This window comes from Urocitellus parryii, chromosome 6 (genome assembly GCF_045843805.1).
Source record: "Urocitellus parryii isolate mUroPar1 chromosome 6, mUroPar1.hap1, whole genome shotgun sequence".
Lineage (NCBI taxonomy): Eukaryota > Metazoa > Chordata > Mammalia > Rodentia > Sciuridae > Urocitellus > Urocitellus parryii.
In genome coordinates, this window is record NC_135536.1 from 101766827 (window position 1) to 101899574 (window position 132748).

At 35.0% G+C, this 132748-nt stretch overlaps 2 protein-coding genes and 1 pseudogene across 2 annotated transcripts; 1 reads left to right on the forward strand and 2 right to left on the reverse strand.

Moving 5' to 3' along the window:
• Nucleotides 1-36046: 36046 nt before the first annotated feature.
• On the reverse strand, nucleotides 36047-39419 carry LOC113180041 (mediator of RNA polymerase II transcription subunit 28 pseudogene; annotated as a pseudogene).
• An 806-nt stretch (nucleotides 39420-40225) lies between these two features.
• On the forward strand, nucleotides 40226-82033 carry Tex9 (testis expressed 9). The gene is made up of 12 exons (XM_026384908.1): nucleotides 40226-40252; nucleotides 40355-40446; nucleotides 46023-46086; nucleotides 47616-47695; nucleotides 53306-53354; nucleotides 54164-54249; nucleotides 55610-55782; nucleotides 58335-58417; nucleotides 58833-59006; nucleotides 67044-67178; nucleotides 81326-81460; nucleotides 81956-82033. Exons 1-12 carry the CDS (start codon nucleotides 40226-40228, stop codon nucleotides 82031-82033), a joined length of 1176 nt encoding a protein of 391 aa, XP_026240693.1.
• Nucleotides 82034-89175: 7142 nt separating this feature from the next.
• On the reverse strand, nucleotides 89176-121172 carry Mns1 (meiosis specific nuclear structural 1). Its single transcript, XM_026384770.2, has 10 exons — nucleotides 121044-121172; nucleotides 120099-120320; nucleotides 112779-112906; nucleotides 106964-107066; nucleotides 104618-104847; nucleotides 103857-104073; nucleotides 103652-103759; nucleotides 94172-94429; nucleotides 90857-90982; nucleotides 89176-89268 (listed from the first exon to the last, which is right to left on the reverse strand). The coding sequence occupies exons 1-10, from the start codon at nucleotides 121170-121172 to the stop codon at nucleotides 89176-89178; spliced, it is 1614 nt and encodes a 537-aa protein (XP_026240555.2).
• Nucleotides 121173-132748: the final 11576 nt, after the last annotated feature.

The following is a 132748-nucleotide window of genomic DNA, read 5'->3' on the forward strand; positions in this document are numbered from 1 at the left end:
ATCACTCTATAACACTCCAGCAAGAGAAGACTGTGCTCCCCAAAAGCCCACATAAGAGTGAAAGAGAAAGTCATCCCAACAGATATATAAAACCCAACACCATAATGCAAGACACATGAAAAAAATGAGATGCCATGACATCTCCTAAAGTTCATAATTTACCAGCAACTTACTCCAAAGACATGGATAAAACTCCAAAGAATTAAAATAATAATCTTAAAATGATCAATTAATTCCAAGAGAACACAGAAAAACAACTAAATAAAGAAGTCAGTGCAGAATATGAGTGAGAAGTTCAATAAGGAGATAGAGATATTAAAAATGAACCAACAGATATTTTGGAAATGAAAGACACAATAAATCAAATAAAATGTTCAGTTAAAAGTTTCTTTGATAGAGTAGACCATACTGAAGACAAACTCTTGAGCTGAAAGATAAAGTGGCTGGCCTTGAATATTCAGACAACATTTTTTTTTTACTGTTTTGATTTTTTTAGGTTTATTTTCCCTCTTTTTTGAGTGTTGCATCATATTTGTACATAATGGTGGGGTTTGTATTTACATATTTGTGCATGCACACAATATAACAGAAAATACTTAAAAAGATATTCCACATAGAATTAATAAGAAACAAACCCCAAGTTCATAAGTGGACAAATCTCATTTGAAGATTATCTAAGCAAATGAGAAACAGGATCAAATTAAACAAATCAAATAAATTAAATTAAATAAATCAAAATGGCAAGAATGAATGAATACCTCTTTATAACAAAACTGAATGTAAATGACCTCATCTCTCCAATTAAAAGACAGAGGCTGACTGAATGGATTTTTTTTAAACTCAACTATATATTGTTTGTGAGAGTTTCATCTTACAGGCAAAGAGAGTCACAGACTGAAAGTGAAAAGACTGATGTTGATATGCCATGCAAATGGAGCCTGCAAACAAGCAGGACAAGCTATCTTCATATCTGACAAAGCAGACTTCAAAATTAATCAGAGGAGACAAAGAAAGTCACTTCATGCTGGTAAAGGGAATAATCCAACAAGAAGATATGATGATAGTAAATATTTATGCCCAGACATTGATGCACCTAATTACATAAAATAGACACTACTCAAAGACTAAGAAAAACCCCAGTATAATAATTTTACGTGATTTCAATACATTTCTCTCACCAATAGTAGGTCATTCAGACATAAACTCAGTAAAAACCTTGAGACCTAAAAAATATTCTAAATCAAATGGACTTTGAACAGACAACTATAGAATATTTCATCCCACACCAGCAAAATACATTTTCTTCTCAACTATTCATGGAATCTTTTCCAGATAGCATTTAGGTCACATAGCAAATACACAAAAAAAATCAATAAAATTCCTTGCATTTTATTGGATCATAATGGAATATTAGAAGTAAACCCACTAAAAAAACCCTACAGAAACAATATAAACACATTGAGATTGAGTATTACACTTTTGAATGGTGAATGGATGGTAGAAGAAATAAAGGGAGTAATTTAAAAATTCTTAAAATCAAACTAGAAGAGTGATACAACATATAAGAACCTCTGGGACCCTATGAAAGCAGTTTTAACATGAAGGCTTATACCTGTGAATACCTACATAAGACAATCAGGAAGTTCCAAAACAACCTAATGATGCATCTCAGAGCCTTTGACAAAACAAGTTAAAGGAAGAAAATAATTACGAGCAGGGCTAAAATCAATGAAATTGAGAATAAAAATATATAAAGGATCAATGAAACAAAGAGCTGGTTCTTTGAGAAGATAAACAAGATTGATAAACCCTTAGCCAAAACTAAAAGAAAAAGAAAGAAGACCCAAATTAATAAAATAAGAGATAAAAAAGACATAATAGAAATCCAGAAAATTATTAGGGACTATTTTGAAAACTTATATTCCAAGAAATGGGAAAGCCTAGAAGAAATGGATACATTTCTAGACACATATTACCTGCCAAAATTAAATCCAGAGGACATACAAGCTTGGTGCTGTGGTGCACACCTGTAATCCCATGGCTTGGGAGGCTGAAGCAGAAGCACTTCAAATTTAAAGCCAGCCTCAGCAATTTAGCAAGGTCCTAAGTAACTTAGGGAGACCCTGTCTCAAAATTACAAAAAAAAAATTTTTTTAAAGGGCCTTTGGATGTTGCTCTGTGGTTAAATATCCCTGGGTTCAATCCCCAGTTGTTGTTGTTTTTTTTAAGACTTAGAAAAATCTAAACAGACCAACAATAAGCAATGATGTTATGGTTTAGATGTGAGGTATCCCCCAAAAGTTTAGAGGTGAAATGATTGGGTTATTGTCTTAACCTAATCAGTGCACTAATCTGCCAATAGGGAAGTAACTAGATGGTAACTGTAGGTGGGTAGGGTGTGGCTGGGAGAGATGAGTCATTGGGGGTAGGCCTTGGGGTATATATTTTGTTCTTGTTGAGTAGAGTTCTCTTACTCTGCTTTCTGTTGCAATGTCCTGTCCTGCTTTCTTCTGCCATACCCTTCCCTCATGATGTCTTGCTTTATCTCAGGCCCAGAGGAATGGAGCCAGCTATCTATGGACTGATACTTCTGAAACCATGAGTCCCAAAATAAAAATTTCCTCCTCTGCTTGTTCTTGTCAAGTGTGTTGGTTACAGCAGTGAAAAAACTGACTAAAACAAATGAGATAGAAGCAGTAATAAAAAGCCTTCCAACAAAAAGCAGCCCATAATGAGATAAATTGTTGACTGAATTCTACCAGATATTTAAAAAACCAATGCTAATACTCCTCAAATTATTTCATGAGATGGATAGGGGTGGAACACTTCCATATTCATTCTATGAAACCAGAATCACCCTCATATCAAAATCAGATACAGATACTTCAAGGGAAAAGAACTACAGCCCAATATCCCTGGTGAACTTAGATGCAAAAATTCTTAATAAAATATTAGCAAATCATATTCAACACCATATTGAAAAGACTATACATCATGACAAAATGATCAACAAATATATGAAAAAATGTTCAACATCTTTAGCAATTAGGGAAATGCAAGTTAAAACTACATGGAGATTTCATTTTATTCCAGTTAGAGTGGCAACCATCAAGAATACAAATAATAGTTAATGCTGGAGAGGGTGTGGAGATAAAGGAACAGTTTTACACTTCAGTGGAATTTTAAATTAATACAACCACTATGGAAATCAATATGGAGATTCCTTAAAAGTCTAACAAGTGGAACCACCATATGACCCAGTCATGCCACTTCTCAGTAGTTATCCTAAAGAAATAGAGTCAACATGCTGTACTGATATGTGCATACCCTCATTTAAGCAGTGTAATTCACAATAGCCAAACTATGGAAGCAGCATAGGTATCAGTCAATGGATGAATGGATAGAGACAATGTAGTATATATACAAAATGGAGTTTTATTCAGCCATAAAGAAGAATGAAATTATGTCATTTGCAGGAAAATGGAGGGAACTTGAGAACATTATGTTAAGTGAACTAAGACAAACTCAAAAAGTAAGGGCTGCATTTTTTCTCTCATATGTGGAAGCTACAGAGGAAAAAGGAAAAGAAAGATGAAGAATATCTCAGTGGAGATCAGTGGAGTAGCAGAAAGGGATCAGGGGAGGGAGGAGGGGAGCGAAAAGGGAGGTACTGGGAATGAAATTAACCAAATTCTATTGTTACATTGGGTGTATATATGCTACTATGGTTTAGATATTAGGTGACCCCCAAAAGCTTATGTGGGAGACAATGCAAAATATCTGTAATGATTGAGTTGTGAGAATCTAAATCAGTGCATTAATCACCTGATAGTGAGTGTTAACTACAGGCAAGTGGAGTGTAGCTAGAGGAGGTGGGTCATTGGCATAATGCCTTTGGGTACATATTTTATCCCTGAAGAGTGTGTGATATATATATATATCTCCCACCCCCTCCTATCTCCTGGTGTGATGTGTTGAGCTGCTTTCCTCTGCCACACTCTTCCACCATGATGCTCTGCGTCTCCTCAAGCTCCAAGGAATGGAGTTGTCCATCTATGAACTGAGACCTCTGAAACTGTGTCAAACTTTTCCTCCTTAAAATTGTTCTTATCATGTCTTTTGGTCATAGCATGGAAACAGCTGAATGAAACATGTGCATATGTAACAACCGTTATGAACAATTATAATGAACCAATAAAATATATGGAAAAAACCCCAACTTGGTCCTATGAGAAATTCCTAAGATAGAGAGGAAGAAGCCCAATTGTATGAGCCAATATTATAGCCAAAAATGATCCAGCTCTACTTCCAAGATCCTCTCCTGAATTGCTAGCTTAGCAAGATGGAGAAGTTTTCTTTGGAGAATAACATACCTTTTTATATTTTGCATACTTCCTTTTACTGGTGTTCTTCATCCCAATATCAAAGTGGTATTTCTCCCTCCAAACACCACCTTTTTGATCCAACTCAGGGATCAAGGTTATAGCAATTTTTATACCCCCTATTTGAGGAATACTTTTATTCGGGGCACTACTGCAGCTGAAGAAGACCCTGAGAAGACATTGATATCCTGGAGAGATTAGAATGTCTATGACTGCATGTAGAACCTTGCTTGGGTTTGGGGTGATGTCACCAAGGAATGTATGAATGACATATGGAAGAAAATGCTCAAGAGGTTCATCCATGGCTTCAAAGGATTTGCCAAAGTTGAGGAGGCTGCAAAAAGTCAACAAAGCTGTAGTTGATATGACAAACAACTTTAACCTGGATATGGATGAGAATGACATTGAGGAGCTCCTAGAAGTAAATCTTGAGAAATGTATTAATAAGGAGTCAGGGGAAATGGAACAGGAATGAATAGGTGAGGAAGAGAAAAAGAAAAAAGAAAACTCTGGGGATGGGAGAAGAACCCTCAAGAAAATTCACAGATAGGGACTTTGGCAGAAGCTTTTGAAAACCTCAATAGATTTCTTAAAAAGTTAAAAAAAAAGTGTTCCTCAACATTGGAAGATTTTCATTAATGGAGAGGAACGTTCATGGCATATTATCTAATAATGAGCAAATCTATGTGGAAAAAAAAAAAAGAAACAAACCAAGCAAACCACCATGGAAGTATTTCTAAAGAATGAAACCTTCTCAAAGAAGAGCCATAGGTAGGTCCTTCATGAGTATTCCAGAAGAAAGGATTGTAATCATAGGTCATGACAGCTCCATGTATACTAATATGCCTAATGTCCCTCCAGTGGAACAAAATGTGGAGATGAAAGAGAGTAATATTGATGACCCTGATCCTGTGTAGATCTAAGATAATATATGTGTTTGTGCTTTAGTTTTTAAGAAAGCAGTTTAAAAAGTGAAAGAAAAATTAATGGGAAAAAATCTTATAGAATAAGGATATATTGTACACCTACCTGTACAATTATTTGTATTGTAAGTTAAGTCGTATTAAAAAATAAAAATTTTAAATATTAAAAAGTTTATAAAATAAAAATTTACAGTAACTAAGTCTAATTTTTTCTTAAAGAAAAATATTTGTTTATAAATTCTGTGTCCTCTACATACATAGAGTCTATAAAGCAGTGTTCAGTAATAGCCTAGGCTTTTACAATCACTCACTACTCACTAACTCCCTCCCTCCTAGTCTCTCAAGGTTTACTCATGGTGTATGTCTTACCCTGGTGAGCCATTTTTTTTATCTTCTGGGCCTTAATTTTAGTCTACCTTCCTATGTTTAGTTATGCAAATACCATTGTGTTACAAAGTCTGCAGTATTCTGTACAGTAACACATTGTGTGTAGCCTAGGAGCATATAGAGTACCATATAACCTAGGTGTGTAGTTGGCTTTAGCATCTAGTACAGAACATTCTATCATGTTCTCACAATGATAAAACTCCTTAATGAAGCATTTCACAGAAGGTATTACCATAATTAAGGGATGAATGACTGTATTTAAAGAATTACTGTATTGTGTCAGAACAGAAACTGCTTCAGTCCAACCTAACCCAGTAAAAATAATTTGCCATCTATACTGACTCGTGAAGACAAAGGTCATAGATATAAGGGAACAATGGCTTTATTTGGATCTGGATGTTGCATGACATAACATATACCAAAAATCACTCTTCTCGGATGAAATACAAGAAGTTTTATATAAATTTATAGAATAAAACATTGAATTTTGAATATATAGAGGCTTCACCAAAATCATGACATAAAGGGATAATTATTCATCAGGGTTATTGCAACTGTCATATTGAAAACTGCTCACAAGTAATTAAAAAGAAATGCTCATAAATAGGTATTTCTGGGCTGGGACTGGAGCTTATACTAAAGCATCATGATTTTTTCCCAATAACGGGGCCTATCTTCAGTGTACAACAGAAGCAGGAAGTGATTCTTTCCACTTACAGGGATATGTATAACTAGGGTAAGAGGACTGGGGAAATAGCTCAGTGGTAAAGCATATGCCTAACAAAGGTAAGACCGACAAGTATCATACAGAGATCTTGTTTGGGCTTCCAATCTCATGCTTCCGGCCCCAGCCTCATGCCTTACTCCAATGTGTGAGTCTAGTCATTCTCAACAAATCCATGAGCTTCGTAAAATCCTGAGTTGAATAAACCTTCACCAGGTTAGGTGGGCCTTATACACTTGATAGGAGTATATGGCCTATCTCTGAATCCTAGGAACTTTCCACGTTTCAGAAAACGGGAGGCCAAAAGGACTGGAATCATGCAAGAGCTTCAGTGCCCAGGAGAGGGAAGAGGGCAAGAAAGCCAGTGGATTCTGGCTTAATTTTTCATTTGTTTCTGCATGGGTGGGAGGGATAACACAAAAGAGCCATCCACAATAAGCCTTAGGATACAAAGAGGAAGAGAGAATTCACATTACATTCATATGAAATGACAATCCTATCCACCAAGGCAGGTGGGTTAAACAAACTCCGGTAATCTAACCAATCCATCTTTTTTAGGAGGAAGGAGAAAGTTGAGAGAAACAAGGTTTCCCTGAAAGGTCCTCTCCCAAGCTGTCTAAAGTGCTCAATCAATGTTTATCTTTTATTTACTTTTCCTTTAGGTATTATCCTGAATGAACATGAAGTGCCTCATTTCCTTAGGAGTTCCTGGTGTAAACTTAAAAATGATTAAGTACAATATTTTGCTAGAAATTCAAAGCCATAAAAATTACAGATGGGGGCATTAGATAACATCTAATGAAATCCAATGCTCTCATTCATGTATTAATAAGGAAGCTCAGGCCCAGAGAAGTTAAATGATTCTTACAAGGGCATTCAGATACTTCATGGCAGAAAAAAATTGTGGGGTTTACGATAGCAGAAGCAGAAGTGACTACAACTGAGTATTTTATTATGTGTAAAAACCATATAAACTGATCACACCCTAGCTCACCTGGCAGAGAAACACAGTCCCAGAAAGAATAAACTAAACCAAAGTTAAAAGGAACAAAAATGTTTTTCAGAACAGGCTGTTTTATTATACAGAGCACATCTCTCTCCTCTGTAAATCAAATGTCATTTTACTTATCTGATGGTAAAACTGCAAAGTTGTCTCTGTTATACTAAGAAGTATGGAGTTTCCAAGGGCTTCTGTAATGTGTGACACACCTCAACAGTAATAAGCTGTGTTTAGAGAGCATTTTGTTAACGAGGTTACTTATCTGATCTTTTCTGCCCTGGGTGTTAGTTAGAATTGTTATTGCACCACTCAGGTAAAGCACACCCAGCTTGGTTAAGCTTTATTCAACTCAGGTTTTTATGAAGCTGATGGATTTGTTGAGAATGACCAAACTCACACATTGGAGTAACAGCTTGCTACCTTTGAATCAGTCTTTTAACATTTTTAGAACTAAAAACATCATAAAACAATAGTCTTTAACTGTTGGTCAGGAAAGATTGGTCTCTGTTCTGGTTCAATCTGTGTTACTGTCCTGCATCTCCTTTCTGCTTGACCACATTTCTTTTGGGGGATGTCACTTTCTAGTTTCAGGGGGTTTAATATTTGTCCTTAGCCTATATACTTCTGAAAACTCAATTTCTATCCAAAGAACTGTCTTTATAGGTGTGTAGTTCTGCTCTGGGAGGCAATGCAAAATTTGGCTGACAATTTCACTTGTCAGTACTGGGGAATGACTGGCTGTTTTCTTTGACCCTATGCATTAGATCTTGCCTCTTGCATATTAGAGGAGTTATACTGGGTTCTAGCACTAGATTCATCTCAGACACCTTTTCATTTGTTCCAGCCATTCCTTCTCATAATGTCCCCAAAGGAGATGTATGTTTAAATGTCAAGAGCAAAGGGAAAAGAAACTTGTTAATTTGATACCATCCCATCCCACTTATCGATTAGGTTGAATGTTCTTTCTGATATATGGATGCTAACATACAAAGTGGGGAGGAGAATAGAAGTTCATTGGATTAGACAAAGGGGAATGAAGGGAATGGAGGGGAGATGGGATTAGTAAAGACAGTGGAATTAATCAGATATAACTTTAAAAGTTCACTTATGAATACATGACCAGTGAATCACCACATCATGTACAACCACAAGAATTGCGTGAGCTCTCTTTTGTCCAATGAGGAGGTCCACAGAACAGGATAGAGGAGAGTGTGGTTCCAGAGTCACAAATAAAGACCTCCAGAGACCAAGCTGGAAGCAGGTCTGATTTTATTGCATAATTACCATGTATATACACTAAAAAGATTATAGGCAGTCACCAATACAATTTCTGGCCAATTGTCCTCGTAGCAATCAATTGAGGGGCGATCCATGGAGCAAGAACTGGGACTGCAACATGTGGCCTCAAGCTCAGGGCTCTGTGCCTATGGGGTAAGGAGCCTGGCGCTCATGCATCTTGCACAAGGGGAGTGGTTTGCCACCCTTAGCATACGCCACGTATGCAGTACTCCATGTACCTGTCCCCACAAAGAATGGGATCTTATCATAAGTTACACTCCATGTAAGTATAATATGTTAAAATACACTCTACTGCCATGTGTATCTAAACAAAACAAATTTAAAAAAAATAGTTCTACATGTACTGATGTTTAGCAATCTTCAGGGCATGTTAATTGAAAAATATAAATTGGTAGAATATTATAGAGGTATGTATATTTCTGTAATTATCACATACCTGAAATATATATGTATATATATTTCTGGAAATAACCTACAAACCTAATAAGTCATGTTTATCCTTAAAGAGATGATTCAGGGGGCAGGAAATAAAATGTCCCCTTTTAAATAAAAAAAAATGGGATCCTAATTAGAATAAGTTATATTCCATGTATGTATAATATGTCAGAATATAATCTACTGTCATGTATTTCTAAAAAGAACAAAAGAAAAGAAAAAGATCAAAGGAAAATAAGGCAGCACTTTAGTGGTAGACTAGGATGACCATGTGGCTTGGTTCTCCTTGCCTGTCTAACTTCTGGTTGCACCATATTCCCTCCAGAGCTGTATGGAGATAGGGAGAGTTGTGTGTGTGTGTGTGTGTGTGTGTGTGTGTGTGTCTGTATAATTGGGTTAGCTACATAATTTGAACACATATCTCTTTGGGTATCTTGTGAGGAAGACTGTCTGGAAGGCTGGAACTAGGAAATGAAGAGTGTCTGAGATGAATCCGGTGTAGCTCCTCTAATATGCATGAGGCAAGACATTCAGCAAAGGTTCTACTAGGTATGTTAACCTTTGATGTTGATGCCCAGCTATAACCACAGCTGCAGCAGGCATAGGAGCTAATTTGTGAGCTTTCTTGTTACTCTTACTCCCAGGAAACCACTACATAATTCATGGGTTAGAGTTCCCAGTGGGTGTGAATGATTAGTGAGTATGAAATGGTGACCCAGGAATACAACAAGGCTGGAAGTTGGATGTTAACACTTGAACCCTCCTGTCCTAGGTACCTTCAAAACACAGATGTAGCAAACAAGAGAACCAAGAACAGAGAACAAGACACTCAAGTTAAGAAGCAACTTTTAGCTGAGCCAGAGGGTATGGACTCAGAATGCAAGGCTCAGATGGGAATGAGGGGCGCTACAAGAACTGAGTAGTTAGCTGGCATTCTGCAGAGATCATCAAAGAGAGTAACTGTCTGCAATTTAGTAACAACAGTTCAGTACTTAAAGGGAACTTTGGCCATCCATAAATTCAAAGAAACAAATGCTGCAACTGGCATTAAGAGCAATACATAGTCAATTTATGAGGGATCAGAACAAACATTGCAAAGGGCATTAGCAGAACCATGACAAAATAGGAGGAGGAGAATCTGAGCCATGCCAGACTAGGACAGAAAGCATTCTGACCACCCAGCTAGGACTGCTATATATCTCTCTGAGAATCTATATGTCACATATCCAGTTTATTAAAGAGATCTATGCTTAAATTACCACCCTTTCAATCATGATCAATGAAATGTTTTATCATCATCATGTTCTGATTTGAATAACTCCTGCACATGTGAAGAATAGATGAACCTTCAAAAATGGTCACAGTCAAAATTGCAGTACCTACAAACTACAGAGACAGAAAACAGGTAAGTGCTTGTAATGGATTTTGGGGAGAGAGAAGGGTTGACTCCAACCCTTGAAAGGATTTTGAGGGATTACAGTGTTATTTTATACATTGAAAACTGATTAGATAAATGATTCTGGGAATATGTAAAAATTCATAAAATGCATATGGAATTATTTTTACTATGTGTAAGTTTAAGAACAAACAAAAATTAAAAACTTAAAGAATCCAGGATCCAAAGGGGCAAAACCAGATAAGCAGTCTGTCCTCTGTGCTATCCATGCCTTCACCTCACCAATCTAAACTTCTGCTTTAACAAGTTTATATTCTTTTAAATATATATATATATATATATATATATATATATATATATATATACATATATATTTAGTTGTAGTTGTGCACAATACCTTTATTTAATTTATTTTTATGTGGTGCTGAGGATCAAACCCAGTGCCTCACATGTGCTAGGCAAGTACTCTACTACTGAGCCACAACACCAGTCTAAGTTTATATTCTTTCTGATAATTCAAAGACATATCTGTCTTTTTTGTGTATAAACCTTTTAGAGGCTCAATGACACAGAAAGGAGTAGAACATGAAAGGATATAACTTGCAGCATCAAAAGTTTCTTTACATGGTGGTACTTGCTAATGGTACAAAAAAGATTATTATGGTGGTACAGGAAGTGCTGTATGAACAGAGATCTGAATGAAGTGAGAGTGAACCATGTCAAACTCTGAGGAAGAGTGTTCCAGTCAGAGTACAGCAAGTGTAGGAGTGGGCATGAGCTTTAGGCTTGAGGATCAGCAAGAATGCCAGTGTGGTTAGAGAGGAGTAGGTAAGAGGTGGGGAGCAACCAGATCCTGACAGGCCTTAATAAGAAGTAGGCTTTAATTTAAGAATACCAGAATGCCATCAGGAGTAAACAGAGGGATGACCTAGTCGGCTTTGCCTTTTTAAAAGTTTAGTATTGCTGCCATGTGGAGGAGAGATATTGGAAATATGGAAACAGGAAAGCCATTGCAGTTGTGCAGAAATGGTAGCTTGGAAGAGCTGTAGTGTGGAAGGACTGGGTGAGAGGGAAAGTTCTGCTCTATTGCCCAACCAGACCCCATTTTTATGGCTCATCATTGCAAAGGCATGATTAATGTTATCTTAGGATTCCTATTCTCTTGCACCTTAAATAGATATTGTAGTACATATGGAAATCCTGTGAGGCAATTTGAATGAAGTAGGAGACTAAGAATTTTTAGTGGCTCCAAAACACAAATTATATGATTTTCTTTATTAATGTTTAGAATCCCAGGTATTTGAAGAAAGAAGGCAATGATGTTATTGATCTAGAATAAATATTACTATAACTCACACTATAGAATTAATATCTTAATCTAGTACATAATCGTATTATGAAGGAATATCACATGATAGAGAGGGGATGGTGTCAAGGGTGATAAGAGGATAGTAAGAATGATGATAAAGAGAGAATGGGATGAGGAGTGGTAAAGAAATAATAGTGAGCAGAGGGAAAAAGGTAAACCTCAGTGTACTACCTAACAAACACAAAGGGTGGTGCAACTTCATGTCTTTTTGGAAAGTAGGCCCTCCTGAAGCCCTCACATCATATTGTCACTTGTCTATAATTTATTTTAGAATAGCTCATTATGGAGAATGATACACACACACACACACACACACACAATTTTAATGTACACCATAGATAGGCAGGCCAATTAGCATCAAGTAGTTGGGTATATACACATCAGTAGAGTGCCAAAAAAAAGAAAAAAAGAAAACAAAAACAAACCACCTCATATTCCACAGGGAACATCCCTATATCTCTAATCAACACAGAGGGTTTTGTTAATTATCATAATATGCTTCAGATTATTTTTTTTAAAGAGAGAGAGAGAGAAAGAGAGAGAGGGAGGGAGAGAGACACAGAGAGAGAGAGAATTTTTAATATTTATTTTTTAGTTTTCATCGGACACAACATTTTTGTTTGTACGTGGTGCTGAGGATCGAACCCGGGCCACATGCATGCCAGATGAGAGCGCTACCACTTGAGCCACATCCCCAGCCCCTCAGATTATTTTTTATTGGTAAAATAATTCATGGGATATAGGTTGACTAGGAAAATTATACTGGCCCTTTTACAGCTGCACAAACAGGAACAGGATATGAAAATAGAGTGATCCCTTAGTTTCTACTCTTTGGAATTAATTCCAGTTAATCCTTTTTACAGCCACTTAAGAAGGACTTTGTGGCCTGACTACAACTAGGAGATGAGCTACATCATGTTTCATCTGCCTTGAGTGAATCTTTCATGCAAGTAGCTTGTACCAATGCTTAAAAGGACAGAAAGCTGAGGCTTTAGGAAGATTACATGATAGTCATATGACTTTTTGTTCCTTCTTACAAAAAAAAAAAACAAAAAAAACCCAGTGCATTTGTGTGGCAGAATTTGGTCTAAAACTTGATTTCATTATAAAATCTACATCATAGATTACACAAGCAGAGATCGATAGTCATCACCTTCTCTAGCCATTGAAATCTTCCAATAGAGCCTGATAATCAGGAGTAATCAAATTGACTTAAGTCAGTGTGGAAATCATCATGGAAGACAGCTGTATTTTTAAGGCCCTTTTTTCTTTGCTAGATGAGTATATTTTCTCTCCTATGTATCAACGAGTATCATCTTTATAGAAATACAAAATGCTAATGTGGTAAGGCAATTATAGAATCATATAATCTGTTTCTTCATATTACACATGGAAAAATGAAAGCTTGGAAAGATTAAGCCACCTTCTCAAGGTTAGTGCATGAGCTAATTAGTGGTGAAAGAGGGATTAAGTCCTGAATCTTGTGACCCAGAAATCTCATTGTGCACAACAGAACCATATTTTCAAACCAAAACACTGGAGATATGTGATTTAGAGTCTGAAATGACTTATCAGGGAGATAGAACAAAAGATTCGGGGTTCCAAAAGTACAGCAAAACACCTGCATTTCTTTCTCCCTACTTACCCATTTCCCCAATTTAGTGATAGCACATTTAAAAATTTCCTTTAACCACACTAGGAGATTACTCATTAGAAAAATTAGGGATGCAATAGTATTATACATTGGCTCTTTTTTCCTGTTTCTGCACTCTCTCAGAATTTAGCTGAAGGAGAAATTGTTGTTTCCTTTTGTTTTAAGGATATATAATGAATTTTCCTCTCCTTCTCCTTTTAGTTTAGGATGCTAGGGATTGAACCAAGGACCTTGTGTATGCTAGGCAAGTGCTGTACCACTGAGCTATATACTCAGTTCCTGACCACTTCTTGATGGTCACTGGCTTACATTTAAGAGGTTTAAGATGCTAGAATTGAATATATAAGATAATATCTATTTCATGGTCTTACTAGAGCCTGCTAATAGTCTGAACATTTAAGTCAACATTTTAAACTGAAATTTATTGATTTATCCTGAATCGTAAATCTCTACCTCTATGTTTTGTGAATTTACATTTACCATTTGCACAAAATACTATGGTGATTCTTTTACTCCTGTCTGAGTGTCTAGTCATGAACACAAGGTCTCCAATAATCTAACGCTCCAAGTATTAATAAGAAAGTATAAATGGTTCCCTTGCAGCCAGGTTCCCTTAACAAGAGAAACTCAAGTATCAGGGTGAATGGAATATTAAAGATCCCCGAGGACAGTCCTACCTACCAAGGGGTCATCCAGTCTCTGTGTTGACATTGCTGAATGAAGTGCTCTTTTCACAAAAATACTTTACTTCATTTCTGGGCAGTGTTAACTACTAGAGAATTCTTATTTGAGTAGAAATCCTTTTTCTTGTAACTTCCACCCAATATATTCCTTTTCTGAAGTTTCTTTGGTGCCATGATGAATACAACTCATTTTTCTTTCACTTATCAGCCTTTTAGATATCTGAAAGTTGTTTTCCTGCTGTAATCACAGATTCAAAACAAAAATTTATGGACAATCTTTATTGAAGGATGCAGAATGAATTCTTAACTGTTCTTTGGATGTTTTTACATCAAATGTAAAATGTTTCTAATATATCATAATTTATTTCCTGATTAGACATTTAGATTGGTTCCAGATTTTTGCCATTTTTGTGAAAAAATTTTTTTCAGTCTCATTGAACAATGAATTTATACTTGGTTCAGTTGTCACTCCATTGTTATGCTTTTAATAAAAATGCTAAAAAATATGGGAAAAGGACTATATACTCAAATGCCAATGATTCATACTTACATTACAGTTTAGAAATATTAGCATTAACTAATACACATTTAAGTGTGATTTCAAAATATTATATCTTAAAAAAATATAGCTATTTAGATTTTAGAGATTCAACATCATGTATTTTATTTAATGCCCTAGCTCAATTTAGGATCCATTTTTTTTTCATATTTGCAAACATTGATTTTATCTTTATCTGAGTACCACCAGTCCAGAGCCATCATGGCCTCCCATGTGCAGTTGTATATCACAGGGTGGCCAGCATCTTGCCAGGGAACTCTTGCCTGCTTGGAGGGATAAGCCTATATCTTTTGCAAACTGCATGCCTGCATCACCTAGATGACAAAAGTTCTGCCACCAGTATGAGTTGTACCTGGGCCTGCTTGAAACATAGCTTCCTTGGCCTCTGAGTCCCTTGCCAGCAAAAATGTCCCTAGGCATTACTTAGTAAACTGGGGCTTTCTTCTCAAAAGACTTTATATCCTGGAAACTCTTTGAAACAAATATGCATTTTTATACCTTTTTGAGCCTGCAATGAGTAGGATCTTGATTCCTGAGATCACTTCAGGGTATCTTTCCTATTGTCCTGGTGCAGAGCAATTAGCTTCTTTTGAACAATGCTTATTCACCACACTGTTTGGCACATTCTTTTTCTCATCAGGCTGTAAATTTTTCAAAAATTTCCTCTCTGGTCTTTGCTCCTATTCTTACTATAAATTTAGCTAAAAACATCCAGTAATACTCATGCAGTACCCTGGGATGCTGTGCTGCCTTGAAATTTCCTACACCAGATACATTAGTCCATCATCTTTAAACTCAGTGTCCCACAATGTCTCAGGGCATGGATATAACACGGTAAAAATCTTTACTAGGGTATAAAAAATAGTGGCCTTTTGTCCAGTTTCCAAGAGTCCTTATTTCTATTTGAAACCTCATGAGCATAGCCATTACTACCCACATTTCTTGTCTGGTTTTCTGAGACCTCACTAGAATTGCCCATTAAGCTTTGCTTCCAGCATTCTAGGCTTTCTTTAGCCCCCTTCTCCAAACTTCGCCAAATTCCTCCCACAAATCAATTCCGAAGTCTCCTCCACATAGCTAGTTACAATTGAGAGGTGTTAGAAACTTTAAGAGGTGGAGCCTAGTGGGGTATTTTAGGTTATATATATATATTTATTTCTATATAACATATGTAATATACATCTCTGCACATATAACATATATATGCATATGTTATATAATACAAATACATATATGTATATATAAAATATATATTATATAATATATTTATATTATATATATATATATATATATATATATATATATATATATATCTTAAAATTGCCCACTAGGCTCCACCCACTAGGTGTTTCTAACACCTCCCAATTGTACAGAACTATGTGGAGAAGGTTTTGGAATGAATATATGTACATTTGCTCCAGAAATATTTTTTAAAGTCTATATTTTCTCCATTTAATTATTTTTCAGTTTTACTAAAAGGGTGGGTCTACTTCTGAAATCTCTTTTCTTTCCCATTGATCTATGTATTTACATGTTTGATGGTACTTAGCATCTTAATTACTGTAGTAACATTGTTAAAAATTGTTTTGGCTGGTTGTGTTACTCAGCTTTCAACATTGTAACAAATATCTGCGACAATCAACTTATAAGGAGAAAGGGCTTAGCTTTGCTCACTCACAGTTTTGGAAGTTTTGGTTCCTGATTGTTTAGACTCATTGCTTGGGTTGAGGCATCCCATCATGGTGGGAGTGCACAAAAGAGCAAAATTATTTATTTCATAGTCAGGAAGCGAAAGAGAGAGAGAAAGGAACTGGGGCACCATAATTCCCTTCAAAGGGATGACCTCAATGACCTGAAGGCCTCTTCTAGGCCCCACCTCTTAATGTTTTCACTACCTGAAATAGCAGCAAGCTGGAGACTAAATCGTGAACATGAACCTTGGGGGACAATTCAGATCCAAACCATATTACTACTCGTAAACGCAAAATGATGGATGCAGACCTCAACAGATTCAGTGAAACCATTTATTCATTTGTGGACTCGGCACTATAGGGGCTCATTTTCTAGATGTGAAAAATGGCTGTCAATTACAGAGAGGATTTTAGTTTTATACTGTACAATCAGAGTGCTTTAATCATTGGGAACTCTGGACATGCCATTTGGATAGCCAGGGGCTAGTTGTGCAGGTTAAAACTTTAACTCAAGAAGGCAGTTGTAAAAAGGTTGAAACTCTTTGTTACCCGGAGAGACAGGATCCCAGATCCTGAGGGATAAGTATCCAAATCTTACCCATTGCTTTTCTTTCTCTGGGATTCACTGTTTCCCAGAGGTTTAATATTTTTCTGTGCCTCCATTTAGGACATTTGCAATGGGGGAAGGTCAAAGTTTAGAGCCCAGCATCCAGTATCTGCCCCCTTCCTTGGGGGCCTTTTGTTTTGGGGAAAGGATTTACTGGGAGAGGTTAATGCTTGGCTAATTTCCCTCCAGAGCTGCACCATTTTTCCGTTTTTTTCCCATGGGGAATGCATTGTAGGAATATTATTTTCCACAGCCCTTCACTACCCCTGTTCTCTTTTAGCTTCCATTTGCCTAGGATATCTTTTTTCATCCCTTTTTTTCTCAGCCTATTTGTGTCCTTACATGTGAAATAATTCTCGTGTGGGCAGGATTTCACTAGATCTTAATTTTGTAATCCATTCAGCCATTCTATATTTTTTAATTAGAGATTTTAATCATTTATGTTCAGTAATAGTGTTAGGTCCTTAGGCCAAAGTAACTCCATTTTGAAAATCAGCACCTGCCCACCCAGGCATGACCTTCCTGTTAGGCCCAGCCCCCAAAGAGTCCCTAACTACCAAAACCACAACAAAGATGCCAAGTAACAGTCACAGGACCAGATGGGTTACTTTTTAACCACTCCATTGTACATGAATATATAGTTAAGAAGTTTTTCCCAGCAGGCTGCTATGCCTTGCAGAAGGGGAACCTGGCAGATATTCTTTGTCAATAAACCTTTGCTTGACTCAGAGATGTGTCTCTTGTGGTTATTTCCACCAGATACCCTAACAAATAGGTAAGGGGTTGTCCCTGCCATTTTATTTATTATTTTTGCATTGTTTTGGAGTTCTTTGTTCCTTCCTTCTTGTTTACTTTTATGGTTTGGTGATTTTCTGTAGTGCTAAGCTTTGATTTGATTCCTTTTTCTTATTTGTGTATCTGCTGTAATTTTTTTCTTCGTGGCTACTCTAAGACTTACATAAAAATCTTATAATAGATTTATTTTTTAGGCAGGAGTACTGGGGTTTGAACTCAGGGGCACTCAGCCACTGAGACACATCCCCAGCCCCATTTTGTATTTTATTTAGAGAAAGGGTCTCACTAAGTTACTTAACGCCTCACTTTTTGCTGAGACTGACTTTGAACTGGTGATTCTCTTGCCTCAGCCTCCTGAGTTGCTAGGACTACAGGCATGCACCACCATGCCCCACTATTATAATAGACCTTTAAAAGGCTGATACCTTAACTTTGGTTGCACACGTGTACTCTAGATTTTCATACCCCTCCTCACAACTTATAATTTTTTGTCCTAATTTATGTATTTTTATATTTTGTGCTCCTTAATATAGCTATGATTATTGTTCACCATTGACTTTTAATCTTCATGCTATGGATTTGAGATATTTTTATATGTTCATTATAGAAATAGAGTACTCTGAAGTTGATTAGTTCCTTCTGGGAGCTTTATACTTTCATATGTTTTCATGAAAGTGAATATAATTCTTTCATTTATGATTGATATACTTCCCTTAAGCATTTCTTGTAAGGCCAGTCTAGTGGTGATGAGTTCTCTCAGCTTTTGCTTATCTGAGAAAAGCTTTGTTTCTTCATTATGCATGAAGGATAAGTTTTCTGGGTGTAGTATTCTTGACTGGCAGTTGATTTTTTTTCTTTCAGCATTTTTAATATATCATCTCAATCTCTCCAGCTCAGAAATCTGCTGATAGTTTAATTGGGATTCCTCTGTAAGTTATTTTCATATTCTCTTTTTGTCTTTGACTTTTGTCAGTTTTGTGCCTACGAGAGGATCTTTTTGAGTGGAATCTATTTTGTTTTGTCAACTTTTTGTTTTCTCAGTGACTGGGATCAAACCAAGGACCTTGAGCTTGCTAAGCAAGTGCTGTATCATTGAGCTGCATCCAAGTCCTTGAGTTGAATCTACTGAGTTCTTTGAGTGTCATGAATTTGCATGTCCATGTCTTTAAGACTTGGTAAATTTTCAGTTATTATTTTCTTAAACAAGCTTTAAGTGCCTTTCTCCATGTACCCCCTGGAGCTCCCATAATGTGACTATTTGATTTGCTTAATCATATCCCATAAGCCTTTTTGGGATATGTAGGCTTTTTTTTGGTCTTTTCCATTCTTTTCCTCTTTTTTCTTTGACTATTTTTTTTAAAGGCCTCTTTTCAATTCAGAAATTCTTTCTTCTGTTTTATTTAGTCTGCTCTTGAAGGTCTCAATTTTATTTTTAAAATTTTACTCATTGAATTCTTTGTTTTTAAGATTTCTGGTTCTTTATTATGATACCTAACTTGAATGTCTCATTTACATAATGAATTGTTTTCTTGATTTCACTGAATTATTCGTATTCTCTTTTATCTTTTTTTTTAAATATTTTTTTAGTTGCAGATGGACATAATATCTTTATTTATTTATTTATTTATTTATTTATTTATTGTGGTGCTGAGGATTGAACCCAGTGCCTCTGGGTGCTCTACCACTGAGCTATAGCCCCTTCTCTTTTATCTTATTGAATTTCGTTAAGATCATTATTTCAAATTCCTTTTCAGGCAGTTCATAAATTTCCATTTCTTTGGGGCTAGTTACTAGAGAATTATTAAGTTTCTTTGTTGGCATCATGCTTTTTATGTTTCTTGTTTCCTCTGTATATATTTGTGCATCTGGTGGAACAGTCCCCTTTTTCAACTTTCATAGGGGAAAGAGTAGCTTTCATAGGGAAAGACTTTCACTTACAGGTGAGTCTTAGGATTGTTGAAAGCCATTCGTGAACTACAAGTGAGAACCTTAACAGCATTAGCCAGTGAGTGGGAAAGTTTGGTATTGGGAACTTCCTGTGTCGATCCCCCAGGTTAAGATTGCCCCAATACATGTGAATTCCTGTTCTGCTCTGCCTGGTCCCACATAGCACAGGAGATGAGATGACCTGCTGCAGCCACACAGCCTCTCAGAGATGAGTGTAATCTGCCAAAATGCCTGTCAACCTGTCAAGTCTACATATCCCAAAAAGTCTTATGGGATATGACTGACATCATGAAGCAAGACTCCACCCCTGAAATCTTATCCCTGCTTTTGATGCACCCCCTTAAATAAAACACAGGAGCCATTTTCTAATTGTCCAGCTCCAGCTCTTGTGTGAGCTGAATCTATCAGTTGCTCCATCCTTTAAAATTATAATTCTGACTCTGTCTTTTGTTCTTCAATAATTATTTCAGACTTTAAGTTCTTCAGAGACTTATCCCTCTGAGTAGGCCAAAATGTTGTGGAAAGGTGCTGGCCACCTGGCAATATAGGGTGTCACTTTGGTAAGATGCATTGGTTTTGATTCTGGTTCTTGGCAATCTATTTTTATTTTATTTTATTTTTTCTTGAATTACAATCCCTTAGTAAACCACCTGCATATAAATCCCTGTTTCATATTCTGATCTTAGAAAACCCTAGCAATGACACATTAGTATCAGGTATGAGATAGAAATCAGACAACTCTAAGAATGATATCCAGGACTTGAATCACCCACTGGCCTGCTGTCAATGAGTATCCCATTGGTGAGAGTAGGTAGAGTATTGATTGTTCCTAGTATGCTGAGCAGCGAAATTGTTAAGACTTTTCAAGTGTGGTTAACTGCATTGTCTCTGTGAGGTTTCTTTAGAAATAACCCACTGTCGGTGATGTCTGTAAGTGCCTTGGTGTCTCAGCGGCAGGAGTTTGTATGATGGCAGTATAGAGTATCAGGCTGGTTTGCACACAGGGGGCAAATAGATGTGGGGTGGCCCACTGCCTCAATTGTGGCTCTCCTATGGACAGGGCACTAAGCTGGTTTTCATGCCGGGAGGTAGCAAGGAGCTGGCTAACCAGCAATGTACCCTCATTCTAACAAGAATGAGTGGGACATTTCTAACCCAGAGGGTTTAGTCATACCTGAAATTCAAAGTTCTGAAGTGGATCTATTCAGAATCCTCACCCAAACTTCAGTGTCCTACTCCTCCCTTCTCAGGACCCTGACTTTAGCATTTAGAACTTGGAGAACCCAGTTTTAAAATTTAAATTTTAAATTCCTACTCTTAAGAGTAGGTTCTGGGGCTGGCGCTGGGGCTCATGGTAGAGCCCTTGCCTCGCATGTGCGCGACCCTGGGTTCGATCCTCAGCACCACATAAAAATAAATAAGTGAAATAAAGGTATTGTGTCCAACTACAACTAAAAAATAAATATTTAGGAAAAAAAAAGAGTAGGTCCTGATGGGGCTGTGGCTGTGGCTCAGCAGTAGAGCACTGGCCTCACACGTGTGAGGCACTGGGTGCAATCCTCAGCACCACATAAAAATAAATAAGTGAAATAAAGGTACTGTGTTCAAGTACAACTAAAAAAATTTTTTAAAAAAGAATAGATCCTGAGATGAAATTTTCTTTAAATGCTACCAATGAGGATCTTTAGAATTTATACTTTGCTTTGAGTTGATGAATTATTACACTAGTGTTTTAGTGAGCTTTTGCATTGCTGTCACCAGCAGACCTGACAAGAATACCATAGAGGAGAAAAAGTTTATTTTGGCCCACAGTTTCAGAGGTTCAGTCCATGGTCAGCCAACTCCACAGCTCTAGATCTAAGATGAGACAGAGCCCCAATAACCCACCTGCTCCAACCACAACCTACCTGCCTACAGTTACTATCTAGTTAATCCCTATTAGTAGATTAATCCACTGATTAGGTTACAGCTTTCATGATCTAAACATTTCACCTCTGCTTATTCTTGCTTACATATAAGCTTTTGGGAGATAACTCATAACCAAATCATAACACTTGGCCTATCTTTTTTGTCTTCAAATCATTGATGTAATTCTACAATAGCTACATAATTCCATAATGCTTATGATTATTACTCTCGGCATACTTCCAAAATGCCAGGATATTGCAAAGTCAGTGCATCCCCTTCCAGTCAATGTTGATGTGATTTACAAAACATAAATAGTCTTAACAATTTACTGCTTGATCATACTAGAAATTATCAGAAACTATCATTGCTCTACCTATCATCATCCATGGGATGCTCGTTGACAGCTGGCTAGTAAGTGATTCAACTCCTATATATCATTCTGAGAGTCTGATTTCTAGCTTGTACCTGATACCAATGTGTCATTGCTGTGTTTTTTAAAATTAGAATATAAAGCATGGATTTAGGTGCAAGTGCTTTACTGAGGGCTTGTACTCCAGGAAAAATGCTAAAGAAAGAGAGAGAAGAAATACAAGGAAGAGGAAAGAGCATGCAATAGTCCCATTGCCTCCTGATAATTTAAACAGAAAAATAATATAAGCAACTATTATTTAAAAATAAATTTAAAAGGTTGAGTTTATAAAAAGTCTTAAATGAATAAGGACACACAAAAGAGAAAAAATAGTATAAACTACATAAAAAGGTAATCATAAATATAAAAATTTCACTTTAATAGGAGATCTTTAATGTTAATTCTAGGTGCACATGAGAGCTGGTGATAAGCAAAACTACTGATGATTTCAGAGATAGAAGTGGAAAAGATGGTTCTTTTTTTGAGTAATGAGCTCATATTGATCTCCCAGTTTATCACATCATGTGGCTGTGTCTCAAATTTTCTCATCAACTGTGTTTGTTTTTGAAATGTGAGATATTTCTACTACATTGACACAGTTTCAGCTTTTTGCTAACCACTTTGATGAAGCCTAGAATATAGAGTTCTTAAAGTTCAAACAAGAACTTCAACTTGGGACTAAAATATCACCCAATTCTCTTCACTTAAGTTGGTCATCAGTTGTTACTTCTCTTGTGATCCCATAATAATAACCTGTGTATTCCAGGCGCTCTCCTCATACTCCATATTCATTACTCTTACCTTTCACAATATCTCTGTAAGACAGGAAGTGTTATTTTCCCCACTTTTCAGATTAGGAAACTAAAGCTCAGAGAGGTAAAGTAAAAAGTTTACGTAGACAATAAATAAATGAGCTACGCATAGTTGCCTTTGTTCATTTTAGAAAATGCTATATCCAGTTAACTGATTTTAAGAAGTAAACACTTTAGAATACTTGTCTTCTCAATGGCCATTTGTTTTATTTGCAATGACAAACTTCTACCCACCCATCTGTGGTCAAGAAAAGAAGTAAAGGCAAATATTATGGTTCAGAGAATTTAGTATTTAGTTAAAAAGAAAGAAAGGGAAGCTATTGTTGTGAAGCAGAAAGGTTGGTGTTGGGGAGTGGCAGAAATAAACACACCTAAATACAGGCACAGTGTAATCAATTCCCAAACAGACTGTAAAGTACTTTAAAAAAAGAAAGAGAGAAAATAAGCAAAAGGTTACTTTGGGACTGAAATACAATCCACAAGGACAAATGTGGTTTTTATAAAATATTCTTTTTTGTTGTTGTTGGAGAGAATGCCTTTATTTTATTTGTATGTGGTGCTAAAGAGCAAACCCAATGCTTCACACATACTAGACAGTGCTCTACAGTCCAATAAATGTGGTTTTTTAAGGAGACTATTCTAGAAATTTCCTGCAGTTGTACCCAGAATGGCAGCTCCTAGAGAGAAAATGGAATTCCTCAGCTGTTGTTTTTCAATATTTAGCAGGATACATACATTCCAACGGAGTAAACTCCCAAGTTACTTAACTCCAAACATTGTCAGACAGATGAGAAAGTAGAGAAAATTAGCCATAGTACTCAGAAAAATGATTTTAATCTTCTTCCAACAGTAACAATTTACCTTGCAAGGAGCCAGATGCCATATAATGTTCTAACTTGCTTTTACAAAAGAATATTGAAGCAAGAAAAATAGAATGGCAACATAGCAGGAGATAGAAAACTGTGTAAAGAAAACCCTATGATAAACAGGGAAAAAAATTCAGAGAGATTTATAAAAATAATGTTGAATAATTCTGGATCAGGGCTGGGAATGTAGCTTGGTGGTAGAATGCTTACCTAGTATGCATAGAGCCCTGGGGTCAATCCCCAGCACCACTATTTCCCTCCAAATATATATATATATCATTGAATAGAGACGAAATTGTTGCAGAAATTAGAAGATATCTGAAATGCTTGATACTGAGTATGTTCCTTAAGATTGTCTGAAGTTGTTAAAATACAACTCAGAGAAGATGGATAGGCTTGAATCTTCATATCAGAAAGGACAGAAAGCTAAATATCAATTTTTTAAGCTTCCAAGAAACTAGAAAAAGAATAACTCAAACCTAACAAAATAAGAGGGCAGGTAACAAGACAGCTAAGAGACAAAACATAGGTTAGTGGTTGCTATGGAGCTGGAAAGTTGAATGAAAACGGAAATGAGTACTAATGGACGTGGGCTTTCTAGGATAATGAAAATGCTCTAAAATTGTGGTTATGGCTATGAAAACTCTGTGAATATATTAAAACCACTAAATAATCCACTTTAAATGGAAGAATTGTATATATGTGCCCTAATATTACCACATTGGGTAGAACATGATTGTATTTGGATATTTAGGTCATTAGAAAAAAATCACTAGGAAAACATTCATTATATAGTGTATATAAAGACTAATGAAAAAAACTTTGCTTTCTTCTTGTTTTTAAAATTAAGAATACACTTGAAACCTCAAAAGAAGAATTTTAGAAAGGCTAAATCTTTTTTTCATTAGTAATACTGTTTGTCCCTGTTCAAAATAACCCCTAGACCCCATCCACAAACTCCCTCTACATAGTAAGTAAGGTAGAGAATAGCCTAGTATGGTTTAGAGAAAGTATCTCTATCTAGATAAACTGTTTATCTAGATAGATAAATCTTAATTATTTTTCTGTTTACTGATCTATCTCTCTATATGAATTATTTTACTTTTCCCCAAACATTAGTGGTAATATTGTAAATGCAGATATTCCTAGGAAAGCTTATAAATTTCCTCACACTGGATGTATAGAAATTGAGAGTTGGGGAAAGGAGTGAGTGGTTAAAAGAGCAGATACATACTTTAAATTCCTTGTTTTCTAATTCCAGCATCTGAGTAATCTCAAGGTCAGACTCTGTTTATGAAATTTTTGTTTTGACAATGGATCACATTTTCACATTTATTCTTTTGTTAAGTAAATTTGTATTATATCTTGAATTACCTAAATACTAATGTACACACTTTGGGTTGTCTTGTGTTCTTTTTTAATGAAATTATTTATTCTAGTTTGTTATACATGATGGCAGAATGCAATTCATTTCATATTACACATAGAACACAAATTTTAAGTCACTGATTGTACACAAAGTATTTTCGCGCCATTCGTGTCTTCCTACATGTATTTAGGGTAATGTTGTCTAACTCATTCTCCATCATTTCTACCCTCTAGCCCCCTCCTTCCCCTTCCTCCCCTTTGCCCTATCTAAAGTTCCTCCATTTCTCCCATGCTTCCACCCACATCGCCCTTATGAATCAGCATCCTCATATCAAAGAAAATATTTGGCCTTTAGTTTTTTGGAATTGGCTTACTTCACTTAGCATTATATTCTCCAACTCTATCCATTTACCTGTAAATGCCATTATTTTATTTTCTTTTAATGCTGAGTAATGTTCCAAAGTTTCCCTATCCATTCATCTACTGGAGGATATCTGGGTTGATTCCACAATTTACCTATTATGAATTGTGCTGCTATAAGCATTGATAATGGCTGTGTCCCTGTAGTATGCTGTCCTTTGGGTATAAACTGAGGAGTGGGTTAGCTGGATCAAATGGTGGTTCCATTCCAAATTTTCCAAGGAACCTCCATACTGCTTTCCAGATTGGTTGCACCAATTTGCAGTCCCACCAGCAATGTATGAGTGTGCCTTTCCCCCCACATCCTCACCAACACTTATTGTTGTTTATATTCTTGATAGCTGCTATACTGGAGTGAGATGAAATCTTAGAGTAGTTTTGATTGGCACTTCTCTAATTGCTAAAGAAGTTGAACATTTTTTTCATATGTTTGTTTATTGTTTGTATATCCTCTTCTTCGAAGTGTCTGTTTAGTTGGCCCATTTATTGATTGGGTTATTTGTTTCTTCGGTGTTAAGGTTTTTGAGTGCTTTATGTATCCTAGAGATTAGTGCTCTATCTGATGTGTTTGTGTTAAAGATCTGCTCCCAAGCTGTAGGCTCTCTATTCACCTCACTGATTGTTTCTTTTGCTGAGAAGAAGCTTTTTAGTTTGAATCCATCCCATTTATTGATTCTTATTCTTGCTCTATAGGAATCTTATTAAGGAAGTTGGGGTCTAATCTGACATGATGGAGATTTGTGCCTACTTTTCTTCCATTAGGCACAAAGTCTCTGGTTTAATTCCTAGGTCCTCGATCCACTTTGAATTGAGTTTTGTGAATGGTGAGAGATAGAGATTTAATTTCATTTTGTTACATGTGGATTTCCAGTTTTCCCAGCACCATTTGTTGAAGAGGCTGTATTTTCTCCAATGTATATTTTTGGTGACTTTGTCTAATATAAGATAACTGTAGTAATGTGGGTTAGTCTCTGTGTCCTCTGTTCTGTACCATTGGTCTACCAGTCTGTTTTGGTGCTAATACCATGCTGTTTTTGCTACTATAGTTCTTAGTATAGTTTAAGGTCTGTCTTGTGTTTTTTTCAGTGAGTTATTTTATCATGTAATTAAGTTGGTCAGACTCAATCTGCAAACTTTATCTCTTGGAAAACATCTCACTTCTGATATCCATGATTGGCTGAGCTGCTTGAAATCTGACCATGCATGTGTAATTTGGTAGTCTACTGGAGATCTGGGTAAACTTTAAACAAAATTTGTGGCTTTCCCATTCTCTTGTCCAGTCATGCCAATATCTGCTCTCTTGTTTCAGAAAGTCTAAGAGTTTTATATCAGAGTTTTAGGCACCCCATGTTGTGCTAACTGCAGATTGATCTCACGCTAAAAGTTATAAAAATGGGAAACACCCTATGCTATTCCCTTTACTCAGGTATCATTTCCTTTCATAAATTGCTTGCTTTTAATCACTCTTTAGTGCTCACTTGTGTGTATGTGTGTGAATGTATGTGGTTAGAATTTATAGTTATCTGCAAAATGATTGGGGCGGTAAATTAACTCAAAAATTGAAAACTGTTCCTCTCTTTTAGACTTGAAGAACATCTGTTCATTTGTCAAGAATCAGTTAAGACATTATCTGCTCTAAGAAACTTTCCCTTTCTCCTTCTTCGGGTTGAGAGTTAGGTGTCCCTTACCTGGATTTTCACAAGTCCCTGTGCCAGATTTGCACTTTGAAGGAATGTGTTAGTCAGCCTTGTGTCACTGTGACAAATACCTGAGAAAAACAACTTGGAGGAGGAAAGATTTATTTTGGCTCACAGTTTCCATTCATGGTTGGCTGGTTCCATTGCTTTGGACACGCAGTGAGGCAGAACATCATGACATAAGGGTGCATCAGAGGAAAGCTGCTCAACTCATGAGAGCCAGGAAGCAAAAAGAGGTGTGGGGAAGGGACAGGGACAGGATACAGACCCCAAGAGCGCACCCCCAGTGTCCTGCTTCCTCCAAACACGCCCCACCTGAGTTTTCACCATCTCCCAGTAGTCCACTCAACTATTGAGGAATTAATCCACTGATGAGCTCAGACCTTACTTCCCAAAGCTCCACGTATGGACCTTGCTGCATGTGGACCAAGCCTTCAACATGTGAGCTTTTTGGGGGACATTCTCATTCTAAACCATAACAAGGAAATATCAGAGTATAGGCCAAAAGCTTCTCAGTTTGCCCTCAAAAAATTGAGGTGTATAATTCCCCTTAAATATAAAAAATTATGTCACAGCTGGGTACAGTAGCACATTCCTATAATCCCAGAGACTCAGAAGGCTGAGATAGGTTTATAAGTTCAAGGCCCACCTTAGCAACTTAGTGAGACCCTTAGCAACTTAGTGAGATCTTAATAAAAAATAAAAAGGACTGAGAATGTGGTTCAGTGGTAAAGTGCCTCTGGGTTCCATCCCCTGTACAAAACAAACAAAAAGCCAAAAACTATGTCACAAGCAGAGGATTAAAACCAACACAGGCTCACACTTGACTGATCTGTAGGTCTTTGGCTATGCGAAGAAATTAGACCTTACCTGAGGTTATTATCCTTAGTTTCAATAAATGTCTTAAATAGACTTAATAGTTATTGAAATATTGAGCTCTAAAAAATTCTGGTTTCATAAAGTGATTTTCAAATGAGGCACCAATATTAGATTAATAATACCTTGTGTGAAAGAGAAAAGTGCACTGTGTAGTATTTGACATCATGTATTCCTTTAATTCAAATGTTATTCCAACTAAAGTACCAAGTTGGTATCTACAAAATTCTTGCTTCTTGTTCCTCTATGTCCTAAATGTACCTTTGATAAAAAGGTACTTTATAGACCATTGTCATCTTTTTTAGTGCTTAAGTAGGAAAAAATGCATAAGAAGTACTTGAGGAAGCTCTTCGTCTGAAGGCATCCCTATAGGTGAGATTAAAGCTATACTAAAGTGGACAAGATTGAAAAAGCAGCAATTTTCATGCTTTGGGGAATGAATTTTATTTCCAGGAAGTTGATATGTGCATAGGTTTAAAAGGAATTCCAAAGAGGAGAAGGTGGAAGTGTTAAGTAACAAAGTGTTAGATAAAGTCACACCTAGATATTAATTACTGCATTTCCATTTCAAGCTTTGCCATTTAAATAGGTTTATACTGATGTAAGACAATGCAGTGGCTGATGGCACTTCTATCCTTGTTTACTATCACTCTTATTCTCTCTATGTGACACTCTGTATCAGATTATTGGGAAACAACAAGCATGTTTGTTGTCACAGCAGAAAATTTAAAAATAAGTTCTTTTGGGGTAATTTCATTTTTGTTTTTAGTTATACATGACAGTAGAAGGTATCTCAACATATCATACATACATGGAGTATAACTTCCCATTTTTGTGGCTGTACATGATGTTGAGTTTCACTGCTCACATATGTTCATATATGAACAAAGGAAAGTTTTGTCTGATTCATTTCACTGTCTCTTCAATTTCCACCTCCTCCTCTCTTCCCCCACTCCACTCTGTCCAATCCAGTGAGTCTCCCCACCTTCTGCCTATTTTGAGTCAGTATCCACATATCAGAGAGAATATTGAGCCTTTGGTTTGAGGGGATTGGCTTATTTCACTTAGCATGATAGTTTCCAGTTCCATCCATTTACCTGCAAATGCCATAATTTCATTCTTATTTATGGCTGAGTAATATTCTGTTGTGTATATATACCACATTTTCTTTATCCATTCATCTATTGAAGGGCACTTAGGTTGGTTACATAGCTTAGCTATTGTGAATTGAGCTGCTATAAACATTCATGTAGCTGAGTCACTATAGTTTGCTGATTTTAAGTCCTTCAGGTATATGCTGAGGAGGAGATAACTGGGTCAAATGGTGGATCCTTTCCAAGTTTTCTGAGGGTTAGTGTTAGAAACTCATATTAATTCAATACTAAGTTTCTCCTATTATCCTGATTGGATTGGCATTGCTTTTTCTTTTTATCTTTTTATAACTAGTTTATGTGTTTTGATGTATGTTTGATTTATTAGTTCATCCTCAACTGAGAAATATAAAACTTTAAAAATATAAACTTGGTATAATTAAACTAATGTACATGTTGTTTGGTTTTGGTTATTTTCCTTGAAGACATTCAAGATAATATTATTTTATAAGGAATAAAATACTAAAAGAAATTTTTGGTTATGATTAAAACATGATTTAAAGTTATTTATTATAAAAATTTAACAAAAATTTAAAAATTCAACTAAACAAGCTGATACAATAAAAATTGTGATGTATGTAAAAAAAAATTAGCTTGAGGCAATTTAGTTAATCAGGCCTGAGATTTTGTAATATGAACTGATTCAAAAGAAATACTTAACCATATTTGGCACAGTGATTGCCTTCCACTCATCTCCCTATAACATGGCTTCTGGTATTCGACTTTACCTTGAATATCCTACCTAAGCCTAGTAAGGGACTTTTTCTTGCAAGACCCAGAGGCCTTATTTCTCTCTACCTGTTGCCCAGTTTTTCCATTGTATTTTAGACGGATAACCTCATATTTGTTTCATTTTATTTTTAGTGTTATAAATCCAGAGAGTCCCCAACTAGACGGTTCAAATTAACGACTTTTCAACTTTATGATGATGCAAAAGTGCACCCATATAACCATTCCAGTTTTAACTTTAAGTACAGACTTCAAAATACTACATGAAGTATTTAACATTTTGTTATAAAATAGGCTTTGTGTTAGATGATTTTCTTCAACTTCAGGCTAATATAAGTGTTCTGAGTATATTTAAGGTAGGCTAGGCTAAGATATGATGTTTGATAGGTTAGGGATATTCAATACATTTTCAGCTTAACAATATTTTCAACTTAAGATGGGTTTATTAGAATATAACTTCATAGTAAGTCAGTGAGAGTCTATATTACAAAATTAATGTGTTCTTGTAGTGAAGTATAAGATTTGTGATACTTGAGGCTAACATTTTAGTGGAATTGTTAAAGCATCTGTATACACTGTGTGTCTGTAGCCTGAATTATCTCCTTAGGTCAAAGATAAGAATCATTCTTCTATTAATATTCAGATTTCACTGGCTTTTGCTCCACCTGCTTCCATAAGGCATTAGTCACTTTTGCAGCATTCCTGGAGCATTTCTGGGGGCCGCTAGTGGCATTTCTTGTGTATTTAAAAAGGAGTCTTACGTTTAAGGAACTGTGACTGTTCTGCTAACTTGCTACCAGCATCGTGGACTCTCTGAACACCAACACTGGTGTTCTTGAATTTTCAAAGCAGGGATGACCTTAGAAGTAAAATGATGCATACACCAGGAAAATCAATAATCAAAAAGATGCTAAGTTAGTATTTTTCTAACAGATACAATTGGCCAACCAAAAAAGCTTTATTGGAGATAGATTATTACTTAACAGTAAAAGGTTCATTGACTAGGATTTAAATCTTATTTGTTTCTACTATATTTATACTATATTCCAAGATACATTTTTTCAAATTTTAATATATTTGAAGGCAGAAGTCATCTTACACTAACATTTAGACAAGCAGCAGAAGCAATGTGATTATGGCTGCATAAATAGTCAGGAAGATATTGTAGGCAGAAATGGTGGTGTGAACCTGAAATCCCAGCTATTGAGGAGGCTGAGGCAGGAGTCTCAGAGGCTCCAAGCAAATTTAGTGAGACTCTGTTTCAAAATAAAAAGGGCTGGCAATATAGCTCAGTAGTAGAGTGTCCCTGGGCTCAACCCCCAGTACTACAAACAAACGAAAACTAAAAAACTTGCAGAAAGGGCGTCAGATGTTAGAGACGTGAAAGAAAATTCTAGGGAAAACAGCGAATAATGGAACATTCTTTTTATTTTCTAAATTTTCTTTTAAATTTATTTTAACTGACATATAAAACAAAATTATACATATTAGTGGGGTACCATGTAATGTTTCATTACATGTATATATTGCATAATTTTAAGATCAGTTTTGACAAGTCCATCTCCTCCAACATTTGTCATTTCTTTGTGGTGAAAACTTCCCCAAATCCTTTTTTTCTAGCTTTTAAAATGTATTATTGTTCTCCACAGTCACCCTACCATGCACACCAGCACACCAGAACTTCCATCTAACTATAACTTATCATTCATTGATTAACCTTTCTTCATCTTTCCCTCTACTCTACTTTCCCCAGCATCTGGTAACCACTATTCTACACTCAACTTCTAGGAGATCAACATTTTTAGATTCCACATGTGAGTAGGATCATACACTACTTGTCTTTCTGTGCTTGGCTTATTTCACTTAACACAGTGATCACCTGTTCCATCCATGTTGCCACAAATGACAGGATTTCATTTTTTAGAGCTGAATAGTATATATACCACATTTCCTTTATTCATTCATCAGTTTATGGGCCTTAGGTTGTTTCCATTTCTTGTCTATTGTAAATAGTGCTGCAAAGAATGTGGGAGTGCAGATGTTTCCTCAACATTCTGATTTCATTTCCTTTGGCTATATACCAAGCAGGGCAATTACTAGATATGGTAGCTCTATTTTTATTTTTTGAGGAACCTTGTTTTCCATAAGCTATACTAATTTACATTCCCACCAATAGCGTGCAAATGTTCCCTTTTCTTCACATCCTCACCAGCACTTGTAATCTTCAGTCTTTTTCATAAAAGCCATTCATATTCGAGGTGGTATCTCATTGTGGTTTGAATTTGCATTTCGCTGATGTTGAGTATTTTTTCATATACCTGTTGGCCATTTGTATGTCTTATTCTGAGAAATATCTAATTAGATCTACCTCCTATTTTTAAAACATGTGGCTTAGGGGTTTTTTATTGTTATTACTTTAGATATCACCCTTTTGTCAAATGCCTAGCAATTCTCACCCTCTGTTCCCTGTTTCCTGAAGTAGAATGCTTACTTTCTCTTACCCAGGCTTATCCCTTTTATGAATAGTTCCTACCCTATCTACCAAGAAGGTAAAGTTTATCCCCACCTATGAAACTAGATAGAAGGCAGCCAATCATTTCTGATTAATAGGTAGTTAATCACCTATAATACTTGATCCAAATTCTTATTATTATTGTGGGATTTCACTCATTATTTTATTGTCTTTCTGAATTCCATTACTATTAAACCATATGGTTTTAGTCTAAATTTCTCCTCCTCCTCCTCCTCCTCCTCCCCCCTCCTCTTCCTCCTCCTTCTCCTCCTCTTCCTCCTCCTCCTTCTCCTTCTTTTTGTATTCCAATAGACAATTGCTTCTTGTGTCTGTCTTCTTATCTCTCCAGATGCTTTAAAAATCACATATCTCTTTTGGTGTTTTGGAGTTTATCCTACATCTAGGTATAGACTTTTAAAGTCATCCTCCTTGTGATACAGTGTTCTGCTTGAATTTATGCATTTGTTTCTTTCCTAAATTTTGGAAAATTGCAGTTTATAGCTTAGATCAGGGTTTTAGGTTCAGCTTTTTTTGTTTGTTTGTTTTGTTTTGTTTTGGTACCAGGGATTGAACCCAGGGACACTCGATCACTGAGCCACATCCTCATACTTATTTTGTATTTTATTTAGAGATAGAGTCTCACTGAGTTGCTTAACACCTTGCTTTTGCTGAGGTTCGCTTTGAACTCTCATTCTCCTGAGCCACTGGAATTATAGGTGTGCACCACTGTACCTGGCTTAGCTTGTTTATATTACTGTTGACATAGCCTTGTTTATGAACACAGTTCTTCTGTAGACATTTATTTACATTATTCCTTTTATTCTTAGTTTCCTACTCCAAAGATTAGTTTCATTTACTGCAGGGGAGGGTGGATGGAGATCTGGAGAAGAAGTCAGTAGGACACATGGATGTTTTCCTTCAAGTTTAGCAGTGTGTGTGTGTGTGTGTGTGTGTGTGTGTGTGTGTGTATGTGTATAAATGTAAAATATAGTTATTTTACAATAAGAAGGTGCCCCAGATCATCTAGATTATAATTCTGTTACAGCAGAAACACTTTTAATTCATTTTTAAAGTAGGCTTTCTTTTTAGAAGTATTTTCATCTATAGAAAAATTGAGAATATGCTAGTGAGTTCCCATATGCCCTAAACCCAGTTTCCCCTGTTATTAACATCTTACCTTAATATAGTTACATTTGTTGTAATTAATGAACCACTGTTAATATATTATTATTATTAACAAAAGTATATAATTTATACAGATTTTCTTGGTTTTTATCTGATTTTTTTTTTTGTTTTAGGACTCTATCAGGAATATAATTTTATGCTCTGTGGGCTCCTCTGGGTTTTAAGAGTTTCTCAGACTTTCTTTGTCTTGAATGACCTTGATAAGTGAAGAGTAATAATATGGTATTTTGTAGGATTCCCTTCTATTGGAATATTTTGTGGTAAAAACTTTTTAACATTAGAGCCATTTTATCTTTTTTTTTTGGAAAATCATTATTTGTTTGACGGATAACTTCTGAATTAATATAAAGAAATGACAGTAACTTGTATTTACATTCATTCAAAACATTTTCATTAAGCACCAAGTAGAATAGTTTCTGATCTTTTCACCAAAAATACTTTTATCATTGAAAGACTACCTCAAACTTAGTTTATTTTGTGGGGGATGTGGGGGGGGGCAGGGATACCAAGGATTGAACTCAGGGGCATTCAAGCCACATCCCCAGCCCTATTTTGTATTTTGTTTAGAGACAGGATCTCACTGAATTGCTTAGCACCTGGCTTTTGTTGAGGCTAGCTTTGAACTTGCAATCCTCCTGCCTCAGCCTCCTGAGCCACTGGGATTACAGGTATGTGCCATCACACTGGGCATTTATTTAGGTTTTTAATCAAGAAACCTAAAGCTGCCAATCAGAGCTTCTATCTGGCATGAGATGACCAGGTTAAAACCCTAAGAGTAAAACATAACTTTTAAGTTTTGACTTACACACTCCAACCAAGGGGAGATACGCTGGCCTCAGGCTAGTCATCACAGGTCATAGGTCCACAAGCCAAGTATCATCTTCACAGGTCACAAACAAAATGAGTAATATGTATACACAAAGTGAGTACAGAATACATGTTCCTGTATATTCCAGGGGAGTAATGCCATTTCCCATGAGCATACAATGCAGCAAGGGGCACAAACAAAAAAAGATACCATTCACTAACCCACAAGACAGTGGAAGGAATAAAAGCCCTGTTCCCTGGAATGGAGTGGAGGCTTTGTGGACCAGATGGCATGCAGGCCACACTAGGAACATGAGTGGATATCGAGGCGCATGGGGAGGGATCTTCAGGGTTGGAAAGGACAAAATGAACCAAGACACAGCCACAGACCTACTGACTATTCAGAAGACAGAGGAGTGTTTGTACTGGCTGAGGGATATAATCTAAGAGTTGCGTAAAACAAAGAATAGAAAACCTCTTCTGACAAGAGGGCAAAATACCTTCCTCACAGAGGATCCACATGCTCTCTGTGGAGGTGAAGGAGCTGGGGATCACTCTGCAGGTCACCTCCACCCCAAAGCTCTAGGCTCTTGGAATCAAATCCACTGAATAAGAACCTTCCTTCATGTAAACTGCCTTTTCTCCAAAAAGTAAAATAAAAACACAAGCAAACAAAACAAAACTCAAAAAGAAAAAGAATCAGACCAAGCTTTGACCCCTTGTCCATCACTTGTGTCCCAGCTGTCATGCTAGGGAGACTGGGTCTGCTGTTACTCACACTGGTTCATTACTACGAGGCCTCCAGCATGTCGTGCTCCCAACACAGCTCCCTCAACACAGCAAACACCGCACAACACATACACTCACCCAAACAAAAGGCAGCATCAACTTAAGGATCTCTGATAACCTAGCATACTTGAACCCTTTTTTTTCTGACATATTTACAAAATATCTGCACTCTGTACTGCTATGGAAGCATTACAAATGTAGCATTAGATTCCTCTTCTTGAGGTAGTTCAAAGTCTGGAGATAGCAAATTTACGTATTTTTCTCTACTACCATGGATATGTAGTGATCATAAAAGACCAAAAACCAAATTCCTTCTCCCCTCATTCTAGGAGTACTTTAATTTTCCCCCTCGGATCATAACAAACTAACAACTGAGGGGGAAAAAAAACTGTATATAATCTACATAAAATTTTAAAAACAAACAAAAAGCCAAGAAAAAAAAATCCGTGGAAAACTAATAGTCTAAACTTTGCTACAGACAAAACAAACAAAACAAAACCTCACTTTGTCTACCAAGCATTTTATAAAGTACTAAGTAATTAACAGCTCATAAAAATTGGGGAAATTATTTAGGTGGAGGTAAAATTAACACCAACTCATTCTCTAGCAAATAGCTGTTCTAAAATGCCATATCCACACAGAGAGGTCTGGAGGAACTGTCTGCAGGAGGCTACCTTGTAGGCCAGACCTCTCTCAGGTCTGCTTCATAGGCGCAGGAATGTTGGCAGATGCCTGCTCCAGGTAGGCCAAGGAGCCCTGAGGGACCTCGGCCGGCTTTTTGTGCTGCACATTGATGTCCTCCAGCACCTGCTGCCAATGCCTCAGCTTTGTCAAGTGCTTCTGCACCAGCGCATCTTTCCGCTGCAACTCATTCCTTAGTTCTGAGACGTCCTCTTTGATAACTTGCTCAGGTTTCTGAACAGACAACTGCAATCTTTTTTTTTGTAGAAAAAAAGCATTCTGTCTGTCTTGCAATATCCAGAAACTTCTGGATACACTGATCAACACCAGTTCGAATTTCTTCCTGATCGGTGCCATTGACATAATCCTGACTCACGAGAGAAGCAAAGCAAGCCTCGAAGGACGACTCCAGCTCGTCCACCAAGGTGCTGCTAGAAGTCCTCGGCGCGCCAGGCGCTGCCTGAAGAAGCGAAGCCTGGCCCGGGAGTCCCGGCGGGGGTTGCGGGGGGTGGGGGGAGGCGGAGGCTGCCCAGAGAACATACCACCCAGCGGGGCCGCCTTGTCTGGGGTGGCGGGTCGCCCGCCCACTGCCCATTAGAGCCATTTTAAAATGTAAAACTTGGTGGCATTAGATACATTCACAGTATTGCGCAATGATCCATCACTATCCATTTCCAGAACTTTTTCACTATCCTCAGCGAAGTTCTGTACTTTCCATTCTGTTATCTCCTAACTCCAGTAAACTTTATTCCATTTTCTCTATATATAAATTTGCCAGATCTAGGTACCTGATATAAAAGGAAGCATATAATATTTGTTTTTTTTTTTGTATCTGGCTTATTTCACTTTGCATAACTCTGTATTGTAGCATGTATCATGCCTTCATTCCTTTTTAAGGTAAATAATAGTCCATTGTGTGTGTGTGTATATGTGTGTACATACATATGTGTATGTATTAAATTTTATTTATTAGTTCTAGCAGGCTTCGTTTGTTAGTTTTGTTGTTATGCTTGATTCTTTTTTCCATAGATACTCATGTTATCTGGGGAAAAATAGTTTATTTTTTTACCTTTTATTCTGTATACTTTTTATTTCCTTTTCTCAACTTTTTGCACTAGCTAGGAGTTCAGGTATCATCTTAAATAAGAATGGTGAGAGCAGACATACTTGTGTTATTCTTGATCTTAGGGGAAAGTGAATAATTTCTTATCAATAAGTCTGATATTAGCTGTAGGGTTTTTTTTTTTTTTTTTTTTTTTTTTGGTAGGTGTTTGTTTTAGTTAGCTTTTTAACTGCTGTGACTAAAAGGACTGACCAGAACAACTGTAGAGGAGAAAAGGTTTATTTGGGTACTCATGGTTTCAGAGGTTTCAATCTGTGGATAGCTGACTTCATTCCTCTGGGCTCAAGGTAAGGCAGAACATCATGGCAGTTGAGTGTGGCAGAGGGAAACAGCTCACAGGATGATCAGAAAGCAGAGCAACTCCACTAACTTTATACAAACTATAATCCAAAGCCACGCCCCCAGTATTCCACCTGCTTCAGCCATGCCCTACCTGCCTTCCCTTACCATTCAATTAATTCCATCAGGTGATTGATTTCACTGGTTGGGTTTCTTAACCCAATCATTTCTTCTCTGAATTGCATTGTCTCACAGTTGAGCTTTTGAAGAACACCTCACATTTAGACCATAACAATATTCTTTATCAAATTGAGGACATTCCCCTCTAGTCCTAGTTTGCTGAGATTTTGCACCTCAGTAGCTACAGTAGTCTGTCAAAGTCTTTTTCAGCATCCATCTATATGATCATATGATTTTTTCTTCTTTATCCTCTTGATGTTTTACATTGCTGAATTATAATTATTGATTCTAGAATACAGAACAGCCTTCCATACTTGAAATCAAGTCCCACTAGGTCATGTTGTATATTTTCTTAAAAAATACATTGTTGGATTCTAATTGCTAATATTTTGTTGAAAAATTTTTGCATTTATGTTTATGAAAGATGTCAGTTATTTATTTTCTCCTCTTCCAATGTCTTATGAGCTTTTGGTACTCATGAGTTAAAAGTTCCCTTCTGAGGTAGAAGTTGCTTCTGCTTCTGTTTTCTGGAAGTGATTGGCAGAATTGGTATAATTTCTTCCTTAACTATTTGGTAAAACTCACTAAAGTAACCATCTCTAGGCCTAGTGCTTTTCTGAAAGTTTACTAACTTAATATCCTTGCCTATTCAGATTATCTATTTATCCTGTATGAGTTTTGGTAGTTTGTATCAAGAAATTGATCCATTTTTTTAATTTACTGAATTTGGGTTATAGAGTTGATCATAATATTCCTTTATTATCCTTTTAATGTTCATGAGATGATTAACCCTTTCCCATTCATAATGTTGGCATTATATTAATATTTTTAAATTTTCTGTGTATTTTAATTTTTGACATCTTAAAAATCTTCTCTAACTGGGGAGAGATACCCACCCTAGGGGAAGTCAATTCTTAAAGACAACAAAGGGCTTAGCCAGAAGCATGCCTCTGACCTAAAAGCTAAGCAATCTAGACACCTGACTCCTGTATCTAGAAGGAGTTAATTCTTTTGCTTTAACCATCCTAGGGCAAAGTCTAGGCAAGTATGACTATACCGCAAAGCTTTCTAAAATTATTCAAACTGCATCTAATTATTCTTCCTTGCCTTTCCTTTCCTGTGGAAACTCCAATAAAGGATATAATTTAGGTTTTCCCCTCAATCATGTTTTCTTCCTCTTCACCACCTGAAGTTTCCCCATATACCCCTGTGTGGCATGACATGCCTCACTTCTAGGTCTTTTAATATAATACTTTGTTTTCGTGATTTCTCCTATGTGTCCTCTTGAGTGACCATCACATGGAAGAATACAGAACAGTTGTAATTTGTGAATTTTCTTTTTTCTTTATTAGTACTGCTAGAGGTTTATAATAGCAAGCCTCTTTTAATGTGATCTTTAGTTATTTGTATATCTTCTTTGGAGAAGTAACTAGTCAACATCTTTTATCCATTTATTTTTTGTTTTACTTTTGTTTCATCTTTTTAGTTTTGTTATTTTAACAGTTTGTTATATATTCTAGATACAAGTCTCTTATCAGATATATATTTGCAAAATTTCCTTCCTTTCTGTGGTTTGTGTTTTTGCTCTATGGTATCTTTTGAAACAAAAAGTTCTTAATTTTGATGATGTTCAGTTATTCTATTTTCATTTATTGTTTTTACTTTTGACATAATATCAATGAATCCATAAGTAATTTAAGGTCATGAGGTTATTTATACCTATGATTTCTTTGAATAACTTTATATTTTGCTCTGTAGTTTAGATCTGTTAGCCATTTCGAGTTAATTTTTGTACATATATGAGTTACAGGCCCAGTTTCATTCTTTTTTTTGCATGTGGATATCCAGTTGTCCTCCGTTTTTTGACTAGTATTCGCAATGAAGGGTCTTGGCGCCCTTGCAAATCAGTCGATGGTAAATGTGAAGAGCTTCTGGACTCTCAATTTTAACTGGAATTATTAAAAACTGCTCTATACATAATCTTACATTAAATGAGTAAATTTGCTCTTTATAACTCTATGAGGTGAGCACTGTTCTTACTCCCATTTATCAATGAAGTAGCTGAGACACAGAGTGATTTATCAAAGGCCATACCACTAGTAAGTCAACTAGTAAGTGGCAGAACCAGGATGTAAACCTGGGCTGACTGATTTGAGAGCCTGAGCGCTTAACCACGGTAAGTAAAAGCTAGAAATCTGGACTTCAGAATTCTACTGAAAAGTGTCTTTTAACCAAAGGTAGGGGTAGTGACTGGCTGTAAAACACAACAGGCTTTAGTTGCTGGCTCTATCAGAAATGGACCTGCTGAATCCCTTCCACCCTACAAATTGAGAACTTTCGCTTGCTGTCGATCAAAGCACTGAGTCAGCTTCTGGGTTCCCCGGGCAGAGCCGGCTCTCTGGTAGGTAACCACCTAGGTGCAGAGCGCCGGCCCCGCCCACGGCCCGAGCGTGGCACCCGGGTAACTGTAGAGCGGTGGAGTAGGGAGGGGTGGGCGCTCCCGCGGGAGGCTCCGGGCTTTGGGAAACTCTCGCGGGAAGATGTGTCGTCGCCTCGGTAACGGCGTCGCGGTCGCTGGAAAGATGGCGGGTCGAAATCTTGGTCTCCGGGTCAGTTCACTTCTAGACCTCTGGCTGGTGAATGGGCTGCGGGCATTGAGGACGTCCATCCTCCGTGAACGTGGGATCTGAAAGTCTCTGCCTCTTTTACAGAGACGTAGCGTTCCGGGGACTCCACTGCCGCCGCGTGGGCAGAAACCTGCCACACCTCGACAGGATCTCCTCGCCAGGGAGGAAGAATATAAGTAAGAAATTCGGCGGTGGAGTTTTCTTCTTTGATCCAAACGAGGCTGCTGATGAGTATTTTTTTACTGTTGTCGGCAGAACTTCCGGGACCACCCGCTGTCCAGCATTCCCTTCCCATCATCCCGCTCACCTGCCCCCTCTCTGGACCTCCACCTTAGTTACCCGCCGGTGTCTTACTGAAGTGGGCGGAGATTGAGCCCCAGTGAACGCGTTAGTCGGCGGGAGGGAGTTGTTGAAAGTGGTTAGGATAGCAGGAGTTGCCACGTTGTTTCTAGCGTAGGGTGTTTCGCTTGACTTCGAGTTCCTAGAGTTAACGTTGTGTAAATTTCTTTTAGGCTCGTTTTCTGAATTGAAAGCATATTTCTCAGGGCAACAAGAATTATGTTCTTACCCACATTTGGTGGAGTTAGGGGAGGATTTCCCTTATCTGTTTTCAGTGTCATTGCTGCTTATTGGTCCTGTCCCATTCCTCTCACCATGCCTCAGTTTTCACCCACCAGCTAGGGTATAATCTTTTATTTTCATCATGTCGTTCCATTGCTGTAAGCTCCTCGGCGGTTTCCTTTTGCACTTCAGAAGCTTTGCCATATCTGGTTCTTCCTATCCTTTTATTTGATGTCCCTTCCTCTACCTCTCTTTATCTCCAGCTACCTCTTGTCTGTCTGTATGTCAGTGTCTCTCTTGGCCTAAAACTCTCCAGTTTCACTGGCCTTTATTTCCTCAAACTTTTTTCTTTTCCTTACAGGCAGTCTTACATGCCTTCCACCTATAATGCCCAGAATGCCTTCCTAACCATGCTATACAGACCACCCTGTTGTTCTTTATTTATTGTATTATTGATTTTCTTCCCAATTATAATGTTAAGTGAATTCACTTGTTTACTTTTATAAAATTTCTACTTAACTGGACTGAAAATTCCACTGAAGCAGAAATTTATGTCCATTTTATTTGCCGTCATATACACCCTTACAAAAAAGTATATTTTAACAACTTTTCAGTTTAAAATAATTAAAAAAGTAAAAACAATCTGGCATGTCTTCAGAGTTTTAAACAGTTACCAATCATGTGTAACCAAAAAACTATAAAAAAAAGTCAAAACTGGAGTGTATAGTTTTTAGATGAAGTAGACATAAGCCAACTTGTACAGCAGGTAGAAAGATCAATCCTCTTCCTGTTAAAAAGTGCCTTGTTGTCTTAGTTCAACAAGAGTGTACTTAAACAGCTGAGTATATTGTCCATATACAGTTATCAGCTGGTGCTGGAATCAAAATGGTTATTTTCATTGCCATTCACTAGATAGTATTAAATACCTACTTTGATAAGGTTAATTTGTTTTAGTTATTTGAGAATGTTTTACAGCTGGCTCTGGTGTGTCATTAAGGATATATAGTCCTCATTAAAGTCAGAAATCTATAGGAAATATTCTGTTTTAGTAGGAGTTGTTTAATAGTAAAAGTGGCCAGTTGCTTGTTCTGTTATCTATACTTCAAGGTATGCAAATCTGAGGCATGTGAAGGGAGCAACTCCCTGGTTCTGCCTAAAACTTCTAGAGCATTTCTGGGCCATGCATAAATGTAAAATGTTTGGCAATCCTTATAGGCAAGTTTATAACAGTATTTTGACACCTGTTGTCTTGGTATTAAGCATATTGGTATATATATATTCAATTAGCAGAACATAGCATTTCCCAGTGACCTCAATCCAGAATCTGCTACATTTAAGCTCCTGTCACATAGTTGGAGGAAACCATCTCTATTGGAAAGGCTAGACCAAGGAACATGCTAATCACTCCAGTTGGTAGATTCTCCAAACTTCATGCCTCTATTATAAAACCAGAGAACAAAACAAGATTATATGATAGCTGGTAGAACAAGCCCTCCACCTTATAAATCCCAATTACATAGGATTTATGTATTTTCAGGGAATTAACATCATTATGTATTGAATCTTTTATGAAAATGATACATCTCCATTTACATAGTTTTTAGGTTCATTTAATAATTTATCATTTTACTACATACAAATCTTGCATACAATTTCAGGGTGCCTTACAATTTTGGTTGCTTTGAGTGATTTTTTTTTTAAATGACATTTTCTAGTGGCTTATATATGTGAGAATATTAGTGATTTTTGCATGTTGTATTATATCTAATGTAGACAGAGATCTTCCCCTGCTGAACTTTTTCATTCTACAGAGTCCCGTGAAGTTTTGATGAAGATGGTCATATGCAAATTAAGATAGTTTTGTCCCTTTTATAATTTCTCATATATTGTCTTTTACCTCCTCTGTGTTTAGGGCAATGTAGTATAGAATAGAAAAAGCTTCCTTATTCTGGCTATTAATTTTGAGAAGCCCAGTTTAAAAAAATATTTTTGATTATGAATTCAGTTTCCTCAATGATTATGCATCTATTTAGATGTACTGTTGCTTCTAAAATAAATTTCACTTGATAGTTTTCTAGAAAAGTGTTCATATATGGTTTAAAATGTATTAGCACAAGTTTATTGTATACTCGTAAATCTTGACTATATCTATGACCATATATACATCTATTTTTGGAGCTTTTTTAGTGTTTATTTTTTATCTTTTCCTTTTCTATCCATCTTGCCAAGAGATTTATGTATTTTATTGGTATTTTCAGAGAACTAGCTATAATTTTCTTGCTCATCTGTTTTTATATTTGTCCTTATAGAAATATACATTATTCTTATTATGGTAAATTTACTTGTTGAGCTCATTTATTTTGTTCTTTAATAAATATATTTGGGTTTGTAAATTTTGTTTCACTACAGCTTAACTATTCCAGAACCTATTTTTTTGTATATATACACACAAACATATATAATTATATATATATATGTATGTGTGTGTATATATATGCATATACACATATGAATACACACACACACCTATATAATTTCTTTTGTGGTTATTTTAAAATATTATTTTTGCAGTAATTATTTAGGAGTGCTGTTTTAATTTATGTAGGGTTGTTTGTTTACTTTTTTTTTTTTAACTGAAGTTTATTATAAGTGGCACTATGGTCAAAGAATGCTTTTGATACTGATTTTTAAAACTGTTTTGAGACTTGTGGCCACATACATGTTCACTTTTTGTAAATGTGCTATGTGTTCTTGGAAGGACAGTTAGAAATTTTATTTACTATTCATTTTAGTTTAGTTTTCATCATCACCATATTTTGTACTAGCTTTCTTGGTTTCTGTTAGAGGTATATTAAAATAATTATACTTTTAAAAAAATCTTAGAATCGTGGCCATTTTTGTTTAGTATACTTTATTACCTGTTTAAGTTTTGATTCCTTTTGTTATTGTGTAATGTCCATTCTATCTTTTTAATTTCTATTTATTTCTCTCCCAAATTCAGTATTCTTTTGTAATATTTTCTGGGTCTTCCTCAATGATTTCTGTTCTTTCTTCCCCACCCCTTAAATTAAAATTCTAATTAAAGTCCTTTTTTTAGATTGTTTCATTATCTCTTGTTCTTATGGTACAAGATTTTCCTTTTAATTTTTGCATCTCTTTGGTGGCTTGTTTATGTGATTTTTTTTTTCTTTTTGAAGTCATCTTTAGCAGGGTTTGCTTTCTGAGAGAGTCCTGTTCCATATATTCTAGATGAGAAAATATCCATATAGGGTGGTCTTGAATTTACTTTTGTTAGCTAAGAGTTTTCTTTCGTTCCAGGGCAGCTTTCTTCTGTATTAAAATATTGGCAGAGTGTGCCTGAACCATCTGTATAAGATGACTCCACTTATGTGTGTTCCACTTATTCACATGGTAATCTTTTTCCACCATGCCTCTACCTTCATCTCTACTCACGTAAGGTTATGGGTGGAGTTTCTGTAGCATGTGTTTACAGGTGTAGCCCTTCATGACTCATACTCAGCTCTTTGGGCTTCTATTCCTGTTTACTGCTCTCACTTTGAATTGCTGCCTTATTCTTAGTATGTGGGCATATTCCCCTTCTGAGTTTGACCTTTGCAATAGTTACTTCATTACATGTTATCTGGCATTTTCATAGATTGGAATAGAAGTGTAGTCTCAGTCATCTCTATCAGTTATATTGTTTGAAGCTTATATTTAAGTCTTTCTGATTCTTATTAGGAAAATTGGAAAATCAGATAATGGCACCTTAAATGCAACTTGAAGTCTTAGATATTTTTCTTTTGACCATGTAATCTCAAGATATAAAAGTATTTCTTAAAACACCACACTATTGGGGTAGGATTGTAGCTCAGTGGTAGAGCACTTGCCTAGTACATGTGAGGTACTGGGTTTGATCCTAGCACCTCATAAAAATAAACAAATAAAATAAAGGTATTGTATCCATTTTAAAAATCAAACTGTTTTAAGAAAGAATATGGTACTACCCTCTCCTATTTCCTGAGAGCTATGGTTATAAGTGGTTGTTACTTCTGATTCACATAAATAAGAAAAATTCCTCCACATATCTTCCTCATATAGTTTCAAAAGAGCCTACAGGTCTAGAACTATGACCTTTTCAAAAGGAGAAAACAGTTATATGGTTTTGAAGGTGTTTATTGTGGTGTTTATCTGTAATAGTGAAAAAGGGACTTGAACTCATTGAGCAGAATTTAGCACATGCTAACTGAAATTCATTGGAATATTGTGAGCCATTTCAATGCCAAAACTTATGTAGAGATAAACATATTCTCTCTGTCTTGCTGTGGGAAAACAGCACAGTATTGGGCTAGGGTTGTGGCTTAAAACACCTTTCTTAAAACACCACACTATTGGGCTAGGGTTGTGGCTCAGTGGTATGGTATACATACAAAATTGTATGTATACCATAGATGAAAATTGGAAAGGAATATTAAAACTGGATGATGGTGGTAGTAGGATTATGAAATTTTTTTCCTTTAAAAACAATTTTCTTCAATGATATTGTCATTCTTGTGGTATTGATTAGACCAAGTAAGTAGTCTTTCTGTTCTTTGCTAGATTTCTAATAGACTGATGGGAAAAAGGAGTTGCAAAGGGAGGTCTTTTATTAATTCCTTTTATTTCTGATGAAGTTGATATTGCAGTATGTGGCTGAGTTGTAAGCCATGTTTAGACTGCTCACTAACCCTGAGATTTAGCTCCCCAGTCACAGCAGCACTTCAGACCACAGCCAGCCTCCTCTACCTGGTCCACACCCATCCTCAGATGGAGCAGGGCGGATCTCTAAAGCAGCAAGTTTGTAATTTGTATTCCTTAAAGATAGGCCATGCCCAAGAGGATGACTAGTTAAACTCTGTTAGTTTTCCCACTTTATTCTTCCTGAATTTATTAGATATATTATTTCACCTGGAATAAGGGCTACAGAAAGGCCAGTACTTAGTGTGTTTAAGTTTCTACCACAAAGGAGGGAGAATCATGGAGGGTTGGGGATAAGTTCCAATTGCTGTGATCATTTTAGGGTATAAATGTCATGTATATGTTCTAACATTTGTTGATTAGGTCATTTTCTAAAGTGTAATTGCTGAAGTTAAATTTTTAAAATTTCATTAGAATTTCAATATAACCCAGTTATTGACTTATTTTCTCTTTTTAGGCGTTTAAATGCAGAATTGGAGGCAAAAACAGCTGACCTGGTTCGACAAGCTGAGGAAGTAATAGTAAGTAGATATATATTTATTAATAATTTCAGGTAAGTGCTCATTTAACTTTTTAATATGATGTATAGCATGTGCTCAAAAAAGTAGCCAAAGGATTATATTCAACTCAATGAATGATCACAAACTGAATGTGAATATATTTGCACAAGAATAGGTATGTGTACATGTATTTGGGTAATCATACATTTTCTAAAAGCCATAAGAGTGTTTTCCATTTAGATGCTCCAGTCCTTAACAAGAACACTAATATTTAACAATCTTTTCTAGTACCAAAAAATTAGTATTTGAGAGTAGCTATGTAGAATTAACACTAATAATTCAGTAAGGATAGAAATAAGTGATCTCTAGAGTAAAGTTGTAACCATTATTACAAATATTCAGATGAGAATTTGTTTCTTAAATTCTGCCATTGAATCTAGCCCCACTGAGATTCTTGGGTCTAGATTTGAATTGCATTTATATATAGGGAAAATGCTGTGAGGTTATATTTAAGCATATTATTCATCATTCTGGTACCAGATTGGATATTCCTACTTTAAACATTCCTCCTTAAGCATTAGCATTCCTATTTTTAATTGATAGGATGGAATAGCCCTCCTTAGAGGAGCAAAGTAGCTGCTTTCAGACTTACCACTTCTTACCCAAATTTAAGTATAATTCTTCCTTTAATCCCCTTCTCCCTGGCTTCAAAAATGGAATTGATGGAGGAAGGGAAAGAAATCTAGCAATATTTTAATGCCCTATACAAATCCATTATTTATTAATTTAGGAATAAGGAATGTATCATAACATTTGAAGTAATAGATAATGGTTACAGGTAATTAAATATTTTACTAAATTTTCCTTTTTTAATTTTGCCAGCATATGAAGAGCAGGGGCATACTTGTACAGAAGGATTGCTTTCTTTTCAGAATTCCCTGAAAAGAACTTTTTTTCCCCAAAAAAGAGCAGGGAAGAAATACTGAAGAAATTTTGGGAAATGGAAAGGGACATTTTCACACCCCCCCCCCCACAGAAACTTACCAAATATAACTTTTGCCATACTAAATTGCTTACTCAACTTTTATTTCTTGATATATATTTGCCAAAGGCTTTTATTCCTGATATTTCATTTTTAGCATCTTCATGGTCATCTCAATATGAAAGTATTACCTGATTTGCGACAAGTTTTCTACCTGTTAAATGGATTTTTTTTTTCATTTCTTGTATCTCTAATTTCCATTGCATGCTACTTAAGATGGAAGACTCTAATGTAGTTGAGGGGAAACAAGAATTGCATATATAGGGGCCTTGCCATTTGTAGTTTTCTGTTTAGATTGACTGTTTTACTGAAGAATAAATGAAAAGTGAAGCCATAATATAACAGACTCTATTTTCATACCATAGCATGTTAAATTCCATATTTTGGTATCCTAAAAAAAAACATGGACAACTCTGAAATGATTAATGTTCAGAGAGGCATTTGAATATATCCTAGTTTGTTGGAATTTTTATTATAACCTGTGACACATCTTTACTCATTTAACTAGAGAGATCAGCAAGAGGTACGAGCCAGGTCTTTTTCAACACAAAATAAATCATATGAAGAGAAAGATGATTTTAATACAAGGTAAGTGACTCAAATTCTCAAATGCCATTGATTGATTTTTAAATTTAGGGATCTATGTGAATCTTTTATTATATAAAATCTTTTTGCATGCAAATATTGAAAGTTTATAATTTGAAGAATAATATGTAAAATAATAATTATGGGCTTAGCTAGTCAGATAAAAGGCAAGCACTTTACCTACTTTGTCATGTAACTGTTCTTTTTCTTTTTTGCTTTTGGTGGTGCTGGGGATTGAACCCAGGGCCTTGTGCATGCAAAGCAAGCACCTTGTCAACTGAGCTATAGCCCCAGCCCTGTCATGTAACTCTTGAAGTATCATTTGCAAATAGACACTATTGTCCTCATTTAAAAATCTTCATTTTAGAGAGGTTCAGCAGCTTGTCCAGTGACACAGAGAAAGTACATCCTTTCCCTGAGAACTGAACTACAGTTGATATTTCTAAACCTGTTCTCACATACTGTATACTACCTTTCTCTTTTAAAATTGCACATGAAGATGAGGTAAAAAAAATAAATTATTAAAGATAATATATATCAAAATTTTTCTCTTGAATTTCATGTGAACTTTTTATCCAAGAAATTAAGAGAACCATAAAATATTTATGACTAAATTTAACAGGAAAAGTATAAAATAAGCAGAGCATTGTGATCTACTTCTATGATCTCAGCTGCTTGGACGTTGAGGCAGGAGGATTGCAAGTTTGAGGGCAGCCTGGCCAACTTAAGGAGCCCTTGTCTGAAAATGTAATTTTTTTTTTTTAAAGGGCTGGGGATACAGCTCAGTGGTAGAAGGCCCTAGGTACAATACCCAGCACTTGTCTTCTAAATATTTACTCTAGAGAACAGAATACATAAATCCAAGAAAAAACCTGCATTCGAATCTTAAGAGCAGCTTTATTCATAATTGCCCAAAATGAAACAAATATCCATCACGTGGTGAATGGATAAACAAATTTGGTACATCCATGTGCTAGAATGCTACTTAACTATAAACAGAAATGAACTACTGATACAATGATATGGTTGTTAAGTGAAAGATACCAGACTCAAAAACATATAGAATCTGTTTCCATTTATAGTCATACATTATTTAATGGCAGGAATACAGAGGTAATTTCATTACTGTAAATCTCAGAGTATGACTTAAATAGGCAATAGGAATTTTTCAACTTCATTATAATCCTGTGGGAATGCCATTGTGTTTTCAGTCCATATTGACCAAAACATCCTGAAGGGGTTTGCTTTAGTCATCTTTTTCCACTGCTCTGACTAAAAGATCTGGTAAGAACAATTTTAGAGGAGGAAAAGTTTATTTGGGGGCTTAGTCCCTAGACAGCTTAGTCCCTAGTCCCATTCCTCCATATTGGAGATGAGGCAGAACATTATGGTGGAAAGTGGCTCATATGATGATCAGAAAGCAGAGATATTCCACTCCCCAGATCTCAAATATATACCCCAAAGGCATGCCTGCAATGTCTGCCTCCTCCAGCCATGCCCTGTCTACCTACAGTTACCACTCAGTTAATCCCTATCAGGGGATTAATGCACTGATTAGGTTAAAATTTGTCTTAACAATCATTTCACCTTAAATGTTCTTTCATTGTCTTACATATGAGCTTTTAGGGGACATGTCACATCTAAACTATAACAGGGATCATGACTATATTTGGTATTCTGGAAAAGGCAAAACTATAGGGATATAAAACAGATTACTACCAAGGGGCACATGGGACCTTTTTGGGATGATGGAAATATTCTTCATCTTTGTGGCTGTGATGGTTATGTAACTATATAGGTTGGTTAAGGTCTATTGAACTGTATGCCCAAGATGGATATATTTTATCATGTGTAAATTGTATCTCCATCTGAAAAAAAATGTTTGAACACTGTTAGTGTCATATCTGGATACCAGTAGTACAGTAGTGAAAAAACAGAACTGACCCTGTTCCCAAGAATTTAATATGTGTTGCTTTTGTAATTTTTTTTGGTAAATCAATGAATATATTTTATATTACTTGATACAAGCATATATATGTAAATGTAACTTGAAATCATTTATTCTTATATGTAATGATCTGTGATACCTTATGAAAAAACATATTTAAATGTTTTTAAAATTCCAAAATTTGGGTTACAAATTTGGCCTTTATCCACTAAAGGATTGAAATCATGGTAACAACAGATGACTTCCTAGTTTCTGTTGAAGGAAGTGAAAGACTGCACAAGCATGAAAATGAATCTGTTGATTTTTCTTTTACCAAATTTTCCTTAAGTGCAAAGTGATGAAAATGCCTGTTTACCAGATGGATTTTTTTCCTTAATATTACTGTTTGAACAGATGACTTTTACCATGTAAAAAATGGCACTTGATTAGTTGGGAATCATTGAAAAATGGGAGATAAATAAAGAGACCATCCATTTTCATGTCAAAACAATAATAACCCACCTAAAAATTATAATCAAACAATGTATAACAGTTCTTCAATACCTAGGATTACTCTTGCAGAAAATAAGGTAGGAAATCAGGATTTAATTTTTCCTAAAGTAAATATACATATCCACCAGTTTGCTGGAAGTAAAATTTACAACACAAATAATTTCAATCACATTATGAAGAAACCTTTTATGGAAAAATGTACAAAAGTAAGCAGAATACTATTGTAGTTCATTTTCCATGGAAATATACAAACAAAGTAATATCACTGAATCCTGAGGGAAACATAAAACTATTAAACATCATTTAGCCAATAGGTATGTGTATGTGTTTGGGGCAGCCGGGAGGGGTTAGGGTGGTATGGAAGGTGCAGAAAAGGCACTGAAGAAATTGTAAGCAATTGCAAATTAGAGTGATTAAAGGGGACAGTCAAAATTTGTATAGTTGAAAGTATTTTCATGTCATATGTGGGAATCTTTATTCTCTGTAATTTTAAGACATTTTGTAAACTTTTTTCCCCTAAGGTATTTTTAGTAAGTAGTTAAAAGGTCATATTCAATATTATCTAAATATATTTTGTGTTTAATATTGAAAAACAATCTATGCATGACCAGCTCAGTAGTGGCCTCTGATGGAAAGTAATTTTATGTCTCTTTTTATGGCAAGGAGTTCTAAGGTAATATGATGGAATTTATTTCTTAGCAATGATAGATACTGTTGTTGTATATTTTCGGAGGTATTAGTGTGGATGCTCTAGAAAATTGAAGGGTAGGTGAACTTTCTCTGTAATAGGCTAAATAGTAAATATTTCTGGATTTGTGAGTCATACAGTCTCTGTTGAACTACTCAATTTTGCTATTGTACAAGGAAGATGGCATAGACAACATGTAATGAATGGGTATGGATTAATTCAGCCTGTAGATTGTAGTTTGTGGGCCACCATAAACACTTTGTTTTAAACCATAAACATAGTTTAAAACCCAAAATAAAATGTGCATAAAAATGAATTACATTTTGAATGTATTAACTCATTCAAAATATATTTTAGTGCCAATATAAGAACTTATAAGTGAGTTACTGTGCCAAGTACTAGTCATTGAGTAGTGGAAAAGGGAGATCTTGCCCGGGCATTGTGGCACATGCCTGTAATCCCAGCCGCGTGGGAGGCTGAGGCAGGAGGATCATGAGTTCAAAGCTGGCCTCAGCAAAAGCAAGGTTCTAAGCAACTTAGTGAGATCCTGAATCTAATAAAATATAAAATAGGGCTGGGGATGTGGCTCAGTGCTTAAGTGCCTAGGAGTTCAATCCCTGGTACCCCCTCTTAAAAAAAGGAGATGTGATTCCTGCTCTCTCACAGTGTAATGAGTAAAAAGACAGTGATCAATATTTAAATGCATTAGTAGAATAACATTGAATGTGCTCTCCAAACCAAACCAAACAACCCTGTGGTGCCCACTGTGAGGGCACACTCCTGTAATCCCAGTGACTTGGGAGGCTGAGGCAGGAGGATCACAAGTTCAAGTCTAGCCACTGCAATTTAGCAAGACCTTGTCTCCCAAAAGGACTGGGGATACAGCTCAGTGGCAGAGTACCTCTAGGTTCAGTACCCAATACTGGGTTTGGGGGTCAGGGAGAGCTCTGTGTGTATGTATCATTTTGTAAAATGAATAATCCCTCTGTGTAGCCAATAGTGACTCCTTATGATTTCTATCCTTTAAAATTCGGACTACCTTTATCTATACAAATATTGGTATTATAATGTATCTTCTCAAAGGTGAATTATGTAACCAAAGCATCTTCTTCTTCTCATTCTCCTTCTCCTTCTTCCTTTTTTAAATAAAGTAGAGCTTTGTGGTTATATGTAGTAGTTGGGTTCATCCCGACAAACTCACACATGCATGCAAATCAGTTTTGATTCACCATCCTCCACTTTTCCTTGCTGATCTCCCTCCCCTCTCCCTTTCTCCTTCCTCCATTAGACTTCTTTCACTCTTCTAGTAATATGTATTTATGTAATCTTATCCTTCCCTCCCCCTTTCCTTTATTTTACTCTAGCTTCTGCATATAAGAATATTCAACTTTGAATTTCTGAGTTTGACTAATTTCATCTAGCATGATATTCTCCATTTCCATCCCTTAACCAGCAAATAATTTCATTCTTTTTAATGGCTGGGTAGAACTTAATCACATATATACACCACAGTTTTAATCTATTCATCTATTGATGGACATCTGGGTTGATTCCATAATTTAGCCATTGTGAACTGTGCTACTATAAATACTGATGTGGCTGTGTTGCTGTAGTATGCCGATTTTAGATCTTTTGGTAAAATACCCAGGAGTGGGATAGCAGGGTCTTATGTTTGTTCCATCCCTATTGTTGTTTGAGGAATCTCTCTACTGCTTTTCAGAGTGGTTGTACTAGTCTGCAGTCCCACCAAAAATGTGCAAGTGTTCCTTTCCCCCCACAACCTCATCAGTATTCATTGTTGTTCACATTCTTGCTCTTTGACTTTCTGATTGGAGTGAGAAGAAATCTTAGTATAGTTTTGATTTGCATTTCCCTGATTGCTAGAGATGTTGAACATTTTTTTTTTCACTTATTTATTGGCCTTTTGTGCTGCTTCTATTGAGAAATTTCTGGTTGGTTCTCTTGCTCATTTATTGATTGGGTTATTTATTTATTTATTTAGGTTTAAGTTTTTTGAATTGTTTGTAAATTCTGGATATTAATCCCCTATTAATTAGAGGGGTAGCTAGTCAAGACTTACTCCCATTCTGTAGGTTCTCTCTTCATGCTCTTAATCATTTCCTTGGCTGTACAAAACCTATTGATTCTTGGTTTTATTTCTTTCACTTTGGGGCTCTTGTTAAGGAAGTTGGTACCAGCATCTATATGATGGAGCAAAAAAGCACTTTTTTTTCTAATGATACTCATTCAAAATAAATTAATATGGGGATAACTAGAATTAAAGCAGAACATAGTTCTAAAGATATAATAAATAAAATCACTTATAGAAATATTCTATATAATTTGTTAAAAATAAATTAACATGTAGCTAACTAGAATTATAGCAATAGTTGTGTATTTTCCTTTCAAATATAATTTATGTTGAATTTCATTGTCTCAGATTAGTATCATCTATTATTAATGTGTAATATTTGCTTTTGTGTAGAGGTCTATTATCGTCTGAAGAAATAGTTCATCTGCATTCAGAAAGTAAGGTATGAAATCAAACTTTCTGTGAATGCAATTACATTCTGTAGAATTTAGGTTTTTAAACATACAGAGAAGGACTAAAACTTCATAGAAATAGAATATACTTAACATACTTAAACATACAGAAAAGGGGTATAACTCGGAGGAGGTAGAGTATGAACCTTGATACTCAGAAGGGATGCATTCATAAAGTGTTGCTTATGAAATGAATCATTTTGCCAAATAATTTCATTGAACAATTTGGAGGACAGTGGAAATTCCAAGTGGAATGAGTTTGTAACCTGAGGCTTTTCAGTTTTCTCTCTGAAGCGTAATCTAATAGAAAACCTGAAAGAGAAAGATACTCGTAAACAAAGAAGGTGATTTTAATGGTTTATTCATTCATTTAAATATCTGCAGTGTAGAGATCACTCTTCCAGGTACTGGGTATCTTGGGATCTACAAGTTCCCTACCATGAATATCTGGGCCAAGGGAACTGCATACTTACTTGAAGGCCAGGGAAGGCCTATGTAAAGAATAATTCATTAGTGAAAACTAGATTTCTTGAGACAAAGCATCCAAATATAATATTCCACTAACTATGCTAAATATCCTTGAATCTTTGGGACTCATTTTATTGCTGAATCTTTGGTCCAGATAATATAGAGGTCTTTTCCAGGTACATAATTGTGGGATTCTTGAAAATACAATTGAATTAATTTCTTGAAAATAGCTAGCATGTTTTTGTAGCAAAATAGCAATTCAGTGTGTTAAAAAATTGCTTTCCCTGGCAAATGATTAGACTAATCAATAATTTCAATTCTTTTCATTTAGCCAAAGACCAAAAATATTGGTTCTGTAAACAAGGTTCAAAACAAACTGCACTCTGCAAATAAAGGAATTAAAAAAACAAATTCAAGGTATAGTGCAATTTTAAAAGTATTACATTCTTTATTAGTTTTATAGAATATATACCCAAAATATATAAAGTTACAACTACATGTATCTTATTCATATTTTGTAATTTGAACACATTTTCTACACAAATGTTTTGTGGCAATTAATGAATACTTTGTAAAAGGGAAAATATTTATATGATCTGAAGAGAAACATTTTTTGAGTGTTTAACAGAATGCCATACATTATTATGTATGTTTAGATAAGAATGACTTGGCATTCTCTAAGACTGTAGTACGTTATAATTTACCTTCTGTTGGTTTTGGTGAAATGAATGCAAGATGATCCTTAGGAGCATAAAAGGGCACCCCAAAGGCTGTCTAGGATAGGAAACTTTGTAGAAAAGGAAGAGGTTGGATTGTAACAACCAATCTAAGTTTTAGCAAGTTATGATATTTATATATCTGTTACCCAAACTGACAATCATATTAGAATTCGGGCAAACTCTTTGATTCTTGTCTTTTAATTGTTTAAATAATTTTAGTTTTATTAAAAAGAAAGAAAAATTAAAGTGAAAGGGATAAGAAGAGAGATACAAAAATACTGAAGAAAAGAAGATATTCAGCATATGTTATATCACTAGAAAAGGTTAACTTGTTTTTAGATTTTACATATACTTTTTTTTGTTTTGTTTTTTGTTTTTAAAGAAAGGATTGTTTTTCTAGGCAGGATTCCGATGCCTTTTGGAACCATGGACTTGATGATGTGTTTGTGTGTTAGGCCTTGCTAGTGCCTAACTCAGTGCCTTTGTAAAGGCCATTTATTTCATAGTTATTCTTCAACTTCATGAAATAAACAAAAAATCCAGCTTTTTGATAAACTTTGATTCTGGTTACAATGTGATTCTGTAGGTGGGAGAAAAAAAGTTGAGATGATCAAGCCAATACTGTTCACTCTATAATTTTTTCTCAAGAGGTATTATTCTTTGCTGGTAGAATTATAGCCAGGCAATGTCAATTTTTATACTACTTCTCCAGCAGCATGTAAGATTAAAAGCCACAGGCTGAATTTGATATAGGTGGCCAAGTTCAGTACTTAGTTTTTATGTTCATTTGTTTGGAGGCAACGTCTAGACCAACTATCTTCGTAAAGCCATCTCTTAGCTTGTGTGTTTTATAAAGATCAAAAGTCTTATATAGTCCTTGAAAGTCTCAATCATAGATTGCATCATGAATTTGACATTTGTAATAATTTGATCTGTTATTTGGGCAAGACCATATTTCCTTTCTGCATTTCTATCTTTATATACACGCACCTCCACACATCCCACACACACATGCACATTTTATCTACATGCATACATATATATTTTTTATATTTTAGTGTTAAATTGAAATACTCAGATATACAAATTGCTGATGATGTTGCCATTCCAGAGGATTTCTCAGACTTTTCTCTTTCGAAAACCATTAGCAAAATTGAAGGGCAACTGGAGGAAGACGGCTTACCTGAAGATGATGACATTTTCTCCGGTGTGAGTAAAGACATTGGAACAGGTAGATTTTCTTTTGCATTTTTTTTTCTTCATATTACAATTACTTAGAAAAAAATGATTTGGGCCAGGTGCAGTGGCCTATGTCTGTAATTCTAGTAGTTTAGGGGGATTGCAAGTTTTAAGGCCAGCCTTAGCAACTTAGTAAGGCCCTAAACAATTAGGACCCTGTTTCAAAATAAAAAATAAACAAGGGTTGGAGATGTGGCCCAGTGTTGAAGCATCCTGGGTTCAATCCCTAGTATGAAAAAAACAAAACATGATTTGGGGGAACGTTTTGTGCATTTAAACTATTTATTGTGATGCCTTGGATTTGTTTCAGGACAATCTAATGGGATGTGGTGATGGGAGGAATGAGTGGAATTATAGATGAAATAACATTGACTGTGAGTCCATAAATGTTGAAGATGGGTTGACATTTGTAATAATTTCATGAACTTATCTTTCTACTTCTGTACATGTTCAGTATTTTCTATTATGAAAAGTAAAAATGACTATAGTGTTGTTTTGGGTTTATTGAGCACTTTTCAACTGAAAGTGTTGCATAGCTCTTGACTAAAACATTAAGAAAGTTTCTCTGCTTTTCATTTATTATAGTTTATTTATTGCTTGTTAAATCAATATATGCAGAGGATAAATGAATTAGCGATGATGTATCATCAGGTACAATAATCAGTTTTCTAATATAATTTTCTTTATTAATTCATCCTTTGAATACCACTGTAAGAATAATACTATGTTTAGATCATCTAAAAGCATATAATATCAGTAATGGTCTGTTTAAATTATGTATATCTTCTTGGTTCAATCCGGGCACATCCTATGATTTAAGAAATTTGTCGATGCCTTCAATGTCTTCTATTTTATTGGAGTATAAGTTTTCAAAATAGTTTCTAATTATCCTCTGTTTTTCTGTAGTGTCTGTTGTGATATTACCTTTTTCATCACGTATGCTGGTAATTTGAGTTTTCTCTCTTCGTTAGCGTAGCTAAGGGTCTGTCAATTTTATTTTTTCAAAGAACCAACTTTTTGTTTTGTCAATTTTTTCAATTGTTTCTTTTGTTTTAATTTCATCTCTAATTTTAATTATTTCTTGCCTTTTACTGCTTTTGCTGTTGATGTGTTCTTCTTTTTCTAAGGCTTTGAGATGTAATGTGAGGTCATTTATTTGTTGACTTTTTCTTTTTTAAGGAATGAACTCCGTGCAGTGAACTTTCCTCTTAGTACTGCTTTAATAGTGTCCCAGAGATTTCCATATGTTATGTCTATGTTCTCATTTACCTCTAAGAATTTTTTAATCTCCTCCTTTATGTCTTCTGCAACCCATTGTTCATTCAGTAGCATATTGTTTAGTCTCCAGGTGTTGGAGTGGCTCTAAAGTTGTTAAATAACATAAGGGGAGCCAGCTATGTTATTGAAACAATAAATAAGACAAATGACTATGTATGAACAGTTAATGCTGAACTATAATAAGTACAATTAGTCGTGACTTCAGGCACACACTTAGCCCTCCTGTCATTTGAAATTTAGCAGTTTTGTTATATAATCATAATATTATCTTGATTCTTTGGAAAATTACAAGTTTGTATGTGTAATGATATTGAACTGCAAACTGGTCAGTCATAGTGGAGATATTTATTAAATTTATTTATTTATTAAATTTATTGGTCTAATTATTAAATTTATTAAATTTATTGATCTAATCAAACTTTCCAGGGGTAATTGTGGTAGGAAAGGTAAGTGAAATCATAAGTCAGTTGCCCTTCAGTCTCTCTGTATCTTTTTTTTTAACCACAAATTTAATTTTTTATTTCTTTTTAGTTATACATGACATCAGTCTCTCTTAAGATGCTTTCAAGGAAGTGATGGCCAGACCATGGGCAGACAGTCGCCCATGCCCACAATGTTCCTGCTCCCATACACAGAGAACCAGGACAAATGACCTTTATCTTAAATGCCACTTTTTTCTTATTGCTGAATTATCCTGCCACTCTCAGTATCTTCCTTTTTTAGTATCTTTGACCTAAGTGGAAGAATTTTCCCTTACTTTAGATGATTGCTTAGAATGGCTGGGTTATGTATTGGAGTAAAAGATTAAAAAGTAGTTTGGGAGCACAGGCTACTTTAAAAGATTTAAAGCTGACTTTTGCTAGAGAGGATTTGTGTTTGTTTCTGTCAGTCACTTTGGGACATTACTGTCCTGAGACCCCTGTCAGTTCTGTTTATTGTGGACCACCTTATTGAGTATAAATTCAGTCTGCAAACTTATGGGAGTCTAGGAGCAGGTTAGATCCTCTGGAGAGATTTTTCTTCCGCCTTCTAAACTCAGTTCTAATGAGATATGAATAGTTGCCTGTCGTTCCTTTCTGTTGAGAGGATTTATTTCTCATTCATCTTTGCCTTCGGAGTATTTAATGACTTTAGTGTCCCTTAACAGGGATCTACCTGTTTTGAGCTATTTTGAGCATTTTTCCCTCTTAAAGTAGCAGTATGTCTTAAAACTGCTGATATATTAATTCAGCAAAAGACAGTAAGTGCAATCATTTAAATCCACAGAGGCACAAATGAGATTTCTAAAAGCCAAACTCCATGTTATGCAGGAGGAATTGGATAATGTTGTATGTGAATGCAATAAAAAGGTAAGATTTTAAAACTTCTTAAAAGAAATGCTCTAACTTTCAAAGACATTTGAGGGCAGTTTCAATTATATTTTAATGGCTTTATTTTTAGCTATTATTCAGTTACATTTTGAATTAAAAATTATATATAAATACAGAACTTTATTCCAAAATGTTGAATTATCACAAAGCAAAAGAAGTTTTAAAAGTGTACTAATTAGAATTCTTTTTCAGACTTACAAGGTAAGCTGTTAAACACAAATAAGCTATCTGACTTGCATTTTGTAAGATGAAAATGGAATATACTTTTTTCTTCATTAAATGGGTATAAATATCTCATCAAAGATCATATTCTGAAGTTCCTCTTTTGTTTTCTGCTTTGTTTGGATATGAACTCATGTGCATTTTGTCACACTATCTCTAATTTTGTAACTAGGAAGATGAATTGCAGGATTTAAAGTCTCAAGTAAAAAACCTTGAAGAAGATTGTGTGAGACAGCAACGAACAATTAATATGCAACATTCCCAAATAGAAAAATATAAAAATCTTTTTGAAGAAGCAAATAAAAAATGTGATGGATTAGAACAACAGTTGACTTTAATAGAAAGGGTAATGATTTTGCTATTTTTCCTAACTTAATACCAAAGATACATTAAAACTATTAAAGTAACATTTGTATAAACACCACTTTTGGTTATTCAGTTATTAGTATTTACCAAAAACAACCTAAATACTATATATTTCATCCATTTAATTATTTTTTAGTTGTAGATTGACTCAATGCCTTAGTTTTTATGTGATGCTAGGATTGAACTCAGTGCCTCACACTTGCAAGGCAAGTGCTCAACTACTGAGCTACAACTCCAGCCTGTAAAGAACATAATTCAGTAGCTTAGTATATTCATAGAATTACACAACTACAACCATAGTCAATTTAGGCCATTTTCATAACCTAAAAAAAAAAATACTTTTGTACCCTTTGGTTACCATACCTGACCTCTCTTTCCCCAAATGCTTTGAGCCCTAGGCAACCACTAATCTATTTTCTGTCTCAATAGATTTGTCTATTCTAGAAATTTCATATACTTGGACTTACATAATATGTGCTTTTTAATACTGACTTGTTTTTAAGGTTGATCCATGTTGTAACATCAATCAGTATTTCATTCCTTTTTGTTGGCCAGTAATATTCCATCATATAGCTGTAACTCGCTCATCATTTAGACATGTGGATTATTTTGAATAATGCTGCTATGAACATTCACGTACAGTACATGTTTTCACTTCTTTTGGTTATATACCTAGTAGTGAAATTGCTGAGTTATCTAGTGACACTATGTTTAATGTTTTGAGGAACTATTCAGTTTCCTAAACTGGCTACACTATTTTATATCCCACCAACAGGTGGAAGGAGGGGTCCAGTTTCTTCACATTCTCACCAAAACCTGTTACAGTATATTTTTTATTGTAACTATTCTTCTGGTGTGAAGTAGTTACCTTATTATGTTTTTGCATTTCACTAATAAATGTTGATGTTAAACATCTTTTTATGTGCTTATTTTCTCTTTGTATCTCTTCTTTGGGAGAAATGGCTGTTCACATTGTTTGCCCATTTTAAAAACTGAATTTTTTATTATTGGTAATAACAGTTCTTTAATAGGATATATATAGCTGTAGGTCTATATAGAGCAGTAAGTCCCTTATCAGATATATAATAGGCACATATTTCTCTTAAGTATGTGGGTTGTCTTTTTTTTTAAATAATGTTGCTACTACTCTCTATGTATTTTTTAAAATATTTATTTAGTTGTAGATGAACACACAGTATCTTTATTTATTTTCATGTGGTGCTGAGGATCAAACCTAGTTCCTCACACATGTGAGGCAAGCGCTTTACCACTGAGCTAAAGCCCCAGCCCCTGTGGGTTTTCTTTTACGTTCCTTAAAGTATCCTTTAAAGCATGAAATTTTATCTAATATTTTGGTTGTTTAGACTTGTAGTGTCATATCTAAGGAAAGAATATATTTTAAATGAACTCCTATTTAATTTTTTTCTATTAATTTACCATTGTGATAATAAAAATTCAACAATACTATATAGGATTACTTTGTAAAACTTGATGATAAAAATAATAATATAGCATGTACTGAGTTTTTAGTAAGAAAATATGCCTTCTTCATTACTACATTATTATGATTCTCTTTAGTATATTTGTATGAGAGCCTATTTTTAGGCATTTTATTTTGGTATAATTGACATTATCTTTGGTAATAATTTTAGTATCAGATTTATTTAGGCATAGATTTATATACAGTAAATTTGTTTTTTAGTATACAGTTTTGATAAATGCACACAGTTGTTTAATCATTACCATAATCAATGACATAGAACAATTCCATTACCCCCAAAATTCCTTGTGAATTTAGTCGAGTCCTTCCCCTATTCCCAGCCCTGGTAAATCACTGATAGTTTGGCCTTTTCCAGTATATCTCATGTAAGTAGAATCACACAAACTATATCCTTTTAGTCTTATTTTTTCCACTTACCATAAAGCATTTGAAATTTATCCATGTTGCCCATTCCTTTCATTGCTGAGTAGTGTAAATGGTGAATGGATGTACCACAGTTTACCCACATATTTAGTAATGAAAATTGATTATAGTGTCTAATAGTTTATGTCTGTACTGTCCAATAAGATAACCATTTATGGGCTGGGGTTGTGGCTTAATGGTAGAGTGCTCGCCTAGCATGTGCAAGGCCCTGGGTTCAATCCTCAGCACCACATAAAAATAAATACATAAAATAAAAGTATTGTGTTCAACTACAACTAAAAAATAAATATTAAAAAAAGACAGCCATTTAATATTCATAGCTAGTCTAAATTGTGGTGTGCTATAGTATAAAATAAACATCAGATTTTAAAGACTTATTATAAAAGAATGAATAATTTAAAATATGTCAATCTTTTTTTATTCTTATTAGTTACACATGATAGTAGAATGTATTCAATCTTATTTTTTATATTGTTTACATGTTGAAATAATACTTTAGATATACGTGGTTAAGTGAAATAACATTATTAAAATTAATTTTGCCTTTTTCTTTTTAACCTCCTCAAAGTAGTTATTAGAAAATGTAAAGTTCATATTTTACTTCTGTCAGTTTAAGAAATATAGATGATTAGTCTAAAAAAAAAAAGCTGTGACTGAGAGATCAACTTGTTTTTTTTGATAGTATAGGACATTGAACCCAGGGCCTTATGTGTGCTAGGCAAGTACTCTACCACCAAGACATACCCTGAGCCATTTTTTAATCTATCTTTTTATTTATTTTTCAGTACTGGGAATGGAACCCAGAGGCAGTTTACAATGAGCTACATCTCCAACCCTTTTTAGAAAGGGTCACTAAGTTGCCCAGGCTGGCATCAAACTTATGATCCTCCTGCCTTAGCCTCCTGTTACTGGGATTACAGGCATGTGACACTGTGCCCAGCTATACTGTGTTTTAATTTGCCATTTATCATTTGTCACCACACACCCAAGTACTAGCCTTATCACTATTTTAGTCTCAAATAATATTGAAACTTTGGTTACATATTTGTTCTTTGCTCTCATATCCTATCCTATGCATTATTTCTTCTAAATGTCTTCATGCATCTTTTTCAGTTTCTTGCCGCCACTTGGTTCAAGCAATTACTACATTATTTTTGAACCCTCTTAATAGGTCATTTTATGTCCATTCTCTCTTTGTCATCCATTATATCCTGGACTCTATCAAATAAATATTCTTAAAGGCAGCATTGCTTATACTCTTTCCTTTGAGGAAAAAGGGGAACAATTTTTTTTAATGTTACATAGTAGGGGAACTGAGTCCGAGTGGTTAAGCAAACAGAATTCAAACTGTTTTGTCTGATTCCAAAGTCTATATTCTCCCCACAAATGAGATCAACTATTTTTTAAATTGTGTATTGTTATTTTAGCAGCTGATAGTGACAGATGGATTATTTTCTAAATTATAAAAACAAAAAAAGCATTAGACTTTTTCTGTTATTGATCTTTTTTAAAAATTAACTATATTGGGGAATGAATTAAATACAATAAGACTTTTAAAAATACAGTTCAATGAAGTTATTTTATTCTTTGCACTGGGAATTGAACCTAGGGGGCGCTTTACCAGTGAGCTACATTCCCAGTTCTTTTTATTTTGAGATAGAGTCTTGCTAAGTTGTTGAGACTGGCCCCAAACTTGTAATCCTTTTGTCTCAGCCTCCCAGGAAAGGGCCAGTGCACCTGGTCAATGAGTTTTGATGAATTAACATATCCTTGTAACCATCACAATCAAGATAGAGAAAATTTGTCACTCTCCTTCAAATGTCCTTTGTACCGCTTCCCCATAGAAACTTAGAAACTTCCAATTTCTATCCAGGGCCCCAGGCAACCAAAGATCTGCATTCTTTCACTACAGTTTTGTTTTCTCTGTTCTAAAATTTCATATAGATGGAATCATAAATATGCAATTTTTGTATCTGGCTATTTTTGTTCTTAATGTTTTTTAAATACATCAGTATTATAACATGTTTTGTGGTTCATTTCTTTGTATTGCTGAGTAGTATTTATTTGAAGATATGCCATATTTTGTTTATATGTTCACTAGTTTATGTGGGTATTAAAATTTTTTTCCAGTTTATTAAAAATAAAGCCTTTGGATTTCCATACACAAGTATTTTGTGTAGATTCATATTTTGTGAATTCATATCCGGCATCAGAATGTTGGATAAATGTTCTGAGTCTTATAGAAATTACATATTAAATTTTTAAAGAAACTGTCAAATAGTTTTCCAAAGTGATAATTGAATTTTGCATTCCCACTAACAGTATGAGAGTTCAGTTCCTCTGTCTCCTCATCAACACTTGATATTTTCAGTCTTAATAATTTTAGCTCTACTAAGGTGAAGTAGTTTGTCATTGCAGTTTTTTATTTCTTTTCTGTCAATGTTTAACATCTTTTCATATGCTTATTGGTTATTCATATTTTTCTTGTTATGTATCTGTTGAAACCGTTTTTTCCTGTTTGAAAAACACTGGGTTGTAGGAGTTCCTTATGCCTCTTTGTATATAATCCCTTGGTTAGAAGTGTATGTATTGTAAATAAAATGTCCTAGTCTGACTTGACTTGAATTTTCCTAACAGTATGTTTCCAAAGACAGCAGTTTTAAATTTTGATGCATTTCATACCTTATTTTCTCATTTTTTAAAAAAATTCTCTCCAGAAAGCTCTGTCCACCCTAAGGCCATGAGGATTTTCTCCTACAATTTTTGAGTGTGTGTGCACACGTTTGTGTGTATAATGTAAAATAAAAATTACATAATGTCCTATCTTTGAAATTTATTTTATGGTATGAGGGTTAAGGTCAATCTTTAATTTTTTTTTCAATTTGTCCCCCTTTGGTTATCATGTCACCTGTGTAGAAAATGCATTGACTACATATACTTGTGGGTCTATTTCTGGACTCTGTTTTGTTAGAGTGAACTATGTGTTTGATATAATTCATAAGATAAAATTTGTAGGTAAAACCATGTGGAGTTTTCTTTTTGGAAGTATTGTAGTTACCAATTCAATTTATTTAATGCATATGTCTATTCTACCTTCATATTACTTTTTGAATCAGCTTTGGTAATCTTTATTTTTCAAGAAACTTGTCCATTTCATCTAAGTAATAAAACATATTGACAAATTTGTTTATAATATTCCTTTATTTATAATATAATTTATAATACTTATATGACCTACAATAATGACCCCTTTCATTCTTGATATTGATGATTTGTCTTATTTTTAATTAATCCTACATTAAATTTATTTATTTAAATCTCAAGCATACTACATTTTCTAATATATTTTTCCCCCTTTCAGAGATGGTTATTAATGGTTGGTCTTCTTTCTTCAACTTTCCAACACCCTTTCCAGCCTCTGAGTTCATGACTTTGCCCTCTGTTTTATTAAGAAAATAAAAATCAAAAGATAACTTCATCATCCTATCATGAAATCTACCAGCCTCTTTGCTTCTATACCCATATATTGTACTCCCTGTTATAATGGATTATTACCTCTTCTATTTAAAGCTTATCCTTTAATTGTATGTGGATCCCATACCCTCCTACTCAAGGATTTTGCATCTTGCCATTATCCTGCCTTTGTCTTGCAAAATTAAAATTTATTGGATTCTTTTTCATGAATATACAAACAAGCCATATGAGATCTCTCTCTGTCTCTCTGTCTCTCTCTCTCTTTAAAACCTGTTTAGATCTCACATCTCCTCCCACCCTACATCATTGCTACATCTTCCACAGCTGCCAGGATTTTCATTCCAAGTCTATTCTTATTCTACCTTCATCATTTGTTTCTGAAACTTGATCTGATCAGTTATTTATCCTTATCTGATTTTTCTCACCTAAATTACTGTGGAACTTTTGTGACTTTCCCAGTGTTTACTGCATTGTGCTGTGGCTGATACATGCACCTCTCTCTTGTTCCCACTGTCTTTTATGAGTGATATAGAATTATGAGAGGGTGGTAAATTATTTCCTCTTGAAGCTCCTAGCATTGGGTTTTAAAGCTAAATTTTATTTTCTTTATACTACCTAGCTTTTAAAAATATTTATTTTTTAGTTATAGGTGGACACAATACCTCTATTTATTTTTATGTGGTGCTGAGGGTCAAATCCAATGCCTCATGCATGCTAGGCGAGCACTCTACCTTTGAGCCACAAACCCAGCCCGCTATCTAGCTTTATTTTCTTTAAAACATGAAATTCAAGACGTGGGATTTTTAATAAAACTTTTGTTCAGCAGTATATAAACTGCTTTTTGGAGGGTAACAGATTAATTTTGTCTATTTTTAGGATGCCAGTAGTATCTTGTCTGTACTTAGTAAACGATACTAGAGTATGACTGAACACAGAAATGTTTTCAATTAGGTTTTCCTTTCTTTAGTGGCTTTATGTATGTAGAAAAAAAATTATTTCCTGCTTTACTATTCTCCTGACTGTCCTTTATCCTTTTTCTTCTTCACGTCTCCCCACAAGGGGATAGTATTGATTAAAGAATTGGTGGGGAAACATCATGTAATGAAGGATGTTTTTCATTTTTCTGCAAAGTAGGTTCCAAAGTCACCAGCAGGAAGGAGGTTCCCCTCGTCTGTGAGAGAAGGCTGAAATTAGGTAGCAAGAACTGTAGACTTTGCAGCTAATGAACTTCTTTGCCTTTTCCATGTGAACAATGAAATAAATCATATGAGTTTTTAGTGTAGCTGCCACCCACAAAGCTGTGAAGAAGACTGTGACAGCAGATGGTATCCACACACAGTTTGATTTGTTTAGAAACCTACATAAAAAATAGCATGTGTTGTTTTGTTTTCCCCCTTAATTACTCAAAGCCAAGGAGATCAGTATTCAAAGATGATACAGCGATATATCCAGGAGAAAAAAAAATCATGAAAGAATACAGACTATGTTTTTATTGTATCATTTTATTGTATCAGTTCTACAGTATTTATTAGGTCTCTGCTTTCAGTAAGGGTCTAAACTAGGCCTTATGTTGAAGGGGCTACAAAAAGAGTGGGTTAAGTATTTATAAGTTCAAAGATGTCATTAGTCCCTTTTATATGCCACTGAAGTGCTGGAAATAAATTAAGACAGTTTCTGTCCTCAAGGAAAGAGTTTATAAAGGAGTGAAGGAAAGAAAGCAAATGGACAGTTTCGTGCCATGTAGCAGGTGCTGTAATAAGTGTGTATTAAGAAGTCCTAGAGGCTCTAAGAAAAGGCAACCAATGCAACCTGGGTAGATAGTGAGGGTTAGAGATAGGAGGCTTCCTGGAGGAGGGAAAGTCCTAATGAACAACAGTGAGTCTTAATGAGTAGGTTAAGAGATCAGGATCAGAAGCAGGAAACATATGGCTGTTTGGGAGTAATCCAAGTATTGCTGATTTTACTGAAGGTAACATCTGTGAGAGATGAGGCTTGTTGATAGGGGCCAGGTTCTGGTGGAGTTTGAAGTTACCAGTATGTTCACGTTTCTTTATATTCTTCATGTTGGCCTATTCACTGTATGCAATGGAATATCCTAGGTTTTTGCAGAAATATGTCTAATCCAGGACATGGAAAGCCTTCATTCATAAATTATTGTTTCTGCTCAAAATTGAGATTTTCCTGTAGGACTAATACAAAATGTTTTGCATTTGGCGAATTTTCTTGAATGTCACATTTTGCCAGTTCTACACAAAAACAGTGTTTGTGTGAGAGTGTATGTCTTACATTGGCCTTTTGGGAGGCTTCTGAAAGAACTACTACAGTTATAAAAGGTTGCTTATAAAAAATAGGGACTGTGTTATAATGTTGTTAGTCAATAAAGGGAGAAAATTCCAAACAAAGTAAGAATTTAGTTCACGATTACATTTTTAGGATATATTTTTTCTAATACCAGTTTGAGGCAAGAATTCCCTGAGAACTCTAATACTTAGTGACCATCTACTAGCTGTGGTTGTGAGGGGGTGGGAGTGGGGTAGGTGGAGGGGGTCAGCAGGGATTTGCAGGGAAATTTGTGGAATGGAAAATATAAAAAGGGAAATTATCTTTTTTACTATGCAGGAATTAGAAAATAAAAGACGACTACAAAAACAGGCTGCCTCTACCCAAAGCACCACAGAAGTCCGCTTGAATAGAGCCCTAGAAGAAGCAGAAAAGTATAAACTGGAGTTAAGTAAATTAAGACAAAACAACAAGGTATGGAAAGATTAAATAGTTTTGGTAGTGATCACTTTGGGTAACTTCCTCTTATGCAAGCATCAAAAATAGTTTTAGACTTACAATTCTTGATGTTATAATCAACAATTTTCTTTTTCAGCAAGTTAGGATTATATGCTGGGGCTGTTACCTAATTGGATGATACCACAGTTCTTTAGAGGATTCATTCACTTCTTTATCCAAAAGATCTTTATGGGTGCCCCTATTATATGCCAGACACTTTTCTGACCTCAGGATAAGGAGTGGGGAAAAAAGTGTGTTTGATGTCTCATGTTGGTTATATTCTTATCTGAGCCTCAATTTTCTAGTATAGAAAGCAAGGGGCTGTTTAACTAGCAGTAGCTCTCAATAACTTGGCAGTAGCTCTCAAACTTGAGCATGTATCAGGATCACCTGAAGAGTTTGTTAAAACACAGATTGCTTGGCCTCAGCCTTGGAGTTTCTGACTCAGTCTACTGTCTAGGGTGAGGCCTGAGAATTTGGAACTTTAAAGAGGTTCCCAGGTGATACTGCTGCTGGTTCTGAAACCATAGTTCAATAACTACTGTCACGGAGCTATTAGAAAGATCCCATCTCCAAGGTCTAGCCAATGCTTGGCATAGGATTAACATTCAATGCCTTAACTAGCTGTTAAATTAATGAAGGTTCAAGTATTGATGTATATGAAGATATCTGTACATTCTGTAAATATTGGCTGTTAGTTTTTTGTTCTGTGTCAACCTGAAAGGACAAAAGTTGATACTCCATTGGAATCTCTTCCCTTAGAACAATATTTAATAATTTAACAATGACATATGATGAAATTAGGAACCACCTTCATTTCATATGCAGATAATACATTTTGGATTATATTAGTAACAATAGGAATAGACTGGAACTGGCCTTGATTAGTCCTCCAACATGTTTAACAGAGGCAAATACATGACAGTGACTACAGTTTTAACAATATCATCTGTGAGATTGTTTATCCTATTTTGATCAAACTATTTTCATGTTCATGGGCCATTAATGACGGTATGATAACAGATTTATTAATAGAAGTTATCAGATGAGCAAATTAAGTCATCTCTAGGGACTTAATAATTAGCATATTAGAATATTTCCAATTTGCATTTTAAAAGGATTTTGAAGACAATAAAAGGAAGAGTAACCATGAGTGATTCAGGATTTGCAATTCTGGTTGCAGATTTGATCTTTATATTAGCACACAGTAGAAAAGTAGAAAGAAAAATTGGTTTCCAGCAGATGGCTCTCCTCATTGTATCTGGCCATCTTGAAAATTCAGGTGATGAAGACTTGTTATGTGAATAGCTCATTCTAAAACCATCAACACTATAAAAACAACTTGGATGCATTCAACATATAAACTTCTGACCCCAGATCTGCATTATGATTGATTGATTTAAATTTGTGAATATATTTCTTACTATATACTATAATGTAGACACTTGTGGCCAGATTTTTAAAATGTAACTTATTTCAGAATTCCAAAAAACTATGTGTCTTATACTTTTGATTTAAAAAAATTTTTTTTGTAGTTGTAGATGGACAGAATGCCTTTATTTTATTTATTTTTATGTGGTGCTGAGGATCGAAACCAGTGCTAGGCAAGCTCTTTGCCGTTAAGCTACAGCCCCAGCCCATACTTTGATTTTTTAAAAATTATTTTGCCTAACATTTATCATTGAGGGATGTTTCAGGATTATATAGTAATTCTCTTAGAGTCTAATCTGTATGTTTTTTTGTGTGTGTGAGAGAGCAGGTTTTTTTCTTTCAATTTAATTCTTTTTACTTTACCTCTCATTTTGATTAAACATATAATTATTGTTAAATAGTCAATTAAAATTATTCAGGTTTAAAAAATATAACAGGGAAATATTAATGTTTCCATAAAATAGAACAAGATTACCTTGTAGTCATCAGAAACCAAAGATCTGTTTTTAAAAATAATGACAAACTTATTCTTAACAGAAATTAGAAAACAAATTTGGTTTTAAAGTAGGAGTAACTTTTGAAATGAAAAGTCAGTTAATTTAAACCAGGTGTTGTATGAATGAAGGGACCTTAGTCTTAATCACTATCATGTCCTCAGGGTCTAGCAAATGGTCTTTGCTAAAGTCACCCTGAAGGAAGGAATGATAAAAGTAATGGTTTAACTGGAATTCCACTTAAAAACAGGACATTTGATTTGATGATTACTTGAAATCCTTTTATAATGTGACACCAAAGTCCATGTTACTTCATTTAAAAAGAGATAATTTCTGATTCTTCATTAATTCATTTAGAAATATTAGGGCCTGATAAGTACTGTACTGGCCAGATCTTTATTAGAAGCTGAAAGATGGAAGGGAGATGAAAATTGAATATATTCTTTGAAGTCTTGCAGCTTTTAGTGGAGAAGTTGGATGTTTAGATAACCCATCAAGCAAAATTAAGGGGCAACTGTGAGAAATTCTGTGGGTAAGCTAAGATCTGAATAATATATAGGAGTTAAGTGTCCAGGGAGATAATTATGGACAGAAGGAATACTAAGTAAATATGGTTCTCTGGCAAGAAAAGAGGACAAGTTAATGAAAGGAAAATTAGATGTGAAGGGAGTGATACAAAGTGAAGCTTTAAAGGGTGACGTCATCTAGATCCTTTAGGCCAGGGTTAAGGATTTTAGATTTCATCCAAAGAGCAGTGCAAAACTACTATACAGTTATTCTTTGAAGGGCAGAGAATCTGGCAAGCAGGCCAGAATGGATGCAGATAGATTGGTTAAGAGTAAGTGTGAGAAATGATGATGTAGTTTGGACTAAAGTGATAGTGGTAGAAATGGGAGGGGTTCTAAGTTCTCAAATACATTTAGGAGCCAGGCTCAGTAGTGCATGCCTGTAATCCCAGCACCTCAGGAGGCTGAGGTGGGATGATCACAAGTTCAAAGCCAGCCTCAGCAAATTAGTGAGGCCCTAAGCAAGTTAGCAAGACCCTGTCTCAAAATAAAAAGAGCTGGGGATGTGGCTCAGTGGTTAAATGCCCCTGGGTTCGATGCAATAGGGCTTAGTGATAGACTGGATATGGTCTGTGGGAAAGGAAAGCTTAGGGAGGATAGTACTATTCACTGAAATAAGAAACACTGGAACAATTCTGGGGAAGAAAATTATTAGTTGTTTAAGAATATATTTCTTAAAGTTTGAAGTTATTCTGAGGAATCCAAGAGGAAATGTTTTAAAACTTAGAGAAGTCTCATTGAATAGGAAGACAGAATAAGTGAGAGAAAGAGAAAAGCAAGGGCCAGACTGAGCCTTGAAATAGTCCAGTATTTCTAAGGAGTATTCAGTACTTAACCACACCAATTGATCACCAAGAAATATTTTGGTAGAGTGATAAGGGAAGAAGACAGATTTAATGGGAAATGAAAAATGAATGCAGGTGAGGAAGTGGAGATAGTGAATATATATGTGTGTAATTCTTCAAAGACACAAAAGAGTAGAGTTGGAAGGACAGAGCTGAGTGAATTTTTTAATGAGATAATTTACATACAATAAAATGCAGATTGCACATGTATAGTTCACTGAGTTTGGGCTCCTTGTTTTGGTCAGCTTTTTCACTGCTGTGACTGACCAGACCAACTGTAGAGAGGAAAAGTTTATTTAGGGGCTCATGGTTTCAGAGGTCTTAATCCATAGACAGCCGGCTCCACTCCTTGGGGATGAAGATGAGGCAGAACAACATGGTGGAAGAGTATAGAGGCGGCACACAGCTTACATGATGACCAGGAAGCACAGAGACTCCACTTACCAGATAGAAATATATACCCTGAAGCCACATCTCACCTGCCTTCAGTTACCACTCAATTAATCCCATCATATGATTAATTCAATGATCGGGTTAAGGCTTTCCTAACCCGATCATTTCTTCTCTGAATCTTCTTGCATTGTTTCACATGTGAGCCTTTGGGGGACACCTCACATCCAAACCATAATACTCCTACTTATCTGTATAACCAGCCACTTTATAGAATATTTACATTTCCCCAGAAAGTGCCCTTGTTTCTGTTTCTAGGCCCCTCAGAGACTGCACTGGTCTGATTTTTTTGGCTTCTTTCACTTACCATAATATAAGATTGACCTGTGTTTTTATTTTTTATTGATCCATCTTGTTAATTATTTACCAATTACTCTTTCCAAAGACTCAACTTTTGCCTTTATTTTCTTTATAATTTGTTGGCTATTTCACTGAATTCTCTTTATTTTATCCTTTTGTCCACTTGCTTTGGTTTTAATTTGTTCTTCTATTTCTAACTTCTTAAGTTGAAGGCTTAGATCATTGATTTTAAATTCTTCTTTTCTAAAGCATTTAATGGTAGTTTCCCTTAAAATTATGCTTTAGCTAAGTCCCAGAACTATTTTTTGCCTCTTTTATCTAAATATTTCTATTTTAATATACCTACTGTAATATAATTAATTTACAAAAACCTGTACATATTTAGTGTAAAATGTATTGGATTTTGACTGTATACCTATGAAATAATCACCCATTATAATCACCCATTATATATATATATATATCTGTCACCCCTGAAAGTTTGTGTCCCTTTACAATCCTCCATTCCAAGGTAACTTGTTTCTACATTTTCTAGAATTTTATGTTCTTTTAAATTTTTTTTTCCAATGTGACTTCTTTTATTCAGGACAATTATTTTGAGATTCATCCATGTTGTTTCCTGTGACAATAGTTAATTTAATAACTTTTTTAACCCATGGTATATACCAGTATTTGTCTACCCATTAACTGTTAGACAGGTGGATTGTTTCTAATTTTGGCCTATTTTACAAAAACTGCTATGAACATTCATGTATAATTTTTTATATAGGCATACACTTTTTTTTCCTGTTGAATGTCTAAGTTATATTGTTAAACCTAAGGTAACAGATTTGTTTTCTTATAGAAGTTGAGTATCTTTTAGCTTTTATATTTTAGCTTTTATGTTTGGGGTTTTTTCTTTATGATGCAAGATAAAAGGCATAAGATTTTTTGTTTTATTTTGTTTTTTGGCTTTTTTTGGCATTTATTCCAGCACTGTTTGTTGAAAAGATAATTCTTTCATCATTGAATTGTCCTGAAACTTTTGTTGAAAATCTATTGCTCAGATAGGTATGGATCTATTCTGGAATATTTATTTAATTGGTCTGAATGCCTGCTTTTATGCTAATAATTGTTTTGATTAGAGCTATATAAGTCTTGATATCAGTGAGTCCTCCAACTTTATTCTTTTTTTTATTGGTTGTTCAAAACATTACAAAGCTCTTGACATATCATATTTCATACATTAGATTCAAGTGGGTTATGAACTCCCATTTTTACCCCTAATACAGATTGCAGAATCACATTGGTTATACATCCACATTTTTACATAATGCCATATTAGTAACTGTTGTATTCTGCTACCTTTCCTATCCTCTACTATCCCCCCTCCCTTCCCCTCCCATCTTCTCTCTCTACCCCATCTACTATAATTCATTTCTCTCCTTGTTTATTTTCCCATTCCCCCTCACAACCTCTTTATTCTTCCTTTTTATAAATTGCTTGGTTATTCTGAGTCCTTATACATTTTAGAACTACCTTAACAGTTTCCACAATTCCTGTTGAAATTTTGATTGGCATTGCATTAATCCATAGATGAATTCTGGGAAATTTGACAATATTGCGTCTTAAATCACAAATAGAGAATATCTTTATTTTAGGCCATCAATTCCTCTAAGTGATATTTTATACATATTAATATGTAGGTCTTGTGTATTTTTTGTCAACTTATCACTTAGTATTTCATATTTTTGATGTCACTATAAATGCTTTTTTAAATTCAAATTTATCTTTGTTACTAGAATAGAAAAATACTATTTACCTTCAGTACATTGTATACATCTGCAATTATGCTAGACTCACTTACAGACTATGTAAAATGCCAACTAGTAAATATTTTAGGTTTTGTAGGCTATGTATGGTTCCTTTTTGTGTATTCTCCACTGGCTTTCTTTTTAAAATTCATCTAACCCTTTCAAAATAAAAAAATTTTTCAGGGGTCGGGGTGGGGACTGGGGATTGAACTTGTGTGCACTCAACCACTGAGCCACTTCCCCAGACCTATTTTGTACTTTATTTAGAGACAGGGTCTCACTGAGTTGCTTCCCACCTCACTTTTGCTGAGGGTGGCTTTGAACTCAACATCCTCCTGCCTCAGTCTTCCCAGCCGCTGGCTGTTGTGCCACCGTGCCTGGCAAAATAAAAACATTTTTAACTTATGGCCTATAGAAAAACCGACCAAAGTTCCCTGGAAGATCTTAACAGGAATGCATACAGGATTTCTTTTCAGTTTCCTTTTTCTTGATCTTTTGAGATAATAATATATTTTTCTTTTAGCCTATTAATGTGACGAATAACATTGGTTGATTCTCAAATATTAAGACAAACATATTCCTGGGATGAACCTCACTTGAGATGTATTGTTATCCCCTTTATATAATATTAGGTTAAATTTGTGAAAATCTGCAGGCCTGTAAACTCAGTGGCTCGGGAGACTGAGGCAAAAGGTGGCGAGTTCAAAGCCAGCTCAGCATAGGCAGGCGCTAAGCAATTCAGTGAGACCCTGTCTCTAAATAAAATACAAAATAGGGCTGGGGATGTGGCTAAGCGGTCAAGTGCCTCTGAGTTCAATCCCAGGTACCAAAAAAATATTGTGAAAATTTTAAAAAATGAAAAGGTCTCTAAAATTTTCACAATATGTACATATGGGAACATACTTTTAGTCTGTAGTTGGTGTGTGTGTGATTGCATTTGTGGTGCTGGGGATTGAACCCAGGGCCTCCTGCATGTTAGGTCAACACTGTACCAATCAGCCACATCCTCCAGCCCTTGTTTTACTTTTCTTATAAAATTTCTTTCTCATCTATAGTTTATTTGTAAAAGATTATTGTTTTTGTTTTGGTATAAGCGTATAAGTTATGTCATGGAATTAATTTCCAACTTGTTTTTCTGGAAAAGTTATGTTTTTCTTTGAATGTCTGGTATAGTTCACAAGTGAAGCCATATGGACCTACGGTTTTCTTGTAGAACTATTTTAAAATTCAAATTCAATTTATTCAGTAGTTAAAGAAGCATTCTATATAGAGGCTATTGTATTTTCTTGTTTTTGGTGTTTCCATCTTGCAAGGAATCTGTCCATTTTACCTATGTTGTTAAATTTGTTGGCTTGAAGTTTTTTTTATACTATTTTTCCTTATTATCCTTTGAATATTCCTCTTACATTCTTATTTTTGATTGTACCCACCCCCAGCTTCTTCATTCTTTTTTTATTGGTAATTGGCTTCTTATCAGTCTCCCTAAAGACTTACTAATTCTGATTTCATTGATTTTTATCTGTTTTATGTCTCTTTATGATTTATGTTTTTTATTATTTCCTTCTCTTTATTTTGGGTTAAATTTGTTCTCATTTCTTAAAGTAGTGGAGTCTGCTGAAATGAAACCTTTTCTAATGTAAGCATTTAATCCCAAAATTTTTCCTCTGTGCATTCCTACATCCCATAAACTAAAATTATTCATCCTATTTTGAATACTTTCTAATTTTCCCCTTTGACTCATAAATTATTTATAAGTTTGCCATTTCTAAATGTTTTGGAATTTTCCTTAACCATCCTTACTGATTTCTAACTTAATTATATCATGGACAGAGAATATATATGGTCTCATTTATATCACTGTAAATTCATGGAGACTTTTGATTCAGAATTAATGGCTTAAATTGATAACTATTCCACGTGTCCTTGAAAAGAATATGCATTTTGCATTTGTTGGGTGGAAAAGTCTGTAAATGTCAAATACGTCAAGTTACTTAATGGTGGTATTCAAGTTTTCTGTATCTTTACATATATTCTGTGTACTTCTTCTATCAAGGATTAAGAGAGGTACTGATTCTAAGTATACTTGTATATATACATATATATATAATGTCTGTTTCTTCTTTCAGTTTTATTAACATTTGCATGATATATTTTGAAACTCCAATGATGCTCTATTACTATGAATATTAACATTCAGATTGTATGTCTTCCTGATGAACCGACCCCTTATAGTATTATAACTTTTATTTCCTGGTAATAGACTGTGTTCTGATATTATTTTATTTGATATTTAAGCAACTCAGGTTTTATGTTAATTGTTAGCATTATCTTATTTTTTCCATCCTTATAATTCCTTTGTTTCTTCTTATAGACATCATATAATGGAGCTTTGTTTTCTGTTTGTTTTATTTTGGTTTTTTTTTTTTTTTTTTTGTACCAGGGATTGAGCCCAGGGGTGCTTAACCACTGAGCCACATCCCCAGCCCTTTAAAAAATTTTTTTGAGATGGGGTCTTGCTAAGTTGCTTAGGACCTCAGCCTCCCAAGCTGCTTGAATTATAGGCGTGCCACCATGCCTGGCTTGTTTTTAAAATCTGACAATCTCTAACTTTTTAATTAGGGTACTTACACCTTTGCATTTAATGTGATTATTAATATGGTTGGAATGAAATCTATTAACTAGCTGTTTGTTTTTATTCCTTATGTTCTTTTTTAAAATTAACTTTAAAAAAAATGATCTCCCTTTTTGTCTCATCTCCACTTCTGTGTGTGCATTTTAGCATTCATTATATACATCTTTAACTTATCAGGTAATATAGAATTTTATGAATAATGTAAACCTTTTAGCAGTATACTTTCTTTACACTATCCTTCCCTTTTTGCTACTAAGTAAATTTAAACATTTAAATTGTGGAAAACTACAAATGAAAATTACCCTTTTAACATTTTAAAATGAGGTATATATATTCATATCGTTGTGCAACCAATAACCAGAACTCTCTGCATCTTGTAAAAACAAACCCTATAGTTCCCTCTTGCCCTCGTCCCAGCCCCTGGCAAGCACCATTCTGCTTTCTGACTCTTCCTCACATGAATGAAATCATACAGTAGTATTTGTCTTCCTGTAACTAATCGACTTCATTTGACGTAGGTACTCAAAGTTGACCCATGTAGCATGTGTCAAAATCTGATTGCTTTCTAAGTTGCAAAAATAATCCATTATATTTATAATATCATATTTTGTGTGTTCATGTGTCAATGAATACTTGGGTTGTGTCCAACTTTTTGGCTGTCCTCAATAGTACTGCTATGAACAAGGTCTACAAATATCTGAAACTGCTTTCAATTCTCTTAAGTGGAATTACAGGATCAGAGAAAATTATTTTTGAATTTTTTTAGGAACTGCTATTGTTTTTGATAGCAGCTGTATCATTTTACATTCCCACTTAGAGTGTACAAATTTCCCAATTTCCCCAGATCCTTTCCAATACTTCCTATCATCTACTTTTTTTTTCTTTTTTTCAATAGTAGTCATCCTAATGGGATTGAGGCTTTATTTCATTGTGGTTTTGATTTTAATTTTCCTAATTATTAATTAAAAGATGCGGAACATCTTTTCATGTGCTTTTTAGTCCTTCATATGTATTCTTTAGAGAAATATATAAGAATTTTTTTTTCAAGAGAGAGTGAGAGAGGAGAGAGAGAGAGAGAGAGAGAGAGAGAGAGAGAATTTTTAATATTTATTTTTTAGTTCTCGGCGGACACAACATCTTTGTTGGTATGTGGTGCTGAGGATTGAACCCAGGCCGCACGCATGCCAGGCGAGCGTGCTACCGCTTGAGCCACATCCCCAGCCCCTGAGAAATATATAAGAATTTAATGAAAGTATCATTATACTTTTAATGTCACATAGCTAAGAAATCCTTGCCACATCCCATGTTATGATCTTTTCCTCCTGGGTTCCTAAGAGTTTTATAGCATTAGCTCTTATTCTTAAGTCTTTGATTCACTTGTGTTAATTTTTGCATAGTATGAGATCAGGAAAGAATTCTTTTGCATGTGCATATTCAGTTCCCCAGCACCACTCTGTTAAAGAGACTATCTTTTCCCATCTTCTTTTTTTTTTTTTAAATCTCTTGACCATATATGTGAGGGTTTGTTTCTAAGATTTATTCTATTCTATTGATCCATATGTCTGTCTTGATGCCAGCACCACATTGTTCTAATATTGTACCTTTGTAGTAAGATTTGAAATAGAAATGTGAGACCTTTATCTTTGTTCTCTTTCAAGATTAATTTGGCTATTTGGGGTTCCTTGAGGTGTCCTACGAATGTAAAGAAAGATTTTTCTATTTCTACAAAAACCACTACTGTTATTTTGATAAAAACTGAATTTAATTTGTAGATCTCTTTGCGTTACTACTGACATCTTAACAGTATATTAAGCCTTTCAATCCATAAACACATGATGTCTTCCCATGTATTTGTCTTTAGTTTCTTCCAGCATGTAAGTCTTTTACCTTCTTTTTAAAGTTTATTCCTTAGTATTTTATTCTTTTTTATGGTATTTTAAATGGAATTGTTTTCTAAATTTCTTTTTTGGAATGTTCATTGTTAGTATATAGAAACAATTCATTTCTGACTTTACTGAATTCATCTATTAGTTATGATAGTTTTTTTTATGGTTTTCTACATAAAAGAACATGTTGTTTATGAACAGCAATGTTACTTCTTCCTTTCCAATTTGGATGTCTTTCTTCTTCTGTTCTAATTGGTCAAGTTACAACTTATAGTACTATGTAAAGCAGAAGGGACATAAATTGGTGCCTTTCTCTTGTTCCTGATCATAGCTTTTGGGCTTTTCACCATTGGGTATGATATCAGATGTGGTCTTTTCACGTATAGCCTTCTGTTATGTAGAGATAGTTTCCTTCTTTCCGGGTTTTTAATTTTTTAATCAGGAGCTTTTGAATCTTGTCAAATACTTTTTTGGCATCAATTCAGATGACAATGTGGGGTTTCTCCATTCTGTTAATATGGTATGTTAACATTGATTTTTGAATGTTTAATTATCCTTGCATTCTAGCAATAAATTCTATTTGATCACCATGTATAATTCTTTTAATGAGCTGTTAACTTTACTTTGCTATTATTCTGTAAAGGATTTTTACATCAAAATTGATCAGGGATATTGGCTTATAGTTTTCTGTAGAATACAGAAGTGTTCAATTCTAGGGAAGTATTTAAGGATAGATGGTGTTAATTCTTCTCTAAATGTTTGGTAGAATTCACAAGTGAAGCCAGACAGTTCTGGACTTTTATTTATCAGAAGGTTTTTAATACTCATTCAGTATCCTTACTAATTATAGGTCTATTCAGAATTTATATTATTCAGTTTTGGTAGGCTGAGTTTCTAGAATTTTTAATTTCATTTTGGCTATCCAAATGTTGGCTACACTGTTCATAGTATTTTTATGATACTTTCTATTTCTGTAAAATTGGTTGTATTGCCCCCTCTTTCATTTCTGATTTTAGGTATTTGAATCCTCTTTATCTTTTCTTCATCAGTCTACCTGAAGGTTCATTAATTTGTTAATCTTTCCAAAGCACCAACTGTTTCATTTGATTTTTTTATTCTCTTATTTCTGCTCTCATGTTTATTATTCTCCATTTCTGCTAGCTTTGAGGTATTTCTGGTTCCTTAATTATTAAGTTAGGTTGGTTTGGGATCTTCTCCATTCTTAATATAAGCATTACATTATTAATATTAGCAATGTTTATACTCTATCCATTTTGATGTATTGATTTTCTAATTTCCATAGTTATATCTTCTTTGACCCACTGGTAGTTTGAATGTGCTATAAAGTTTGGATCCTGAATGTCCCCCAAAGGCTCATGTGTTGAAGACTTGTTGGTGGCCCATGAATCTATGGGCATTAGTGGACCTTTAGGAGACATGGCCTATGGAAGGAAGTTAGGCCCTTGAAGGGGATATTGGGACTCTAGCCCTTTCTTCTTGTTGCTTCCTGGCTGCACTGAGGTGAACAGGCTGCCTCTGCCCTGTACCTCCTGCTGTTATATACTGTGCCCAAAGCACCAGGACCAGGTGACCATGGACTAAAAACCATGGGCCCAAATTAATTGTTGATCTCAGGTATTTGGTCTTAGTGATGAAAAGTTGACTGATACAGGATTGTGTTGCTTAATTTGTGGATTTTCCAGTTTTTCTAGTTTCATTCCAATAATTCAGCATTTTAAAATTTATTAAGACTTTTTTTTGTGGTCTATGATAATCTATCCTAGAGAATGTTCCATGTGCACTTGAACACTTGAATGTTCCATGTGCAATAAACACTTGTTGGGAAGAGTTTATTCTACTTTGGTCTAGTTGCTTTGTAGTAGTCAGAAAATAAACAAGGAAACAGGGGACCTGACTACTACAAAGCAACTAGACCAAAGAAGAATAAACTCTTCCCCAAAATGGGTAGTTTTCTCAAGTGCACATTTTCTATCTAGTGGTTATATCTATTATTCAAAGCAAGGTACTTGTGTTTTCTACTATTATTGTAGAGTTGTTTCTTTCTTTAAATCTCCTATAATGTTTGCTTCATACATTCAGGCACTCTGATACTTGATGCATAAATATTTATTATAACAGTTTTGACTTAGTCTATTTTCCCTTCCATCCCAGAGAAGGAAATGGGAATTGGTTGTACCAGGGAGGATGTGGGGAAAAGGCAAACAAATACCATGTGATGTCTGCCCATCTTATATGTGGCTTTTGCTTGATTAGGCATTTTCTTCATTGCTGCCTAGTTGACTTCCAGAGTTCTCACAAAACTACTTAGGCCTGGAGCTTCCTAATCTGCCATCTTTCTAACATCACTTTTTTCTTTTTTTTAGTTGTTGATAGACTTTTATTTTATTATTTTATTTATATATGGTGCTGGAAATCGAACCCAGTGCCTCACACATGTCAGGCAAGTGCTCTACCACTGAGCCACAAACCCAGCCCTTGCTAATATCACTTTTAAAGAGTGTTTTTTTTTCCTAAAGAAAAGTATAGCTGGGTGTGGCTGTGCATGCCTGTAATGTAATCCCAGCAATTCAGGCTGAGACAGAAGGCTTGAAAACTCAAAACCAGCCTCTGCAACTTAGTTCCTGTCTCAAAATAAAAGGGAAATAGGGATGCTCAGTGGTAGAAGGCCCCTAGCTTCAATACCCAGTGCCATGGTGGTGGTGGTGGGGAAGCCTATACCTACTGCACTTTACTTTTTCTTACCTTTTTAAAATGTGTTTACATAAATAGATTTGGATTTCCTTGGCTAGCAGACTTGTCTGTCTTGCAGGGACCATGAGTTCCTAAATGGCATTAGGGTGTGTGTACTGGCCTGCAGTAAACGGGACATCTGACCAGTGTTGGGACATCTGCAGCGGGTCTGCTCTTAGTGCCCCCAATACCACCACAGCCAAGGAGGACTATAATGGTGGAATATATAAATCATGTAATGTTTAGTATAAAGAAGGTTTACTGGCAAAATTATCAGTGATTTCCTTTTGGTATCATTTTATTATTATATGAAAGAGTAAACATTTCAGTATTTCAAATACAGAGAGATTATGTTCACTGATTCTCTTTTGCATTGTGTAAGACAATTTTACTATGATGTAGTCTCCCTTATGAGCAGTGCATGAATTCTCTGCTAAGTTTTTAGACTATACCTGTTCCCTTAAACAGGTTCCCAAGAACCTTATCCCATAAAGATGTATGTATACAGATTTCAAGGGCTTTCAAAGGATTCCCACATAGAAATTTGTACCATCCTGGCAGTACTGTTAGACCAACAAGACTACTGCTTTTGTTTGAGGTCTATCCCTGTGAACCCATGAACTGGTTAAGTACATTCAGGAAAAACTAGGTGAATGAGGTCTTCAACCAGTATATCCTTTAAAGATATACTGCTTAGTAGTGATTGCTTAGTAGTGATTACTCATCTATGCCTTAAAATGTATTTTTGGGATTCAAATATTTGTTAACTGTCTAGAGTTCATTCAATACAAGTTTTTAATATGACCTGACCATGATAAAGCTATCAAATTCCAGTAATTTGGTAATACAAAGAAAATTTTATGTACATGTATATTTCAGTTAAAAATAATTTTTATTACTGATGTGAAATAAAAGAATTTACTTAAAAGAAATAAGAAATATAAAGATTACATACTAGAAATTTTTCTTTTGTAGGATACAGCAAATGAAGAACACAAAAAAATTGAAATGTTAAAATCAGAAAACAAGAAGCTAGAAAAACAAAAAGGAGAATTAATGATAGGGTTTAAGAAACAATTAAAATTAATTGATGTTTTAAAAAGGCAGAAGGTGAGTATCAATGAAGGATTATAGATATTATCTGGACCTTTGTATTAGAGTTTTACTTTGTTTTATTTTGGTATCCTTAGACAAATTTTTATCTAAATAAAATCTATTATACATAAGCTTGTATAATGTATCATGCAAGTAAATTAGTTACATGGAAAATGGGACTGGTACAAATATTTGCCAAATATAGAATCACATTTCCTTTTCAAACCTTAAAGAACTTTAATTCCAAATCACTGTTGTTCCTTGCTCTTAATATGTAGTGGGAAGAAAGGAGTTCATAGTACTCCCACTTTCTTTTTTAAGGTATTTTACAATATTGAATTTTAATGGTAGGTTGGTTCAGTATTACTGTTGGGATAAGAAAGGCTTTTCAAATATTTTGCTCATTAGAATGCATGTTTCTCAAACTTATATTTTGATATCCACACACTTTTCCTTGTTCTAAGGTCTACTCAATATTAAGTCAGACAATATTGATTTCTTTTTAAACAGATGCACATTGAAGCTGCCAAGATGCTATCTTTCACTGAAGAAGAATTTATGAAGGCACTTGAATGGGGCAATTCATGAATGATCTACTCAATTAGTCTCTTCAAAGATTTCCTAATTAGATGTGGGGATATAAAACTTTTTCTCATATGTAATTATTAATTAAAAAGGAAATATTGTATAAAATAAAGCAGCAAGAATTTTTTAATCTATTTCTTACGACCATTTTTAATTTTTTTCTTATGACCTTTTTGATATTTTACAACTGCACTTAAAAATATAAAAATATTTTACATCCTGGGAGATGGAGAAAATGGTAGAATAGGACTCTCCAGTGATCCTTCCCACAGGTGTAATATTTGGCACCCGAAACCTACAGGCACTGAGGTCTGTCTGCCTACTGAGGAGGTTTGTACATAATCTAAGGCTGCTGCGCTGGCTTGCAGACTTGTCTGTCTTCCAGGGACTGTGAATTCCTAAATGGCACTAGGAGTCAAGGGGACATCTGCCCAGTGTTGGGTTTTACTGAAGTGGGCCTGCTATAAGTGCTCCTAATACCACCAGAGCCAATGAGGACTGTAATGGTGGAATATATAAATCACGTATGTTTAGTATGAAGAAGGTTTACTGGCAAAATTAAAAGTATTAATTTGTTAAGCCTGAGATGTATATAGGCACAAAGATGTAATCTGACATCAAATATATAAAGTGGAAATATACAGCAATTTTATGTGATCAAAGTTATCAGTTTAACATAATAACCTGTTTTATAAATATAAGATGTGCAAGTCTCTTTAATAATCACAAAGCAAAAGCCTGTGGTACACTAAAAATAAAAAGAATCAAATCATACAATTATGATAATGGAATGTGATGGACATTATTACATGGATGAAAACAAAAATTGGTGTGAATATTCTTTGTATACAACCAGAGATATGAAAAATTGTGCTTTAGAGGCTGGGGATATAGCTCAGTTGGTAGAGTGCTTGCCTAGCATGTACAAGACCCTGGGTTCAATCCCCTGTACCACCACTGGGGGGGAAAAAGTGTAATAAGAATTGTAATGCATTCTGCTGTCATATATAAATTAATTTTTTAAAAAATTAATTTAAAAAAACAAAACAAAAAAACACATACAATTAGAGAAAATTACTCAGCCAAAAGGCCCTAAGAGTGGAAGATCAACAAAGCAGAATCACAAAACAGTAGTAGTAAATGCTGATGATAATCATCTGGAATGTTAATGGATTAAATTTTCCAAATAAGAGGAGCTAAATGGATAAATAACAAAATCCACCCGTACACTTCCTGTAAGACTCAGGATGTACACAAAGTAAAGGGATGGCAAAAACATATTTCATACAGAGAGAACTAGGATAGTTATGTCAAAGTACACATTAGACACAAACTAGATTAAAAGGTCATTATGTAATATCAAGAGCATTAATAAGAAACTGTCAAATATGTATGCACCTAAATACATATAGCAGTTTTTATTAAATGATCTGAAGGGAAAGATGGTATAGGACCTCAATGACCCACATTCAATAATGGATAAATTGAGAGAAAAATCAAACACTGAATGTGAGTTTCACTTCTAAAAAACAAAATTCCATCCAAGAACAAAATACGTATTTTTAAGTGCACTTAAAACATTCTTCAGGATAGATCACATTAGTCCACAAAACAAATTTTAATAAAATTACATCAAGTATCTTTTTTTAGCCAAAATGGTATAAAACTATAAATTGGTAATAGAAGGAACTTCAGAAACTTTACAAATACATGGAAGTTAAACAATATGCTCTTGAATAACCAGCAATCAGTGAGGAAAAGGTAAATTTTGAATTTGAGAGGAAAAATGAAAACTAAAGCATTTCTAAGGGAAGTTCAAAGCAATAAATGCATATTTCGAAAGGAAATAGTTCAAAACACCAAAACTGCACCTCAAGGAAAAAACAAGCTCAATTCAAAATTAGTACAAGAAAGGAAATAATAAAGATCAGACAGAAGGGAAACTGGAACTAGGAAAATGAGCCAGGTTGGATATCCCTACTCTAAAAATACGAAATCATCAATCCTCTAAAATCCAAGACATTTTGTCTGACCTGATGCCACAAATGAAAAACACTTAATGTGACAGGTTGTAGTTAAAACAGTTATGCTAAAAATACTGTAAGAAATTGCCTTCAGGGTATGTGCATATGGAATATAAAATGTATTTCATGTTTAGGATAGAGTTTCACCTCCAAGATATTATATATGAAAATATTCTGGTCCAAAGCATTTCAGATAATGGATAATCAACCTGTGCAAAAAATTAATGAAAAAAAAAAGGTTGGTTTTGGAAAAGATTACAGTTATCTAAACTTGAACAAGACTAAAGTTGAACAGATGAAAAAGACATTAAAAAGGATCATGAGACTAATACAGTTATATGCCACCAAGTTGGATAAGTTACAAGAAATAAATTTATGGATGCACACAACCTACTATGATTGAATTATTGTTATGGTTTAGATATGAGGTGTTCCCATTGTTCAGAGATGAAACAATTGGATTATGAGAGGAATAATGGCTTAATCCTCTGATATGGATTAACTGGGTGGAGGAGACAGGTCACTGGGCCTTTGGGGTTTATATTGTGTCCGTGGTGAGCAGAATTTTCTGCTTCCTAATTGCCATGTTCTGAGTTGCTTTCCTTCACCATACTCTCTGCCATGATGTCCAACCTCTTCTTGGGCCCAGAGCTACGGGACCAGCCATCTATGGACTGAGACCTCTGAAACCATCAGCCAAATAAAATTTTCCTTCTCTCAAATTGTTCTTGTCAGCTCTTTTGGTTATAGCAGCCAAAAATACTGATTAAAACAGAAATTGGTACTGAGAAGTAGGGTCATTGATGTGACTAACCTGGTCACATGGTTTGGAAGCATTTGGAGCTAGTTCTTGGAGGGTGGAATTTGCTAAAGTTTGGAGATGCAAACTGAAAAACTTTAGTGTTATAAGCAAAGCTTAATGGGTGAATCTGGTGGGGTTTCATAAGACTAGAATGCCCACAGGACAGTGGAGAGTAAAGATTGGGCTCATGAGGTTTCAGAGAACGATTCTACTGGAAATTAAACTACAGTCTAAAGAAGTTGTCTACATTTTGCCCATGTTCTGAGACTTTTTGTGAGGCTGAATTTAAAATAATGGACTAATTAATCTGATTGAGGAAATTTCAAGGCAGCACAGCATTCAGGCAGTGGCATGGATATTACTGGCAGCTTTTAACTAAGTTTACTGTGATAATTAGGAGGAGAAAGCAAAGATTTGAAAAACTTGGTCAGAGAAGTGTGAGTAAAACTGGGGCTAAGGAAGGTGTGGTTATTAAAGAGACACTGGTAAGTACTCAGAAACAACAGGAAAGACTGATGTTCTGAGGACATCTCAGAAATTGACAAGATGACAACCATGTCAGGCTCAAGGATGCAAAAGTTATTTTGAGAAGAAACCCTGCAAGAACCCTGCTTGCAGGGTGGGGGTGGGACTAGGAAGTATTTAGTATTTTCACCTTGCTCAGCCACTCAGGCTGCTTACAGCCATAGTCCTTAGAGACTACTGCTCAAGATGGCAGGAGACCTTGGCATCAACTGTGTGGTTCTTCAGGAATGCAAGACACTAGGATTAAGGGGATCATGGAGGATTCCACCAAGATAAACTTTTCTTCCTCTACTTACTCTTGTCAGGTGTTTTGGTCACAGTGATGAAAAAGCTGACTAAAGCAATTATGAAGAAACAAAATCTTAACAGACCAATTATGAGTGTCTCCAAAGAAAAGCACTGATGGTTTCACTGCTGAATCATAGCAATCATTTAAAGGATAGGAATTCTTCTCACTGTTCCTAAAAATAGAAAGGAAAAGAAAAGGAATTCTTCCAAACTCAAGAGTGACTAGCATCACTCTGATACCAAAATAAGAAAAGGCATAACCAAACAAATTAGAGGCCATATCTCTGATGAACACACATGTAAACATCAACAAAATATCAAATTGAATAGTACATAAACATCATTCACCATGATCAAGTGGAAATCATTCCAGGAATGCAAAATGATTCAACATATAAACATATCACCCTAGTGGAATGAAGAACAAAAACTTTCAACAGATGCATAAAAAACACTTGATAAAATTCAATATCCCTTTATGATAAAAATGCTGAAGAAACTAGATATAGAGGGAATGTTCCTCAGCACAATCAAAGTCAAATGACAAGATAGCTAACATCATACCAAATGGAAAAGTTGAGCTTTTCCTCTAAACTCTGGAAAAAGACAAGGAAGCTCATTTGTGCTACTTTTATTCAAAATACCAGAGGAGGTCCTAGGCTAGGGCATTTTATTAGGCAAGAGAAAGAAATAAAAGGTATCTAAATTGAAAAAGAAAAACTGTCCTTATTTGCAAATGATTTATATATAAAAGGCCCTAAGGACTATACCAAATATCTGTTAGATCAAATAAATTCAGTAAAGTTATTGGATATAACAGTCAACATAATAAATCAGTAGCATTTCAATACACTAATAGCAAAGTATCTGGAAAAAAAAGCAATCCTTTTTACAAAAGTTATCAAAAACAAAGAAAAAAAGGTAAATTTAACAAAGGAGGTGAAAGATATCTGTTCTGAAAGCTACAGAATATTGAATAAAAAATACAAATGAAAGATGTTCCATGTTCACAGAAGAACAAATATTAAAATGTTTATACCACCCAAAGAGACATATCAATGAAGTCCACCTCAAAACACCTATTATATTCTTCACAGAGATAGGAAAAAATCCTAAAATTCAAAAATAGCCCAAATAGCCAACATAAGGGCAGGGGGCAGAGGCCATATAATGCCTGATTTTCAAAACATATTACAAAGTTATATTAACCAAAACAGCATGGTACTGACATAAAAACAGACACATAGACCAAGGTAAAAAAAATAGCACAAATAAATTAATGCATTTACAACCAAATGGTTTTCAACAAAGATGCCAAGAATACATGATGGGGAGAGGACGGTCTCTTCAAAATAGTGGTACCAGGAAAGTCAGATATCCACATGCAGAAGAATGTCAAACCCTTATCTCTCAATATATACAACAATTAATTCAAAATGGATCAAAGACTTAAATGTAATACCTGAAATTAAGAAACTACTAAAAGAAAACAGTGGAAAAGCTTCTAGACATTGATCTGGTTAGTGGTGGACAATTATTTTTTTGGATATGACCTCAAAAACACAAGCAATGAGTTAAATGGACTTAGAATACACTAAAAGCTTTCTATACAGTCAACAGTGAAGAGGCATCTACAGAATGTCAAAATTTTTTTTGCAAAGTATACATCTGATAATATCTAAAATACATATGGAACTCAATAACAATACAAAAAAAATCCCACTTTACAAATGGGCGAGACATAATTAGACATTTCCCAAAGAACACATATAAGCCAAGTATATGAAAAAAATGCTCAATATCATTAATGATCATGGAAATGTGAATAAAGACCACAACAAGATACTACTTTGCTCTAGTTAGAATGGAGTTTACCAAAAAGACTAATAATAACAAGTACTGGGCAAGGGTGTGGAGAAAAGAAAAACTTTCACACTGTTGGTGGGAATATAAATTATCAGAGCCATAATGGAAAACAGTATATAAGTTCCTAATATATTAAAAACAGTAATCCCATTATTGGATATATATCCAAAATAAATGAAATCCATATGTTGAAGAAACATGTGCATGCCTGTGTTTACTGCAACACTATTCACAATAATCAAAATATGGAATTAACCTATGTGTAACAATCGATGAATGGATAAAGAAAATGTGATAAATATACATAATGTGATACTATTCAAACAAACAAAAAGAATGAAATGCCATCATTTGCAGTAACATGTATGACCTTGAGGACATTATGTTAGGATGACCTTGAGGACATTATGTTATCATAATAAGCCAGGCACAGAAAGACAATGCAGGATCTCCCTCATGTAGTTTCTGGGGGGGGAAAAAAAAAAAAAGCTAATCTGACAAGTAGAGACCAGAATTGTGGTTGCCAGAGGATGTATTAGGGTCTGTAAACAAGTCAAGATGGAGCCTGGCATTTTGCCAGAGGGAGTGGTTTGTGAAGTGACGCCAGCGAGCCATTAAGTGTGGAGATTCCTTATTGGTTGACTGCTGTATCTAGTTTATGTTAATTAAGATAAGCTGTGTGTAATGTATATATACCCCTCCTGTTCTACAATAAACGGCTCCTACTCCTGCTGTATCAATGTACACAAGTTGCTCGTTACCCCTGGTTATTTTGCTGCAGCCGGACTGCGGCAAGGATAAGTGATTGGAGGGGACATATAAATATGTTGGTCTAAGGATACATAATCACAACTAAGAGGAATAAGGTATTTATTACATAGCATGATGACTATATTTAATGACAATATATTATGTTCTTGAAAAATGCAAAAAATGGTTGTTATGTGCTCTTAACACAAAAATGGTAACTATGTGAGTTAATATATGTGTAAATTAGCTAGATTTAATCATTGCACAATGTACTTATACTTCTAAACACTGTCAAACATGATAAATACATGAAAATTTACTGTCAATTAAAAATTATTTATGTTCTAATGATTTTATATTCATTTATGAACTAGAGAGATTCTTTTTAAGTACCTATGATGATCAAGCTCTTTCAGTAATAAAGCACTTTAAATTCTTACTCTCTTTATTTACTATTCTCCTCTTTTATATTTGACAGCAAAATGTACTTTAAAACCAAAGTCTAAATATGCATTTCCCTGGCCAAACCAAATTAGTAAAGTTGCTAAACATAACTAGAGATGGAGGCAGTTCACTAGAACCTAGAACTTGGTATAAACTAAGGTAAATAGACCGTCTAGAAGATGGGATGCAAAAAAAAAAAAAAAAAATCTCTGAACAGTAGGACAGGTACTGAGAAGCTAGCCTCCTAGGTTTGAAGCCTAGGAGCACATATGCATGCATATATGTAAAATAAATTTTCAGTTAAAATATTCATCTGACACTTGTTTATAAATTATGAAATACAGTGATAGAAAATGCAAGAAAACATTCCTACTCTAAAACAATAGTTACGCTGACATCTAGTGGTAATGTACAGAAAAATCCAGATTTTACCAAGTTTGATGGTATCACTTTTCTTCACAAATTTCCTTCCTTTTCTGATATGCTTTCCTAAACTCTTCACCAAGCATATCAATATCATCCTCTTTTTTAAATATTCCCTATAAGAAAAATATTTTGTGTTACGTTTTGAATGCCAGAATATTGCACTAAATGCTTTAAGACTAACAAATACACAGACATGAGTTTAGTAAAGTTATCCAAAACAATGAAATCTATTCAATAAATTTATGAAACTTAAATCAATATTTTCCAAAAATATGACTTTACATTATAAGTATTCTTAGACCTAATTTCCTGACTTATCAGATCCAGAGCAGGAACTTGTGATAGGAATCTGGGATCTTCCACTTTATAATTACAATTGCCTGGAAGGAAAGGAATTTATATTGTACCCTACTCTTGTCTAAAACAGTTCTATAATAAGATGGAGATTACAGGTGAAGAGACTAAGCTCTACTAGACTCATACATGGAATCAGTTCTTCATGCCTCTCTTCTATGGCTAATCAGTGAACATTCTATCTGTCAGGAAAGAATCCAGATTTGGAGTTAAGTCATTTAAGCAAGCCCTTTGAAATTCTTCATACTTCTATTTATTTTTCTTTTCCCCTATAAAAAACAGCAAAAGCCTCTTTAAAACAAAGTTAAACTGAAATATTTACCTTGCATTCTAAAGGAAGAGGTTAGTTATCTAAAACAATGAAATCTATTCAATAAAATTTATGAAACTTAAATCAGTATTTTCCAAATGATTAAAACAATCATTTAGGTCATTTGGGGCCATTAGGACAAAGAATAAAGGTCATTTTTGGGTGATCAGGATTATTAGATCATTCTCCTGCCTCCACAATTATTCTCCCCACAAAAAATAGTGACACCCAGTTACTCTCCTAGAATTTATAACTATTTTATGAAATTTATCAATTACATAGATTTTTCATTAATAAGTCCATTGAGAATAATAAACATAACTAATTTCATTAATTCTAAACAATTAGACTATAAGGTCCTGAAGCCAGGCAATAATTACTCATATATTTATGTTTCTTCTTTCTTAGTTTTGGACTGAACATTAAAGATGCATTTGATTCTATGACATTAGTAAAAAATCAAAAGATAGATTTATATATTTGAAGGATGGTGATTTTAATTATATGAGTCTAGATGTTGAGGTGACCTATGAAACTCATTATTTTATGAGCTATCTATGAAAATTTATGATCTTTTGGAATTACTTTTAAAAATTAAAGTTACCTAGACCTAGTTATAACATAACCTCCTAATATAGAAAAGATCTGTCTCAAACTCAGTTCAAGCATAGGCCTGTCACTGTGTTACCAATTACAATGTTTTCACATAATTTATTATCTTTGGTACATAAAGTATTGTGGTTGCTTTAGGGTGGTTTATTTCTAGATCTCTGATGCTGAAAAGGGAGAAAAGAACCTAAAATCTAAATTCAATAAATAATCTCATAGCTCAATGTGCCAAGACCAACTCTCTCATTTTAGAGATGTTTAAATATGATCCCGGTGATTATGATTATTCAATGCCTGGCCAAAGTTCCACTAATGCTTTATAACAGAGCAAGATATGTGTGACAACTTCATTTTCTGATATTCTAATATCACATTTTTTCCACTATTTGAGGCCACGAAGATTATACCTTGAGCTAAATCTCACTTACCTTAGGGAGATATCCTAATAATTTTGTAGCATGTTCTTTGAGAAGTTTTAGCCTTTCTTCCTCAATAATATTGTTAATACAACCTTGTCTTCTTTGCTGTAACTGCCATTCTTCCAGCTCACGTTGCTGGAAATGCAAATCAGGTTTTACTAATGGTCATGGAATATGTTAATCTTTTTTAAAAGTTTTCAAATAAAACTATTCTTTCAGTGAATTAGGTGATAAAATTAATGAATTATTTGTGACAATAAGTTCAAAAGATATTAGTGCATAATATCTCATAATATTTTATATGTACACACATAACTTTTTTCATTTTTTAAAGTTACAAGAATAATAGGTATGACTACAATTTTTTAAGGAAACAAGTATATATAGCAAAATGTCAATACCAAGTATTAAAGGAATGATTTCCTAATAAACAGTGTAAAGACAGTTTACTGTGTAAGACAAAAACAATTAGTAAATAAAACAGAGTTATTTAAAGGATAAATATTTTCTTATATACATCAAATTTTTTCAAAGTCCATATGAAGCACAGGAGAAACAGCAAGAATTCCAGCAGAAGAACCAGCATTTCTCAGGAAAAACTCTTAACACTCAATCACATTAAAATTCTGTGCCATGTAGTGCAAATGTTATGACTGCAGGTCAAAGTTTGAGGTCTTAATTAGGGACTCATGGAACTGTATCCAAATGTGCCTATTGGATAGGGAAGGATACAAAATGCAGATCATTGAAATAGTGATGCATCTCTACCAGGAATTGCTTGAGAGTAATGCTAAATTCTCCCTTGAAATAATACACTGAGGTCACTACTTATTCAGTCTACTCCTCATCAAAGATATATAAACCATAACGGAGTATGTGAAAACAAACTTCTATATAAGCTAATAACTCATCTTAAGTTACTGGATAAATATAAAAAAGAATGCTGGTACACAGCCAATCCAATGCCACTGAAAACTGGAACTGCTTCTCAAAATATTTGTATCTACTATATTGGATAAATTTTTATTTTTTACAGAATAAGAAAACATTTATGTTCAACTGAGAAAAAACTTACACTCTCACTCACTGATTATTCTTGCTACTGAATCAAAGGTTGAGTTGCTCTTAATTAATTTGTCTCTAAGATAAAATAGGGTATTGGAATCTGCCATGAAATTGTGTACCTGATTTTTATTTTTTGAGTTACAATTCTAAGGCTTCTTTATAGCCAGCTGTGGCCACAAAGTCAGTGGAATGTAAGTGACCTTCATATGGAGCTTCCACCTTTTATCACTATCTCTGCTTGAAACATGGATACAAAGGCTAAAGATCTAGCTGAGATCATACACACGAGGTGAGATCATACACATCTATGGGCTACACCCACAGATGCCGGAGTGAAAAGCTGGAAGGAGTCTGAGTCCCTGAAGACCAGGGAACACACCTCCATTTCAGGCCTGGATTGCCTTCCTGTAGATTTTCATATGAGAGAACAATAAACTAACCACTCATCTACCGTTAATGAGACTCAATTTCTAATCCTAATTGTGACATTCTTAATAAAGGGGCGATGTAAGAAACTTCTGTAATATTGGGGGAAAGCACACTTAGATTTTTGTCCAATAATGCAGAGTATCTCAGGTAAAATATAGCAATTTCCTTCCTTGGACACTGGTCACAGTAAGTGTATATCCTAAAAAAAATTCTGGTAAATAGTGTAAATGACTTAGATAGCATGAAACCTATTTACCCATATAAGAGAAATTCTGAATAGCTCTCTTGGTAGGAAATTATGGGGAGTTTCAGATTTTGTCTACTTACAAAACTCTTTAGAGGTAAACACTAGCTAGGAACAGTTCTGAACTCTTAAAAAGCAGGATCAGAACCTCACGCTTAGCAGTGTAAGTCTAATGGAATGATGATTTTTTTGTTGCCTGAGGCCAAAACAAAACATGGCCCAATCCTCCTGACACTTAAAGCTAAGTCCACAGCCTCATACTGGGGCTGTCCATGATTTTTTTAAAAAATTAAGACATAAATTTTAAAATTTACAATTTATGCATTAGGTGGTTTTCTTTCTTTTTTTCCATCTTCTGCCTCAAAAAATTTATTATTATTATTTTTTTGCATTACAATTCTTAATACACCTTTATACTACAATTTATCATGTCTCTGATTGTTTATAAGGTATGTTGAGGTGGTTTTATTTCATTGCCATTTGTAGCTGTCTTGCTGACTATCTCTCCAAGCCATGAGAGAGGACAGTCAGTCACTGGTTCTACTTTTTTATAAGCAAGATTCAAAGCCTTAAGGGAATTCCCAAAATCTTTTAACTTTCTGTCTTCTTAATTACTGTGCTTCCTAACATGGTTGATCACATTCATTAATACAACATTAAGTATTTATCACACATCAAGCACACTGCTAGGTACTTTATAAATAATCATCTCCCTTAATGTATAGAGTTAAATCATGACTGGTTTATATCAAGGCTAAGAAATTGAGATTTTTACCCTATAAGAGTCCACTGAAGTTTAAGCAGGAGAGGGACATGATGAGATCTTTTAAAACCCTGGTAACATATGGCAGACAGACTAGTGTTACAAAGTGACCAGTTAGAAGACAATTTCAGTTAGTCTATGGGAATGCTACTGAATGTCTGAACAAAGTTACAAATGAACTAGATTTCAGAGTAATTGCTGAGGTAGAATCAGTACAATTTGGTAACCAACTAAAAATCATTAATTGAGTAAGAGGGAAAATCTAGGAATGATTCCAAGGTGTGTTAGGCTTTTTTTGCTGTGACCAAAATACCTTCCTTTTCACAGCTTTACCTGTGGCCCTCTCAGGACCGCCTGCAGGGCTTCTGACCCTGGGACACTTGTCTGACCTCCCAGTTCTCCTCGTTCAGTGACTCTCACTGGTAAAGGTCCAGCTTCTTAACACAGTGTTCCAGGTACTCATGCCCTGTCAGCTCTACTCTGCCATCAACACCATGCATATCTATATAACAGTACATGCATGTGACATATCTTTATAATTAGTTTTTGTATTGTTCTCTCCACCAAGACCATAAATTCACAGATGACATAGACTTAGCTGTATTTACCTTTATGTTCTCAACACCAAGCCGTATTTAGCACATACAAAACACCAATAAATAATTTCTTGATTCCTTAATAAATGCTTGGTCAGAAAATATATCGTATGATTGATAAACAGATATCTAACACTGGCATATAAAAAGGTCTCAGTAAATGTTTAGTGGATGAACAGATAAGTTGATTGCTGTTCAGTGCCAACAAAAAAACCTTTTATTCTTACCTTGTCTGCAAGAAACTGGTTTCGACGTTCTTCAATAAGTTTTTCCACAGCCCTTCTATGTTCCAGTTGCTTCATTCTTTGTTTCTGAGCATTCATTAATTCTATTCGGTCATCCTCAGCAAGTTTAGCTAGCATTGTTTTTCTAAAAGCCTCCTCTTCTTCTTTTGCAGCCTGTAATACTAATTCCTTCAAAGCCATTTGTTCTTCAAAATCTTGCTTCAACTCTCTCTGCTTTCTCAATTTCTCTTCTACTTTTTCCTAAATAATGTAGATAAGTTAATTTAGTAATCATTTTCTTAAATCCAATTTACAAAGAGTGAGACAATTGGCTGAGCTTAATATTACAATATGAAATCAATTATGAAAAACTAAAAAAAATTATGCCTTTTTATGACACTTTGCCCCACCATTTAAAACTATTTGGATAAAGGACATGTTCCTTTGGATAGCCTTCTATTACTGTATATATTTCTGATCTTGGTTCTATACTCATAATTAACATATAACACTTTGAAAAGAGTTAATTTTGCACACCTGACTATTAATCTGTGGTCTCTGAAATGTGCACCAACTATGAATCATTCTAGAAACTTGCCGGAAACAGCTGTCCAAACCACTAAGTATTTTTCAGTTTCCAACTTCCTGTTTATCAAAGCTGCATTTATCCAACTTTAGTCTTCTAATACTCTTTCATTCTCAAAATTCTTTAAAATTTAAAAACAATAATCTAACAATGACAATTAGACAATTTTCAGGGAAATTAAAATTCACTTGAAGCAGCAAAACTCTTTTCCTCCAAGTTTTATTTTCCAAACACTGATGAAAAATTTCAAACACACCAAAAAATTTAAAGAATTTTACAGTAATCATCCATATCTAATACCTAAATTCTAATTATGTTTTACTAGTCTTGCTTTATCATCTGTCTATTCAATTAGGACTATTATAAAAAATTATATGTATACATATATATTATATATAAAGTTATAATTTACATATATATAAAGTTATAATTCCTTTTTAAAAAATCTAACCAACTTTGCCCAATTCTAGCACAAGCTCCATGTAAGCCAATATCCTCAATGCATCTAAAATAACTGTCTTAACACCTGTATTGGTGAGGGTTCTTACAGATAACAGGGACCATAAAAGATTTACTACAGGTCATTGTGTTGCATACAGGACTTCTGGAAGGACCAGAAAACCAATGTTTCCCCATGACAATGCTGTCAAAACTGCCCCCAAATGATCTGCTCTTCCTGTGGTGTGGCTGTTATCTCATTTTGCTCACTTGTATCTTCACACCTTAAAAGGAGGGAGACAAGTGTGGGAGATAATCTAGGTCATATGAAGACCTTAACTAAAAGAAGAGTCGTTTTTACTTTTTAGTTTTTATAATATAGTAAAACAACTGTTTCCAAAAAGGGTGGGTAGAGTAAGTGAACATCAGCTTTATCAACACTGTTCCCTATATATAGCTACATTAAGTATTCATCTCTTCTTTATCCCTTCTTCATTATGTACCTTGAAGTCCTACTCTGTCTATAAAGTTTTCTCCAGTCTAATATTCATCTTCCTTTCTGGCCTCTTAATTAAAAAACATCAATTTATCATCTAATTGTATATTATGTATATAATATGTCATATGTCCTCAGTGAAAATAATTTCCTAGAGGACATATTTTGTTTTTCATTGGGATGCTGGCTGCATAAATGTTTCTATAATATATATTTTGTGTTTTGCTATGTATTATGTAGAAGGCTCATTGAGGGCAGAGTTACTGTCTCATTTGGTTTGGAATTCCTCTAGAGTTTATCACAACACTCTGCATACAGAAATGTAATATATACCAAAGTTAATATAGTAATATAGTTGATATTTCCTGAAATCCATCTCCCATACAAAATTTTAGTTCAATTCAATAGTGAATACATCTAGCTAAAAAACAGGTAAATGTTTGGCAAAAATAAAATATTTCCAATGTAGAGTGTTCCTGTACTCTTTGATAAGTCTAGATCAGTATTATTCTAATTATATACCATGAACTGCATGATTTTCCATTCTGTGGTTTTAGAAACAGCTGTTCATTGAAACTTTGAAATAATTTGCTATAAAACTACTTTGATTCTGGGAACTTTCATGAGATCTCCTAGTCTGGATTCTCCTACAAAGACTAGATATTTTACTGGGGGAGATAATGCCAGTAAACAGCAGTGAGGGACAAGCAGAGCAAAACGGGAAAGGAAGAAAAGCTAACACACAATGTTACATCGCTGAGCTGGTGACCATGGTGGACAACTGAGGCTCAGTCCTGACAGGACCTTGTGAGGAGTATGTGGATGTTAACTTTCTGCTCCCAGAAACTGTCAGCACCAAGTCAGTCTAAGCTTTCATAAAAGTTCTCCATAGCTGTCACTGAAATCAGAGGTGGGACTGAGAGGACATGAGGCAAGGCACAAAAGTACTGGAGGCAGGAGATAGCTGTCATAATATTTTGCCTGATCATACAATATTTGGAAAATCGGCTAGTTTAGATTTCCACATTAATATATAATTGAATAAGTAACCTCTTTTTCCCCTGATCGTCTCTATATTTCCTTTGATAGACCACTTATCCTTTCTAAATCTACTTGGACTTTTTTTTTCTTATGTTCTTTTTGATAAAATGTCTTTGTTTTTCCCTAATAGTAAGCAACTGGATTAATTGATGGTAGTGTGTTTTCCTAATCTTAGTTAATTTCCACTTGTAATCTTTATTTCCTTATACATTCTCGCTCTAATACTTGAATTTGTATCATTTTTCTAAGTTCACTATTTTTTTTCCACGAAACTTCTCACTAATTGCCACAGGTATCAGTATTATAAAATCTTATATATTTTGATATGTAGAAATAGCATCCTCTAAATAGTTGCAGTTTTTCTCTTCAATCAATAACCGAGAAAGATGTTTTTGAATATTTAGTTAGTTGATTAAAATATTTCTTACTAATTTCTCGCATTTCCCTTGCATTATGCTGGTAAATTTCCTTTAGATTTCTAATAGCTTTAAAACTTATGTATTTCAAGGCAATGCTACATGGAAGATTAGATGTTTCTTTTATTACACCTTCAGTATCAATTATCTTTTTTATCTGTAATACTTAGGATTTGTTTGATGTTCTAGTTTATCTGGTGATAACCCTGAATCTATCTGCTTCCTATTTGTTCATAAATACCTGATATGCCTTCATTTATCATTTTATTAACTTTTCTGCACAGTTTGATCTTATGTATGTGAATTACATTAAGATATTCTAAAAGGGTCTATACATATTTTTTACAATCTTATGTTGTTAATCAAGAATATACATGCAATGTATTTTTATATCAATACATGTATGTAGCGATTTCCTCCTCACTAATGAAACAGTGTATCTAAAACAACAATTTGTTTTGATAAAGCTGAAAATTATTATACAAAACAATAGTACTAGTTACAATTTATTACATGCATATATCTTGTTTTGTGAAGAATATGTTAAAATCTTTTTGCTTCCTTAAAGATTGGAATCTTTAAAGACTTCAGTATACATACAGTAAAGTGTTCTTTACAACTTACATAAAGGTTTTCTGCAAGATTGAAATATAGGAAATATTTTATCCCAGATTGTGGTTTGCATTTTATTTTCCTAGAAATGTTAGGAAGTTATTAATGGTGAAAAAGCCCAATCTCTAAATTTTTCTTTAAAAGACATGCCTTTTTTTAACCTATCAACAAATGCCATTCCCAATTTCATGAAGACCTTCTTGTGTTTGCTTCTGTAAATTATATAGTTCTAGCTTTTTAGTTCATATCTGAGTCCCATTTTGAGTTAATATACTAAAAAATAAAATAACAGGAGTTGGTAAAAATGTGGAGAAATTGGAACCCTCAGACATTATTAGCATGAGAATGTAAAATGGTACAGCCTTTGTAAAAAGCAAAGTTAGGCAGTTCATAAAAAAATTACCATACTGGGGCTGAGGTAGATAGCTCAGCAATAGAGCACTTTCCTAGCATGCCTGAGGCCCTGGGTTCAGTCTCCAGACCCCCCACCCAAACACACAAAATGGCCTAGCAATTCCACTTCTATAAATATACCCAAAATAATTTTTAAAGGCGTTCTAACAAAAACTTGTATACAAATATTCATAGTAGCAATATTCAAAAATGTCAGAAGGTAGAAACAAAAAAATCAACTGTTGAATAGATACACAAAATGTGGTATGTTCATATAATGCATATTATTTAGTCAAAAAAGGAATGAATTACTGATACATGAATGACCTTTAAAAACCGTAATGTTAGAACTGAGGATGCAGCTCAGTGGCAGAGTACCCAGCATTTGCAAGGTTCTGGGTTCAATCTTCAGCACAAGAAAAAAAAAATATGCTAAAAGAAAAAAGCTGAGCATTAAAGGTCACATTTACATGAAATAACTAGTAGTAAAGTCTATAAAGACACAAAGTAGACAAGTGGTTGTCAGGGGCTAGGGTAGAAGAGAATGCACACAAATATCTTTCTCAGGTAATGAAGATGTTTAGGAATTAGAGGTGATAGTTTCACAACATTGTGAACATTCTAAATGCCTCTTGAATTATACACTTTTATTTAAAATAGCTAAACTGGTAAATTTTATGTCATGTGAATTATACCTTAGTTTAAAAAATACTGATATAACTGAAAGGCGAAATACACAAATTCACAATATGTTAGAGACATCAATAAACCCTCTCTTAACACTTGACAGAACAACCAACACAGAAAATCAGTAGGGATGAGAAAGAGTCAACACCTTATCACCAAGTAGTACCTAACCAACATGTATAAACGATATAATCAACAAGAGCAGAATATGCACTCTAGTGCCCCAGAACAAATTTAATGAAATCGAGATCAAACTGAGTGTGTTCTCTGACCACAGTGGAATCAAACCAGAAATCAGTAACTAAAAAGATAGCAGGAAAAATATCTGGATATTTGGAAATTAGGCAGCATAATTCTCCATAATTTATGAATCAAGAAAGAAGTCTTAAGAAAAATCAGAGCCAAGCATAGTGGTGCACACCTGTAATCCCAGCGGTTTGGGAGGATGAGGAAGGAGGATCGAAAGTTCATAGCCAGCCTTAACAACTTAGCAAGGCCCTGTCTCAAATAAAAATATAAAAAAGGACTGGGGATATGGCTCAGTAGTTAAGCAACCCTGGGTCCAATCCCCAGTACCGAGAAGGAAGAAAGAAAGAAAAAAATCAGTAAATTTTAGTTAATGAAAATAAGATGTGGCAAAATTTGTGAGATGCAACTAAATAAGGACTGAGAGACATTTATAGCACCAAATACGCACACACATTTAGGAAAATGCATATGCAGATTCAGTATCCCTAATCCAAAAAATTCAATATCCAAAATCCAAAGCTTTTACAGCATCATGCTGGCATGTCAAGATTTGGATTTTAGGGCTGGGGATGTGGCTCGGGCGGCCCGGGTTCGATCCTCAGCACCACATACCAACAAAGATGTTGTGTCCGCCGAGAACTAAAAAATAAATATTAAAAATTCTCTCTCTCTCTCTCTCTCTCTCTCTCACTCACTCTCTCTTTAAAAAAAAAAAAAAGATTTGGATTTTAGAGAATTTCTGACTTAGGGTTTTTAGATTAAGGATGCTCAACCAGTGAAGTCCATAAACATATTCCCAAATCCAAACACTCCAAAATATGGAACACTCCGAAAGCAATAAAAGATAGTAAACCTGTGTAACACCAATTGCATGCATGTGAGAAAAGTCTAAAATAATCTCAGCTTCTACCTCTAGAAGGTAGAAGCTGACCTGGAATCTAATGGATTTAAAATTAGGAAACGAAAAGATTATAATTTACGAAACAAAAGGCTGGTTTTTAAAAAAAAAATCAGTTAAGCTGAAAGACCTTTAATAAAGTTAACCAAAAATAAATATATAAATAAATGACCAGTATCGGGAATGAAACATAGGATATCAGTAGAGACCTACAGACATCAAAAGATAATAAGGGAATACTACAAACAATTCTACACACATAAATTTGGCAACTTAGAAAAAAATGGATCACTTTCTTAAGAAACACAAGCTACCAAATCTCACCAAATATTGAAGATAATTTGAATAGCTCTGTAACTATCAAGGAGTTTGAATTAATCAGTTAAAACTCCCTCAGAATAAAAATCCAAGCCAATATGGTTTCAAAGGAAAATTCTATAAGCATTTAACAAATTAAAATTAATACAAATTCCTTATAATCTCTTCCAGAAATAGAAGAGGAAGAAACATTTCCCCATTCATTTATGAAGCTGAATCACCTTGAAGTCAGTATAAAAAACAAAAACTACAAACTGATATTCCTCACAAACATGGCTGCAAAAATCCTTAACATGGTTTATAAAATAGAATTCAGTCATTTAAAATAAGTATTCACCATGATCAAGTGGGATTTATTCCAGGGATACAAGGCTGGAATAAATTGTTGGTACTCAACAATCAATCGATGTAGTTCTCGAGACTAAAGAAGAAAAAGCATATGACCCTAAGAGCATCTGTGACAACTCTACAATTAACATTACACTTTACGGTGCAAGACTGAATGCATTCCCCCTAAGATGGGCAACACTATTATGCAACATAATGCTAGCAAATGATGCTGGAAGTATTAGCCAATGCATAAGGGGGAAAAAAAAGGAATCAAAGGTATACAGATTACAAAGGAAGAAAATAAATTGTCTCTATTCATAGAAGACACAGATAATAAGTCAATTTAGCAAGATTGTAAGATACAAGATCAACATTAAAAAAATCAACTCACTAGCAATGAATACATGGACACTAAAATGGGATTTGTATGCTGAAAACTATTTAAACACTGATGAAAAAATACAGAGATCTAAATAAAGGGAGTTATGTTGTACTCATGTATTAGAAGATAGAACATGTTAATTCTCCCTAAGTTGATATTCAGACTTAATGCGATTTCTACCAAAATTGCAGCAAGGTAATTTGCAGACAGAGACAAGTTTATTCCAAAATTTATACAGAAAGGTAAAGGAACTAGGATAGTTAAAACAATTCTGAAGAACTACTATTCAGCTAGAGTAATCAAAACTGGGTGGTATTGGTGAAGAGAACAAAATAAGAGGTCTCAGGATTTAGACTCATCCAAAAAGCTCAATTGTATTTTAACAAAGGTGCAAAAGCAGCTCAAGTGTTAGAGAGAGAGTCATTCCAATAAATAGTGTGGAACAACTGGACATCCAATGGCAAAAACTATACTTCAATCTATGTCTCATACCTTGTAAAAAACATTAACTGAAAATCACAAATTTAAAAAATAAAAGTGCAAATAAAAAACTTTTAGGAAAAAATAAATTCTTCAGAATCTAGACAAAGAATTGACACCAAAAACTCATGACTCATAGAGGAAAAATTGACAAACTGGACTTTATAGAAATTGAAACATTTGGCCTGAGAAAGACTGTTAGGAAGATGACAAGACAGTTAAAGACCAGGAGGAAATATCTGTAAACCTCCTACTTGACAAAGGACTTGTATTTAGAATACAAAAAGAACTCTCTAAACTCTATAAATGAACAAACACCTCAATTAGAAAATCAGCAGACATGAAGAAATATTTCACTGAAAAAGATGGTAAGTAAGCATATGCAAAGATGTTGGCATCATTAGACATCAGGGAGATGCTACAATAAGATATCTAAAATAAGATATCACTACAATAAGATATCACTACGTAGCTATTAAAATGACTAAAATTTAAAAATAGTGAAAACACCAAATGTTGGCAAGAATGCAGAGAAATTGCATCACTCATGCATTGCTGGTCAGAGTGTTAAATGATATGGCTATTTTGGAAAACAGTTTGGCAGTTACAAAACTAACAAGAGTTATCTCAAAACCCAGCTAATGTACTCTTGAGCATTTATCTCAGGAGAAATGAAAATTTATGTTTATACAGAAATCTATACCTGAATGTTTATAGCAGGTGTATTGTATTTGTAAGAGCCCAAATTTGGAGATATTCCAGATGCCAAATATACCAGTTCATTTGATACATGGATGAAGTATCAAATGAACTGGTACATGCATATCAAAGACATACTACTCAATAATAAAAAGAACAAAGTATTGATAAAGGGTAACATGAATGAATCTCCAGGAAATTATGCTCAGCAAAAAAGAGCCACTCTCAAAAGGTTACATATTTATTTCTTCCCATTTATATAACATTCCTGAGGTACTTTTTAAAATTAAGAAAAAATTAAAAGGTTCATCAATACTTTAGCACATATCAGCACTTCATTTCTTTATCATTGAATAATATTCTACTACATGGATATGTTTTGCTTATGAGTTCATTAGGTTATTTTCACTTTTAGTCATTATGAATGGTGCTGCTATGAACATTAATATACAAATTTTTGTGTAGACTTAGGATCATTAATTTTTCATTATTGTTATTTTCTAACATATTTATTAAAACACATGAACTCCCCATTAAGTACTGCTTTAGCTGCTTCACACATATTTTGGTATACTCTTCTTTTATCATAAATTTGAAAAATCTAATTTCCACTATGACTTCTTCCTGTGCTCACTGCTTATTTAGAAGTGCATTGTTTATTTAAAATATTTTTAAGGATTTTACATGTATATTTTCAATATTGATTCCTAATTACACTGTAGTCAGAAAACATACTTGGTATGTTTTAAAACCCTGCGAATTTATTGAGAGTTACTTATGTCCTAGAATATGATCTGTCTTGGTGAATGTTCTATGTGTACTTGAATGGAATTTGTATCCTGCTGTTGTTGGGTGGAGTATTCTCTGAATATCAGTTAGGTCAGGTTTGCTGACATTGTTGCTCAGCACTGTATCCTGTGATTCAGATCACTTAGTCTATATATTAGTAAGAAAGGAATATTAAAATCTTTAACTCTTGATTGTGAATTTGTCTATTTCTCTTTTCAAACCTGTCAGTTTTGCTTCATGTATTATGAAGGTTTGCTAGTTAGGTTCATATGCCTTTAGAACTATTATACCCACTACATTAATCTTACAAAAATCCTTGTTCTGAAGTTGACTTGGTCTTATATTAAAATAGGCACTCCAACTTGCTTTTAATTGACTAGGGTCTATGTAGTATGTATCTCTCTTTTTGCTTTAAACTACATGTTGTCTTCATACTTAAATTTGCTGATTACAGACAACACAGTTACATTACACTTTTTATGATACAGTCTATGAACTGTTCTCTGAGTGCAGCTTTTTTATTCAACTTGAAAATGTCTTAACTGCATTGTTTACACCATTTACCTAGAGTGCGATTATGGATAGGTTGGGTTTAAATTTACTCATTCTACTGCTTCATCTCAATATTATAGTCTTCTATTAATAATTCTTTTAATATCTGAAACTTACTCTTAGTTGCCTCCTGTACATTTCAGCTTGTTCTTCCTGGTATAATTCCTGTCGTACTTGTTCCAGGTCTTCACGTTGCCGCAGCATTTCTGCCAATTTCTGAGTCAGCTATTAAATTAAAATATATATATATTTACAGGATCCAAATTCAATACCTAATTATTTCATAAATTCACCAGTGTCAGAGAAGTGGTTATTTTAATACCGCATTCTGAAGCTGCAGCCTTTTTTCCTCATTTTCCTGAACTTTTGCCATCCTATGTTCTTCTCTTTGCTGCTGCATGTTGGCAAACTCTATGATTTTTCTGTTTTCTTCTTCCATCTCCTCACGTTTCTTGTTTCTCCAGATAGTCTGCTCTTTCTGAAACTCCTCAATATATTTTCTAGTTGCATTCATTTTTTCTAATTTTTGTTGTCTTTCCCTAAAGAGCAATAGCAGATATAGTTTTATAGTAAAAGAAATAATATAAAAAAATAAAAAGTTCCTTCTGTTAATAATAATGTGCAGGGAAACAACTTCCCTATTTACAGTTTGTACAAATTTTCTCTGGATAAAATACTACTGTACTTCTCTTTTAACCTACTAATGGAGTTTTATGCATCTCATTTCAGAGAGGCTATGACCTGTTAACGTGAGTCTTGTAGTCTACTCTTAAGCTGTCTACTAAGGAAATTTATCAGAAAATATGTCCCATAACATATGGTATGGATATATTTAAGAAACAAAGATTTAGGTCACTCAGTCAGTAAATAAGCATTTATTAAATATGAGATACTTATTAACAATCATGTTGACAAAGATAAAGAAGAGCTGGTCTCAATTTTTGTGATCATAACTAATATTTATTGAGCATTTACTATGTATTCACACTGTTATATGTGCTTCACCTCTTCACAACAAACCTATGACAAATCCGAAGTAAACATTCAGGCATTAAGAATTTTAAGTTTCCATGACAAACTTACATTTGATCTTCTTCATAGATTTTTCTAACAATTTCATCAATCATGAGTTTCTCTTTCAGCAAGAGCCCATAAGCTTCCTGCTTTTTTCTCTCTTGTTCTTCCAGTTGTTTCTCCAAGTCAAGACAGTACAGCGCTTTAACTTTGTTTTTTCTGTCTTCGGCAGCATGCTCTTCCTTCATCATTCTCTCGTGTTCTTCCATCATGGTCTTGGCTATTTCAGCATCACGTTTCTGATATTAAAACAAACTTTATCTTTCTCTTTTCAAATCTGAACCCAGTATGATAAAATACTTTAAATAAATGTAACTGAACATTATAAAGCCTGTTACATAAAATAAATTTTTTCAGCTGTCTAGGTAAAAAAGTCAAAAGTAAGTCATTGTGACCTAAAGGGTCTGAATGATGAGATGCTTGGGTAATACCTGATAAGGATAATCAATAAGTCTGTACCAGAAAAACAGTAAGAAAAATTATGAGTACTTTATTAGTAACCATTTTAAACTATGAAAGCAGTAGTGATCTTTTTTCTTTTGTATCAGTTGCTATTTAGAATCAAGATGGTACTGCCATTTTCATACAGGTCTGCTATTAAATGATTCTGAGCAGCTATTAAGTTTCTCCTAGTTGAAGCTTTCTTTCCTACCATGAGCCCTTGAGTTTTTTCTTTCTCGTGTATTAAAGGCCCTTTGTAATCTCTTTTACTTGAAAGGGTCATATATGCTACTGTGCCTGTTTTCTGCAGTTTTAATACACTCACTTTGTACTGAGTTAGAGACAATCCTTTTCTTGGATGGATTAAATCCCTTAATTCTTTTGAGCAATTTCAAATCATTTAACAAAATATGTTTAAATTAAATATAATGGAGCATTTTTTAAAATTAATGTTTGCCTTTATGATCACATCCTAACATTTTTGGGTGTGTGGGGGGGTATCAGGGATTGAATTCAGGGGCACTCGACCACTGAGCCCATCCCTACCCCCATCTGTATTTTATTAGAGAAAGGATCTCACTGAGTTGCTTAGCGCCTTGCTAAATTGCTAAGGCTGGCTTTGAACTCACAATCTGCTTCCTCCGCCTCTCAAGCCGATGGGATTACAGGCATGCACCAAGGCACGTGGTCCACATCATAGCTTTAACAGCATCAAATATAAAAAGCAGATTAAAATATGAATGATAAATGTCATTCGTTATATAATTAATGCTTATAACATGTACCCTGTTAATGTATCTTAACCAAAATTTCCTTGCACTTTTCTTTGTACATGTTGACTAAATTCTTTAAAAAAACTTTTATGTACAGATTAAAACATACTTATAGAAATATACTGTTCTTATTTTACAGATGAGAAAACATAAGCTCAGAGAGACAGAGCCAAATACTAGTACCTAGATATCTGACACCTAGTTAAGTCAAGTCCTAGGAGTATTTGGTTTCAATTTTGTGGATCAATTTTGACTTAGAAAATAGCAGCAATTCGTTTAGAAATCAGATTAGAATATCTATAATGGTCTTGAATAACCTCAACTATCAGGATAATTAAAACTACAAACCACTGGACAAATCATACATTGTGTTCTAGTTTATTTTGAAAGGACAGAATTTATCCTTTCAAACAGAGCATATCCTTTCAAATAGAGGATAGAGGCAATGAAGCCTCTCACATTTTCCTACCAGCTGCTATTGCTATATCTAAGGTTTTCACTATTAATAGCATGCTATATTAATTCCTACAAATATATATATATATGCACAAAACATATATACCATTTATAGTCTGCATCTATTCCTAATGAATACTGCACTAGTTAACTATTTTGATATCACCTCTATAACTGTGTGTATGAACATATTTATGTTGATATACACATCTATGTGTACATATATTCATATATAATTGGCCTTTCTGTGTGATGATACAAACTCAAGAGATAATGTATACCCTGTTTATGTTAACTTATGGACTGTACTTTATATTTATACTGTATTATACTCCTTGCCCTCAACTGGGTAGCATGTGAGGAGTTAGAAAAGGGGAACAAATAGAAACTTGAGAAAGGGGCTGCTTTTGTAAAATAGACAAGTTTCCTATACAAAATTATCAAAATATAAATCAACATGCAAAAAATATAGTTATCAGCTGAAAGGTTCTAATATTAAGTTAAACAATGTTTCCTATGAAATCACTGAAGATTTTGGATACCTTAAGAATCTGAAAGGTATATCAGTATTTGGAAATCATGCAGTGTAAATTCTTTACAGAATACAACAATTAAAAAAAAAAAAAGGACTCTTTTTTGGTTTTCTTTATCATACTAAAAACAAAGTGACCAGAAACAACATTACCATTTGCTCATATTTAATGGCATCCTTCTCAGCAATCTGGGCTGCTCTTTCTTTATTCATGTAAGCTGCTTTTAATTTCTTCTCCAATTCTCTGAGCTCAATACTGTGGGGAAAAAAGTCAAATTTAAATCTGCAGATCCTTAAGAGAATTAAGCTCCATAGAAAATTAGGTGACAACATTTTAAATTTTCTCAAAGATAGTATACAACTGGTATTATTTTAGAAATAAATTAGTTCCTTAATGGATGACTCACATTCCTATCAGCAATGTCTGAGGGTTCCAATTGTTATTTTCTATTGTTTTTAACTAGCCTAACCAGTGACACAACACCTTGTTGTGGCTTTAATTTGCATTTTCCTAGTGACTAATGATGTTGAATATCTTTTCAAGTGCTGATATATAAATGTCTATTTAAGTGCTTTGGCCATTGTTTGAATAGGGTTGTTTGGTATTTGTTGTTGAATTATCATTTTTCTTTATATATTCTGAATATTAAATCCTTATCAGAAATACGAATTGTTCTTCCAATCTAAATGAGTTCTGAGTTAGGTCAAACAGAGATGAAAATTTTGTGTTAATCCTCCAGGTAGCCTCAAGGCAAGTTAGAACAGACATAAACAATAAATTGTAAATAAGGTATGCTCTGCTCCCTCCTTAAACCAGGGAGCAAGGTCTCACTAGGAACATGGGCTTAAAGACTGCCTCAGAGCTAGGAGGGGATCCAACAGGGGCAAATAAAAGTACCACAAAACTTTCCTACCATTTTTAAGGTGCCTTTTTCTTGATTCAATATTTGCTTGGTTGCTATAAATCTTTGGATATTATCCAGAGTTTTTATAAAGTTGGTTCTGACTACTTCTCCATGTTTTTTGATGTTTCTGGTAGGGGAAGAGGTGGGGAGGGACAGGAGTTTGGAGCTGCCCATGCTGCTATTTTGTTAATGTCACTCCAATCCCACAACTTTTACTATGAGGTATTTTCATTATCAGTTTAAATACTTTCTAATTTCAACTTTATTATTTTTTGATCCAAAGGTTATTTTGAAATACATTTGAAAATATATTAATCTACAAAGATTGTTAATATTTTTTTTCTGATATTTAGAGTAATTCCACTTTAATCAGAGAGCATACTATGTATAAATTGAATCCTTTGACAATTTGTTGTTGCTTTCATTTCGGTACAATATGTCATCTATTTTGGTAAATAGTTCAAATATGTTTACCATAACTACTAATATAGTTGAGTTTAAGTTGACAAGCTCAGTATCTTCTACTTATCCTCCATTCTGTGTTCTCTTTTCTCCCTTTTTTGCCTCTATGATGGGGTTCCACAACCATCCCCAGGTTCGATGATTCACTAAGAGGCTACACAGGACCCAGCATATAGTTTTACTCAACTGCTATAACGAATTCCAGTGAAAGGTAACAGAGCAAAATTGGCAAAGGAAAAAGACACATGGGTGAAATCCAGAGGAAACCAGGTGCAAGCTTCCAAAAGTCCTCTCTCAGTGGAGTCTCACATAACATGCGTGGTTCACTCAGTAAATTACTGACTTGTATCAACACATGAGAAATGCTGTCTACCAGGGAAGCTCATTAGAAAGTCCACACCTAGGATTTTTATAAAAAGCTATATTAAAAATACTGCATGGTACCGACATAAAAACAGACACATAGATCAATGGTACAGAATAGAATACACAGAGACAAACCCAAACACCTATAGTCACTTGATCCTTGACAAAGATGCTAAAAACATACATTGGAGAAAAGATAACCTTTTTAACAAATGATGCTGGGAAAATTGGTTATTAATATGTAGAAGAATGAAACTAGACCCTTATCCCTCACACTACATAAAAATCAACTCGAAATGGGTCAAAGACCAAGGAATTAGACCAGAAACTATGCAACACCTAGAAGAAAACATAGGGTCAACACTGTAGCATACAGACACAGGCAATGACTTTCTCAATAGGTAGTAATGCCAAGAGTTAATAAATGGGACAGCATCAAATTAAAAAGCTGTTCAGCACAGAAAACAATTAGGAGTGTAAAGAGAGAGCCTACAGAATGGCAGAAAATCTTTGCTAGCTACTCTTTTGACAGAGGAGTAGAATGTACAAAGAACTTAAAAAACTTTACACCAAAAAGAATCAACCCAATTAATAAATGGGCAAATGAATTAAAAAGTCACTTCTCAAAAGAAGAAATACAAGTGGCCAACAAATATATGAAAAAAAATGTTCAACATGATTAGCAACTTGGGAAATGTAAATCAAAACTACACTGAGGCCAGGCATAGTAGTGCACGTTTGTAATCCCAGTGACTCAGGAGGTTGAGATAGGAGGATTACAAGTTCAAGGCCAGCCTCAGCAATTTAGCAAGGCCCTAAGCAATTTAGTGAGACCCTGTCTCAAAATAAATAAAAATTTAAAAAGGGCTGGGGATGTAGCTCAATGGTAAAGTGCTCCTGGGTTAAATACCAGTGCCACTCCCCCGACTCTGCAGAAAAACCCCTACACTACACTAAGATTTCATTTCATACCAGTCAGAATGGCAGTCATCAAGAATGTAAATAATAAAAATGAAGATAATAAATGCTGGAGAGGATATGGAAGAAAAGAAATAATTTTATTATGCCAGCAGCTGTACTGTAAATTAGTATAACCACTATGGAAATCAATATGTAGGTTCCTCAAAAGATATGCATAGACTCATCTTATGACCCAGCTATACCACTCCCCAGTATTTATCCTGAAGAATCAAAGTCATCGTACTACAATGATGCATACTCAAGTTTATAGCAGCACAATTACAACATGGAAACAGCCCAGGTGTCCTACAGTAGATGAATGGATAAAGAAAATGTGGCATATATACATCATGAAGTTTTATTCAGCCATACAGAAAATGAAATTATGTCATTTACAGAAAAATGGATGGAACTAGAGACAATTATGTTAAATGAAATAAGTCAAACTCACAAGGTTAAGGGTCATATGCTTTCTCTCATATGCAGAAGCTAGAGAGGAGAAAGGAAAAGGTGCAGGCATGAAAATCAAAAGGAGATCAATAAAGGAAAGGGACCAAGGAGTGGGAAGTGGAGAAGAAGAGGGAAGCTGCCAGGGAGTGATATTGGCCAAATTATGTTGTTATATTGTGTATTGTGTGCATATACAAATATGTAACAACAAATGTTGGGTGTAGTGGTGCACACCTGTAATGGTAGCAGCTCAGGAGAACTGCAAGTTCAAAGTCAGTCTCAGCAAATTAGGAAGGGCCTAAACAACTTAGTGAGATCCTGTGTCAAAATAAAAAATAAAAAGGGCTGGGAATGTGACTCAGTGGTTAGGTGCCCCTGGGACCAATCCTTTGTACCCCCCCAAAATCTCATCAGTGTGTAGAACTATAATGCACCAATAAAAAATGAGAGGGGGGAATATTTTCCTGCATCTCAGAAACATGTATTTTAAAATTCCTTTGGTGAAAATGATTGTATAAAATAGATATAATGAAGGGAATCTATTCACTTCATGAATTGGGAAATGTAAATCAAAACTATACTGAGGCCAGGCAGTGTAGTTAAAATTTTAACAATAAAAACAAGTATTTGTTTCAAAAAAATAAAGAGCCTAATTTTAATATAGGTGATTCTGAATTGCTTATGATACATTTTAAGCACCACAGCAAAAAGTTCCCTGAATTTAGACCTGCCAATTTGCAGATAAATACATCAATCTAATAAATAATCTATTTCTGCATGTCTGTCAAAATGTCAGCATGGCTCACACACAAAATAAAAAATAAAACTTAAAAATTCTGGCACTGTTAAGTGAACATATTCAGTTTCAAAGAATATCCAACTGACTGACTCTGCCCTTAATTCTGAAGAGATTTTTTCACAAAGTATAAAATTCTGGATGAGCTATGATTTTTTTGAGCTCTTCAAATCAATCATCTTCTAGTTTTTACTGTTTCTGTTCAAAATTCAGTGATATTTCTTATTATTGCTTATTTGAAGGTAATAGCCTTTTTGTCTGGCTGCTTTATTATTTTTATGTATTTTGTTGTTGTCTTACAGTTCGGGGAATGAATCCAGAATCTCTTGTGTGCTAGGCAAGTGCTCTGTCACTGAGCTACGTTCCCCATCCTTTTAAAAATTACTATTATTGTATATTGTTGGGTTTCAAAAGTTTGACAAGGATGAGTTTAGGTAGAGTTTTTATTATTTTGTGTGTTTGACACTGAGACTTTATGTCTTGTATAATTTTTGCAAAATTCTTGACCAGTATCTCTTCAAATAATGCTTCTACATCATTGTCTTTCATCTGTGCAACCAGGATGAAAATTATGTGTGTTAGAACTTTCCACCATAGCCCATATTTATTTTAAGTTTTTATCTGTATTTTTTTTATCCTTTTATCTCTTCATGCTTTATTCTAGATATTTTACACTAATCTTTCACAAGATATCCATCATGACTATGTAATAAAATCTAATTAAATTGTATTATTAAGGAATAAGAACTTAAGAATAAAACTTTATGAATGGTATTGAACATGTTGCCATGAGTTTATCAGCCAAGCTCTGCTTTGCATAGCTCTCAGTTATGTTTTCAGTAACAGAACCCTCCAGGAGAAATGCAGCTACCAATGCCAGGCTCACCAGTTTGGTTTCCTTCCTTTCCTGATTCTTATTTTTACATTTTCTCCAGACTCTTTTCTCTGAGGGAACATAAATCTGAATCATCTAATCTGCAATGCTAGACGTGGACAACTCTTCTATTTAACTCTTATTATCAGTGAATTAGACAAAGGCATGAGGATATATTTGCTGCATCTTCAAATGATATAATGCCACAAGTGATAGCTAACAATGATTAGAGAATTGGGACTTCAAAAAGATAGTTTGAGACTAGTATAGCATATAGATTTTGGCAGTAATTTTAAGCCCACCTCCTCCCCTGGGACTAATAATTTCTTAGAGAATATGATTAAAATTGTAGACCCAGAAAAATACAACATGGGTATATTTACTGAATATATATTTTAATGAGGCTCAAAATCCCTGAAGCTCATCCATGATTCCTATGATACACAAAGAAGTCCTTGAAATAAAAGGAACAATTATCAAAGTAAATTTCCAATATGTTCAACTATACAGAAATAGGATGAACATTAACTTGGCCATAAGTTTGATCAACAGGTGACATGGCTGTCCCTAAAAAGTCATTTAATCTTAAACAATCTTTAAGAAATCTATTCTATGAATCTGACCAAATTTCCTATAGAAATATATGAAATAAGATAGTGAAGCTCATCTTTATGTATATCGACAAAGTACTAATTTAAAAAAAAACATAAATAAATAAAAGAAAGACCAGTGAAGTAGAGAAAGGGGATGGGGGGAGGGAGGAAGAAAGGGAAAGGAGAAGTACTGGGGACTTACATTTCATGTTATATGTCAAAGTGAACCCTAGTATTATGTATGAATAAAATGAACTAATAAAAAAAAGAAATCTATTCTAGAAATAAGTAAGTCTGTTTTTTATAAGAAGTCATTTTAAAATTTGTGCTTAAGGGAAAGAACAGAAGGGGCTGATATTTATTAAATATTCAACAATTACTTCTATGAATACAACTTATTTTCTCAAATGAATATTCTGGGATTTAAAGCAATATTTCCAGGCAAAATATTAAATAAGTGCAATGATCTAAACAAAGAAATTTCAGTTTCAGGTGCTAAGAATTACTTAAAAGTTTAATAGTAAATAGACTAAATAAATAGAATTAGTAGAAACCACAATACCTGTTTTCTCTTACTTGTTGTCTCATTTTTTCTTCCTTTAGACTTTCATGTTTTAATTTTGCCAATTCCAGAGCCAATTTTTCTTCTTGTTCAAGCTGGAGTTCCCTCAATCTCTTGTTTTCTTCTGCCTGAATAAAAAAGACAACTTTAATTATTTGTCCTGAGGAATCAGACTTTTTTTCATCCAAGGTTGAGTTTGTTTATTTTACAATGTAAAACTAAATGCCTTAACAGCAAAGTTCAATTATTTATGTCTTATTTTAAAGTATAAAATATTTCAATAAGTACTTTTTCAAATATTTTATCATGGAAAGACTTGGAAGAATATTAAACAATGTTGAAGGCTATTCGTCACTTATCTTTTCAAAAATTAACATTGTGTTAATTGTTTTTTCTCTTGAATTCCACTCTATTTTCTTATTCTTTCTCCGCTATAATATTTTACAACAAATCTTAGACATAATGTCATTTACCATGTAAATAATTCAATATGGATTTCTACCTGATAAGAATTTCTTTTTATATAACAACCATGCCATTAAACTGTCTAAATAAATTAATGATTCCTTACTAATACCTACACACATTCAAGCTTTCACACCTGTCTTATAGATAATTTTTCTTCTGGTTATTTGTTCATATCAAAATCCAAACAAGGTCCATATCCTGCATGTAGTTATTATTTCTCTTAAGTTTCTTTTATATTCTATAATGGTCACCTACACATACATGCATGCACTGTTTTTCCAAGCCATTGATTAGTTGTAGAAATTAGAACATACAGCTCAAAGAATGTCCCACATTCCGCATTTATTTGAGTGATTGTCAAAAGTATGTCACTTGTTTTATATTTTATATAAAATGATAGATCTAAATATTCAGATCTGTATTTAAGAAAAATAAAGACTGAAAAAAATGTTCAACATCATCAGCCATCATGAAATGCAAATTAAAATTACACTGAGATATCACTACATCTCTATTAGAATGACTAAAATAAAAAATAGTAGCAACACTAAAAGTGAGAAAATGAGAAACTGTATACTCATAATGTTGGGTGGGAATATAAAGTAGTACAGCCACTCTGGAAATCAGTCTGGTAGTTTATTATAAAGCTGACATACAACTACCACACAAATCAACAGCTACACTTTAAGCATGAATCCCAGGGAAACAAAATTTATATTCATTTCAAAATTAGTACCCAAATACTTACAGAGATTTATTCATAATTGTTGAGAGCCACAGCGGAAGGGGCCCCAGCAACTTCTAGCTGCCAACTGATTGGCTCCTCTGCAGTGATGCTCATTGGGCTGTTTCCCCGCCCTTTCAGACCACAGAGCTGCTCATTAGGGGACTTTTTTTGGCTCCACCCACACGACCCAGCCAATCGGCCTCAAGAGCAGGAGGAGTGGGGGGAGGTTGAGAGGCTTGTGGGAAGCCAGTAGTGGCAGTTGGGTTCTGAAGGTTTTTCCTGAGGAGCTGTGTGGTTTGGTGTGTAGTTCTAAAAATAAAGTTCGTTTCTTTTGACAAGTGGCTCCTGAATTGTGCCCAGTCAGACTGCGGCATTTGGTGGCCCGTTCGGGGAACGAACCCGCGACCTTGGCATTCTGGATTTTTGATGGGCTCCCTTCATGCCAGAGAAAAAACTAAAGATATTATAGCTCATTGCTTACAAAATTTTGCCACTGTGGGGGTTCCAAAACAGTTAAAAACAGATAATGCCCTGGTTATACTTCTACCTCTTTTAAACAATTTTGCTCATCATTTGGCATTACTCATATAACGGGAATCCCATACAATCCACAGGGACAAGGCATAGTTGAAAGAGCTCATCAAACTATTAAAATGTACTTATTAAAGCAAAAAGAGGGAATTGGGAAGGGGTATATATTCCCCAAAGATAAACTTAAAATAACGCTTTTTACTCTAAACTTTTTAAATTTGGATTCATCAGGGCTTAGTGCTGCGGAAAGGCATATGTGTCCAAAAAATGTACATAAGCCCAAGGTACTTTGGAAGGATATTCTAACAGGACAATGGAAAGGTCCTGACCCCAGTGATTGTCTGGAGTCAGAGGTCTGTTTGTGTGTTTCCACAGGGAGAACAGCAGCCGATTTGGATTCCAGAGAGATTAACTAAAGCAATTTCTACAGACCAAAAAGAAGATGATTTGGCTCAAATCCATAACAGCTGATATCCAAAACTCCAGTTTGGCTATCCTTACATCTGCAACAGAACCAGGATGCTTTTTTCAATATCTATTTTATTGTTACCCTTTCTCACATCATGAAGTTCTATTTTGTTTTTTGAGCTCATACAGACCTAGGTTAATGTTTTGCTGATCAGTTCTATTTTTTGACTATAGAGTTTTTAAACATTGCAATGGAGATTTCACCTGTAAAAAGTTATAAGGCCTTTACTATTATATTATGTGTGCACACTTGTGTTTTATGTTGTATGTTTGTATGTACGTATGTCCATATACCATATATGATGAGTGCTCATGAAAAAATGGATCCAAATATTTTTTTTATTCACGTGATTTAAATGGTTTAATTTAAATTGGGTAAACAGCTGTTGAGGATTGTTTTAAAATGTGAACAAAAAAGGAGGTTAACAGATCTGTTTGTTTACTTTCACCTTTCCTTTTCATTATATTTAATAATTCTGTTCAAGATAATGTAAATTGTTAAGAAAATTGTTTTCTTTTAGTGCCTTCTGGAATGTTACATAATTTTTTCTTTAGCCATTATTGCCAGAATTCCTATCTTCATACCAGTGCCAGTGAAGACAAAGACAAAACCAATCTACAGTTTCTGCAATAGCCATCACTGAACTGCTTGCAGAACGTCCCTGGACTATGTATCACTTGTATGCATTGTGAACTCACTTGTATGCATTGTGAACTATCTGTTGGTGCAGCTGTTGGGGTATTTTTGCTGATGGTGTCATCGGTGGTACAATTTTTCCAAAAGAAGCCACCAATTGGCTTGGTATATCTTCCTCTCTTCTGCTTGTCATGGTCGTTCAGCTAAAATTTGGGGGCCAACAGAGGTGAGGCAAAGAACCTCACCCCACCGCTGGTACAAAGACCTATCCACAGGTGTGGCTGTATGCTGAACCGGTAGTCAATAACGGGTAAGATCCAATTGCAATGGTACCAACCTAAGACAGGAGGCTGACGCCTTGAGGTCAGCTCATCCGATTACGGATAAGGACCATATGTATTACTGGACAACCTAAGGCAGGCACGGTCCCTAAGCCACATGCTTGTTGTTTAAACAGAGAGGGGGAGATGTTGAGAGCCACAGCCAAAGGGGCCCCAGCAAACTTCCAGCTGCCAGCTGATGATTGGCTCACAGCGGCCCCAGCAACTTCTAGCTGCCAACTGATTGGCTCCTCTGTGGTGATGCTCATTGGGCTGTTTCCCCACCCTTTCAGACCACGGAGCTGCTCATTAGGGGACTTTTTTTGGCCCCGCCCACGCGACCCAGCCAATCAGCCTCAAGAGCAGGAGGAGTAGGGGGAGGTTGAGAGGCTTGTGGGAAGTCGGTGGTGGCAGTTGGGCTCTGAAGATTTTTCCTGAGGAGCTGTGTGGTTTGGTGTGTGGTTCTAAAAATAAAGTTTGTTTCTTTTGACAAGTGGCTCCTGAATTGTGCCCAGCCAGACTGCGGCACATAATAGCCACTGCTAGAAATATACCAGACAACCTTCATCAGGTGAATGATCAAGTAAATTTAGGTATATCCACACTTTGGAATACTACTCAGCAATAAAAAGGAATATAAACAACAACTTGGGTGAATCTCCAGGGATCATGCTGAGTAGGGGAAAAAGCCAATTCCCAATATGTTAAATACTGTCTGATGCTATCTATGTAACCTTCTTGGAACATCCTTTTTTAAAAATTGAGATAATTTTAAAATAATTTAAAAATTGATATAATTTAGGTGAATAAAATTCACCTTTCACAATCTACAACTTAGTAGCTTTTGTATACTTACAATATTGTGCAACCATTACTATTATCTCTTTAAAAAGATGGACTTTATTTCTTTGGAATTTTGGGTTCATAGAAAAATTAAAATACAAAGAATTCCCATATGTTTTTCAAATTTCTTGGGTATATACTTAGAAGCAGAACTGCTCTGTTAGTATGCTTAACTTTTTAAATTAAATTTATGTAACTTTTTGAAAAGAAAAAATTACAGAGATGGGGGAAAAAAAAAGTAGTGGTTGCCAGTCACAGTAAGGGTTGAAAGAAGTGCATGTTACAACAGAGTAGCAGACATGAGATCTGTGTGGTGATAAAATAGTTTCATAATTTAAGATGGTGGTTGAGCATGTAATAAAATAACATGTAAGTATACAGATATATTGTGCCAATGTCGTTTTCCAGAGTTTGATATTATACTTCAATTATGTAAGACTTGACCAGTGGGGAGAACTGGCCAAGAGCACCTAATGGAGCTCTCCATACCATCTTTGCAAATTCCTGAGAATCTATAATCGTTTCAACATAAAAAGTTAAAGAGAGGAACAAAAACAACCAGATATGGGGGAAACAATAGAGTGTAGACTACAGCAAATTAACCTATTAAAAGTGAAACACATAACCACACCAGAGGAGAACAGGAACGTGGACGTGAACTTTGGGAAACAATGTTTGATTCAATAATGGGAGACTAAAGACAGAAAGAACTATACCAGTCTGTACTTCAGAAGTAAATTTGTTTCTCGTAGGGATGCAGGTAAGCAATTCCAAAAGTACTTTATGTGTATAGTAGGGTTGAAAGAATAAAGGAAAGCTATGTAGATATCAACAGCCAACCTTCTTTTTGTTGGAGAAGGCAATTACAAATAAGGAAAGGGAGAAGAGTGAAATGCAGGGTACACTGCCAGGCTGACAAGGCAATGGTTTCATTCCAGTCTGAGTCTGAAGGCTTGAGAACCTGGAGGACCTACATATAGTTCCTGTCCAAAGACCAGCAACATGAGACCTAAAAAAGGCTAATGTTTCAGTTTGAGGCCAATGGCAGGGAAAAAGCATCAGTCAGGCAGGAAGAATTCTCTTCTATCTGGTGAAGGGTCAGTGTTTTTGTTCAGTTCAAGCTTTCAACTGACTGGATGTGGCCCACCCTCAGTAGGGAAGGCAATCTGCTTTACTCAATCTACCAATTTAAATGTTAGTCTTAGCCCAAACACCAGAACAATGTTAGACCAAATAACCTGAGCACGCCATGGCCCTGTCAAGTTGAAACAAAATTAACCACCACAAGCCTAAAACATATTGTTCTGATAAAAAGCAAGGAAGATATCAAAGATTAAGGGTGTCTTGTTAAAAAAGCACAGAAGCAATATAAAAAAGCATTCATTGGCCAAGGACAAGATAATTTGAGCATCAAAAAAGAATAATAATGTAATTATAAGTATATAAAGACCCATGAGTTCAGATATTTTAAAAAACATTCAAAAACTAAAGAAAACAAAAAATTTAAACAACATAGATACCAATCTACTCTAAAATTAACCATTTATCCCCCTTTCCAGTAAGAACAAATGAGTCTAGTTGATGAGGAAAAGTTCATTATGAAGGAATTTTCGCTAATTAAATGTGAAAGGAATAATATAAAAATCAGTTTATTGCAACTTCTAATGAAAGAAAAATTTTTTTGTGAAACTACCTATGAAAGTTTGATGAGAACTTTTATAATTAAGGAAGGAGGCTGTCTCACTGAACCCAGTGATTAACACTGGTATTGTTAAAAGTGGAATGACCAGACCTCAGGTTCCTTAGGATGTGACACAATGCCAGTATCACCTATGAAGCATTCTTGCCAAGAGACCTGATCTCAAACTAATCATTTCTTTAAGGCTAACTTCCATTTAGAGAAAATATAAGAAGTAGAGACATAAAGTAAAGAAAACATGAGGAAACAGATAAATACAGAATGTGGAACACTAAACAACTGTCCTAGGTAATTTTAATAAGTTAAAAACATGAGGTTAGGGCTAGGGTTATAGCTCAGTGGTACAGTGCTTACCTAGCATATACGAGGCACTGGGTTCGATCCTCAGCACCACATAAAAATAAATAAATAAAATAAAGGTATTATGTCCATCTACAACTAAAGAAATATTTAAAAAACATGAAGTTAAAAACACAAAGGATGAAAGAGGAGCTATTTTAGATTAAAAGGGATTTAGACATAGCAAGCAAATATACTGTATGAACTATACTGGGCCCTGATTAAAACAAAAAGTTGTAAAAGCCAATGTTTGATATAGTCACAGAAATTTGTTTAAGAAATTTTAAATTTGTTTAAAATAATGTCATTAGGGTACTCCATGAAACTATCCATATTTTGTTTGATGCATACTAAAACATGCAGAGAGAGAGATGGTATAATATCTGGGATTTTCTCAAAAAGTGATAGGAAAAATTGAATAGAATCTGCTTGCTCAAAGTTAAAAAAAATCACATCTAAGCTTTTGGAATTTGGAACACAAAGGAATGGATACAACTTTTAAAACTTGGTTTTGCTATTCCCTGCAATATCCTACAAGATGGGGAATATACAGCCGGCACTCAAAAAACTAGTATCATAATATTTCCTTCACATTTATGAGACTTCATTTCTCTCCTGTATCTCACTTACAGGTTTCCCTTTTTCTATCCTTTAAAATATTTAGAAATAGCATTGAAAATGATCTCCATATTTTAGGAGTTATATACATATATGTGGTACATATACATATATGAATTATTCAAAGTAGTATTTAAAATAGGAATAAATTTATACCTAATATGTAAGTGTTCGGTTTCTACCACTTCATAATGTACCTGTTTAATTTCAGTAAATTCAGAAAAGACATCCTTATATTTTTGTCCTTAGAAATATATAGAAAGTAACACATGAACTGTGGAAGTTAATAATTATGCATTTCACATTTATGTTAAAAAATCTGGGCATTTCTTCTTGCCAATAACTAGGCATAACAAGGGTTGTGCATGTATTTACTTATTACTAAAAATTTCTGAGTAGGAAGTACCATTATTACTCCCCAAGTTGTAGATGAAGATGAAAAGTAAAAGCAAAATACCTGAGATTCTGCAGGTATGATATAGTATAGGATTTTAAAAGCCAGTCTAGCTCCAGAAAGTTGGCTCTTCATATCCATACTGGATGACTTACAATAAGGCATCCCTTACCTGACTTTTGTCTTTCTAAACAACTACAGTATTAGCAGTTGGCTTTTATCATTTCCAAGGTGAAATGAAGGGGAGAAAAATGTAACTATCATAGTAAAACTTACTTTTTGGATGGCTTCTTCCATATCCAACTCGAACTGTTCATTCTGTAATAATCTGAGGAATCTCCTGCACTCAATACTGTCATCAGTTTTATTCTTCTCCATTTGTTTGCTGATTTGAGTCTGCATCTCTTTTAGTGCTTTAATATCCAAATTTCTGCGAAAGTTTTCATCTACTAATTTCTGATGCCTTTCACTAAAGTTCAAAGTTCTCTTTGGGGTAGTCTATAACGGATAAAATGTGCATACTGAAATATCCCCAAATCCGATTTTAAAAATATATTGAGGTAATACAACAAAATAAATAATAATAATGAAGAATCTTTGGCTTCTTTCCTAAATTCAGAGTATACCTAATAAAAGAGTAAATGTAGTAGCTTAATACTTCATTAATTAAATAACTACCAATATTATTCCCTATTTCATAGATGAGGTATGAAAAGCAAAAGAAATTAAACCCAAGGTCCCGCAGCTTCTAAGCACCAATACTAGGCTTCAAAGATAGGCCATGGAATTGTACAGACCCAGCTGTTAACCACTACCCCGGGAATTCCTCCTCTCCTTCCACCCACCACCACACCACACGGCCACAAAGTACTATTCAGAAGCTGGCCAGCTTTTCCTAATATAAACTAATAGGTAAACCGCTGCTACTAATCTGTTGGCTCTGTCCCAGACCCATATCTCCACTCATTGGTTCAGAATTCCTGTAAGGCAGATTTTAAAATAGATCTACTACTGTGCAGGGCGGGGGTGGGGGTGGGGGTGGGGGCTGCCAGTGAATGGAAATCACTGCGACTGCCCCTTAAGTAACAGCACCCGACGCCCCTGAAAAGCAAACACAAGTTTCCCACTTAGTTCTCAGATTAAGCACTTCCGAGTCCTGTTTCAGAGGTAGACGAGCTTTAAACCATAAATAAGTAGTTGTGAGTCCCTCAACTGGCTCACCATCTTGGCTCCCACAGGCTCCACCAGGTAGAAGAGACACTGGCTGGACCGCGCGCTCCAGTGTTTACGCGGTGTCCCGGCAACCGCCGCCACCCGCCCGCCCAGCCCGCGCAGGACGCGGCTTCCCATTGGTCACGGAAAGATCCAATCAACATTGAGCTTCTTCGGAGGCAGGCAGAGGGGGCTCCTTCTAATAGGTCTGAACTAGACAGGCGCGAAGTTCAGATCATCGCAGGTCCAGCTGCAAGGCTTTTGCAGACCGCTAGGGAACTCAAGATTTCCCTCCAGCGTCTGTACGCTGGGTTAGAAGCCACGCTGAGACCTGTGTAAACTATTTGCAAGAAATACACAAACTATTGTTTAGTATATTGGGTCGAAGACGCTTTCACGCCCTGAGCATCCTGTGCCTTCAATGCCTACCCTGCCTTGGCAGTGGGAGTCCTGGTCACCGGCTGCTGTGCTGGGTTACAGTGGGTGGTTTGTGCTTCCAGGAACCTTCACCTCGCCCTTCACAAACACTGTTAATAAACTTTGGGGATAAAATATGCAAAGCCACATGGATCTTAATTCTGCCATATGGTCCAGGTACCAATGAGAGAACAGAACAGATGATAGCCCAATATTAGTCTGACATTTTTTACTGTTGGTTAGATACGAAAGTCCATTTTAAAGAATTTTAAGTACAAGAAATGATCAGAGAAATAGCTAATTTCTGCTTAAAGATTAATAATAAAAAGGACCTAACTTTTTTTCCACATGTAAAATGCTAAGAAATTGCCCTCCCAACCTTACCACCAGGAAAAAGTTGAACAAACTAAAAATAGTTTGAAGTCTCTGGCACTTTAAGCTATAAGCTAATATTAAACACAGCCTAAGTCAGTCACACTAAATGCCTATTAGTTGCTATTATCCAACAAATCACATTCAGCTTTCAACAACAACAAGGCTAAAGGTGAGTTGCTAAAAGACACAGTAAGCATCTGAACCAGATTAGGTATGATGCATTTGAGGATTATTAAATGGGAATTTTAAATAACTGAGTAATGTGCTAAGGACTGAAAAAATGTGAATGACATGCAATTATAGAATGGGTAATATGAATAGAGAGATGGAAACTTAAAGAATCCTAAGGAAATGCTGGAAATGGAAAACACTATAAAAAATGAAGAATGCCTTTGATGGCTTATCAGTAGATGGACACAAGTGAAAATCAGTAAAAATGAAAATATATCAATAGAAAGTTTCCACACTGAAATGCTGAAAGATGAATAACAAGTTAAATAAACCTACTGCGCATTTAGATCTCATGTTAGATGCAAATTCTTCTCCTACATGAAAAGACTACTTACTTGTGAAAGGCATGGGAGGGGGAGGGGTATCAAAGTTTTGGTCTTTTGAGGCTCTTACAATCCCAGTTACCACAAATATAAAATTGTCTGAAATGTGTTCACATGCAAAAAAAAAAAAAATGAATCCAGTATACATCTCTTAACATGCATAAAATTCCCTGTTAGTCTAAAAACCTCCACAGGAACTCTATAAAATAATATGATATAAATACATATATATGTATACCTATACATACACATACATATAATTTTATTTTTACTGATACATAAAAACAAAATTTTTTACATATTAGCGTACCATAGAATGTTTCAATGCTTGTATATATTACATGTTTGAATCAGGCTAAACATATATATCTTTTTAAACATTTATCATTTCCTTTTTAATATTTATTTTTTTAGTTGTAGTTGGACACAACACCTTTATTTCACTTGTTTATTTTTGTATGTGGCGCTGAGGATCAAAACCAGGGTCTCGCTCGTGCAAGGCAAGCACTCCACCACTGACACAACCCCAGCCCTTATCATTTCCTTATGCTGAAAACTTTCTAAATCCTTTCTTCTAGTTTTTTAAAATGTACTGCACATTATTGTAATCTACAATCACCCCACCATGCACACTAGACTTGTTACTCCTATCTAACTTAGTACCCATTGATCAAGCTTCTCCCATCCTTCCCTCCTTCCCTTACTTTCACTGGCCTCTGGTAACCACTATTTTCCTCAGTCTCTATTGGATCAGCTGTTTTACATTGTACATGAGGGAGAACAATACTGTACTTGCTTTCCTGTTCCTGCCTTATTTCACTTAACAAAATGATCTCTGGTTTATCATCTTGTAATAAATGACAGGGTTTCGTATTTTTATGCCTGAATAGTATTCCATTTTGTTTACATAGCACATTTCCTTCATTCATTAGTTGATGATCACTTACGTTGTTTCCATTTCTTGGCTGTTGTGAATAGTGCTGCAACTTACAGATTTCCTTGGGATGGATTCAGTAGGAGGATTGCTGGATCAGATCTTAGCTCTATTTTCAAGGTTTTTGAGAAACCTTTATACTGCCTTGCATAATGGCTATACTAATTTACAATCTCACCAACAGTGTGCAAATGTTCCCTTTTCTCCCCATTCTCACCAGCGTCTGTTATCTTTAGTCTTTTTTTAGCCATTCTTATTGGGGCGAGTTAATATATCATTGTGATTTTCATTTGCATTTTCCTAATGATTGATGTTGATCAATTTTTCATGTGCCTGTTGGATACTTGTATATATATATATATATATATATATATATATATATATATATATATATTTGAGAAATATCTATTTAGATCTGTTGCTGGTTTTTTACCAGATTATTTGTTGTTTTGCTATTAAATCTTTGTAATTCCTTTATGTAGTCTGGATATTATCAGATGTATAGCTTGCAAACATTTTCCCTGGTTCTGGAGATTGTTAGTATACTCTGTTAATTGTTTTTAGTTTTTTTTTCCATTTGTCTATTTTCACTTTTGTTTCTTATATTTCGGTGGGTCTTATCCAAAAAATCTTTGCCTATTACAAAAAGAAAGAAAGAGCTGCCCATTTACAGGGACCACGACTTGACCGTTCTCCCAAGGTACCACACCCTTCACTCTGGTCCCATCAAAGCCCAAAGCCTCATCTGCAAAATACTGTGGACCCCAAGAAGTGGCCCACAGTCAAGCAAATCTTACAGCACCCATGGCTGAGGCAGGGTGAGCAGTATGTACCCCATCATTATAGTGTGGCACTCCCCAAACACCTAGACCCCCCCAGTAATGACAATCCTCTTTGACATGGGTTTTGATTCATACAAAATCCTGGGTGTCTCTGGCCAAGAGGAAGCTCAATGCCACAACGGCTACGTACCTGATTCTGAAGCATCAGAAAGGCCAAGGGGTAGGCGTTTCCCAGGGTTATGCCTCACCCATGCCCCAAGGATTTTCCGATGTCCCTGTCCTCCCACAGAGGAGCACCAGCAAGCCTGCCCCTTACATCTTCCCCTTGTCCTGTGAGTATCAGATGCCTGAGGATGCTCAACAGCCAGGGCAAAAGGGCATCAGAAGTGCCACCCTGCCTGCCATTCCTCTCCGCTTCCTGCCTGCAGTGCCACCCAAGATGACAAGAATCACCTGAGGCAAAATAAGCCTGCTTGCTGTTGGGTTAAGGTGGGAAGCTAAACCAACAGGACTGAGTCTCAGGAAAGGTGGCTGGGAAACAGAAATCAAGCTGTTCACTGAAAACCAGGACTTCAAGTGGAGCCAGAGGAGGGCAAGAGAGGAGAGAGGGGTGCAGGAAGAGCTTTGAAGGGAGAACAGCCATGGTCAATGGGATTGGTCAACATGGGACTGTGGATGAGGCCCTGGCTCCATATCCAATGGGCTTCTCTGATGTCATGCTGTCCTGGGAGTTGCATTGTGGACTCTGGCTCCATGTTCTTGCACAGGAACACCTGGGGCCCACAGGTGTACTACTGAATTATGCAGGTAAGTTCTTGTGGATTGGATATCACATTTTGAAAATCTCCACCCCTGTCATAGATGACCTTTCAGGGCCATACCTGGAGAGAAGGAAAACACAGCACTGCCTGAAGTTGGAAGAAAAGGATCGTTCTCCAAGGAGGGGCCATTCTGTGTGAAGTGCCAGGTGGGCAGATGTCCACACAGCAGAGTGGGTGAAGAGCAGGCTTTTGAATTCCTGAGTTAAAATTCTTACTTTGCAAAGCACCTGGTATGGAAGCCTTGGTAGGTTTTCATTTTACCTTATTTTTGCAAACCAAATGATCAAAGAAAGGAAAGGAATTTGGGGAGCAGAGGTGAGGGAGCATCATGTTGAGAGTCTTCCCTAGTGAAAGAGATGATCCATAGGGTGTGAACTGAAGGACATGTGGCATGGGAACATTTACAAATTGGTGCATGAGCTGTGCTCTTAAAACATGGTGTTGTACGCCTATAATCTCAATGGCTCAGGAAGTTGAAGCAAGAGGATCACAAGTTTAAAACCAACCTCAGCAACTTAGCAAAGCCCAAAGCAACTTAGCGAGACCCTGTCTCATAATTTTAAAAATAAATAAAAGGGCTGAGAATGTAGCTCAGTGGTTTGGTGTACCTGGGCTCTAGCCCCAGTACCAAAACAAAACAAACAACAACAAAAAAGAAAAGGAAGGAAGGAAGGAAGGAAGGAAGGAAGGAAGGAAGGAAGGAAGGAAGGAAGGAAGGAAGGAAGAAAGAAAGAAAGAAAGAAAAAGAAAAGTGACCAGATAGAACCAGCAGATCAGGATCCTCTGAGCACATCTGTTAACCTGTGGATCAATCCCTGCCCACCAGGGGGCACCCTGTAACCAACCTGGGCTCTCAGGAGTTGACTGGGCTGAATCTTCAGCAGGCCTCAGGGCCTAGGGTGGATTGGCTCTCTGACTTGCCCCTTTCTGGATTCCTTGGCCCTTCCAGGGTGCTAACCCCAGAGGGAAGAAAGCCAAGTGGGAGGAAAGGAGAGGTGCAACCCCCACTCCAGATTCAGGAGTTCTGTTTGGTCTGCCCCCAGGCCTAGGAGAAGCTGCTCAGGGATCTTTGAAAGAATGTTCTGGAGTGGCTGGAGTTGGGGCCCAGTGACAAGGGAGCCATTTAGATTTGGATCTGGAAGTGGATGTGGAAGAAATGTAATCTCTTGTCCTAGAAGAGCTTGTAAAATTCCTTTGTTTTCTCTCTTATTTTGTATTAAGTATTTTACGTCAGTCAGGCACCTCTCACTACAGTAAAATACTTGGAGCACTTTACCTCACTGGGTAAATAACAGAGGCTAGAGCAGCTTTTTGAAGGCTGAGGGGCGTAGGTTAAGGAGCAGAAGGCTCTAGTCTCCTGGAGGAGGCAGCAGGACATCTAAACTTTCTTGCATTGTCTCACACATGAGCTTTTGGAAGATACCTCATATCTAAACCATAACAGTAGGTGCTCTACCACTATGCTACATCCCCAGCCTACCCCCAAATAAGAGCACGTGAGGACTGGAAATCCACCAGCTAATGTGTCCACAAGATAACACGAGCTTCGGGTCATGGAGCAGAAATGCAGAAGGAGCCTTGGTTCTTTTTGATCACAGAGCTGCCACACCAGCCTGGACTTCCCAGCTCCTGACTTCATGTTATATAAAAAAAAATGTAATAAATGCCTAATTAGTCTAATCCTCCATGTCCCCTTCTCTCTGTAGTAGTCTATTACTGTTAGTCAAATGCAATTCCTCCCTGATATAACCACTATCTGTTTAATCTCATGATTAAAGAAAAACAAAATTTTATAGTCTCTATTGCTTTTTATATCAATATTTTATCCTAAAGATTATTAGTAAATAAAGTGAAAAACCTCTGATTTTCCTTCTCACATTTTCCCTCTCCCCTCTTTGTCTTCCAGAAGCTACAAGCCAATTCCTTTTCTTTAATCCCTGGCTTCACAGTCTAGACAAATTTTGATTCTTGCTTTTGTTCTCCAAATTATCAATACAACACATTTGCCTAATAATCTGCTACTTCTAAGAGTCATATCATTTACAAATTGGATAAGCATATATTTTATATATTTTTGGCTATCTCACATATAAAAATATATACCAGAACTAGGAGAATGGAGAGGCTTGATGGATACCACTAGAATATTTCTGCCAATAGAAACAGAACAGCAATCTTTGAATTTGGTTATTCAACTAGTTACCAATGCATTCGTTCTAATAATGTACTACCAATATTTCCATACTTTTTCTACAAGAATTTACTGGGCAATTTTTCCAAAAAGACTTCACTAAAGTCCAAATAAATTATGATTTCTTCATTGCTCTTATCTAACAAGGTTGATTGATTTCTTGACAACCAAATAACAAATCATTTTGGTTGCACGCATTCAGGTCAACATTGTTTACTTGAAAAGCTCACAGATCAATAAATATAAATGTCATTAAAGCATTAACAAGGTAGAATTATGATCACCAAGTGCTAACTTTAAAAGGTAAACACTATTATGTTTTATTAAACCTGAAATTATATTACTTGTAAAATAGACTTCTAAATCACACTAAATATGTTATTTTTGCCAGGAAATAATTAACTTAAAGACTAATTCACCCATCAGATGTACAAAGTACTTCACTTGTCAATACAAAGATTAGTAGGCAGTTAATTGTCATCTACCATTCACTTCTTAAAATACGCAGGTACTATTTCAGAATAGTTTAACCGTATTACTAATTGTCTAAATTTACCAAAATTTGTTTAGCACTGAGCCCTGAGCATGGTATAGCTTAACAAATATACATTGAAGAATTGGCCATGTCTATAGAATGCAGTAATTTGAGAGGATGATCAGAAGAGTAATTCAGAAGGAGAATCAGTCCTGTAGGAGGAGGGAAGGGTATTAGATTTAACCCACAGAAAAACAAAGGGGCAATCATGTAGGTCAAGACATGTAGGTTGATGTAAAAGAATTTTTTAAAAGGTTGAAATGTGGGTTGGTTTGCATGTTTTTAACCACAAGAGTGAGGAAAGTCAGAAAATCGACAGAACTCTGATCAGGTAGAGTGGAATTCACACCGGCATTGGCAATAGGATCCAGTTGCCTTGGCAAAAGGACTCCCACCTTAAGTAATGGCACTAGGATAAGTAATATGTAAACTAATGAAAGGTAAGGAAGGCCACACACAGGATGAAGGAAATTGTGGTGAAAGTGTGGAAAATGTATACATGCAGCAGGGACCAAGGCCATGAGGAAAAGAACAGAAAGCATAAATTCTTAAAAAGCTTAACTTGAGCCTCAAAAGAATTCGTGGGAGCTGCAAACTTTTTGTTCCTCTCTGTCCTGGGGTCATGTACAACATGGTTGCGTATCTATGTTATCTCTCCTGTTCTACTCATTGGCTTTACTGTCTGAGAGAAACAGAAGGCACTAACTTACCCTCTTGGTGGCTCTGTGTCAGCAGCCTGTTAGATTTCTCTTCCTGGCACAACCATCTCCCCAAAGGGTTGGAGTCTCTGTGGTGCGGGTAGGAGATGGGGATAGGTTGAGAGTAAAACACCTGCACTCAATGGAATGTGAGTTAGAATTTAATTCCAAACAGCAACAGAGCAGCGCTGCAGAATATTTTAGCAAACAAGTATTCCTTTTCATTATTATTTGCTTTTCTAGTTGAAGACCTTTGGTTCTACAGGGAATTTTAGTCATAGCTACTCATTTCTAATCTATCCATGAGTGTTAGAGAAGAATCCATGTACTTTAATAGGTTGTGTCTCCAAGTAAAAGACTTTGGGGGCAAAATAGCGTAACAGTTATTATTTTTAGAAAGTTAATAGACTTCATAGTGTTAGTGCAGTTTTAGGTTTTACAGAAAATTTGACAGAATACATCAAATTTCCCTTTGTTCTCTACACCTACAGTTTCCCTTATTATTGGCAATATACGTTTGTGTGGTACATTTGTTATAAATTATGAACCATTATCAATACTTTATCATTAATTAAAGTCCATAGTTTACATTAGAGCTCACTCTGTTTTATACGGATATATGGGTTTTTACAAATGCATAAAGTCATGCATACGCCATTATAGGATCATAAAGAATAGTTTCACACCATAAAAATCCTCAGTGCTGTACTGATTCACCTCTTCCTTCCTCCCTCCATTCCTCCCTCCCAGGTCCCAAATCCCTGGAAACCACATATCTTTCTACAGCCTCCATGCTTTTGCCTTTTCTAGAATGTCATATAGTTGGGATCAGACAATATGTGGCCTTGGCTTCTTTCTCTTAGCAGTATTTAAGTTTCCTCCATATTTTCTTGTGTCTTGATAGCTTCATTTATTTTTATCACTAAATAATATTCCATTGTATGTCATTTTTAAAAAATTATTATATTTAAAGATTATTTCTAGTGATAAATTATTACTATCATAAATGATACTTATTGTTAAGGGAAGATTTATGCCCTCCCAGCATTAAGGCAAAAATCTTCGGTTCATTTCCCTTTGGAAAATGGCTTTTTACCTACAGGTCTATATTAAAGGTCTAGGGTACTGAGGAGAAAGAGATTTCCCTACTGTTAAATGATGGATTATACTGATTAATGTTTCCCAATAGTTACAACATAACCGGGTTGAACACATCAGAGTTGTCTGTCTGAAACAAAGCATGGGTATGCAGTATAACTTGTTACTGTACAGTGAGAGTTATTTCCCCAAATTCTATTGCTTTATGAAATAAAGCAATTAGAACAAAACTATTTTTCTTTCATTCATAAAAATGCCCAAATCTAATCTAATTTGCCGCAGCTGGACCCCACCTGCAGATGACTATTTAAGCACTCTGAACATTACACACTTATCTTTTAAATATTGATAATGCCATTTTTCATTTCCTCGACATGAAATCCCACAGGGAATAATTATGCTAATAAACCTTAATGATTCTTGCAAATAAATGATCAAACCAAATTGCTACTGTTGATTTATATTAATGGATGCCTTTAGGATGAGATTTGCCAGTACGGTACTGCCTCTTGAATCTCAATTTATCTTATTTAGCTGAAGAGTGTACATAGTTTGTTAAATAGATGAAGTGTTTAAAATATAATGTGTTCGTGCAGTTTTTGCACTTCATAATGTTCAAGCATTACCATCTTGCCTCCTGGCAAATCTGCACTTAATGGCATCATTGTATATAACTTCTTTTCCTACTTGTTTTGTTACATGCAGTTAGAAAGTGACTACTTTCTGGTTGATTCAAAGTAAACCAGTTTCCATATTTTGAATCTGATTGTTTCATTAAGAGAATAAAATGTATTTCTGGATATATTAGCCACCATAATCTGGAAATCAGATTGCCTATATGATGATGTGATCAAGTGCTAAACTGTTTGGAGGTTAAAAGGACGCTATTAAATGGCTTGTTACTTATTTGTGATCTTTCCTGCTCTCTCACTCTCACTTGCTCTTGTGTCTTCACTAAGTCTACCGGAAATAAGAGAATGCTGACTTTGTGAATTCTTAAAAAAAAATTGAGAAAGAATGACAGACTTATTATATCCTCATTTTCTGTATAGTGAGGAGCACTATACAGAAAAAGTGCTCATTCATTGTGGATATGAATGCAAATTTATCTGGGTAATTCACTAAATTTTCTTAAATTTAATGAATTTGTTTAAAATACCACATAATTGAGAAAATCACCTTAATCCAGATAATTTGCCTCAATTATCCATTTTACACATTAAAAGTCACATTATAAGCATAGGAGAGAAACAATACACACACACAATAGATGTAGGCACAGAATCAAGTTAAAAAGGTAGGTAAGTCAGCAGTAAAATCGGAGACTGGAATATACTTATATACACATATAGAGAGCATAGAGCTTGTGAGGTCAGATTGTCACAGAGGGATTTGTCATGAGGTATACAGAGACTGTCATTTGATTAGTGGTGAACATGACCACATTATACATGGTGGCGCACACCTGTAATACCAGCAACTTGAGAGGATGAGGAGGGAGGATCCTAAGTTCAAGCCAGCCTCAGCAACTTAGCAACTTAGCAAGAACCCATCTCAAAATAAAAATATAATTTAAAAAGGGCTGGGGATGTAGCTCAGTGGTTAAACACCCCTTGGTTTAATCCCTGGTGCTAAATCAAACAAACTAACAACAACAAAAACACCTGTAAGTTTTATTGATTTAAAAAGCAGCATACCTACATTGATGCATATGTTCATATACATATTAACTACCTTTAAATGTTTTTTCTTTTCTTAAAAAAATAGTGCCCAATATGATTAAAATTTTCTATTTATGACATTTTTCTCTTGGAAAATTAACCAGACCAAAAACTTAAAACCACTAAATGCACAATTTTATTTGTTATGGAATTTTCAAATCTAGCAAAAAAAAAAAAAAATAGGGGAGGACAATCCAAAAACCCAATAAGGGGATAGCTAAGTCAATTACAGTATATGAGCTCCTTGCCTGAAAAATGTGAGAGTGTGCAGAGGGCCAGGGGGCAGACCTAGGAGGGTTGACCTGCGAGGACCGGGCAGCATCACCAGAAAGAAGAGCCAGGCAGTGAGAAGCTCAGCACTGACTCTAAGGCTTTGGGAAAAGAGGGACACAATGCCCTCCAGGGAACAGAAGACAATGAGAAGGAAGTGGCCAATGAGAAGGAAGAGTCAAAGAGCTCAAGCTTGCCGAGAATACAGAGCAGGAAAGAAGTACTGGACCAAGCTGTGTGCATTGTCCTAAGACCCTGCCACCACCCAACCATTGCTAGATGGCAGGGAGATAGAGAGGCTGATTCAATTAACTGAAAGAGCACGCAAACAAGAAGAGCTTCAAGGTAACAGATGACAAAGTGTGCAAGGAAATGGAGTGGAAAGCACCGTCCTGCTACCATAGCATTTATTGAGCATTTATCACATGCTAGTCACTTCAGATATAATTGTCTTTACTCATCACAACAACATTTTACATTTGAAGAAAATGAGTTTCAAAGCAGTAACTAGCCAAGTTCAAAAGTGGGGCCACCGGATAGGACAGAGATTTATACTAAGTCTGATTCTCCAGCTCATGATCTTTTCATGCGTCCAATGTTTTTAAAACTGTGGATCACAAATGGAAGATAACAGTCCAGAAAACATTTTATGGAAAATTTTCCTCAGTATCTCAGGCATCAATCTAGCACAATACTTTTTCAACGAGTCACTGAATCAGACATGTCTAAGCTGTTTTCAACAAACTATACTAATTCTTCCAATGACTATGGTATTATAAATCAAAGCGACCCTTCATTTATTCTCTCCTAGATAGGCCCAACTTTGTTTTATTAAAATATGCATGACTATAATTATAGCATATATCAATATAATATTACACTGTTGATATACAATAAAATATGGAACATACAAAAAGCATTATACGACATATGTTCTACAGCAATCATAACTATTTATCAAGTATCCAGAGCAGGTTGATTTGTGTCCAGATAAGAATTAATTTTCTCAGAGGCAGAAACTTCCCTATGTTGGAAATATGAGGAATATGAGGGGAAACTGAGGCAAGTACACAGGCAGCTTCTGGAGAGAAAAGAAATAACAATTTCTTTTTTTAAATTTATTTTTTAGGTATAGTTGGACACAATACCTTTATTTTATTTACTTATTTTTATGTGGTGCTGAGGATTGAACCCAGAGCCTCGAACTTGCTAGGTGAGTGCTCTACTGCTGAGCTACAACCCCAGCACCAGAAACTACAATTTCAATTTTAAGTTTAGAAGCAATCAGTGCCAACGGATTCCAAATAGATCAGCAGAT

Bases quoted from the DNA above. Each gene is read 5' to 3' on its own strand.
- Mns1 (XM_026384770.2), bottom strand. From the start codon at position 121,172: ATGGGAAGCCGCGTCCTGCGCGGGCTGGGCGGGCGGGTGGCGGCGGTT. The intron at 104,848-106,963 runs GTAATGTTGTTT...TTTTAATATCAG, and splicing joins CCATTAAATATGAGCAAATG to AAACGTGATGCTGAAATAGC. The intron at 90,983-94,171 runs GTAAGAATAAAA...TTGCATTTCCAG, and splicing joins ACCAGTTTCTTGCAGACAAG to CAACGTGAGCTGGAAGAATG.
- Tex9 (XM_026384908.1), top strand. From the start codon at position 40,226: ATGGCGGGTCGAAATCTTGGTCTCCGG. The intron at 53,355-54,163 runs GTATGAAATCAA...CTTTTCATTTAG, and splicing joins ATCTGCATTCAGAAAGTAAG to CCAAAGACCAAAAATATTGG. The intron at 81,461-81,955 runs GTGAGTATCAAT...CTTTTTAAACAG, and splicing joins ATGTTTTAAAAAGGCAGAAG to ATGCACATTGAAGCTGCCAA.